This window comes from Coffea arabica, chromosome 5c (genome assembly GCF_036785885.1).
Source record: "Coffea arabica cultivar ET-39 chromosome 5c, Coffea Arabica ET-39 HiFi, whole genome shotgun sequence".
In the NCBI taxonomy this organism is placed as follows: Eukaryota; Viridiplantae; Streptophyta; class Magnoliopsida; order Gentianales; family Rubiaceae; genus Coffea; species Coffea arabica.
Window position 1 is genome coordinate 36,821,686 of NC_092319.1, and position 144,179 is coordinate 36,965,864.

The window sequence follows — 144,179 nt, forward strand, 5'->3', positions numbered from 1 at the left end:
GTTGACAAGAAGCTTCTAATTGCATGATTCCTAAAAATTGAACCGAAAAAAAGAAGTCCAACATTGTCATCACAGGTAACGAAAATTGGCTAACATGTCAAGACTTGGAACTAAAAATGGTTTATAATCCTTCTACTATGTAAGACGTACAATTATAAAATATATTAGTCTATATATCCATATTAAATGGATATAATTATTACAAATTTTTTGATGCCCTTTTTTTATTGCTATTTTTTCCATTCTATAAACAAAAAGTTATTTCCGTCTTGTATGTGAGCTAGATTGCCAACTTATTTCCTTTTTAAAAGAATTAATTTGTTATTTTCTAATATATTCGTATTTAATATATATAATTATTATAAATTTTTAACACATTCATTTTTCCTAATGGTTCTATATTGAAAAGCAATGTGGTGTGCTATTTTTTTTTATTATTTTAGTCAAACATGTAACATTAATTAGATTGTTTCTTACATTAAAAAACTAAAATACTCTAAATTTCAAAAACAATATAATTATTTTACAATATAAAAGGGAGAGTTGCCCTATGAATAGTATTTTTTTGGTCAAGTGATTATCCTGTAATTATCTAATAATATAAAAGGGGGAGTTGCCCTATGAACAGTGCTTTTTTGTCAAGTGGTTATCCTGCAATTATTATTGGATGTCCGGGCTATTTTCGTCAAAATGCCTGTTTTGTTTGTTTGCAGCAAGTATAGTTTTGGTGCACTTATGGGACATGTTGACCCAATTGGTAATTGGTGGTGTAAAAAGTGAAGCCTATGAAAGTTGGTTTTTTTGTGGTTAATTATTTGCTTTTAAAGTGTTCTGTAAATGCAAAACTACCTAGGAAAGAATTGATAAATTATTGTTGGCTTTAGTGACTTTAAAAATGGCCTTTATTACTATGACATGAAATAAAATTGTTAAATGTTCTGTAAATGCACAATTATTGAGGGAACAATTAATAAATTATTGTTGGTTTGACGTGAAATAAAATTGTTAAGTGTTCTGTAAATGCACAATTATTGAGGAAACAATTAATAAACCATTGTTACCTTTAGTAACTTTAAAAAATGGGTTTTATTACTGTGACATGTGGTGATTAATTTTTAGCAATGTCAAGTTTTATGGTTTAAGTGCTTAATTGACTTGGTCTCCTCTTTTTTGGGTCAACAATGATTAATACTCTTTTGGGAATGATTCACTTTATAATTTTCTAATTATCCTGATCCAAATGCAAAATAACCTTATACAATTTTCTAATTTACGCTCATGTATTCTATATAAGCGCCCTCATGCATTTTATATATTATTGTCCTAATGTATTCTATATATTTCATAATTGTTAACCTTTAACAAAAATAATAATTTCCTAATGATCTGCATGAATTAGATAATAACATAGATGTATACTAATAAACCCACATAACAAAAAACAATGAACACGGAAAATATTAACCCACCTGCGCATCGCGCAGGCCGTCTCACTAGTCTAAGATATAAAAGAGAGAGTTGGGTAATGAACAGTGTAATTAAAAAAAAAAGGGTAATGAATAGTATCATTTTGTCAAGCGGTTATGCCGTTATTTTTGTGACTTTGAGGGGTGTTTTGGTCTTTTGCCATGTGGCTGGCTCTGGCTGAGGCTTGCTAGCTGTATTATTGTGCCATGTGGGCTACAGGGGCTAGGACTCAGAAAACAGAGCTGTACCTGTTCACTCTCTATTGTAAGTAATGCTGCAGGCCTTGTTTTAGAGCTCTGCCATATGCCCTTTTAACTTTATCTCTCCTATATCAACCCACCCCGGGGCGCCCCACCAAGAAAACCAGAAAAAAAGAAAAAAGAAGAAGAAAATCTCTCTCACTCTGGCTCTCCAATATATATATACATATATCTAAATATATAAAAGGGAGAGTTGGATAATGAATAGCTCTATTTTGGTCAAGCAGTTATGCTGTAATTCTTGAGCCAGAGGGAAAAAATAACAAGTCCAACATTGTCATCATATAAGTGAGCAAAATCGGTTAAAATGCCATAGGTTTCAACTAAAAATGGTTTCTAATTCTATAGCTTTTTCAAACGTATAATTAGAAGGCTATATATTAGTCTATATATACATATTTAGTCCATATAATTATTGGAAAAATTTTAATTTCTTTATTTTTATTATTATACTTTTCATTCTATATGTATATTCTATAAACATGAGCTTACTTTTGTCTTCTATGTGTGCTAGATTATGAGTCTATTTCCTTTTTAAAAGAATAATTAGTTTGTTATTTTACTAATATATCCATGTTTAGTGTATATATAATTATTATAAAAAGTTTAACATATTTGTTTTTTCTAATGGCTCTAAATTGCTGTAAATTGAAAAGCAATGTTGTGTGCTAATTTTTTTATATTATTTATTTAAACATGTAACATTATTAGATTATTTCTTACATTTGAAAATTAAAGTACTCTAAATTTGAAAAATAATGTAATAATACATGTCTTTTACTGTGGATGAATGATCTAATATTAATGGAAAAAGAAATAGGCCTATATTTATTGAACTTAATGAGTAATAGAGATATACATATCTAACAATATAAAAGGAAAAGTTGCCCTATGCACAGTATTTTTTTGTCAAGCGGTTGTCCTGCAATTGTTATTGGATGTTAGGGCTATTTTCATCAATTGTCTGTTTGTTTCTTAACAGTTGCTATAGTTTTGGTGCATTTATCGGACATGTTGACTGAATTCATAATTGGTGGTGTAAAAAATGAAACCTATGAAAGTTGATTTTTTGTAGTTAATTATTTGCTTTGAAGTGTTTTGGAAATGCAAAATTACCTAGGAAATAATTGATAAATTATTGTTGGCTTTAGTGACTTTAAAAATGGCTTTTATTACTGTGACATGAAATAAAATTGATAAATGTTCTGTAAATGCACAATTATTGAGGAAACAATTAATAAATTATTGTTGGCTTGACATGGAATAAGATTGTTAAGTGTTCTGTAAATGCACAATTATCGAGGAAACAATTAATAAACTATTCTTGGCTTTAGTAACTTTAAAAAATGGGTTTTATTACCATGACATGTGGTGATTAATTTTTAGCAATGTCAAGTTCTATGGTTCAAGAGCTTAATTGACTTTCGGGATCCCCTATTTTTTGTATCAACAATGATTAATACTCTTTGGGAATGATTCACTTTACAATTTTCTAATTATCCTGATCCAAATCCAAAATAACTTTATACAATTTTCTAATTTATCCTTATGCATTCTATATAAGCACCCTCGTGCATTCTATATATTATTGTTCTCATGCATTCTATATATTTCATAACAGTTAACTTTTAACAAAAATTATAATTCTTTAATGATTCGCATGAATTAAATAATAACAGAAATATATACTAATAAATTTATATAATAAAAAATAATTAACATGAGAAATATTAGTCTCCAGCCGTCTCACTAGTAATTACAAAAATTGAGTATCTGTTTCTGGCTGTCATTTTCTGGGCTATTTTGATAGATTCAGATCGCGTACACATCTACGGCCCAGTCTCTATTATACTATACTGCATTTGACCAACTACCCATTGGCAAAGAGCCCCAAAGTAGCCTTTCCTTGACATCTCATTTCTTAGCAAGAATAAGTCAAACACAAAGCAAAGGAGTCTTTGAGGGCAATGTCGGGCTAAGGCTTACTTTTAATGTGAAGGTGTCGGTATTGTGCAGAAAGTCAACAAAGGTGGGAAAAAATGGAGGTTGACCTATCAGGGTCTGAGTTGTGAGAGCACGATTGACTTTGCCGTCATTGTCCTTTTCCTCCATATATTGTGATCTTTTTTTTTCTTTTCCCGAAAAGAGGTTTAACAGCCAACTATTATAAACAGCTAATTTAGCCAACTGGCCTAACATCATTCCCCTGTGCTTTCTTCCATTATCATTCATTCCACTTTAATTTCGAAAGGCAACTTGTCACTCCGAGATCTGTATCTCCATCTATAAACCGAAAAACTTGCTGGTAAGGCTGCACACAATAAAGCTATTTGCAGAAATAGCTCCAAGCTTCACTTTGAAAACATATAGATTTTGACTTTGTTATTTTGACCTCGAGCTCAAATTCGAGTAATTTGAATAGCAAATTTCTCAATTCTCTGTTTGGATTGTAAATTATTTGAAATATTTTTACTGTAGTACTTTTTGTGATTTGATATATATGAGATAAAAAGGTAATTGAGAAGATAAAAAAATGTATTGAAAATTGTAATGATGATGTAAGCAAATAAATTTTAACAAATAATCCTCTATTCAAACGTTATCTTGAAGCATTGAATTTTAAATAGGGGGAAGAAGGTTGCAAATTTAAAAAATTTTAAATTAGATGTCTATCATGTAATTTTCTAAATCTTCAGGGGAGATAACTTCTGCGCCCTCAAGACATGTGGCTTCGCTTGTAATTGTTAGTAGTTACTCTAATGGATTGCATAAATTGATCATTCTCAAAGTCAAAATTACTAAAAATGATGAAAGTCTTAGCGAAATATGATAATGGCTGCCGATGAAGCTTTGGTTTTGTAGTCAAAGTTGAGATTTTATGACTTAGAAGTCTTGGATTTCAATTTCTTCTTCGTCCTCCTAACTTTTTAAATCTCATTCCTTTGCTACCAGAAGAAAAGAGGGACAAGAAGAGATCATGACTATAATCGAGAGTGCGAGAACCAACAATTAGGCTCCACGCAAACTTAGGGTAATTTTTTTTCCACTTTATTTGATCAATAGTTTTCGATCCCTCAAAAATTGTCTACTATTTGGCTTCCCTTTCTCTTTTTTTTTCCCCCTTTTTCTCTCAATTAGAAAATGTAGATCCTTAATCTTAATATTGTGATATAAAGGAGTACTCGTGTTTGTTTAGATAGTGTATTATCTGAAATATTATTTGGAATAATTACTGTAACATTTTTTGTGATGTGATGTATGTGAGATAAAAAGGTAGTTGGGAATATAAAAAGGTGAGTTGGGAAATGTGTCTATGATACAAGCGAAATATTATTTGGGATAATTGGAGTATCCAAACAAACCATTGTTTACTACTTAATCTTTTCTACATCATTCATGTATTTTGGGAGGTCAGGTCCATGTCTCCCCTCTCTGTAACTATTTTTAATAACTAAAAAAATTAGGACTAGCATTCTTCCCTAGGTTTTTGTCGTAAAAAAAAAGAAGAAGAAAAGTTCATACAAAAGCAAGCGCTGAACAGCACAGTATTACCACTTACACCATATCAGGCTAGCTATTTACTTTAGAGACAGTAAGAAAAAAAAAGTCATCTATACCGTCAAATATCAAGTGCATTGACTTAATCAGTAGTCTTTTGAATTTCCTTTCTTTCAATTTTTCTTCTCCGATTTGACATACTGCCTCTTCCATCACTTGGTAATATCTTTTGTAACTTTTCTATTAATTTTTCGATCTGTTTTACTTGATTCTGTAGTTTATAATTTGCTAGGATCCACAGGTAGTAATTACTTCATCACTACCCTTCTGATTTTTTTTTGAGCCGCTTCTAATCAACTTCATTACTCCAAGAATCGTGTTTAATTTGAATGACCGAGAGGTGACATTAGTGATTTGTTAGGGAAAATGTCTCGAGAGAGTCCACCAAAGAGCTCAATATGTAAGTTAGGAACTCAACTCTTATCCAAAAATTTAAGTCAATAGGTCTTGAGTTCTTACTTACATATTAATCGCTCTTTCTTCGTCTCTTGGACTAATGTGGGACATGGTCCTTTACTCATGAACCTAACAAATCTCCCCTTTCATGAGTAAACCCCACATTAATCCAAATGTACAAGCCCTTCTTCGAGCCCACTTTAATACTCAATGCAAACCCACTTTTATGACCAATATCACCTCTTCTCCCAATCAGGACCCCTGCTAACCCTTAGCTCCTTGGTCTAACACTAACCGAACCCCCTGCCAAACCCATGGCGCACCTAACACTAACCAAACTCCTTGGCACTTTGGTCCACCACCAAAAAGAGAATTTTCACCAATTCAACTTCGAGAAGAATCTACTTGTCCCTGAGTAGCCCAGTCTTGCAACCTGAAGCTCTGATACCAATTTGTTAGGGGAAAATATCTCGAGAGAGTCCACCAAAAAGTTCAATATGTAAGTCAGGAACCCAACTCTGACCCAAAAACTTAAGCCATTAGGTCTTGAGCTCTTACTCACATATTAACCGCTCTTTTTCCATCACTTGGATTAATATGGGACATGACCCTTTACTCATGAATCTAACAATTTAGAGTTGACAAAACTTCTTTATCCACCAAAAATAAAAAAGAGAAGAAAAGAAAAGTTTAAACCAAATTTGGAAGAATACCAAATTCACAAGAATATATAGTTTATTGTCTTAACAAATTTTTAAAAAAGTCAGTGAAATAAGCCGCTTTCTTAAGCATAACTAATTTGCTAACTAGCACTTCACAATCTTGCTCAAATATAATATTCTCTTGTTACATAAATAAAGTTCCAATGAAGATTAATCAATTAGATAAAGTAAATAAAATTTCTTATTACACAAATACTACTTGAAATTGGACGAAGAAGTGGCATAGCAGAATTCAAAGAGAAAAAGAAAATGAAAGGAGTCCTTGCATTTACAGTGGTGGGCGGTGAAGACTATTGCTTTTATTCTGTGGATGAATAATTCGGCATGCCATCTTTGACTGTTACTCTTGGAGAGCAAAACACAAACTCAATTCCATTTCGTCTTTCTTGAAATGGAAACGGAAACAAAATCTGGAAAAATATGAAAAGGGTGTAGGAAATGGAAGTGGGAAAGGAAAATTTTAACAGAAAAAGGGAGTAAGAAAAAATGTCGTTTTCAATTTAGCATGTTGTCCTCTGCTACTCGTCCCCACTACCATACAATTTATTGATGAAAATGATCGTTGACTTGAATTTGGCACAAAGTTCATTTTGTTCTTCCCGAAAATGCAATTGCAAGTAACTTAAGTGATTTGACGCACAGAAGTATAGATAAATTCTGTAGTGTATTCATCTAATCCAAAGACAGGTGTGTAAAGGTAAAAAATATGGCAAAGAAGCAGGCACGTGGAAAGGTAAAGAATATGGCACAGAAACTGATATGTACGGATGATGAAAGGAATATGTTTACAAAAGCAAGTGGTGACCTATAACAGGCACGGGCCGGTTTGGAAATGTTGCGTATGGCAGAAGCTGAAAATGTATTGGGGTGTCACGGAATTAACATATATATAATGGGTCTAGAAATAAAACACCGAAGAGGAAGCGTAAGCAATACTAAACACAGACGTGCTTGGTTTTGAAACAACATATGGACATTAGTGAATAACGAGTTGAGAGCCTTTAAAAAGTGAAACTTAAGAAAATAAATGTTTGAAATATTAAGTTTTTTAATTATGTAATCTATTTTGATTATCGCTGTTCTAATATATAGTCATTTGGAGGATTTCTAGAGCTGAAGTACTAAATTCTTTTTGGACTTTTAATAAATTCGAGTTATTTTTCTTTTGGTTTCTCACTTTTCTAACAACTTTTATCTAACCTACTAAATTTGAATTATTGAAATTGATTTTAATTGTTATATTAGTAAAATATTAACATTTGTGGAAACTGGGTTCATGGGAAGACAGATTGTTGCCTGTTTCATATTTAATTGAATACAAATATCTCTACTTTACATAAAGCGTCCAAGACTGAGGAATAGTGGATTCCAATTGATTCTCCCGATTATGGGTATTACATCAACAAAATACTATCTATTTATGAGCATTTTACTCTGAATAATTACCATTATGTAAAATAAATAAATGTTTATAACTAAAATTGAAAAACAGTTACACTAATATTTTTGTGAAAGGTAAACTGATTGTCCTGTATTTAGCATAAACTGATTTTGAAAGTAAAAAATAAATTGCCCATAACATACTTGCTCTTTATAATTTTTTTTGCATTATATCAACAAAATACTAGCTATTTATGGACATTTTACTCTGAATCATTATATTTATGTAAAATACAAAAATGTTTGTAACTAAAATTGAAAAAGTGTTACACTAATATTTTTACAAAAAGAAAACTAGTAAATTTTGTATTTAACAATTTTTAAATATGTGAAAGTAAAAACGTTTTTGCCCATAACATACCAGCTCTTTATGAGTTTTTTGCATTACATCAACAAAATACTAACTATTTATGGGTATTTTACTCTGAATCATTATATTTATATAAAATACATAAATGTTTGTAACTAAAATTGAAAAAGTGTTACACTAATATTTTTACAAAAAGGAAACTAGTAAATTTTGTATTTAACAATTTTTAAATATGTGAAAGTAAAAAAGTTTTTGCCCATAACATACCAGCTCTTTATGAATTTTTTGCATTACATCAACAAAATACTAACTATTTATGGGTATTTTACTCTGAATCATTATATTTATATAAAATACATAAATGTTTGTAACTAAAATTGAAAAAGTATTATACTTATATTTTTACTAAAGGAAAACTGGTAGATTTTGTATTTAACAAAATTTAAATATGTGAAAGTAAAAAAGATTGCGCCCATAACATACCAGCTCTTTATGGATTTTTTGCATTAAATTAACAAAATACTAGCTATTTATGGGCATTTTATTCTGAATCACTACATTTATGTAAAATAAATAAATGTTTGTAACTAAAATTGAAAATGTGTTATACTTATATTTTTACGAAAGAGAAACTGGTAAAATTTGTATTTAACATAAATTAAATATGTTAAAACAACATTACAGGTGATTTTATTAGTTACTTAATTTGTTGGTAAGAAACAAGGATTTTTTTTTTTGCAAAATTTGTTCATTAGATTTTTTCAAATAATTAGGATATAAAGGTAAATTTTCACAATCTTTTATTAGCAATAGACCCCAATTTCTTCCTAAGCAGTGACGAAATCAAGATTTTTTCCTTGGAGGGGGGGCCAAAATGATTGACAAATAAAATTATTTTAATATGTTATATTCAAAATAATTTTCATCTATTTAAATATATGGCATCCTAAAATATCAAATATTAACTTTAATTATAAAGGTATGTCTATTTAATAAATATGTAATATAGTCATAACAAAAATTAAGACAAGAAATAACATTTGATTAAATATTTTATAGGAAAAAATGCACTTTTCATCCTCAAAGTTTCACCCCAAACATATAGCATCCTCAAAGTTTCGTAATTTTGGCCAATTAAGGACAATTGACGGGAAATGAAGAATTGATCGTTAGAACCAACGATTTTACCCAACAAAAAATGGGTAAAATCGAATAGAGCCATTTTTAATGGAACAATTGTAACGGACAAAAAGCTCAATTCTTTTCCTTCTTCGCTCTGCCTTTATGCAGCCCCAAAATTTTTTTGCCAATCTCTGGAGTTTTAACGACCGTTATACAATTTTCAAAACAAATAAATTCATTCTAAATTTTTATTTGGGATTATTTCATAAACCAAATTGCGGTCACTTTGTGTAAAGTATCACTTTCCCATAAAAGACCAGCTCTTTATGATTTTCCTCCATTATTAGAACATGGTACATATTTTTTTATAATTAAATTTATTTATCAAATAAAATAAAAATAAATTTATTTTCTAATAAATGACCAACTCTTTATGATTTTCCTCCATTATAAGAACAGAGTACCCATTTTCTCATAAATAAATTTATTTATCAGATAAAATAAAAATAAATCTATTTTTTAATAAAAGACCAGCTCTTTATGACTTTCCTCCATTATAAGAACAGAGTACCCATTTTTCCATAAATAAATTTATTTATCGGATAAAATAAAAATAAACCCGTTTTTCAATAAAAGACTGGCTCTTTATGACTTTCCTCCATTTTAAGAACAGAGCACCCATTTTTCCATAGACAAATTTATTTATCAAATAAAATAAAAATAAATTCATTTTTTCAATAAAACACCAGGTCTTTATGACTTTCCTCCATCATAAGAACAGAGTACCCATTTTGAAAGTAAAAAGGAATTTGTTTATCGGATAAAATAAAAATAAACTCATTTTCAATAAAACACCAACTCTTTATGACTTTTTTCCATTATAAGAAAAGAGTGCCCATTTTGTCATAAACAAGTAACTTCTTTAATTAGAAACCATCGACCCCTTACCAAAGACGATCAAATGCAACTAAATGATTTTCTTACAAGAAAGTTGCCAAAAGCAGCTTTGTGACTGTAGTTGCTACTTTTTTTTTCAACCATTTTTCAACGGTATAAAGCACAAAGATACTCAAAGCCAAAAGCCAAAAGCCAAAAGCCAATATCTTTTTTCCCTAAACAGCAATTCTACAGCTAAAAGCCAAAAGAAAAATGAAAAATGTCGAGAGCTCAATTGCCAACAAAGCTCTTCTTCGCAGCAGCATGTTGGGCCAACCACAGCACTCGCACGTATTTTCCTACAGCTCGTCCTGCAAAAGGGTGGAAGTAAGAGAGTTAAAACAATTGAAATTTCTGATAACAAATCATCATGGTTAACTCAGCACTGAAGGATCAGACAAAGCCCTTACTTTAACATTTTCCTCAGCTGCGGCAGTAACATCTTCCTTTGTTTCTGATTTGGCGTCTGCATCATCACTATCTGCTTCATCAGCAGCATCATCATCATCGCCTTCCTCAGCCTAAAAGAACAAGTTTTTTCCATTAAGAAAGTGCATGTAATAAGAACATATCACAGATAAAATCTGGAGCAAAAAGAGTCTCTTTTGAGAACAATATTTTAGTCAGGAACTTACATCAGAATCGACTGGGTCATCCTTTGCTTCCTGAAACAAAATCAAACAGGAGTTTGAGATATAAGTTGTCTCTTCATAATCAAATGATCACTGTTCAAATAATGCAGTATAAAGGAAGTCCAAAGTCCAAACTATACAGAAATGGAATTCAAATGTACTCAAGACATCATGCAACAGAGGAGAATTAATGAAAAGCACCTCCTCCTCTCTCTTCTTTTCTGCCTCATCAAAAGCAACTTTTTCAGCCTACAACATGAACATTTTCATGTGTCAACAAGCAGACGAAAGTAATTTAAACCTTTTTATTTTTTGTGCATCACTTGGGGAAAAAAAATTCCACATACATCCTTATGCTTGCCCCATGTCTCTTCAGCCAACTTCTTAGCATATTCAAGATCATCAGATACCAATACATTGTCAAATAGAGTTCCAGATTTCACCTGAAGAGATACCAATATATTGTCAAATAGAGTTTTTCTTGCGATTGTTAAATTGACCAAAAATGCAAGAAAAAGGCAATTGACAAAACAGAGATGAAAATAACCAGAAGAAGAGAAAAAAAAAGAGGTACTTTAACCTGTAATGGTACATTATTCAAAGGCCAACACTCTACATTTCCCCTTAATGACTTCAACACAGCTAAGAATAATTGTTTCTTCCACTCACCGGTCAACTTCTTAAAGCTAAAACAGTTGAAAAACCTACTTCTAAGCCCATGTTGCCATTAACAAACATTACGTAAATATATTACTGTAAGTCAGATAAGGATCAGATTCAAGAACCTCTAGCTTGCTAAAGCATTACCATAGTAGGACTATAAAAAATTTACCCTCACAATGCCGAGATCATAACCCCAAATCAACCATAATTAGTTATCACTTGAACATTAACATGAAGAAGAATATCAGAAGCAAGCAAATTTTCAATCCTAAATTATTTAAGAAAATTATGCATTGTCAAAGATGTCTTGCCTCATTGAATTACCCAAGCGGAGTGAAATAAAATACAAACTGGCATTATGAAGAATGTTGCAAATAAAACCTGTGAAAAATGTTACAGCTTGCCAGAAAATTGCAACTCATCAATGCAGAATGATAAGGCCATGGTTTTAATACAATACATGTTTCTACAAAGCTGTCCTCAATCTAAAAATAAGTAAGATTATGAATAAAACCTGTTAGAAATGTTAATGCTCATTGGAAAATTGTAACTAGTCAACGCAGAATGAGAGGGCCATGGTTTTCATATAACAATTGTTGCTACAAACTCTCCTTAGTCGACCAATCACATGGCTGCATATGAAACCAGAAAACAATCAACTCTGTCCTGAAGGAACAGACACAAAGCACACCAATGAAGAGCAGGGATTGTCAAGAAACGAACAGGAAACCACGCCTATAAAGAGTAAGGCTCACTGACGTAAATATAGCCCAAACAAAAGTTATCCACCAAGCCAGAAACAAGGCCATTTCTTTGACCAAAGCAGAGCAAGGCAGTAGATTACATGGCAACTTGAAATCTGCCAGCAAGTTAACATCAATATGGGATAATCCAAGAAGGAGAAGTGCAATCGCGGCAGGCGCAAAGAACTGCAGAACTACAAGAAACATGTAATGGTTGTGCAAGAAAACTTTTGCCCTGCTATAATCCAAGTCAGGGACCTTACTGGCATGCAATCTCTGGTACCAACACAGTACCGCTTCATTTAAAAACATCTGCACATTTGGCCGCAAAGACAAAATTTGCAAAATACCAGAACTGAACATGCACCAAACCCTGAACTTGTAGAAATCTGATCGCAACATGCCCAATCTACCTATCAACTCCTCAGTATATCTGTTCCTACCATTGGAATGAAGCCCTTTGATTCCATCAGATTTATCGCATACGAGGAGTTCAATAAACGGGACAACCCAAAGCGTGGAAGTGAATACAACTAACAAGTAATTGCCATAAAGAAGCATTCTTCCAAACCATCCACAGGAAATTATGGACAAATTAGAACGAATCTGATCAGTTCCAAGCCAAAAGGCACGAGCATTCCTCGTAGCTGGGATGTAAAAGAGACCCACAATGCAGCCCATTAGAACAGCAATAAAGAACTTCCCAAATCCGTCCAACGATTCAAAATCAAAATCAAGACCCCAACCGGGAACCATCTCCAAAACAATCGCGAGGCCCCAGAAAAACCCAAGAACCCCAAATACAAGACTCAACAGCCTCTCTGACCTTTTAGAAGCTGATCGCTCAAATGAAAGCTTGGCAATCAAAATTAACAATCTACATACCCCAACAATTCCTAACAAAATCGGGATCACGGACCCATTTTCTAAAATAACATATTAAAAAACCTACACCATCGCTTTTCCTTGAAGTCTGCCATTGCATCGGAAGGGTCTTTAAAGTGTGTCCATGATTGTATAAATTCAGATCTGGATGCTAGAGAGGAAGAGGGGAACCATATGTCTATGGGAAACTGAAAATTGATAGAGAGGGAAAGAGAGATAGAAGGAGAAAGGTGCAGGGAGGTTGCAATTGAACTTTCGAGCGCTCTGATCTGAGAACAATATTTGGGAAAGTAGCCTTGCAAGTGTGGAAGGCTTGAAATTCATGTGGTGCTAGGCTTGACAAGTGCTGTGCCGAGAATGCTTAAAAAATTTTCAATGCGCGGCTCTGCTAAAAATTGAAAGGGAGTAAAATTTTGAAATTTTCACAAAAAAACACCCATGATTTCTCACCAATAACATAGAAACTTTGGCCCACTAGAATCAGTATTTGGAGGGATGCTTTCCCGCTCTCCTTTTGGCGAGAATTTTAAGCGAGAAAAGTCCTTGCCGCCCTCGCAGAGTATATGATGGCTCCAATTTTTGGTGAGGTATTGCCCTTTTCCTTGCTATAAGCCTCTTAAGAGCGTCAAGCTTTCTACTTCTTCCTAAAGTTGTTGTCGCTAATACCCTTTTTTGTTGTAGTGAAGGGAGGAAAACTATAAAAAACTGGTGTTTTATTGAAAAATATATTTATTTTTTCATCCGATAAATAAATTTATTTATGAAAAAATGGGTAGTCTGTTCTTATAATAGATGAAAACTATAAAGAGCTTGTGTTTTATTGAAAAACGGGTTCATTTTTATTTTATTCGATAAATAATATTTTTTTTTAGAAAAATGGGTACTATATTCTTATAATGGAGGAAATTCATAAAGAACTGGTTTTTTATTGAAAAAAGAGTTTATTTTTATTTTATTCGATAAACAAATTTGTTTATGGCAAAATGGATACTCTTTTCTTATAAGGGAGGGAATCCATAAAGAGCTGATGTTTTATTGAGAAATGGGTTCATTTTTATTTTTTCGATAAATAAAATTTTTTTTATCCGATAAATAAATTTGTTTATGGCAAAATGGGTACACGGTTCTTATAATAGAGGAAAGGCATAAAGAGTTAGGATTTTATTGAAAAATGGGTTTATTTTTATTTTATCTGATAAATAATTTTTTTTAAGAAAATGGGTACTCTGTTCTTATAATAGAGAAAAGTCATAAAGAGTTTATTTTTTTATTGAAAAACGGGTTTATTACTATTTTATTCCAGCCAACTGTGACCCATTTTCCCATTAACCTAAGTTAGACGGACTAAATCATTGAGTTTGTTAACCACAGTCAAAATTAACACAGAAGCAACTGACTCAAATTACTCAATCCTTTATGGCTTATACCGAATGAATACTATGAAGCTTATTTGAAATAACAATAAAAATATTCTATAAATGATTAAAATTTAGTACATTAGTTAGTAAGTACTTGTAACATACTTGTATAATGCATGATTATATGTATAATTTAATATTCTTTTGTACTTATATATTTTAAAATATTTTGTGAAAAATATTTTGACCTTTCACATAACCTTAGAAAATAATAAAATTTTATCGTATTATAAAATAATAATTTTATCTTATTATATTCATAGGTTTTAAGTTATAAAAATTGTGATATAGAAACAAGTGATATTCTACATGTAACTAGGAAGATTTGTTGTTATTGTTATCCAAACTTTCAAATTTTTCAAAAATTGAAAATGATTACAAACTTACTATTCTACAATTAGTATAATTTGTTAATTAGCCAAAATTCTAGCAAAAGGCAAGCAAATGCAACTTGTAATCAATCCATTCTGATACATGAAAAAATAAGGTAGCATTCTGCAAATAAATAAAAAAATCCACTTTATATGGTTCGTTGTGACAACCAGGCTTATCCCCACTTTTGTTTGAGTTTTGATTACAATGGATATAATCTATTCCCTCCAAACCCCAAATTTTGAATTATAACATTCAACCAAAACATGCTCAAACTCTCAGGCTTGATCATACAAGGACAACTAGTGTGAATATCCGTGCTACGCACGGTACTTACATTATTAAAATAAATTAAAAAATTATACCATTTTAATTTGAAAAAAGTTAAAAAAATTATACCAACATAATTCAAATTTAAGATTTGTCTAACAATAGTTCAAAATATGACAAAAACTGTAAATCATTCAAGAATTGTGTTTTTGCAAAAGATGGATCTTAAAATAATAATAATAATTTACATTAGAAAATGAATGATATATGGATAGAAATAAATGTAATTTCATGTTTTTTTATTTTAAAATGAAATACTTACCAATATTATGCATTCGATTTGATAATCTTATATATATATATGCATTATGAGAATATATATATATATGTATGTATATATCTGTGTGTGTGTGAATTAACTACCTTTGAATTAATTTTTTTTAAAAAAATTATTTATTTTTAATGCCTTTATAATTTGTGAATGATTGTGAGAATAAAATATATTATGACAATAAGATACGTTGAATTGTGAAAATTGTAATTTAAACAGGCTCCTAAATTTTGGATATTTGACTTTCGTAGTTGCGAATTTCTTAAATTAACGGTTAGTTATTACTCTAAGTGATATGGTAAGTGTCAGTAATAAATGTGAGATGTGAATTGGAATTTGCAGATATCATTTTACAGGGGTGGTTATTATCCGTTAGTTAAAGTTTAGGAGTTTGAATTTTATGGGGTAGTGGAAAAAACATAAGGGAAATATGGAAAAAATATAAGTATGATTATAGGATTTGTAGGGCCGGTTACATGATTAGTTAAGAGATAAATATTTTTTAATTAAAAAATGTAAAATTCTATTAAAATAGCATTCAGACTTTTGATAATTTTGAAAGCTCCTTATCCAAAACCCCCTCAGCAATACATTTAGATATAGATACTAAGCGATAGTTATGATAGCGCAATAGTTTTTACCTGATATAACACGTTGTTACACTTTTAGCGATCATTTGATTTATTGTTGGACATATTCGCCTAAATAAAATAACACCTAAAATTATGGAAGTAAGTTTCCTATCTAAAATAGTAAGTTAAGTGTAATAGATTAGTAACTTTTATACCTCAAAAGGTAAATTGGAATAAATATTAAACTTAATTTTTAAATAAATAGATTACTACTTGATATCCCAAACTTACTTTTAAAATAGTAAGTTTAGTTCAAATAACAGTAAGTTTTTATACATCAATAGTAATTCTTACTAATAACATGACAATAAAAATGATTAAGGATCAAAATTTACCATTTTTTGGAATGCATGTACAATTTTTACATTAAAACCTTATCTCAAAGTAGTATTAGAAAGCTTATTTGAAATAATGATAAGATGTTTTTATTAATGATTAAAACTTAGTACCTTAGTTAGTAAGCACTCATAATATACCTTAGTAAGTTTAATTCAAGTAATAGTAAGTTTTTATACATAAATAGTAATTATTACTGATAACATAGCAAATTTGATTAATAATCAATATTTATTGATTTATGGGACGCATGTACTATTTTACTTTAAAACTTATTTCAAACTAATATTAGGAAGTTTATTTGAAATAACGATAAGATGTTTTATCAATGATTAAAACTTAGTACCTTAGTTAGTAAGTACTCATAATATACTCGTATAATACATTATTATAGGTATAATTTAAAATTTGTTGTACTTATATATTTTAAAATACTATGAAAAATAGTATGAACTAAACCTACTCTCCAAAAAGTAAATTTCTGATATGCAGTAGTAATTTATTTTTAAAAAATTTAAGTTGCATATTTATTTCAATTTACGCTTGAACATACATCGATCGGTGCTCTTTGGATGCGTCCAAACTCCAGTGAATGTCTTTAAACTAAATTCTAATCAAAGTAGTATCCAAAATGTAATGATTCAGAGTAAAATGCTCATAAAACTTAGTACAAGGATAGCTAGTGTGAATATCCGTGCTATCCAAAATATTTATGTATTTTACATAAATATAATGATTCAGAGTAAAATGCCAATAAATAGATAGTATTTTGTTGATGTAATGCCCATAATTGGTGGCCCCAGGATGGCTTTGTTTAGTAATTAGTACTGCTTACGCTTCTTCACAAATGTTTTATTCTTAAGCCCTTTATATTTATGTTAATTCCGTGACATCCCAACACACTTTTAGCTTCTGCAGTACGCAACATTTCCAAATCCCGGTTATAGGTCACCACTTACTTTTGTAAAAATAACCCTTCTTGATCCGTACATGTCAGTTTCTTTGACATATTCTTTATCTTTCCACGTGCCTGCTTCTTTGCCATATGTTTTACTTTCCACACCTCTTCTTTGATTACTAAACATACTGCAGCAACATCCCAGAAGTATAAAGCACAATCCCTCTGTGAAAAGTAGCACACTTTTTTTGACCTCAAAAAGTATCTTGGAGCTGAAATTTGTTGTATAATTGTAAGTATTCGTGGAATAGTAGTGATTACTTAATAGAAACTCGTGGGTAAAGCCATTTTGTTGTTAAATCTTTTAACTTATTGGCTCAAGCATTATGTTGACCACAACACGCCAACCTTAATCTTCAACTCAGGATTGGGCACAATTCATTAATTTATTATTAGTACGAAGGAAAATTGTAGGTGGAGTGTTACGTAAATCGAAAGCTAGGTTTTTTTAAATCTTTTTTTTATGTGTAAGTGGGAGGCTCGAATCTGAAGCCTCTCACTTACGCTCCCTCTCTCTTTAACCACGCAAGACATCTCTCCCTCAAACTGAAAGCTAGGTTAAATACTGCTTAGACCATAGAAAATTCCCTAACGGTTTTATGTTGTTATGGTATCTTTTCAGTTCTAGTCCCAAGCATTACTTTGAGTATACAAGTCCATCTTTATCTCGAATTAAGCTGAGCTCAACTCATATTTGAGTATAGTTATAATGGAGCTCAATTCATAATCTAGTATAATTAAGCCTTGAGCTCAAATCATAATATCTAATTTAGCATTAATTTGAGTTTAGCAAGTCGATTTTTTCAATTGAATATAGTTATAGGATCTTGGTAGACTGATTGCTGAGGTTTGAGGGTAAGTAATTTTTTATTTTTATTTTAGGGAGTCCTCTCAATGTTTTGCATGTTTGTCAAATTAGTGCCTAATGTTTCAACCAAAATAAATATGGTCTCTTAAGCTTTTGATTTTAGACACATTTAGGATAATTGACAAAAATCCAACAATGATTAACTGTTAAAATCAAATTGCCGTTAGCAACAATTTTGATTTTGCATTTTGTGTCCTATTTGTTGAAGTTTGAATCATTCTAGTCCTTTAAATTTTAAGATGTGATATTGAGGATTTAAAATAAAAACAGAAATGCAAAGTAGAACGATATTATTTTCAATGGGTAATAGGAGTTATATCAATAAACAATATACAAAAGCTAATTAAACTCATTTTTTCTTCATTTTCATTTTTTATTTCATGTGTTCATGCAACTAACTTTGCATGTACTTCTTCTTTTTTGCATAGTTGGACTCAAATTTGATATAATACCTCTAATTATTGTTTTGTACTATTAGTGATTAAGTGACAAAGAGTTCTACTATTTCTTATTTGTAGTGATAATTAAACAACTTAATTAAATATCCCTTTGAAATAGAAGGAATATATACTGATCAAAATTACGTTGATCCTTTTTTTTTTTTTTGGTTAATCCCGTGCACGGGGACGGACGCCACTCCAAGATTTATTCATGGAACACAAGGTTACACGAGGGGGACTAGACCTTACCTCAAACTCTATCTCACATAGTACATCAAACTTTAACCCTTCTAGCAGATGGCAATCCTAGTCTCTCCAATCGGACTTTCCCCCAAGCTAGTTGTGGAAGTGTGGATAACTGATCATAAACCCTGATGTGTTCTTGGGGATGATTAACACCCACATTAGATAATATGTCAACAATTTTGTTGATTTCCCTGAAACAGTGAGAGAACCTAGCAGAATCCGCAACCAATTGCCATATTTGCTTAACCTCCCTGCGAATGTGCCAAGGACAAAAGCACCGCCGTAGAATACTCTAACCTGGCTATACCCCTTTTGACAACAGAGACGAAAGCCAATCAATTTTGCCAATGTTTCCACACGTAAACTAGAACTATTCCCCAGGAAAGCAGAAAAGGCCACTAAAAGGCGCCCATTAGCATCTCGTAAAATCTCTCCTCCCTCACTCACTCCTGGATTTCCCTCAGGACATCCATGAATATTTAGTGTCAAACTTAAAACATCATCTGCCTTCCATCGAACTAACTTACAACCAAATTGTATTGATGGAGGAGAAATTAACTCATAGAATTGGTGAAATGTCTGCACCTCAACAGATTGCTTGAGCTGAATCTCGAAAGCCATCTTTATTTCCTTGAAAATGCCTTGGCAGACATTATCACTACGCACCTCGACATCATCAAAAAATGCCTTATGTCTCGCCTTCCAAATGTTCCAACATATAAAACTTGGGAGAACAACTGAAACAAACCGCCTTGTATCAGTCTTATTTGAGGATAGCCACCAAGCAACTAGCCGAGCTCTGAAATTAGAAGTTAACAGCGAAAATCCACACGTATTTCCAAGTAATTCCACACCTCCACTGCTATTTGGTCAATAGAAAACACGTGCTCAATAGATTCTGCCGTATGTCATGCGCAACAAAAACATTTTGAAGGTAATTGGAAACCAAACGTTCTTAGGACATCATCAACAGGCAGCCTCCCCAACAACAGGCGAAGCATAAAAAAGGAAATTTTTAATGGGATTCGGCAATGCCAAATATGGGAAAAAACCAGAGAAGAATTGCGAGCTTGCTTCACCTCTTGAAAAGCATGCAGATGATAAGGAAAATTCTCCAATTGTCGTTGGCATCCAAACAAGTTCTTCCGGATATACACCATCAAGAATCGACTGCTACAAAATCGAGATAGTGACATCCGGTGTAAACACTTGAGACAACAACTGTGAGTCCCAATGTCCATTTGTGCTGAAAACCCTAAAAGATAGATGCAGAATAACAGGAGTTTTTAGGGACAGAGCTCCACTCCCCGACCAATTATCGTACCAAAAACTACAGGCTCCTCCGTGCACTAGTCACCGCATAGACAGTTGCTCGGTGTTATCCTTTTATTTTTGCATTTTAATAGGTTATTAATTGAGTTTGAAATTATTTGAATTATTGAATAATCATCAAGGTAAATGAATATTAAAATAAATACTTTAAAAATTTAGTATTAAATCATTGGATTAGTGCTTACCTTCACTAGGTAAGGAAAACAAGAAAAAACAAAAAGAAGTTTTCTAAAAAATTACTAAAACTTCATATTGATTAGTACTTACCTTCACTAGTTTTCGTAATCCCAATTCCTAACTATTTTGAAGCCTACATCTACAACTCATGCAAGATTTTGTGTAGTGCTATTTATAATAAACTTATATGAAAGCTGAATTTTCCCATTCTTCAACAACTCATTTTTATTTTTCCATTTACTGTTATCTAATTGCTACTAATTATTTAACAACAAGATTTTCTTTAAGCTAAATGATGGTGTCATGTGCCTATATAAAATTCTTTTATGAAAGTATACAGGGGATTAGCGATACATTTGTCCTACATTTAATTCAATTCAAATTTCATTTCATCTTAAAACCATTATACTACTTGAAATCTAACGAACCATTGCAATCTAACTCTCAAACATTATGGACTAAAAATTTATAGTCAAAACATTTGACTAATGAAAAATTTCATCTTGGCCATTACCTATTGTGAATTTTGTTAATTCTCCTAAGTTTGTCTAAAATTGGAAACTTTGGAGACTAAATTTTTTTAGCCAAAACTTTAGTGTCCAATTTGGCAGATAGATTAAATATGATGGACAAAAACTCTATTTCTCCTTATATTTTGGGTAACTTATTATTTATCCCCTATTGTACCATATAATCCTCTCATTATACAATATTGTTATGATATAATGATAAGATGTGGATGTCCGTTGATATTCTCAAGATGTGGTTGTCCGTTGATATTCTCAAGAAGGATTACAAGATGTGGATGTCCGTTTGTATTTTCAAGATCATAGACACATGTATTTTCCCTAGATTCATTGGTATATTGGATGAAGCCTTTTATGGATGTACTTGAAGTACTAAATTCATGTATTAGTACTTAATAGGGTTCATGTACCTTTTTATCTTGGATCACCTATTTATAAGGGTGAATTCTACTTTATTTGTAACCTTGAAACCTGGAAGTACTTTCATCAGTAAAATATAATAATTCTATCTCTTCCTCTCACTCTACTATTTCAATCCCTACTTTTGGGAGTTTATTTTATTAGTTTCACAACACGTTATCAGCATGAGCCTCTATCTTGAGCTAAGGAAAAGCATGAGTCACTACTTTGAGCGAAGGAAAAAGATGCGAAGCAAAAGTAAAGCACGAGACGTGTCAAGGTTCTGCTCGAACAACTTTTGATTACTTATCAAAGTAAAATTCTTTCGTATGAATCTATTGCATAGTCTTATGACTAATCTCACAAAATAAGAGTTCATACCTCTTGATATTTCTGGAAAAAATTATTTATCGTGGACTTTAGAAGTTGAAATTCATTTTGAGGCAATGGGTCTTGGTAATACTATTGTTGATGAGAATGATGCCTCAAACCAAGACCGTGCTAAGGCCATGATTTTCCTTCGTCGTCATTTAGATGAAGGATTAAAAGTAGAGTATCTTACTGTCAAAGATTCTCTTGTCCTTTGGCAAGATTTGAAAGAAAAATTCGACCACCTGAAGTTGGTCGTGCTTCCAAAAGCTAGATATGATTGGCTTCACTTACGACTAAAAGATTTCAAATCTGTCAACGAATATAATTCAGCCATGTTTAGAATTATTTCTCAATTATCATTGTGTGGTGAAAAAATCACTGATGAAGAAATGTTAGAGAAAACATTCTCTACTTTTCAGGTCTCTAATATGCTCCTGCAGCAATAATATAGAGAGAAAGGATTTAAGAAATATTCTGAACTTATTGCATGTCTTTTGTTGGTTGAACAAAATAATGAATTATTGCTGAAAAATCATGAGTCCCGACCAACTGGTGTAAGTCCATTCCCTGGAGCGAATGGGACTCAATTTCAAAATTCTGGTCGAGGTCGTGGACGTGGCCGTAGAGGTGGCCGTGGACGTAGCCGTGACCATGGACGTGATCGTAGTAGATTTGTGCCTCGTGAAAATTATAGCCGTGGCAAGCAACAAAATATTTCCCAAAACAGGGAAAATAACTATGATCCGAAAAATGGAAAAAAGAAAGTTTATGAAGAAAAATGCTATCGGTGTGGTATGGAAGGTCACTGGCCCCGTACCTATCGTACGGCTGAGCATCTTGTTAACCTCTATCAAGCATCATTGAAAAAGAAAGGCAAAGGTGTTGAGACAAATTTCATTGATCAAAATAATGATTATGATGATGCTGATAATGTTGATATGACACACCTCGATGTAGCTGATTTCTTTGAACATCCTGAAAATGTCAACAAATATTTCATGATTGTTTAGATATTTTTATAATGCTTTATATATTTCATGTAATTTTCTTTTCATTTAATATTTATTTTTGCATCTTTATTAATGTTTATTTTTGTTTGAATTTTTCTTCCTGAAGAAGAAATGAATGCCAAATATTTGGGATCAAATAATGGTGATGATAATAATTGTCTTGTTGATAGTGCTTCTACGCACACCATATTGAAAAATAAAAATTATTTTTCTTTTTTAACAATGGGAGAGACAAATATTAATACCATCTGTGGTAGTGCAAAATTAATTGAGAGTTCCGGAAGAACCACTTTATTTCTCCCTGAAGGAACTAGAATTGTCGTAAATAATGCACTACTCTCTCCCAAGTCTCGGAGAAACTTATTGAGTTCTAAAGATATCCGTAATAATGGATATCACATCGAGACAATGAATAAGACAAATGGTGAATTTTTATTAATTACAAATACCATTTCTGGGAAAAAATGTGTATAAGAAAAATTGCCTTCTCTTTCTTCTGGCTTGTATTATGCACAAATAAGTGCTATTGAAATTCATCACCTAGCAGACCAGAAGTCTACTCATCCCAATGATTTTATGATTTGGCATGATCATCTTGGACATCTTGGACCTATTATGATGAGACGAATAATTGAGAATTCGCATGATCATTCATTGAAAAATCAAAAAGTATTGAAATCAAATGAATTCTCCTGTGTTGCCTGTTCTCAAGGAAAATTAATTGTTAGACCATCACTAGCTAAAGTTGGGACTAAATTTTCAATATTTCTAGAACGAATTCATGGTGATATATATGGACCTGTAGATCTACCATGTGGACCATTTCGATATTTTATGGTGCTAGTTGATGCATCAACTAGATGGTCACATGTATGTTTGTTATCTACTCGCAACATAGCGATTGCGAGATTGCTTGCTCAGATAATTAAATTACGAGCACAGTTTCCTGATTATCCTATTAAAAGGATTCGTTTAGATAATGCTGGTGAATATTTCTCATATGTTTTTGACGAGTACTGCATGTCCATTGGGATAACTATTGAACATCCTGTAGCCTATATTCACACACAAAATGGTCTAGCCGAATCATTTATTAAAAGGCTACAATTAATTGCTAGATCATTGTTGATGAGGTCTAAGCTTCCCTTATCTGCTTGGGGACATGCTATATTACATGCAGTAACACTTGTGAGAATCAGGCCGACTAGTTATCATAATTTTCCCCCCTACAATTAGTATTTGGTTTTGAGCGCAATATTTCTCATTTACGAATATTTGGATGTGAGGTTTATGTTCATATTGCACCGTCCCAACGTCGTAAATTGAGCCCCCAAAGACGGTTGGGAATATATGTTGGGTATGACTCACCTTCTATCGTTACATATATTGAGTCATTGACAGGTGATTTATTTATTGCAAGATTTGCAGATTATCATTTTGATGAATCACATTTCCCGACATTAGGGGGAGGAACAGATCAACCGAAAAAGGAAATCCCGAAAAAGGAAATCATTTGGAAAATCTCATTAGATTTCCTGGATTCTCGTACAAAAGAATGTGAACTAGAAGTTCAAAGGATCGTACATTTGCAAAATATTGCAAATCAATTGCTGGATGCATTTAGTGACTCCAGAAGAGTCACCAAATCATATATTCTTACTGAAAATGCTCCGATTAAAATAAATGTCCTTGAAGGACAAATCACAAGTGCGAATGAATTCAAAGCACGCCTGAAGCGTGGAAGACGCGTCTTGGTTCCAAAGATAAAAATCCTCGAAAGAAAAGATGATCAAATGGATCAATAATTAGTAACAAAATTCAACCTCCTGAAGAGGTCGCTCCTGAAGAACCAGCTCTCAAAGAGCCAACTCCTGAAGAGAATGAAGTTATAGAAAATTCGATAAACTTTGTCACTACAAGAAAAGGTTGGAACCAAAGAGAAATAATTGTTGATAGTACTTTTGCATATAATGTAGCACTTGATATTATGATAGATGACGAGGATCATGAGCCAAGGTCGGTTAATGAATGTCGGCATAGAAATGATTGGCCAAAATGGAAAGATACTATACAATCTGAATTAAATTCACTGGCTAAAAGGAATGTTTTTGAACCTGTAGTCCAAACATTTGAAGGTATAAAGCCAGTTGGATATAAATGGATTTTTGTGAGGAAAAGAATTGAAAAGAATGAAATAGTGAGATATAAAACAAGATTTGTAGCCCAAGGTTTTTCACAAAGGCCTGGATTTGATTATGATGAAACGTATTCACCTGTAGTGGATACGATCACATTTAAATATCTTGTGAGTATTGTAGTGCATGAAAAACTTGATATGCGTCTGATGGACATTGTCACTGCTTATTTGTATGGGAATCTTGAAAATAATATTCACATGAGAATCCCTGAAGGATTCAACATGCCTGAAGCATGTAAATCAAATCCTAAAGATATGTATTCTATTAGAATACAAAAGTTTTTGTATGGGCTCAAGCAATCTGGACATATGTGGTATAACCGCCTCAATGAATGTTTAACTAAAGAAGATTATACCAATGACCCAATATGTCCATGTGTTTTTATCAAGAAAAATGGGTCACATTTTGTGATTATTGTGATATATGTTGATGATTTCAATTTGATTGGAACTCCTGAAAAGATCTAAAAGACTGTCGAATATTTGAAGAAAGAATTTGAAATCAAAGATTTTGGAAAGACAAAATTCTGTCTTGGCTTACAAATTGAGCTTAGAAGGTGGAATTTTTGTTCACCAAACTACTTATACCCAAAAGGTATTAAAGCGGTTCCGTATGGATAAAGCACATACATTAAATACCTCAATAATCGTCAGATCATTGGATCCTTATAAGGATCCCTTTAGGCCACAAGAGGAACATGAAGAGATATTTGGTCCTGAAATACCATATCGCAGTGCAATTGGTACGCTTATGTATCTTGCTAATTATACAAGGTTAGATATATCATTTGCTATGAATTTATTAGCAAGATTTAGTTCTTCGCCCATAAAACGACATTGGAATGGTATTAAACACATTTTTCGCTATTTCCAAGGAACAATTGATCTTGGTTTGTTTTATTCAAATAAATCTAAGCCTGAGTTGCTTGGATATGCTGATGCTGGGTATTTGTTTGACCCACATAAAGCATGATCTCAGACTGGCTATCTCTTTACTTGTGGCGGAACAGCCATTTCTTAGCGTTCTACAAAACAATCCTTAATTGTCACTTCATCAAATCATGCAGAAATAATAACAATTCATGAAACCAGTCGAGAATGCATTTGGCTAAGATCAATAACCCATTACATCCGGAAGAGTTGTGGGTTATCCTCCGAGAAGAAAAATCCTCCAACTATTTTATATGAAGATAATGCAGCTTGTATAGCTCAATTAAAAGGAGGATATATTAAAGGAGATAGGACGAAACACATTTCACCGAAATTCTTCTTTACTCATGATTTGCAGAAGAATGGTAAAATTGATGTGCTACAAATTCGATCGGATAATAATTTGGCAGATTTGTTTACCAAGGCATTGCCGACTGCTATATTTGGAAAACTGGTGAAGAATATTGGAATGCGTCAGCTAAAAGATCTCATATAATGTTTGCATCAGGGGGAGAATTTATTACACAAGAATAATGTACTCTTTTTCCTTCACTAGGGTTTTTGTTCCACTGGGTTTTTCCCTAGTAAGGTTTTAACGAGGTATTCTTTGTGTAATGGACATCCAAGGGTGAGTGTTATGATATAATGATAAGATGTGGATGTCCGTTGATATTCTCAAGATGTGGTTGTCTGTTGATATTCTCAAGAAGGATTACAAGATGTGGATGCCGTTTGTGTTCTCAAGATGATAGACACATGTATTCTCCTTAGATTCATTGGTATATTGGATGAAGCCTTTTATGGATGAACTTGAAGTACTAAATTCATGTATTAGTACTTAATAGAGTTCATGTACCTTTTTATCTTGGATCACCTATTTATAAGGGTGAATCCTACTTCATTTGTAACCTTGAAACCTGGAAGTACTTTGATCAGTAAAATATAATAATTCTATCTCTTCCTCTCACTCTACTAATCCAATCTTTACTTTTGGGAGTTTATTTTATTAGTTTCACAACAAATATGAAGTACTTTAACCCTTTTATGGTTTCTTGTGAAGTAGAAACAGGACAGAAAAGCATCTCGAGTGACGTTGTTAGTTGATATGCTAGTTATGCCCTCACTTAATATTAAACACAATGAGGATTCAATCACTCTGCACAAAATCATCAAGGCATTATGTGGTCAAGGTAGACCCACATTTTGACTAAGGAAACCTTGGTACGGGTGCTCTTCGGCCAGTAATTGGAAATTCGGTAAAAAAAATTTGGTAATTTGAGAATCGATATTTTAAGACCAATATTTGATTACCTTCCAAACTTTAGTTTGATAAATTGGATTGGAGAACCAGTAATTTGGTAATATCCGAAATAAAAAATGTCAATAGTGAATTAAATTATTTAAATTGTCTCTAAAAATTTGTTGCAACAAAATAATATCTCATATATTTTTCTAACAAAATTCAATCAACTTAACTCAAAAAAAGTGATGTGCAACAAAGAAAATAATCAGGTTCATAATCCTAAGTCATAACTCATTATCTCAATTCTTAAACAACTTTGAAATATACATGAACTCCAAATTTAATTGTCAAGCTAAACTCCAAAATATCAACTTTCATCAAAATATGATTTCCAAGTATAGTGATAGTTATAAAAATTTCAATATAACACTTATATACATATATATACACACACAATATGTGTATGTGTGTATAACATTATATTATAAAAATTTTGCTAATTCACCCAGTGACCAGTAATTTGGCAATGTACTTTAATATCTATTTCCAAACTATTTTACTAAACATTTTATTTTGGTTTTAATGAATTCCATTTTATTGAAATCTGAAATTCGATCTAGATTGGATCAATCGACTTTTCGACTTTTTCTTAAATATGAACACCCCTAGACCTTGAGATAGTGGCTAATGGTGATATCTCTAAAATAGACATATAATGTAGACTTTTTACTTGTAAATTATTAAAAATTGAATTTTGTTTATCTTTTTTTTTGTGATTGTGATAGAGTGGGGGTATAATTTCTTTGTTTAGTTTGAGTTTATTTTTATAATGATTTAGTACAGCTTGAAGGCTTCAACTACAATTGAGAAGAAGATGGGAAAGCAAATAAAGTTCATAAAAAATCAGTTTTGAGCATATAAGTTGAATTGGTGCTCGTTCATATTTTTATGGACTATAACTTTGTGATTGACGGTACTACAAGAGATTGTTTTTTAGGTGGTATTTTTTTTTTGAAATAAACAAAGTAGTTTAAGAGTATTTTTATTTAGCAAAATGAGCAAAAGAGTAGTTTAGGGTTTTTAATATTTTGTTACACAGATAACAAAAGTAATGGAAGTAAGTGATTATTTTTCAAACTTTAGAGGTGCTAAATGATATTAATAGAAACCTCAAGGGAGGTTTCTGATATTATCCCAAAAATTAAATACCTATTGTACAATTTTCATTTATTTTCTAAGCCATTCATAATTTCTTTCTTCTTTTTTTTATAAAGAAAGAAAAAATAAAAACCTTGGACATCACAAACCGTTCATTTTCCTTTCATCGAATACAAATATGAACAAGTAAAATAGCTCATTAAGGGGGAGGATGGGTTAGGTGCTGTAGAGAAAGAAAATGTAAGTAAAAAGTTTCGATTTGAAACCTCTCATATAAAAAAAAAAGTATAACAACTCATTCTTTCGTACCTTCATTTGAGACAATATCTTGTATGCGGTCTTTTTAGAGTATTTTATTGTTAACTATAGTCATGATTTTTGTTAATCAATTTATCTATTCAGCAAATAAATAGAAATTCAATCTATTAATATTTATGGTCTTGGATCATTAATAATTGATTTTCTTTAGGATTCGACTATTTGATCAATACGATTACTTCTATCATGTCACATCGCCGGGACAAAGGGCCGCAATCTCGTAAGAGTGAGCTAATCCCAAAAACCCGACCTTAGTTCGAATTGCAGCCTGCAATTCGCCAGCATGAAGCCAGAATCGCTAGTAATCGCCGGTCAATCATACGGTGGTGAATCCGCTCCCGGGCCTTGTACACACCGCTCGTCACACTATAGGAGCTGTCCATTCTTGAAGTAGTTACCTTAACCGCAAGGAGGGGATGCTGAAGGCAGGGATAGTGACTACCGTTGAAATTATGGTTCTTATCTATAGCAATAATTATATGGCTCATGATCGAACATATTTGAGATTTTTGCTTATATGGGTTTTTTCAGTACTTCCAACTCCGGAGCAATTCGAACGACAACTCGACAAGACTTGATCAACAGATTCAACTCATTTGATCACAATTTCTTTAACACCTAAGCAATTCGAACAACAAAACTTGGTCAACAGATTCAATATTGGGTGAGTCTCTTACTCTAACAGTAGTAATTTCAGCGATATTCCTCATTCGCGTCAATTGTTTATCTTCCTTTGATTTTATGTAATGAAGTAGGTAGCTGGAAGTGAGAAAGCGTGGAGAGTACAAAGGGGAAGGCGTGGGAATAGCAAGGACAAGCAAGGAAAGGCGCGAAGTAACAAATAAAGGCAAGTGGTTGGAAGCAAAAGGATGAAGGCGCGAAGTCAGCAAAGTAGAAGGCGCGGGTGAAGCGGTAAAGGCGCGACTAAGGAAGCACGCCCATTCTGGATTCATGCTTTCTGTACGAGAACTGGAATCCAAACAACCTGAAGATCCCTACCACACGTGTCATTTGCTTATTAGCTACGGAAATAAGTTAGTTAGGATAATTTCTATAAATGACTGGATCGTGTAATAGATAGGTAGCTTTTGTTAAGATTGATTTCTGTAATCAGAGAGGAAATATTCCCTCTGTTTCTCCCTCACATTTCCTGCATTCTTTTTCCTCTTCTCCTCTTTCCCGCCAAATCCAACTCTGTATCCGAATTTGAAATTCATCAATAAGAATTGGTATTGTTCACTTTAATCCTGTTTCCTTTGAGAATTATTTCTGGTTCCAATTCGATTCCATTCCCAGTTTCATTATTAGGTTCTGTATCACAACAGTGGTATTAGAGCTGAGTTAACGAGCCATAGGGATGACAAAAAACCAGGATGAGACTCTGAGGAGAGAGATAGTGGAGCTAGGTAGTGTGGTCAGAACCTTCACTAACAAAAATGAGGGAATGGAGCAGGCTATCAGATCAATGGAATTCAGGCAGGATGCCACTGAAAAGTTATTGAAGGGAATTGATCAGAAATATGAAGGAATGATGAACATGATGGCTCAACTAATGTCTAAGGTGAATGATCGAGGTAAGGATCTGGAAGGTAGCAGCAGTTCTAAGGAGGTAACTCAACCAGAAGGATCTAAATTGGATCCACGGAGAGAATTGTCTGGAAGGAGAGAGTTCAGGAATGACCACAAGTTGCCTAAGATGGATCTACCAGTTTTCACTGGGGACAATCCTAGAGGGTGGATCAGGAAGGCCAACAAATACTTCAAGATACATGGAGTAGGGGATGATATGAAATCTGACGTGGCTGAGCTCTACTTCAGGGATAGGGCGGGCATCTGGTTCCATGGAGTCTTCCATGGGAGGGAGATTATACCTTGGGAAGAGCTGACTACTGCTCTGTGTATCAGGTTTGGAGAAGGGAAACCTGAAGAGGCCATCGAAGAGTTTAACAAGCTGACACAAGCTGGATCAGTAGCTAATTACCTGGAGAAATTCGAGATGCTTAAAGCCCTGGTAATGCCATCCCTACCACATTTGTCTGATTCCTACTATAAAGCATGTTTTATGAGTGGACTGAAAGAGGAAATTGTTAATATGGTTAAGATATCTAAACCTGAATCTCTTGCTGATGCCATTGAAATAGCTAAACTGCAAGAAAGGAACCTTAAGGCCATACAAAAGATACACAAACCTGCTCCTGCTAATTTCCATAGCCAGAAAGGACCATTTAAGGCACTTACTCATCCCAAATGGAACCAGGATAACCCCAAAAACCCTCCTAGAACCTATAACCAGAATTCCCTCCACCAAAACCAATTCAAAAGGATTTCTCCTGAAGAGTTTAACCTGAGAAGGGAGAAGGGATTGTGCTATAAATGTGCTGAACCTTATACCATGGGACATGTATGCAAACAGTCCCATGTTCACTACCTATTGGCTGAAGAGGATGGGGCTACGGGAGGGAGTGAAGAACAAGGGGATGAGGTGTACTGTGACTGTATTAATGGAGAGCTGACTGATGAGCATATAGAGGTGTCTGTGCATGCATTGGCTGGAGGTGCAGGGCACAGGACCATAAAACTTAAAGGGTTGACAAAAGGGAGACAGGTCACTGCCTTAATAGACAGTGGCAGCACCCACTGCTTTATTGATGAACAATTAGCAACTGAACTGAGGCTTGGTACTCAGGGGCCTAGTTTGTTGGTCAATGTAGCTAATGGTGAAAAGGTGGATTCGAAGGGGCTGGACAAACCCCTGCGGTGGGAAATGCAGGGACACCAATTCCAGCATTCCTTCAACACTCTTAGGCTGGGAGGTTGTGACATGATTCTAGGAGTAGACTGGTTGGCAAAGCATAGCCCCATAGAGTTCAATTTCAAGGACCTCAGTATGAGGATTCACCAAGGAAAACATGAGGTAGTGCTAAAAGGGGAAGATAACAGTGTCAGGCTAAGAGGACTCAAGGGGAACAGGCTGAAGAGGTGGCTGAGGAAGCAACCTTATGGGGTAGTAGCCCAATTGGCAGCGGTGGAGGAGGCAGCTGATCCAGGGCAAACTCCTACTGAAATCAGACAAGTTCTGGATCAGTACAAAGATGTTTTTGAGGAGCCTAAGGGGATGCCACCTACCAGAAGCCATGATCACCAGATCTCTCTGCAAGAAGGAGCCAGGCCTTTTCAAGTGAGACCATACAGATGTCCTTACATACAGAAAACAGAAATTGAAAAATTGGTGAAGGAAATGTTAGAAATAGGCATCATACAGCCTAGTAGCAGTCCCTTTGCCTCCCCAGTATTGCTGGTCAAGAAGAAGGATGGATCATGGCGATTCTGTGTGGACTATAGGCAACTGAATGAGCTGACAATCAAGAACAAGTTCCCTATGCCCTTGATTGAAGAGCTGATCGATGAGCTGCATGGAGCCAGGTACTTCACTAAGCTTGACTTAAGGGCAGGTTACTTCCAAATCAGGGTCAAGGTGGAGGACATTCCAAAGACAGCCTTCAGGACACACCAGGGACTCTATGAGTTCAAAGTCATGCCGTTTGGCTTGACCAATGCCCCTGCAACTTTCCAAAGCTTGATGAACCAAGTCTTCCAGGAGCAAATGAGGAAACATGTACTTGTGTTCTTTGATGATATTCTGGTTTATAGCCCAACCATGGAGGCACATGTGGAGCAGGTGGCTGAGGTCTTGGGCATTCTGAGGCAACACCAGCTATATGCCAAAATGAGTAAGTGCTCTTTTGCACAACTGCAGGTGGAATATTTGGGACACATAATATCAGCAGAAGGAGTTCAGGCTGATCCAGGAAAGATTGAATGCATGCTGAACTGGCCAAAACCAACAAATATTAAGCAGTTGAGAGGATTTCTGGGGTTGACAGGCTACTACAGGAGATTTGTCAAGGGATATGGAGCCATAGCAAGGCCTTTGACCAATTTACTGAAGAAGGACAACTTTCACTGGAGTGAAGACTCAGAGAAAGCTTTCCAGGAATTGAAGGAGGCCATGTGCAGTACCCCTGTCTTAGCTATACCTGATTTCACTAAACCTTTTCTCATTGAAACAGATGCATGCTACAATGGCATAGGAGCAGTGCTGATGCAGAACAAGAAGCCTATTTCCTACCTCAGCCAACCCCTGGGTCAAAAGAATATGGGGCTATCCATCTACGAGAAGGAGTTACTGGCATTAGTGACTGCTGTGACCAAGTGGAGGCATTATTTGGAGGGACACCACTTCATCATACACACTGACCACCAGAGCCTGAAGTACTTGCTGGAGCAAAGGATTACCACCCCCCTCCAACAGAAGTGGCTCACCAAGTTGTTAGGACTGAGCTATGAAATTCACTACAAGAAAGGGAAAGATAATGTGGCTGCTGATGCACTTTCCAGGCAAGGCAGAGAAGAGGAAGGAGAGTGCTCAGCCATATCATGTGCAGTGCCTACCTGGATCAGGGAAGTACAGGAGAGCTATAAGGGAGACAACTGGATCAAGGAAACCATTTCACAGGTGCTCCTGACCCCCACACAGGTGCCAGATTACTCCTACCAAGATGATATACTCAGGTACAAGAAAAGGCTGGTGGTAGGAGGACAGGGAGACATCAGGGAAAAGATCATCACTGCTCTACACGACTCTCAAATAGGGGGACACTCAGGAGTTCAAGCTAGCTACCAGAGAGCCAAGCTATTGTTCTATTGACTAGGAATGTACAAAGCTATCAGGGAGAAGGTTCTGGAATGTGACACATGCAGGAAGTGTAAGGATGAACATGTAGCTTATCCAGGCCTGCTACAGCCACTGCCTACACCTCAGCATTCGTGGAGCCATATCACCATGGATTTCATTGAAGGATTACCTCAGTCAGAAGGAATGAATACCATAATGGTGGTGGTAGATAGGTTCACAAAATACGCTCACTTCATCAGTCTCACTCATCCTTTTGATGCTCCAAAGGTAGCCAGACTCTTCATTGATCATGTTAGTAAACTACATGGAATTCCTCAGTGCATGCTTTCTGATAGAGATAGGACATTTGTTAGTCAATTCTGGGGGGAACTATTCAATATGCTGGGGGCCAGGCTGAACTACAGCACGGCCTACCATCCGCAAACTGATGGTCAGACAGAAAGAGTAAATCAGGTGCTAGAAATGTACCTCAGATGCTTGACTCATACGGAACCTAGGAAATGGAACCAATGGTTAACTATGGCATAATGGTGGTACAACACCTCCTATCACACTGCTATTCAGATGACCCCTTTTGAGGCACTATACGGCCTTCCTCCTCCCCAACTGGCTCTGGGACCTTATCAGCAGCCCAGAGTAGCTGCAGTAGGGGATTATATCAAGGAAAGACAACAGATTGACAGTCTACTGAAGCAAAACCTGAAACAGGCTCAAGAAAGAATGAAGAAGTATGCTGATGAGAGGAGAAGTGAGAGGGAATTCAATACAGGGGATTGGGTGTATCTGAGGCTACAACCATACAGACAGACTTCAGTAGCCTTGAGAGGGAACACCAAACTCTCAGCAAAGTATTTTGGTCCTTACAGAGTGGAAGAAAAGATAGGAAATGTGGCCTACAGACTGAACCTACCAGCTCACTCGAAAGTCCACCCTGTCTTTCATGTGTCCCTGCTCAAGAAAAAAGTGGGGAACAAAGCCTCCCCCACACTTCAATTGCCAGACACGGATGAGAAAGGACACTGGAGAGTAGAACCAGTAGCAGTGCTGGACAGGAGGACGGTCAAGAAACGAAATGCTGCAGCAACACAGTGGCTGATCCACTGGTGGGGCACGGATCCTGCAGAGGCCACCTGGGAGGACGCGGAAGGGATCAAACAACAGTTCCCTACGTTCCAATCTTGAGGACAAGATTTGTTCTCAAGAGGGAGGCATTGTAATGAAGTAGGTAGCTGGAAGTGAGAAAGCGTGGAGAGTACAAAGGGGAAGGCGTGGGAATAGCAAGGACAGGCAAGGAAAGGCGCGAAGTAACAAATAAAGGCAAGTGGTTGGAAGCAAAAGGATGAAGGCGCGAAGTCAGCAAAGTAGAAGGCGCGGGTGAAGCGGCAAAGGCGCGACTAAGGAAGCACGCCCATTCTGGATTCATGCTTTCTGTACGAGAACTGGAATCCAAACAACCTGAAGATCCCTACCACACGTGTCATTTGCTTATTAGCTACGGAAATAAGTTAGTTAGGATAATTTCTATAAATGACTGGATCGTGTAATAGATAGGTAGCTTTTGTTAAGATTGATTTCTGTAATCAGAGAGGAAATATTCCCTCTGTTTCTCCCTCACATTTCCTGCATTCTTTTTCCTCTTCTCCTCTTTCCCGCCAAATCCAACTCTGTATCCGAATTTGAAATTCATCAATAAGAATTGGTATTGTTCACTTTAATCCTGTTTCCTTTGAGAATTATTTCTGGTTCCAATTCGATTCCATTCCCAGTTTCATTATTAGGTTCTGTATCACAACATTTTATCTCACCTTTGTAGATCACATGTTTGATGAAAGTTCTCCCCGAATTCTTCACAGTTGACGCTGTGTTTGCAGTAATTAAATAGGCTTTGATGAATCCCATTTCAATTTTTTTGATCATTCAGCATAAATATCGGTATTTCTTGGGCATTGGAAACACTTAAAAAAAAAAGATTTCCTGGGCATTGGAATTTGAAGAAAGTGCTGTTGAGAAATCACAAAAGAATCAGGAATGCTTCGATAAATTTTTAGTACCAACTCTTTGACGAATTTTAAGGGCTGATTGGTGGTTGCTTGTTTCAGTGGATTGCAAGTTCCTTTTTGCTAGCTGCTGTAAGCGATCGTGGATGTGTTGCTAACCTTTTTTTTTTTGGCTAAGTTAGTTGTTTGTTGTTTTTTTTTTGGGGGGACTAAGGACTCATTTTCTGTTGTAATTGTTAAGTTTTCTCTTTCTTGTATTCGGTTTTGCTCTTTCTTTATCTTTAGTGAATTTGAACTTGGATTTGGTGCTTTAAAAAGTTGACATTGTTTCCTGTTCCACATTCAGGATTGTCAGAAGTTTGAGCATCAGGTGTGCAGTGACAAGCTCACAGAGATTCTTTTAACATATTTCAAAATCTCCTACTTGAGCTAGCATGTTTTAGTGGTTCAGAAAAAAAGAGACTTACATATGTCTCCACCCTTAGGACGATGCTGATGTAGATGCGGTGCCTCTGATCAGTTCTGGCACCACCTTCCTCCTCTTCCAATTGCTACCTTGAGGAGAATGGGGTCCTTTATCTCTTTCCCAGTCTGACCACCTCCCATCCACGTGATGACGATGCTGATGTAGATGCGGTGCCTCTGATCAGTTCTGGCACCACCTTCCTCCTCTTCCTATTTGCTACCTTGAGGAGAATGGGGTCCTTTATCTCTTTCCCAGTCTGACCACCTCCCATCCACGTGATGTCGGCATGTTCTACTGCAGGAATTTTCTCGACATCATCTCGTGCATGAGTGTTTTCTGTCTTCCCTGCTCAGCCATTGCCTTCTTTGACCACCACCTTTTGTTCAGGGGTTCATCCTCCTCCGTCTTCTTGAAAGCTGCCTAGTGGGAACCGAGACCTGTTCTGATTCAACAGAAGATGACACTCATTGTTATGATCTGGCAACTAGAACATTGAGAGGGCACACCATTTCTTGTTAGTTCTTTATGGAATCCTTTGTGCCACTGGTCTGTTGGTGTCAATCCTTCTCTCTTATGTTGAAGGTTGTGCAATTCCTCCTTTTTTTGCCATGTCTGGGAACACTTAATGCAATTGCACGAGTAATCCTACCATTAATCTTAGCGGTTGGTCTGTCCCATATGGTTATTAGTCTTCTTTACAATGGGTACATGGAGATGAGCAAGGGATGCTAGAGAGGAAGAAAGAGCATGGCCTTGCTATAATAATAGTTGATCAAATAGACTAGGGCTTTGTCACCCTACCTTGTATCTCGGTTAGTTAATGTATTGAATAATGCATAGTCTCTTAGTTTCTTTGGCCTCTGTTCTGCCCTGGGAAGGGAGTAGGGATAAGCTTTGTAATGCTCCTAATTTGGATTTTTGATGATTGTTGCAACTTTAATTGAAGACTTCCCCTTTGTTGTTGTATCCATATATGAAATCTCAAAATCTTTCCTGCTTGGTGGTGCATTTTCCTTGTTATGTTAATTAGTGTTGATTTTTATGAGTTTGGCTTCAATCTGCACTCTGCATCCAATCTCATTCAATAGAATATGACTTCTTCCTGATATGGTAAGTTTGAATAATCCAAAAACAGAAAGTGGAAGGGCACAATATTTGACATGCAAATATAAGTGAAACAATCGATAGTACACATGTTATATTATGCAACATGGGCTCGCCTTGTGGTGGAGTTGATCAGAATACTTAGTTACCTTCTCCGTTTCACTTAGCTTTCTACAAAGGAGTGTTGTTATTTTTTTTTTTTAATGTTCTGATAAATTAAACTTCATAAACCATTCCAACCTTTAAAAGCCTAGTCCTTGGAATTTCCAAGAGCTTCTGCCCTTGCCTGACATTCTTCCGAAGGAAATTGTAGGCATAGTTGACGACAAACTTCTTGAAGAAGCATGAATCTTGTTTTGCCACCACTTCTGCTTCTCCCAGAAGATAAAACACTCCTTGTTCTTTGGCCCTCTGCACAATCTGTAGCTCCTCTTCAACACCCAGCTGGGTGGACCCCGGAATGGTTCGGATCGAGGAATTGGTTGATTTTGCAGCATTAAATGACTGGATTGAACTTGATGAGGCTTGGGTTGCACTTTGCTGTACCTCTGGCAGTGATTCTTCGACATGAACAGTTTTGGAACCGGATTTTCTAGGATTTCCATCTTTCTGCATTAAACCTGAATCTTGGATGTCTGAATCAGGCATTTGCTCTCTTGATGCATCTTCAAGGATGAAATGCTCATGCCTGATGAATTCCTTCAAGTTCTCCACAAGCTGCTGCTCAAACACCTGAGGCTCCTCAATTCTGTCATTGTATCCATACCTCACTACACAACGAAACACTCGATAATCTCGTGGCTCAACCTGTCGAAAAAGAAACCTTTCATCCAGTGGCACTTTACTAATTGGGAGGGACTTTATGGAGACCAGCACCGTGACTGAGTAAACTGTTGGAATGTTAGAAACAAAGTGGGGAAATATTGGTGGAATACCCTGCACGAGTTCGGAGTATAGAAGTCCAATACCAGGTACTCTTCTAATTTGTGGGTTTCTGGCCAAGTCTTTCACATAATCACTGGATACCTTGTTCTCGAGCTCAAACAAGTATCGCTCTTTGTAGACATAATGCCAAATTCCCATAGTTGTCATCAAGAAGAATGAAAATGCTATAGGGAGGTAACCACCTTGTATGAATTTGGAGAGCACAGCTGATAGATAGATGGAGTCTGTGCAAAAGAACGTTAGAAAGAAGAGAGCTATCCACCATATGCTTGCCTTCCATATAAAAGTCATAATTAAAGTGACCAGACTACTGGTTATCACAAATACAGAGACGACAGCAATTCCTGCATTAGAAAATTGGTTATATGTTTTCGCTTCTCTAATAAGATATAAAAAAATTTCTTAGTGCTACATTTCATATCTGAAGCAACAGACAAATTCAGGAATCTGTAGTTCTTGAAAGAAGCATGTTAAGGAGCATGGGTCCTTGATAACTTTTGTTCTTAAAATACCTGATTTTATTGTTTGACTTTCTGAGTATGAGCAGAGAGGCATAACACATCCACACAAACACAATCTGCTGTCCTGAAGGTATTTTGACTTCGCTGTCTTGTGCTATTAGCACCTTTCTACCAGATAGAAGATTAAACAACTGCTATTCGTCTATGTTTATGACACATATCTCGTAGTTATATAGAGAGGGATATACACACAAATCAATCATGTTGTTCTTCATTTTAAAAGCCAACTACTGAATTTAATTTGCAGTTGCGAAAGAACCATAAATTTAGAATATGTTCCTATAACTGTATTGTTCGATGGGTATAAAGAGCATAAAATGTGAAATCATTGGGTAGTGGATTTCTCGAAGTTTAGATTACATAAAATCTAATTAACCGATGTATGTACAGGCTTAGGATTATGCCATGCCCGACTTGATCATGTTTCATATATAGAGGGAAAGACTAACTTCTATTTACTACACTGTCTAATTCAGTTAATTGACTTTCTAAATTCAAGAGTATATTGAGATTACCATAAGCATTGCCGATCTTTTCTGTGGTTCTGAATATTGCAGTAACTATTATACAAGCCATCATGATGAAATAGTTGAGCTCAGGAATATAAACCTGGCCCTCATACTTGGCAGATGTGTGAACAACTCTAACCCTTGGGAAACAACCTAGATTAAGGGCCTGAGAAATAATTGCAAAGGCTGCAGATATCATAGCTTGACTGGCAATAATGGCCGCAACAAGAGCTATAACGAATGTGGGCCAATAGATTGAATCTGTCAATCCAACATAGCAGTCAACCATTTATAGAACTGTTAACTTCTCAGTTATGCATATAATATTGGTGATTAAATTTTCCAAAACTAGCACTAGAACTTGCCTGGAACTGACTTATAGAATGTGTTGCCGACATTTTCAGGGAACTTCACGAGGTATGCAGCTTGACCTAGGTAAGTTGAAATTAGGGCCGGGAACACTACACAGGAGAAACTAATCTGCAGAGTTTTTACACAAAAAAAAAAAAAAAACTCATGGACAGCTTAATAGTCATATGACAAAGCATAAAAAGGTTGTACATTGCAGAGACTGTAGTTTTATCCTTTAATAATCTTCTCCATGTCTGGTTTGGACATGCAATGTTTTCCCTCATATAGCTTCTTTTAGTTACATAATACGAAATACAGTAAGCAATCATCTTTAACTCGGGCATGCCAACAAGATGTTTGGCAAGAAGCAGAATTTAAAAACTAGGTTCATCATTTTCTTTTGATTTGCACCAAGTTCAGAATGTAGAAATACATTTATGAAATTTGTTGTAGTCATGCATAGTGCATATATGTTTGCTAGTGAAGGATATAGGATTGAGTAACATACCTGAACAGCCCTCACACTAAAGTGACTCAAATCAGCAAACATAGCTTCGGTCCCTGTTTCATATAATTGTCTGCAAGTTAGGATACACTAACCAGATGTGAATATGGAAATATTAAATAATTGGGAGTGACAGTATTAGCCTCTGACCTGTAACGCATAGGACGACTCCACCTAGTGATTTCCATCCTTTCTTACCATTTCTTCTGAAGTAATCGAATATGTATTTTGGATTGAAAGCACGTAGAACCCCAGGGTCATGCTTAAATAAGTTGTAGAGGCCGGTAAGACCTATACATAGGAACCACAAGCTGATTGCTGGAGCGAATGAGAAGCCAACCTTGTCCGTGCCAAAGCGTTGAACGGAGAAGAGAACGATCAATATTGCAATTGAAATTCCAACAACAGCGTCTGGACAATCAAAAAGTTCAACCCGATTTGGGTTAAGGTACGCTTACATGTATGCTATACTAAGTTTGTCGAAATGTTAGTTGTTTCTAAGAATGTGATTTAATGGAATGTGATTAAACTCGATGGAGTACTAAATATCAGTATTTGCATTATGATCTTAAAGAACAGCAAACTGTGTTTCTTTTGAAAAATCAGACACTATACAGTTGCAAGGCCATAGGGAAGTAAGATTAGCAAATGTTACCTTGTTTGAGGGATGTGATCCCGCTCACAGCAGAAAGAACTGCAACCATAAGGACCATCAAAGTCCTGTTAGTGTTCCTTTGCAAAATTAAGGACCTTACAACAGCTTAACATTTTTCTTGCTATTAAGTTGTGATACCAATTCCTCTTGTACTACTACGTCGATAGGACTTCACAAGATACAGTACCTAGTACATGTTGCTATTTCTAATTGAATGAAATGCATTCCACAGATGGAAGTATTGCTTAAAGTTGGAGCATAGTTAGCATTAAATGATTTTCTTTCATTCATTAGTTACCTCAAGCACTAACCTTATGCAAATTTACTTCATTCTTCTATTTGTTATTTCATAAAATGAACACAAAATGAATTAAAGTTCTGATGTCATTCTATCACCATTATTTCCTTACAAAACATTAATTCAATTCTTCTCACTCATCAACTTCGGCTCATTTACTTTTCCACCAATTTGTCCTGTTTGACTCATACTGAAGATTCTCTTTGTTGAACTAATGATTTTAGTGTGTATTTTTATTATGATATGTACCACTTCAGGCCTCTTTTTGGTACTTTATGAGGTACAAACACACTTGATCACTGGGTTCTATTCAGTTATTCATATGAGATAGACAACTTTTTTTTTTTCAGTATACTTGGTAAATAAGATTTTCCCGTAACTTGATTTTAATTTATAAATTGAAGCTATGTGTAGCAACTAGCAAGGATAAGGTACTAGTGAAATTAGGTGACTGAAATTAAAGCAAAATATTCAGTTGTTCTTATTGAAAGATTAAAAAATGAAAATGGGGGTCTGAAGTCTAAATGTCTGTTGTGCAGGGGGCAGGATGTGACCTGAAATGCAGGGAGTGAGGATCCCATCACCCATGACCATAGAAGTTCCAAGAATGGGAAGAAACACAAGTATGATTTTTGCTACTTTGCTTCCTTCCAGGGTTTCTTTAACCTTTTGAGCCCTTCTCAACTGGTTGGAGGGTATATCCAGTTTGTAATTTGATACTTCTGTGTCCTCTGGCTGTTGGTTTGGAATAAGGCTCACCTTTGCATGTCTACAAATTAAGGAGTAGAGCGCAAATGTCCCGCCTGCACATAGATGTACACCACCATTTACAGATATGTAATTCATTATTGGCTGGATTGATCAGATAAACAGAGTATATTGTAGAAATTTAAGAAAGAAAGGGATGATATGTTGTTTATAGTCAAATAGCATCAAATAGTTTGACTGAAACAAAAATTAATATAAAGAAAAGCATAACACTATATGAAACAATATTATTTGCATTTTTGGATTTTATATTTTCATATTTCACTACTTCAAGAAACTTAAAACCGCCACAGCTTAATTTGCAGAATTTCAAGACCCCAAAAACAAGATGTGGATTGAGCGTCTCGATAAACAGGAAGATTAGCTGTGCCCTATATGAATTCAAGAAGTGGAAATGTTTCCTTGGCTGCCCCAATGAACTGATGAAGTGAAGGCCAGAGGCATAAGTTTGCCACAGAATCTTGGTCCAATGACCTCAGCAATTGTGTTTCATAGAATAATATCAGGTAAACTATTTGCATCACTTGACAATGTACTTGTTGTATTAGTATCAAATACTCACTGCCAAATAATGGGCCAGACAAAGAATGCCTCAATGAGTGTGTTTGACAAGACTAATTATCATTAATTGGGTGATAGATACAAGGGTAAATTATTTATTATTCCCTGTAATTTTATATAATGCTAGATGATTCCCCTAAGGTTTTAAAATAGCCACGTAACCCTCTTGTGGTTTTATGTAAAGTAGAAAATGGATGGAATGCATAATCAGTTACGGCGTTTATACCAAACTCATTTTGAAAGCACGTGTGATAAAATCTTAATATTCATGTAACTTCCTTGTGATAGTACAAATATCCACTTTACTCTCGTGACTTTCACAATTACCTACATAATCTTACTATGTTTTTATATAAGATGGTTAAACCATCAATTGATTTATATTTAAATAACGACACTATTGATATTTCAACTAACGACGTTACGTAGGCTGTTTTTCGTGAAGTTTTCATTTTATATAAAATTATAAAATGATTGAAATGGATATTTTGAAACGTTAGAAAAAATTATGTGATAATAGATTAAACACAAAAAGATTATACGTAATTTATCGTAGATACAATTATATCTCGTGACACGTCAAAGTTTTGGTGACACAGACTGTCTAATACTTTCATATTCAATCGCTTTCGGCATAGCAAGTAGGACTTTCTTTGGTGAATCATTACGCTACGGATCCTCACACATGAACCATATGCAGAAATTGTAGATCTCAAAGTAGGGTTCACATGAGAGGATTCAAATGATTCGTGTAGAACCAATCCACAGAAAAGTGCCTCCCACCCACCAAAATGATCCCTCCTAGGAATCCACGCACGTCGCTTTTTGCCAACTGGTCAAAGCACAGTTTTCACCACAAAAAAAAGAGAGAAAAAAAAAACAGAAAAACTACCAAACAAATGCATTCCTAATCCTGATTATGGTAATTAATTATCATTAAAGTGGAGGGGAAATTACTAAAAGAACCAGTGATGATTACCAAGTTTAGACTACTCACCATTGCCATTGTCGTTTGCCCACAAGACAATACACACATACTTGATCAAGGGCAAGAGAGTTAGGGTATAGATAATCAGGGACAAAACACCAAGGAGGTCATTTTTGTCATGTATTCCTTCAGGAAATGTACTGGAATATACGTACAATGGAGAAGTCCCAATGTCACCGTATATTACTCCTATGCTCTGAAATGCCAAACTGAGTGTGGTTTTCCATCCTAAATCCTGTTGAATTAAGCAAGTACAAGGGATAAAGAATTTTTATATCCAGTTAAAATGGTACAGCATTTTTGAAACTAGAAACCTCTTTTGCGCTTTCTTTACTCATCTTATAGTTATGCCTTTCTTGCAAGTAAAAGCTGTTTGTTTTTTTTTTCTTTTACTTCTCTTTTTAACACTTTTGAGATGAACGACAGTTGAATTTAATAATCAGTTTTTAACTTGTGAAAGTACTTTGAAATTGTTCTCAATTTTTGGAGCGTGTTTTAAATGATATAAATTAAGGAAAGCTAAACCAATCAAAAAAGAGGTTCTAGTTAGAGGAAGTTATGAGGAAAAATGGCTTCAGATGTGATTGAAAAAATAACTTAAAACTTTTGAGAACTTATATATATATATATACATATTTATTTAAAAAAAGCCACATATGTTAAAATATTTTGTATAGCTTTTTCATGATCACTTTTTTTTTTTTTGGTAAAACAGGTCCAGTAAATAGAAAAGCAAATAATTAACTACAATAGACTAGTGGAGTAACAGTACTAGTGTTTAATAGTAACAACCTTGTTGCCATGGCCACCGCCGGTACGTTTGCCGGAAACTGTTCCGGCCTCCAAGTTGAGGGAGTCGATGCGGCGGAGCTTTGCCCACGACAGTTTCCGGTCCTTGAGGTTGTTGGCAGTTGATTTTCTAAAGCTTTTCTCTTTAATCTCATCCTTATCATCGTCAGCTGTTACACCTTCACTAGGTGTAGGTGGAGGAATGGAACTCCCCACCTCAGCTTCCTCAACAGCTCCATGCATTTCTGCAAATATGATCAACCCAAATGAAACCTCCTGTATTTGGAAATTGGTGGGTTTTTTTGGGTTCCACAACTTGGGTTTTTATAGGCTTAGCATGTACTATGATGTCATGTACCATAATATAATTGTAATATACTCAGTAGCATATTATATCTTTGCTAAGTTGTTTTTATTCCTCTTTTTTCTGTCGAGAGATAGAAATACACACTCCCAATTAGATTAGAAACATTCAGGAGATTAACGGTTAAAGAACCCAGTTAAAAGTAATAATTTAAGAAAGACCCACAAAAAACTCACATCCAGTCAATTGGTAACTGAACGAGAGCCCTATGGACCTTAAACCCAAGTTAAAGAACTCACATCCAACCGATGTGGGACGGAAGCCCCATCCCCCCCTCCCCCGAGCACACCCTCACCAAATAAATGGTAGTTTTGTGTCCAGATTGTTTTTATTCCTCAAAAGTCAAGAAAGAATATATAAATTTATCTCATTCAGCGTTGAAACTGGAAATTTGTCCAATTGGCCAATCATTTTTCTCCATGTCTGCACACGTGTTGGCCGAAGCTAGCGTGATTCTCCACGTCTAACGCATCCCCTAGACTTCTTTCCAGTTCCTCTCAAGAATTAATCCATTATTGCCAATAGTTTTTTGTTAGCAGTTTGCTGGAATAAGCAACTTGCTAATAATTCTACTATCATTGTTGCTATTATTTAATGGATTAACACTACTATTACTAGCAGCATATTCCCGTTTACTTTTTGGGCATTGACATTTTGGATTGCATTTTTAAATTTCTTGATTTCTTGCCATAAAGGGACAGAAAATATATCATAACTAATGTGTTACTATGATTCATGCATCCTGCCATCAGCTGGGAGACTCACTGGCTTGGTCTGAATTCTGTGTCTAGTATGTCAATTTAGATTTCTAACTTATGGTTGGTATGAAATTGATGCTAATGTATTCATGCAAGTTTTTATGGTTATCTTTTGATGTGATAAAAGTTGCAATCAAATCGATCTTGTTCCTTTCTTTTTTACTACATTGGGACCAAATATAGAGTTCTCGATTCAAGAATTAAGTGACATTGATCTGTCTTCGCGGAGTTTCAGACTTCTACAATATAAAATTCCCCTACAAAATAATGAAAGAAAGAGGACATTAGTACACAACGGAATCAAAAACTGATATTGTACTTTGGAAAAGAAAAAAATTATACAGTATGAAAGAAGATTGATAAGAGTATTTTAGTAATATAAATATATCCAGAGACTAAAGGCAGCAGAAGAGAGATTTTGATGACAAGGTCATAAACAACCCAGTCATAAGTCTCATCAGAGGAAGTCAAAGGCTTTTTAGAAACTGATTTCCGGTTAGGATCAGCAGGTTTAAGTTTTCTCCATTCAGATTCTTTGCATTTGTTTATATGTATTTTTTTTACTATGGATAACACAAAATTTTATTATTTGGATATGACTATAGGTGCATTTGATAAAGTTGAAATCTAAAAACTAAAATATAAAGTTTGAATCCATTAAGTTACTGTATTATCAAGTACAAAATTTGATACGTTTGAGTATATATTATATTAAGTGATAATTAAATAGCTTATCATTTATTTTTAGGAGTAAGTTTTATTTAAAAAATTAAGTGCTATTTAATTAATTCAAATATTATATTTCTAGTTATTAAGCATTTTTTAACATGTTAAGATCTGAACCCATTACCCAATTCAGCATTTAAATTTAATAGGTTTATCATAATATGTGCAGACACGTTTGATAACAAAAAACAAAATATCTGAATTAATTATGTGGTATTGAATTTTCTTGTCCAAATTTGCTCTAAAAAAAAAGTGATATGTTATTCACTTATTAATTAATGAGATACATATTCAGATGTATCAGAATAGTACTTAATAATTTAATAATTTAACAGATTTGGACCTCAAATTCCATATTTCAGGTTTCAATTTTATCAAATGTACCCTAAGTTTAAATGTTGAATTAATTTATCAAACAGAACCTATATCTCGATTAGTGCATTAGCATAATTAGACCAAATTTTTGGTCTCAAACCAATTGCATCAATTGGTATTCAATCAGCAAGCAATATTTGGATTGAACTTGAGTGAAACTATATAAAAAAACTACTATATGAATTAGGTGTTTTCAAAAAAACTAACAATGTACCATTGTATTTCAAAAATTTTCTGCTGTAGAGAGTTTAAGAAAATGATAAAATTTACTAACGAACTTAAGGGCGTAGGCTCCAATTGTTTTGAAAGGCATTGCTTTGTAAATATTTTTCAGTTTGATGCAGTGAAATCTCATTGATTTTTTGTTTTCATCTCATTCATCTTATCATAAAATGAAAAATAGATAGACACCTGCACCATGACGTATAAAGTAGAATGCAATTTGGCATTTCCGACCAAAATTTCAATCAAAGCATGAAATTAAAGAAAAACGAATTTGATCTTCTTTTTCAACAGAAAAACTATGAAATGAGCGGTAAATATTGCATGATAATCCAAATGGTGATGATATTTGCCCTCCAAGATTGTATCTTTCATTTTATTTTATTTTGTCCAAGATTGTATATTGTTTGTCCAACTTCACAATTTACTATAGTAAGATGACATTATTGCTCTCCCTATCTTCTTTGTACTTTCAGGCCCCATGTTTGATTCCCCTCTGTCTTTTTCCACATAATCTTTGTATTAAAACATTGTCGAGCGTGAATAAGCACAGAGAAAGGAGGACCCAATCATACAGAGAAAAGAGGAAATATACAATTGGGAATTAATATCCATCACCCAAATGTCTAATTTAAAATTTTTAGCAACCCAAAAATGTTTATGTTTTCACCAATTCTTGGAGTGATAGAGGGGAAGGGCAAGGTTTTTGGGTAGGGCCGGCAATTAGTTGCAGGGAAGAAGAAAAGCACGTCACTGTGAGAGAAAAGTTGCAGTTTTTGGATTCTCTCCTCTTCTTGACGAATCTACTGAAGATTTGGGTTGTGGCTTGTTGCATGCTCTGTTTTCAGACTCGGACCGGACCGGCCGGTCGAACCGGTCGAACCGGAAACCGGCCAGGTAGCCGGTCCGAGTCACATTAGAAAACCGGAAATTTAAAATCCGGTCAAAGCCGGTCAAAAACCGGGTTTGACCGGGTTTGACCGGGAAAAAACCGGTTTTTCCGGTTCAACAGTAATTTTTTTTTAAAAAAATTCAAACTTTTTAATATTATGTTTTGACCCCCTAAATTGTTAAAACTTATTGATATAGCTCAAATATTTGATACTTTATAAATATTGTCCTAAAATTTGATGTTATTTTTCAATTAAATTCATAATTTTAATTCTAAACTTGTTAATATTTATTAAATAATATAAATTGCTACTTGATTGTTCTAATTTCTTTGTATTTTCTTGTTAAATATATTTGAAACATCAAATATATATGAATATGCCTTTATTAATATCAATATATTATTAGATATTATATATATAATATTTTAATTTTTAAATAATTTTTATTTATGACGTCATCCGGTTCGACCCCTATCGACCCCCGGTCGAACCCATTGACCCCTGACCCCTGACCTCGGCCGAGTCGCTATCCGGTCCGGTTCTGAAAACATAGGTTGCATGGTGAGGCTATATTTTCCAATGAAAAGTACAAAATTGTACAGTTCCCCCGCTGGCATCCAATTGAGGAGTTCACGCAGAACACTGACTTTATTGATGCCTTGGTCCAGCCCCACATCCTCGTGCATTTAGACCTGAACTCTCATGATTTGGATATTCCGAAGGTATCCATTGGTACTCAAAAATAATCAGCACATGTAAAATTTTAAGATAACAAAAATACAATTCAATCACCATTTTAAAATGATAAAATTAATATTCAAGAATGTTGCGCACGTTAAATCCAACGTTTTAAAAATCGGACTGCACTGGTCAGTTCGATCGATCGAACTACAAACCAGCCATGCTTTTGGTTCGATTTAATGGTTAATCCAAAAGTTCAATTAAACCAGTGAAATTAGGTCAAGAACTGGCTAGACTGGTAAAAATCGGAAGATTCAATTGGATTTTATTAATTTTTTTATTTTTCAAAACAAATATTTTAGATTTATTCAAAATTTTTAACACTAAACTAAAAAAAATGATTAAATCTTTGAACCAGAGTTGACCAATTGAACTGGTTGAATTGCGAATCGGAAGTTCTTTCGATTCACCCCTCAGTCCGAATTTTAAAACAATGAATAAATCATGAACAGAAGGTATGAAATGTTATCAAATATTTCTATTTGCTTGAAAATTTTTTTATCTATATTCAAGATTGAAACTTTTGTGCTTTTGCATCACCTCCGATTTATCTTATATAAACATATGGATTTGGGTAGGGTCAAGATTAAGATCTGGATTTAGGTACAAAATTAGATCCTATTCGAACTATTCATTCTTTCATGGGACTTGGGTCTAGGTAGAATCTAAATTTGTAATTTTAAATCCAAACTCAAGAAAAGTAATATGATGGCTCTGGATTGGATGTCGGTAATACTCAACCTATTGATATGTCTTAATTGTGAAGGTCAATTCTTTAATACAAATGAGAAACATATAATGTCATGGTGTAACCGACAGATTATTCCTCGATTAATCAAATGACGAGTTTAGTTAATCCATGAACACCATCTATCATCTTGATTCGACTCCTAACATGGACCCGAGTATTATACGTTATCCAAATCACCTTTAAAATGCATACCAGTGGAACTTCTTGGACGTATGGTTTTCTTTGTTATTCCAGAAAGATCTTCAACACCTTTGGACATACGTACGGATCTGTCATGAATCCATTTGCGTGCACATCTTGTTGGCAAAGCAATATAACTATATAATATACCAGCACACCAGACCTGTGTAATCATTACATAATTAATTATAAAATGATAAAATACCACTAAATTAGAGCAGTATAATTGCTAAGGTCTTGATTTAGTGGTTAAAATGGAGAATCCAGGACTTCAAGGAATTGAATTCTAATCCCCATTTTCTCCCGCATCTTAAATCTCAACATTTCGCTGGTAGAGAGGAAAAAAAGGATTAAACTAGTGTAATCAATACGTAATTATTGCTTGGTAGTTCTGTTTAGACTTATAAGAACCTGTTTTAAAGTCATGAAAGAGACCGTAAAGTTAAAAATCTAGAGACAATTTCAAATGAAATGACGCAATAGACATGTAGTAACATTGATACACCAATAATACTTGTAAATAATTACAAACTTAGAGCAGAAAGTCAACAAAGGTGAGTTCATAGGTACTGTGTGTGGAAAAAAATGGAGGTTGACTTTCCACATATTTAGATTGTGAGAGCACGATTGACTTTTCAGACTTTGTCCTTTTCCTCCATACATTGTGCTCTTTTTTTTAAAAAAAAAAAAAATTTCCCAAAATCGATATTTTATAATACTCAACTATTATAAACAGCTAATTCAGCCAACTGGCCTTACATCCTTCCCCTGTGCTTTCTTCCATCATCATTCATTCAACTTTAATTTTACCTTAATGACAATGTAATGTAGTTGAAGCAGTGAATTTTAAAAAGGGGTAGGTAGATTGCAAATTTACAAATATTTTCAATTACATATTTATTATATAATTTTCTAAATCTTCAGGGGTAGACAAATTCTGCACCCTCAAGATATATGGCTCCACTAGTAATTGTTAGCAGTTACTCTAATGGATTGCATAAATTGATCCTTCTCAATGTCAAAATTACTAAAAGTGATCAAGGTCTTTACAAAATACAATCATGGCTGTCGATGAGGTTTTGATCTAGTATTTAAGGTTGAGGTATCAGGACTTGAGATCCTGAGTTCAAGTTCCCTCGTTCCCATTTTCAACTTTTTAACTCTTACTCTTTCTCTATTAATGAATAAATAAATAAATACAATTATGGCTCTCTAAGTGGGAGAACCTACAATTAGGCTTCAGGCAGACTTAGGCTAATTTTTTTTTTTATTTTCCACTTTATTTGATCAGTACGTAGTTTTCGATCCCTTGGGAACGATCTATGATTAGGCTTCCTTTTTTTCTTTTAACGTCGAATGTCACTTTTTATTGAAAGAAGGTTATACAAGCAACTAAGCGAGTACGTGTAAAAGCACAGTATTACTACTTACACGATATCAGGCTAGCTATTTACTTTAGAGACAAAAAAACAGACAAAAAGGTCATCTATACCGTCAAATATCCAGTGCATCAACTTAATCAGTAGTCTTTTGAATTTGCTTCCTTTCAATTTTTCTTCTCCGATTTGATATGCTACCTCTTCCATCACTTGGTATAATCTTTTGTAACTTTACTACTAATTTTTTGATTTGTTTTACTTGATTCTGTAGTTTATAATTTGCTAGGATCCATAGCTAGTGATTACTTTATCACTACACTTCTAATCGACTTCTTTTTTTTTTTTTTTAAATTTTTTCTAGCCACTTCTAATAACTTCATTACTTCAAGAAATGTGTTTTGATTAACCGAGAGGGTAACATTAGTGATTTGGAGTTGACAAAACCTCTTTACCTTCCAAAAAATAAATAAAAAAAGAAGAGAAGAAACGTATAAACCATCTCTGGAAGAATACCAAATTCGCAAGAATAATTTTGTTTGTTGCCCTATCAAATGTTTAAAAAAGAACCCTACTGATATCATCATTTGACATTCCCAATTAGTGAAATAAGCCACTTTCTTAAGCATAGCTTATTTTCTAACTAGAACTTCACAACGTTGCTCAAATATAATATGCTCTCGTCACATAAATAAAGTTCCAATGAAGGTTAATAAATTAGTTAAATTAGATAAAAATTTCTTATCACACAAATAATACTTGAAAAGGGAGGAAGTGATAGGATGGCAGAATTCAAATAGAAAAAGAAAGAAAATGAAAGTAGTTCTTGCATTTACAGCGGTGGGCACTGAAGTTTTTGGTTTTATTCTCTGGATGAATAATTAGGCATGACATCTTTGACTGTTACTCTTGGTGGGCAAACACAAGCTCAATTCCATTTCGTCTTCTTGGAATGGAATCAGAAACAGAATCTGGAAAAATACAAAAAGGGAGTAGGATGGGAGGGGGAAAGGAAAATTAACAAAAAGGGACGTAAGAAACTGACAAATAAGGATTAAAACTGACAAATAAGGCTTCTGCAGCTCAGTCCCTGCTACCAGACAAGTTCATTGATGAAAATGATCGCCGACTTGATATTGACACAGAGTTCATTTTGTTCTTTACCGAAAGTGCAATTGCATGGGACTCGTTAAGTGATTTGAATTTTGACGAAGAACAGTATAAAGCACAACCACTCATGAAAAGTAGCACACTTTTGTTGAACTCACAAAATATCTTGGAGCTGAAATTTGTTCCATATCTGTAACTACTCATGGAATAGTGGTTAGTTGATAGAAATTCTTGGGTAAAAACATTTTTTTGTTAAATCTTTTGACTTATTGTCTCAAGCGTTGTGTTGACTATAACATGCCGATCGTAATCTTGAACTCAAGGTTGGGCTCAATTCATTAATTATTATTAGTATGAAGGAAAATTTTAGGTGGAAGGTTACGAAAACTGAAAGCTAGGTTAAATGCTGGTTGGACCTAGAAAATTTCCCAAGAGTTTTGTGTTGTTATAGGATCTTTTCAGTTCTGGTCCCAGGCATTACTTTGAGTTTACAGGGCCACATTTATCTCGAATTAAGCTGAGCTCAACTCATAATTGAGCGTAATCGAATATAATGAACCCTTGAGCTCAAATCATAAAATCTAATTTAGCATTACTTTGAGTTTGGCAAGTCATTCAGCATAATTATGCCTTGAGCTCAAATCATAATCTGTAATTTAGCTTTACTTTGAGTTTAGCAAGTCGATCTTTTCTATTGAATGTAGTTATAGGAGTCTTGGTAGACTGACCGCCGAGGGTTGAGGAAAATTATTTTCTATTTTGGGGAGAAATGTAGTTTTTGTCCTCTCAAATGTTTTGTACATTTGTTAAATTGGGACTCAATATTTTGACCAAAATAAATATGGCCTCTTAAACTTTGATTTTAGACACATTTAGAATAATTGATAAAAATCCAACAATGATTAACAGTTAAAATCAAGTTGCCATTATCAACAATTTTGACTTTTTTTTTTTTTTTGCCCACGCTAGTTGAAGTTTGAATCATTCTAGTCCTTTGAGTTTTAAGTAGTGATATTGAGGATTTTAAAATAAAATGATACATGCAAATTAGAATGAAAACACCTTCAATGGGTAATAGGATTTATATCAATAAAAAAGGTATAGAAAAGTTAGTTAAACTTCTAAAAAAAAAAAGCTAATTAAGCTTCTTTTTTCTTCATTTAATTTTTTTTATTTCACTTGTTCATGCCACTAACTTCACAGGAATGACTAAAAAAACTCAAATTGGTCTCAAATTCGATATAATACTTGTAATTACTATTTTTCCCTGTTGGTGATTATGTGACAATGAGTACTTCTACTATTTCTTATTTGTAATGATAATTAAACGACTTATTTGAAACAGAAGGAATACATACTAATTAAAATTAAGTTGATCCTTCTTTATTGCATTTTAATAGGTTGTTAATTGAGTTTGAAAAGAAATAGGTATTTTGTAAAATTATTTGAATTATTGAACAATTATCAAATAAATGAATATTAAAATAAATATTTCAAAACTTTGGTGTTAAATCATTGGATTTTAATAGGAAGGAAAATAAGAAAAAACAAAAAGAAGCTTTATCAAGAATTACTAAGAGTACTTTATATTAGTACCTATATTCAATAGTTTCTATAATCACAATTCTTAGTTATTTTGAAGCCTACGTCGACAACTCATGCAAGATTTTGTGTAATGGTACTTATAATAAACTTATTTATGAAAGCTAGAATTCTCCCATTCTTCAACAACTTATTTTCATTTTCTTATTTAGTGTTATATAATTGTAACTTACTTAACAAAAAGATTTTCTTGAAGCTAAATGTTGACATCATGCGCCGATATAATTTTTTTTTATGAAAAAGTATATAGGGATTTAAGAATACATTTGTCCTATATTTAATTCAATTTAGAATTCATTTCATCTTAAAATTATTATAACTACTTGAAATCTAAGGAACCATAGTAATCGAAATTTCAAATATTATGGACTAAAAATGCAAAGTCAAAGCTTTTGACTAATGAAAAATTGATCTTAAGCATTAGTTATTATGAAATTTTGTCAATTCTCCTAAATTTGCCTAAAATTAGAATCTTTGGGGACTAAATTTTTTAGTTTGGCATACAGACCAAATATCCGGGACCAAAATTATATGTCACCTTATATTTTGGGCAACTTACTATTTATTTCCCTATCTTACTCTGTACCACATAATCCTCTTATTGTACAATATGATGTATTTTAACCCGTCTATGGTTTTCTGAACAGACAGGAAGTATCTCGAGTGATATCATTAGTTGAAATACCAGTTATACCCTCACTTAATATGAAACATAATATGGATTTAACCACTTTGTACAAAATCATCAAGGTATTATGTAGTTGGATGTGAAATCATAGGGGTAAAGTGGACGTTAGGATTTGACTGTGTGCCAAATTTCATGCTTCACAAGAATTCTAGAGTGAGTCTAGGTCAAACACTGTAACAAAGGTGCTTTAGGTCAATATACTGCTTTTATAGAAAATCACAGGGAATCAAGTAGACAATATAAAATAATAGTGGGATTGTATGATAAAATGGAAAATCAACTACAAGGTCATAAATAGTTATTTACCCATTTATTTTGTCGTAAACAACAACAAACCCCAATACCCTTTGATTTGATGGCAGAACCAAAGACTGCCCGTTGAGTGGCAATTTGAAATAAAAAATAGTTCGGTAACTCTCAAAATAGCTTAGTGGCTATTTTTGATTTTTTTGACCCTTTGTGCTTACTATACAAAAGATAGCTATATTTCGATCGTTTTGGAAGTTAAATTTCATACACCATCCCAACCCTTAATAGCCTAGTCTTAGGAATGGCCAATACCTTTTCCCCTTGCCTAAAATTCTTCCTCAGGAAACTATAGGCATTGTTGACAATAAACTTACGGAAGAAGCATGAATCTTGTTTTGCCACAACTTTTGCTTCTCCCAAAAGATAAAACACACCTTGCTCTGAGGCTTTATCCACAGCCTGTAGCTCATCTTGCAGACCCAACTGAATGGACCCTGCGGCAAGCCTGATCGAGGAATTGATTGATTTGGCCTCATTGAATGATTGGATTGAGTTTGACGAATTTTGCGATACACTTTGTTGTGCCTGTGGTAGTGATTCCTCGATATGAACTACAGATGCACTGGATCGTCGAGGTTTTCCATCTTTCAACAACAATCCTGAATGTTGCTGGACGTTTACAAAATCAGGCTCTATATACCCACTTTCATGGACAAAATACTCATGCCTTATGAACTCCTTCAAGTTCTCCACTAGCTGCTGCTCAAAAACCTCAGAATCCTCGATTCGGTCATTGTATCCATACCTTACTACACATCGAAAAACCCTGTAATCTCTAGGCTCAATTTGTCGAAACAGAAACCTTTCATCCAATGCCACTTTACTGACCGGGATGGACTTGATGGAAACCAGCACGATGATCGAGTGAACTGAGTGAATGTTAGAAACAAAATGGGGAAATATTGGTGGAATACCATGGACGAGTTCAGAATACAACAATCCAATTCCAGGTGCTCTTTTTATTTGTGGATTTTTGGCTAAGTCCCTAACATAGTCACTGGATACCTTGTTGTTGAGCTCAAACAAGTAACGCTGCTTGTGGACGTAATGCCAGATTCCCATGATTATCATCAAGACAAGTGCAAAAGCCAAAGGAAGATATCCTCCATCTTTGAATTTGTAGAGTACAGATGACAGATATGTCATCTCTATGGACATAAATACCACAAAGAATATAGCAATCCACCATATGCTTGCCTTCCATATCACAAGCATAATTAATGTGAGTAGAGAAGTTGTTATCACCATGACAGCAACCACAGCAATACCTGTATCAGAATGTTTGCTGTCACAAAATAGAATAATCCATAATTCCACGTATATTTTAATTTATTTTGTTTTATTCTTTTGCTGTTTGACTCAACAACCAGATGAAGGTCTCTGCAGTTTTTCAAATAAGTTTGTCCCCAAACTTCATTTCACTAGGATCCTCCCGATTTATGGCAAATGCAGGATCCCTCTATATATCAATCATATAGTATTAGCTCTGAATATCAGTTGTAAAAATTCTAAATTGTTTGTAATTTATTTCATAGGTGATATATGTAGTGTACAAAAATTGAAATATAAAAAATTGAGTTCAAATGTGGAACAATCCTAGATATTTTGTCATTGAAATGTTTGTGCATTTTAAATAAGCCTCTCAAAAGTTGCAATTGAATCGAACAGCAAAATATTCTCCTGGTGATCTAATTTTTAGTAAATCCTTCACTCATCAAGATAAAAACCATGTTCTCGGATCCTTAGTCAAGAAATTATACGTAATTGCCAAAACCAATGTTCAAGGTAAAATGAACAATTAAATAAAAGGAATTTACTGGACGAATCCAAATATGTCATAGAGCATATCCATCCTTGATTACTATGTACTTCTATTCTAAATTCAAAAGCATAGAAATCGCGATTACCATAGGCATTGCCGATCTTTGTAGTAGATTTGAAGCCCCAAGTAACCAGGACACAAGCAATCATGAGGATGTAGTTGACCTCAGGAATGTAAACCTGGCCCTCATACTTGGCAGAAGTATGAATAATTTTAGCCCTTGGGAAACAACCAAGACTAAGGGACTGAGAAATAATTGCAAAGGCTCCGGATATCATAGCTTGACTGGCAATAATGGCTGCAGCCACTGCTATAACGAATGTAGGCCAATAAATTGGATCTGTTTATTCAGATATTCAATATATTAGTAAGTTATTGACAAGTGGTTTATTCTTTACGAACATGGCAGAAATCGACAAATTCTCTCAACAATCCATGGATAACGGTAGGCACTTGCCTGGAATTGAATCGTAGAATGTCTTACTGACATGATCTTGAAACTTCATCAGGTATGCAGCTTGCCCTATATAAGCTGCTAGTAGAGCTGGCAACACTATACTGGAGAAACTGATCTGCAGAATTATGGAAAAGTTGGAAGATCACAATGTATAATTTTCCCCACATATATTATCAGGATTGGCATTAATTTTTCCTTCTATGTATTGTCATTTTTCAGGAATAAAATTGGTATGAAATCAAGCTAGCGGTCACCCGTAAATTTATAAGCAAAATTTTTTTTTTTTGAGAATCGGCGAGTTTTATATAAACAAAATATAATAATTTACACTGTAATAATCAACTTTCTGTAATTTTATTTTTTCCTATAATTCTAAAAAGATCAAGGGGAATGTTTGACTCAAAAATAACTTTATGTACCCTATGAGATAATTAGCCATAAAGTCAGCAGTTTGATTATATTGACGATACACAAAATACACAGTCACCTCCATAAAGCATGATATTTTCTTTATATCAGAATATGCAGCTAAGTAGGCGGAGATAAGCATTATTGGTCCAAAGAATATATAATTAGAATCTGGTTTATATCTGCAACAACCTTGAAAATGTGGTGGAACTCCACTTCATGGTTCAGGCTGAGTTCGAGTAGATTGAATTTTTAATAGTAGGAAATTTCAAAATTTATGCTTATCCTGTTAAAAAGTTGCTGAATATGAAAAATTGATGGAAAGAAAATCTTATTTTATCTTGTACAATGAACTAACCTGAATGAGGTCTTACGAAACTAAGGTCAAATTAAGAATCAAATAACTTAGTTCATATTTTAGGAGAGCGAAATAATTGGTGATATTTGAGTGACATACCTGAATGGCTCTCACGCTAAAGTGGCCCAAATCAGCAAACATAGCTTCAGTCCCTGATTCATGTGACCATTTGCTGGTGAGGATTCACTAACTAGCCACATTATCCTAATTGAAATTGAGAGTGTTTAGCCACTAACCTGTAATGCATAGGACAACTCCACCTAGGGATATCCATCCTTTCTTGCCATTTCTTTTGAAGTAATCAACAATGTATTTTGGATTGAAAGCACGTAGGACCCCAACATCATGCTTGAACAAATTATAGAGGCCAATACCAGATATGAACAAAAACCACAAGCAGATTGCAGGTGCAAATGTGAAGCCAACCTTGTCAGTTCCAAAGCGTTGGACGCAGAAAAGAATTATCAATATCACAATTGAAATTCCCACGATCGCATCTGGAAATTCATTAAGTTTGTTATGCAAACTTGGAGTACCATTGCATTACGTGTAAATATACGTGTGTACGGTAAGCCAAATGCAAGTCTGTCTTAAGTAAATGCAATACCTTGGCCTAGGGATGGAATCCCGCTCACAGCAGATAGAACTGCAAAATGACGACCATGAGCAATTTTTGTAGTGTTAATTGTTGTCTAATATATTAAATGTGAAAGCAAAGTTCAAGACAACGTCCACAGGATGATGCCTCTAAACCTTCCTATGTCCTCTAGGGAACGGACATGAACTGTTGAACTTTACAATTTTGTAATAGAGCTGCAATATTTAGGTACCGTTCACTGAAACCAATACATATCAATCTGGTTAGAATTACATGGCCTGATCTAAGAGTTGCATTTTACTTTTTTTGTGTTGGTCGCCAAATCTTGGCCACCAATCTAAGCTTTGTATTTTAATTGTTATTCTGACAATTGTTCCTACCCTTGTCTTTTTCGTTTCTACTACTGTTAGGACGCTTAATGCTTTCATACAATCACCATTTTTCCAGAATCTGCCGTTTGGTCTAGCTATTTTTGGGGGTATTTTTAAAAAAATTTACTGTAGCAGAGTTTTTATAGTATATTTTGGAATATTTTTAGAATATATTTTGGGATATTTTTAAAATATTAAAAAAATTTAAACTATTTTTGAGAGTAACTTTTCAAGTACTTTTTAAAAATTTTAATAGTATTTGAAAAACTCTTGAATCCAAACAGTTAATGTATTTCGATCAACTTTGAAAGTAATATTTAGCATATTTCGATCAACTTTGAAAGTAATAAGTATCCGCTGATAAAGGGTCTGACCTGAAATGCAGGGAGTGAGGACCCCATCACCAATTACCATTGAAGTTCCAAGGATGGTAACAATGAAAAGCACCATTTTCGCAGTGGTGCTGCTTTCAAGTTTTTCCTTGACCATTTGAGCTCTTCTCAACTGGTTGGAGGGTATATCCAACTTGTAGTTAGAAACCTCCCTGTCCTCTGGCTGGTGGTTTGGAATTAGGCTCGCCTTCGCATGTCTACAAATCAAGGAGTAGAGAGCAAATGTCCCGCCTGCAAATGATGAACATGCATCACTTGTTGCATTTTGCAAGAATTGCTTATTTATGTATCTTTCTTTTAGATGCAAACCAACAGCAAAACGATATCAAGCTATTTTGTATTGATTATGTGTCACAACTGTTGAGTTGCCAATTTAAGAATTAGGACCTCTGAAATAGCTTGATCAGATAGTATTTCCGTACTTGAAAAAGTCAACTTTTTTTTTTTTTTTTTTTATAAATATGATTACAAGTAACCCTTAATGACCACATGAATACATACCAACAACAACTTAACCTACTAAAACTGATAACCTACGAATAGTGGGATGAAAACTAAGATTTAATCAAAATAAACTTAGGATTGATTCTACTTCGCATCTTTCAACTATATCCCAATTTTCCCTTTGATTTCTAAATTTTAAAATGAGATACTTTGGTCACTAAAGGATAACATCCATCCCACTTAATTGAAGACTCTGCTACTTTAATCCATAAACTATAAAATTATTTATACTTTAGTCACTTACTTAAAAGGCTATTCCACTTTAGCCCGTAATATATAAAATCTTTCATACTTTAGTCCTTAAAGTGAGATAGATTTTATATTTAAGTGGAACAGATTTATAGTTTATGGATTAAAATATGAATTTTTTTTTTAAATTTAGAAATCAAATTACGAATTTAGATATGGTTGAAAGGTACAAAGTAGAATTAATCCCACATTTTAAAAACTCATATCCAGTTTCTGGTTAGTTTGATGAGCATAATTAACAACTCTTCCACATGCACTAGGAAGTCAAAGGTCATAAATGTATTCAAGTCAAAGGTTAAATTTTGTGTTTTATTGGTTGATCTGCTTTACATAAACATAAGGGATGAATCAGTCATGCCTGACATTTTTTCGAGAAACTGTTTAAAAACTGATGATAATGATGCTAATGACGTTTAGCAAAGTACTTACCATCACCTTTGTCGTTTGCCCACAAGACAATAAAGACATACTTGATCATGGGCACCAAAATGATGGTGTAGATAATGAGAGACAACACCCCAAGGATGTCGTTTTTGTTGTCTATTCCATCAGGAAAAGTACTAGAAAAAACGTATAGCGGAGAAGTCCCGATGTCTCCATAAATAACACCTAGGCTTTGAAATGCCAAACTCAACGTCTTTATCCAACCTAAATCCTGCATTATTAAGGCATCATTTGATTAAAATCCTAATATCTTTGGTATTCTTCGACTATACTTTAGGTTGTTTCGTAAATTGAAAAAAGCTAATTGGGCAAAGTTATGGTAATAAGATGCTCCACCACAACTACATGTAGACAAAGCTAAGCTAAAGAAGAATAGAATGGTGGACAAATGGTATAAATAATAACATTATAGCGAGAATAAAACTTTTCTTTTTAAAGAGTACAATTAAACCACAATTAGGGAATAAACATACACATATCCTTAAATTTCAAGTGACAAGATTACAATTTCTCCCAAAACATGAAATAGATATTATATTAACCTAAATTAACATTTGTAATATTTGAGTTCAGTACCTCTTATTTCTGAACTTTGAACTTTTTTTCCATTATTTTATTATCAATTTAAGATCTTATTAGCATGAGAAAACGCTCTTGGCATGGATAGCTTTGAGACACAAATTTTATCTTTGCAAAATTGAATACCAAAACTCATGGCACTAATTTATGATTTAACTTTTGGGATAATTTCAGAAACCTCTCCTAAGGTTTCTAACAATTTAACTGAGTTCACCTAAGGTTTGAAAAATTACACTTACCTCCCTTGATTTGATAGTTTTAGTAACAAAACCTTAAAATACTATTGACTTGGACAATTTTTTAAATGAATATCCAAAAATGCCCTTATGAAATGAGTTTTAATTTATATTCCTATACAATTATAAGATTATTTAGTATAATTATAAGGAAAAGGTGCCAAATTTTTTTATGTCCATATCTATTATTTAATAAACAACTATAATAATACTTTTATTACTATGATATGATATTTTTGATGGTGTTTTATTGTGGATTAGATTTATAAGATAGAAAAGAAAATGTTGAAATATTTCATTTAGAGTTTGGAGTAGTGGGATTCTCATAATTTAGTAGCGCTTTTGGACCATTTCTTTTTTCATTTATTGTTAATTTTAATACCAAAAATAGAAACAAAGATCAGCAAAAATATTAGATTACATATAAAATTAATTCATCAAAAAAATAACTAATTGGACATTACACCTAGAGGCAATAGTGGTTGCTTTACAGTTTTATTGGCGAAAAATTTTAAAAAGGAATAAAAAGGAAAAAGAATGAAAAAATAATTTTAAAACCCATTCTAAGTATAAGCATACCAAACAAGAGAACTTCATTAAAATATTTAAGGGTGAAATTATCATTTTAAATAACAAGAGAGATACGTGTAATTTTTTAAATCTCGGGGGAGTTCAGTGAAATTGTCAAAAACCTTAGGGGAGGTTTCTGAAATTATCCCTTAACTTTTCATAATCAATTTAGAAGTAGAAAAAGATAGAAAAAACCGAAAAAAAAAAAAAAAAAACTAGAATAGGCAGGTGGACTAGTACTATCATTAGGAATTAACCTTGGAGCCGTGGCCGCCATGATGGCCGGAAATTCTACCGGCCTCCAAATCAAGAGAGTCGATGCGGCGGAGTTTGCCCCATGAGAATTTCCGGTCCTTGATATCGGTGGTGGTTGTTTTGGTGGCGCGTTGATCTTGAATGGCCTCCCGATGAACAACTACTACTTGCTCACGGGGAGCTATAGAGCTCTCAATCCCAGGATTAGCAGCCATTCCTCTAATTTCTTTCTTACAATTAAATTTTCTTTGGGATCACTCCAATTTTCCCCTGCATTTGAATTAAGCGATTTGCATGGTTTCATTTGGCTTTTATAGTACTAGAATATACCATGTATTAGGTAGTGCTTACAAAGTACCTAAAAAAAATATACCATGTACTAGTTAGTGCTTACAAAGTATCTTAATTTTTTAAGCTTCCTTCAATCAGGGGTTGTTTAAAAGTCAGCTCTTAATTGATTTGTCCTCTGAGTCAAAAATGAATATAAAAACTTGTAAGCATTTCTGAATTCAGTTTGCTCCTTCACCCAATTCCGAATGTCCAATGTCTCTGTTCATGTTGCTTCGTCAACTTCTACTTCCTCTCCTTCGGTTCAATTATTGTGCTTAATCAATTAATTAACAGATGGTGGCCAACTTGTTAATTAATTTACCAGCACTAGTACTATAAATTAATGAATTATTACTAGTTTTTTAATGGATAAATAAGTATTCCCTTTCCCTACTCTTAACCTTCTCTCCACCATTCTTCGTCCAAAAAAGAAAAATCTTAGTCTCAATTTAAGGTCTCCCTTCCTCTTCCTCTGCTTTTTTTTTTTTTTAATGTTTAATAAACTCTCTCCTACAGTATCCTAGTAAGAGTTTTTTCTTGCCTAATGTTTACTGGTGAGAGTTTTCATCTCTATCTCCTAGGCTATTCTAGTGGAAGTTTTGTTTAGTTTTTTGTTTGTTATTATTTTCTCAAATCTAAGAGCTTTTTTTTTTTCAGATCTATATGTTAGATATAGAATTTCTTGGATCTTTTTGTTATATCTCAACATTAGTTTGGAATTTGAACTAGTTGAACAACAGATCAGAGAGAATAGACATGGACATGCATTGTAATTTATGGAGCAGCCTATGTAATTAGTCAAATTTAATGATTTTTTATTTATAGTGTAATTTTTATATTTTATAATTTTATTAAATCTAATACCTTTTCAAATCAAATATATCTGTGATACATTTTACGTATTTTCTATCATTAAAAATACCCCGTACAGCTCAGCGGGGGTTGAAGATCTAATTCAAGGCATCTCAACAGTTCATGTACTTAATTTCGTCATTGAAAGTCCGCTAATGGAATCATAATCAGTATTTTTATCATAAGATTCTGCCATGAATCTTGGCATGAACTGGCTTTGGATGAATTCAACATTCAAGCTTAAATTCTTAAAGCAGTAATTTTAGATGGTGATCCAGTGTGCATCAATTTCTGTTTTATATTACTGAACGAACTATCAGCATTAAAGGAAGGTACTAAACCTAAACCACTCTATCCCATATTCACAACATTGATGCCTCAATGATTACAGTTAATATTAAAACTTCTACGAAGTGCTAATTTTAGTTGAATGGACGTGGATTTAGTTTTTGTTATTATTAATCTCATTTTGCAGGATGGAATTTAAATAAGCTAACAATATTTGAGTTATTTGAAGATCATACATTTTCAAAGAGTTAGTAATGTTAATCTACTCTTTAAATTTTTTCTCTTTCTCTCTAACTTCCTCCTCTTCCTTTGAACAAAACATCACCTTCTCTCTAACTATATCCGACTAATAGTTTTTTTGTTTTGGTGTATAATAAAGTCTTTTTTAAAATTCTTAACGAGAGTATTCTTCTCTTTTAGGATGACAGGTTGTCGAAACCTGTACAATAATAAAATTTAACTTAATTGCCAGTTAAAATAACTAAAACCCAATTCCAAGTACTGGAGTAAGGACTCTAGGTGTGCAATGGATTACTTGATTCACCTTGTTCTCGAAGAGTTTGCTTGATCCGATATACTCGAATGGGATGGCTTTTTTTACAAATAATTATGAATTTGTAGGCAGGGTAAGTAGGGTCGTATCCTCAGGAACTGGGGATATTTGTCTCTTAAGAAATCCAAAATAACACAGGGGGTGATTTTGTATGAACGACGACAATCAAAGAAACTCGAATAAGAAAATAAAAATAAATAACTAGCTAGAAATTAAATGACAATTCACTAAACTTAGAGTAACAATAATTAAAGGTCTAAAACAATTAAAACAAGAAAATAATTAAAAATAAAATAAAATAGGCAACTAAAAATCAAATGGCAATTCACTAAAATCAAGGTAATGATAACTAGAGGTTTAGCCAAGAAATAACTTCAGCAATGGTTCACCTAATTGATCATCGATACAAATGCAGTTCCAATTATTTACTGATAAATAGGTTATAACTGCCAAACAAGAGCTGACAGTCAACTCTTCCTTACTATGTCGGCGATTAAGGTATGCCCGTTAATCACTGCTCTAATTGAGAGATAATTCTAAGTACGCCCGTAAGATTTAATTCCCCAATTGTCTTATGTATTAGAGGAGCCATATTCTAACCAAATAACGTACTACCAGGGTTTTTCATATTAGCCCGCGTATCCCCCTACCAGGGTTACGTCTTATGCCAGTTGTCACTATTTCAAGGCAATTAAACAATTACGGATTTAAATGCCTTAATTGACAACAGATTACCAAATTAACTAATTATCCGGGTCCAAGACAATCAATTAATTAAATAACCATAAGCATAGCAATCAAGAAATATGCGAATACAAATAAATAAAAGAAAAGAATTAAATTAAATTGATTTCACAAATTTTTAGGTAATCCAAAGTATCCGTTGTTTCTTAACTAGAGTGAAAAAATTAATTCATATTTGATGAACAAAGTCCACAGAAAATTAAAGCAACAGTAGCGGCCATTGACTCCGAAATTAAGAAAATTCAATTCGCTTCTGCAATGAAGAAAAAGTCAAGATTACAATGAATGCCCAATTGCTTTTCTTTGCCTTCGCATCCGATGGAAGCAAAGGCACAATAGGACGAAAAGAGGAAAAGTCAAAAAGGGGAATGAACTCCCCAAATAGTCCCCCTTCTGCGATGTGTATTTCCTATCTAATACTACTGTCCCCGTCTCTTCTTTTTTTCTTTTCTTGCGGCGGCTCCACAAGGAATAGAAGACCAAGCCCTCTGTCCATCCTTGCCTTTGCAGAAATTATCAAAATGGGCGTAATATCTTCTTTATCAAAATGCCCTGGAACAAGCTCTATCATTTGGATTTCTTTTCTGTTAAATTGGAACTTGTTATCGTATTTTTGTTCTACTCCCTGAAATAAGCGCAAAATACTAAAAGTGAATAGAATTTAACAATTAATCCATATCGGATAAGATAATAGAGGAAATTAATAATAAAATAAATGATAAAATCGTAACCTATCATAGGATTTCTTAAAGAAAGCTTTCTTTATACTAGAGTATTCTAACGAGAGCTTTGTTTCTTCTAAGTTCTTCTAAGTTTTTGCACAACCCCTGTGGTAGGATTTAAATAAGAACAAATCTTATATATACTGATTGGATCCATAACATATATGCAAAAATTTAATTTTAAATATAAATTTTACATAATTATCATTAATTCAATGTTGACAATATATATACATTGTTAGTTTAGGAAAAATTAATTCTTCAAAACTATAATAGCATAGCAAAGAAACAAGAGCTCCCTGTAGTCTGGACCCAGGAGTGGACGTACTAAAAAGTTGATAACTTCGTTACAAGATATACAAAGGGTACAACTGGACCATCTGCAAAGTGTTAGGGTCTAAGAGCCAATTTAGGACAAGTGCACTTCATAAAAAAAAAAAAAAAAAAAAAAAAAAAAAAAAAAAAAATAGGACAAGTGCACAACTAACCCCACCAACGAAGCTCTTTGCAAGTCAAGCACACTACCGAATGGGGGAGGGGCTCTATGAACGTATACTAAGTTTTATGGTGGAAATTAAACGATTATATTATTTTCAATTTTTTAAAAAGCCAAGTTCAAAATTTTATTGATCATTCAAAACAACTGAGCTCCAGGAGTACCCCAAAAAAAATCCATAAATACATCAAAGGCACTGTTCAAACTGCCATACTCAAACCCCCAAAAAACAACAAGTCTACATCTTCCTACACAAAAATTTTTTGATCTACATTCCAACTAAAACTAATTTCCCAGTTTCTTCTTGATCTCTCCACTTTCTTCCATGACAAAACAGCAAATTTCACATCATTAGTGATTCTTTGAATAACAAGTTCCATAGGCCATAATGATTTCTGAAAAATAAAGTGATTCCTAATCCTCCAAATATGGCAAACTGTAGCAGATAAGGTAAGTAAACATAGTTTATTATAAAATGAACCAGAAGAACAATGATGATACCACCACTCCAGTTCATCTTTCCAAGGGTTGAATTTGGTTGAGTTGGATTAAATATAAAACTTAATCTCCATAATCTTTTGCACCTCAATTTACGTGCAGTATTTGGATGGTTATTAGAGTTGACATTATGACAAAGATTACCTTCTGACATTATATGATGAAATATGATCAAATTAATCACTTTTTTGGCACAATTAAGATCAACTAAGATATGGATTGTTAATTGTCCAAGGTGTTAATAAAAATAAGTTGCTTTTTTTTTAAAAAAAATATATTTTGTTCTGTTTTGTGAAATTAGATAGATTTTAGATTTTGGTTTATCAAATAGTATGAAATTCCTCACGTCCAATATGTTAGATGGAAACAACTCTCCTTGGTCTTTTTCAAATTTGTTCAAGGGCAAAATTGTCAAATAAAATTTTATATAATCCAATCTATAGTCCCTCATATTTTACAATATGAATTGTTTCATCCCTCACATTTTACGAAATAAATTTTTTCGTCCGTCATATTTCACAAAATAAATTTTTTCATCCCTCATTAACCATGTGTATAAATAGCTTTTTTATTTAAACCTATGTATATTTTTATTTAATTTTACCTGAATAGTACGAATAGCATGTAATATATCTTTGTTTGATTTCATCTAAATAGATTAATTATAGTTGTGCATATGCTATTCAATAGTTATATACATGGGTTTAAAACTAACAATTTTGTTTTAAACCCATGTATATATCTATTTGATTTCACCATGTGAATCTGTTCAATATTCTCTTTTGAAAATAATTCATTTATTGAGTTGTATAATGAGACCATTTATTTAATGGTCATAATTCGAATTCTATAGTCATGCTAACAAATTGCAGTTTAAATTTGAAATTTCTACTCGCCACTTTTAAGACCAGCAGTTGAATTACATGCCCTGTGATTATTTTAAAATTTGAAAGTACCAATTACTTACTATTTTTTGTCATACTTTTCCTTTATTTATTTTTTTTGTTAAATGTCTTCTTTGTTTTCAATTTTTGAGTAAAAGGAAATGAACATGAGCGAAAAACTAACAAAATTTTTCAACCCATGTATATATATATATATATATATATATATATATTAGATTTCACCTGAACAGTACGAATAACATGTAATATATCTCTATTTGATTTCGTCTAAATAGGCTAATTATAGTTGTATACATACTATTCATATTATTCAAGTGAAATTAGATAAATATGCACATGGCTTTAAAAAAAAATAAAAACTATTCATGCACATGATCAATGATAGATGAAAAATTTATTTTGTAAAATGTGATGAATGAAAAAATTCATTTTATAAAATGTGAAGGAGGAAAAAATTCATTTTTTGAAATGTGAGGGATTATAGATCGAATTATGTAAAAATTTGATTTGATAATTTACCCTCTTCAAAAAATGATTACGTGCAAGGCACGTAGTGGATTCCAACCAAAAACTAGTCGGAAACCTAGGTAGAGATCAAAATTGAACAATATGAATTTGTAAGGAACATAAAATTACACTTTTAATAATAAGGTATGAAAAAAGTCATTTTGTAAAATGTGATAAACATTTTGAACAATTTTTCCTTATTTTTATCTAAATTTATTCTATGTTTCATGCATTATTTGACACTAATACAAATTTAATGCAATAAAATTTAGCTCTTTTATAAAGAAAATGAACTGCCCTTATTATTAAAAACAATTATGGAACAAAATTACTACATATTAATGACAAGTTGACAAACGAGATGGTATGATTTGGTGGCTCTAATTTGATTTTGGTTTAAAATCATTAACTCGACCACATTAGCCACGGTTCTCTTAGTCAAAGATCCACGGGCTTAGCCCATTGAGATTATGAGAATCCAAGTTGTTTGCAGCGAACTATTGATTTATTAATTCAATCAGAATAAGTAGCACTAGACCAAAAAAAAAAACAGGAATAAATATCTATAGAACAACTACGCACGTGAATTTGGTACAGTTTTCATCTCTAAATCTTAGATGAGAATATTTTGCAGCCAAACCTGCTCAAAAATATTTGCATGGCTGAAAGAGTTGAAACTCTGCAAAGATTAACATTTTTAATCAAATGATAAGATTTAATCAATTTCATCCCAAATCTTTTTCACAGCCCAATCCATGACCGACTCATACAATTAATCTGCATTGAGATTCCTAAATGAAAGTATCAAATTTCGGGGTAAATGACTTCAATAGTTTCTCAATTTAATCGATGATCCTATTTGGTGCTTCAACTTTTGAAAGTGCTTCTTAGGTCCATATATTATCTTTTAAATTTGATTCGAAATGGTCCCTCCAAATGAGATTTAAGTATGGTATTTATCACTTTATGCTCCTTGAAGTTTGGTTTGAAGCCGCCCATAATACCCTTAATATACCATTTAAATTTATAGATTCATGTTTACAATCTAATTTCATTTTTAAGAGTCATTTGAAATTGTTCTAAACTATTGTCCACTAGACACTTGTTAAATAAACCTTATATAATTATATGCCTAACATTGAAATTTTCAATTTCTTTTCAGGCAATAAAATGCAACGCAGCAGCATGCCAACTTATAAAACTTGTTTGACCTCCATGACAGAGACCATGAAGTTGAAAACAAAAAGTCAATAGAGAAAGTGGAAATATACTGTAAGAGCGTAACATGTAGTTGTGTTAAAAAAAATATATATATATATATAGTTGTGTTGACAAAAAGCTAATACCTTCCCTGGATTGAGGTTGAAAGAGCAAAAGTGACGTTGTATACTTTGTTCACATTTCTACATCCTCCTGTGATTTCTACCATCATCATTTCAAATTTTTTCCTCCCTGAAATTCGTTCTATTTTGTACAAAATTTATCGACTTAGGACTCTAGAACTTTAGCACTGTGAATATGATATACTATAGTAATTGTAATGAAATTGTTTTTTTTTTTCACCCTATAGGACTCCCTTTCGTTCCTTTTATGATCAAACGTAATAAATAACACAGGCCACCGTAAATAATAAAACATTTTTCTTTCTCTTTTTGCCTTTCATTTGTTTACTTATTTTTATTTTTTTTGGTTGAGTAATGTTTTCATTATATATGCCGTAGTTAAATTGAACCACAATCTCATTTCTCCTTCAAAAGTTTTTTTCCCCTTTTTTTGGTAGTGATTTCCTAAGACCAGTGATCAAATATTATGGCCAACTATAATGCTAAACACTGAATATGACGAAAAGTAATGTATGTCCTTCAATACTAGGGGCTGCGGGAGTTCGAAGCCTGTTATTGAGGGTAATTATTATCTTGTGTTTTGTGTTATTGGCTTTACACATAGGCTGAAAAAATTAGGAAAGCTGAAAACTTTTAATACAGGAAGATGGAATCATTAGTTTACGATAGTGAAGAAGCCTGTTGCAATCTTAAAAGATTGTTGCACCAGACAGAATTTGAAGATACAAAAAGGATGAAAAGATAATATTTACATGAGGTCCCCTCTATGATAAAACCTTTTCAGTAGCAGAAGTGACTTCCCCTGTAGTACAAGCTTGAGTACTAGACAAGTAGAGGTAGTATATATCTTGCATGTTTTGGTTTTTCTGTTGTCTTGAATTTGTTCATAATCTTGTAGATAGATTGAGACCTGCATGTATAATTGCTTATTGTTAGTATACCAGAACAAAAAGATAGAAGCAAATTTGAGCAGTAGAAGCTTGAGTAGCAGATGATTTGGGTTTTTTTTTTTTTTTTTTTTTTTTTTTTTTGAGGATTGCCTTTTAAATTATCATACAATATGTGAGATGAATTTAATTATTTTGGGTTGACTTTAGTATTTAAAATGTGGAATACTTATTCGGGAATTGCTGTGGTAAGGTCGGCATCATTTAAGTCGGTCATTTCATTGGCATCATTGGATTGTTGCTCACGCCAGAGAATTAGTATAAATGATCAGCATCTTTGGTACATTTTAACGTTATGTAGGTGATAGTCTAACCTTCGATCGACAATGATTGCTTGTCTAATACGTGGCTGAATCCAAACTGTACATCCTATTTTGAGATTTTGTAAATTTTTTTAATATAAATTTTATAAAGTGAGGATATAAATTTTTGTCAGTGCAATTTTATAGCAGTATTTATTTTTTGCTTTAAAATAAAAACTTTGAATTGTACCTATTTTGTAATTGTTGTCGATGCAGTAAATGAAGACATTTGTAATGAATGGTCTTTTAACGATTTGCAATTCTTGGACTGGTGTTGGATTGTTAATTGTATTGCATGTTTGATAACAAACTCAATTTTTTTTAGGGCAAATTACATTTTACCCTCTTGTGGTTTAGCATTTTTTTTACATAACCCCCCTATGATTTCAAAAGCTATACATAACCCCCTCATGGTTTGGATTAAAGTGCCAAAGTGACGGAAATAGTCATTCGTAACGGAACTTCTAGAAATGTCATAATTACCCTTATAAATATATGACACACTAATCCCATATGATTTTTATGTTTTACTATATAACCCCCTCATGATTTTCAAAATATACACATAACCCCCCTTGGTTAATAAATAATTTTCAACTTTACATAAGGGTTTTTTTAAACATTTTAGGTGACTCCGTTACGAATGATCATTCTCGTCATTTTGACACTTTAATCCAAACCATGAGGGGGTTATATATAGCTTTTGAAACCATAAGGAGGTTATGTAAAAAAACGCTAAATCACAAGGGGATAAAGTGAAATTTGCCCTTTTTTTTAAGAAAAAAAAATAAACTACTTTCTTATCATACAAGATCTCAATTTCAGAATCAGAACTAAGGATATACAAATCAAACCAATTTATCACAATCAATAGTAGTACTCAAGAGCTGTGTACCTTATTCCCAAGACACCCACTGAACCGTTTCCTAACACTTGCTCCAAATCTGTCAAAGCAAACTCCTATTATCCAAATTCTACAAGGTAAACAAAATTCTAACAAACAATAAGTAAATCCACTGAATCCTTGTACATATAACAGACTCTCCCAAAACTTTGCCCAAGACATTATTTGGTTGTCCAATTAGGTAGTTTGGATTATGAATAAGTGCTTTGCCACTGAGAGAATACTTAGCAAAATTAGCCAACGATGAATTCAATCTATTAAACTTATTAGCAAATTGGCGTGGTCAGAATTAAAGAATTAGTTCCCGTCATCTGAGAGTCATTTGGCCAATCGTACCAATTTATCTTTGTTGATACGTAACTAACCAAAAACAAACCAATTCAATTCAGCGCTAACTATTGTTCTTGCCACCCAATTCAATTCAATTCACAATGAAACCATCCAATCGACAACAAGAACCATCAGTGTGCATGAATTCTTTTGTTCAATTGTAGAAAACACAGAAGACAAACCAAAAGGCAAATACACCTCAAGTTGAACCACCAAGAATAGCTGTCCCTAAAAATCATAACGAAATGCAAAGAATGACCACGGCAGATATAAGCAACTGAAGGGAGACGGAAAGAACATAACGGAAAGAAGTGGAAGAAAATACATTCGGACAGGGTTTAGAAATGGCTGAAACTAATTGTTCAGATGTTAAAAATCACTCTAACAACAATTAATAAAGCCTCCACCTTTTCAAGCATTTTTAAGGCCTTTAATGGTCATTTCAAGAAACACACCAAAAATAAGGCTTACATCACTAGTATCCACTGCTGGAAATATGATTAAAATAAGCTCGCATACTCAAAATGCCCATAAGTTAAAAATAATGTAAGGACATTTATGAAACAACCGCAAAGAAAACGCTACCCAATTTTGCACCTAAATTTCAACCTTCATTTCAAATAATCCCACACTTTTAAAATACCTCCATCCATACGATTAAAATTCCAAACTCGCTTTGACTAAGACTCATTCTTATAATATAAAGATTTGGTTCGTGGAATAATTAATTGCCATTCTTTCCTATTTGCTATCCTGCTATTTCTTTTTTCCTCTTCACTCTGATTCTGCCGTAAGACAAACGTCACTTTCCCATCCTTGTTTGTACGTATTCTTCCATAGGTTTACCTTATTCGGTAGACTTTATAGGCATTCTTCTATTGGTTTACGTTATTCGTTAGACTTTATTGGCACTTCCAATTTGCTTCTTTTTTTTTTCCTTTCATTCAAGATACATTTGGCATCACCATTCTATCAGATTAAATCATTTACTTGATTAGATTCGTTTTAAATGACCTATATATAGTTTACGTACAAGTGATTTTATCAAAATCCCCCGCCCGGGTTGTCAGTAAGAATAAAGAAAACTCTTACAACTAGTTAGAAAAGAAAAACAATTTGAGTTTCTGTTGCAAGTCTTTAAAGAAAAATCCAATTGATTGACTTGGGATTTGATCGATCACAAACATAAATCACTTGCATAAGAACATTGTATTCGTCAACCAAACTTTCACAAAGTTGGTTTTCATGGGATTGTGAAAGCATGAAACGACATACTGTATTATGGAGGAACAATGACAGAAAGGGCAATTGGCAACAGTTGGCCGTTGTTGTAGGCTTTTTCTCCTTAAAAGTTAAAACTTTCCCTTTCTTGAATGAATTGAATCAATCAAATCAAATAGTGCAGTCATTTTGCCACGGCAAGTGGAGACCGTAAGTCAGGCTCTCCTAAGGGCGGGCAAGCGATCTGGCCCAGACAATAGACAGTTTTAGATATACGTATACTAGTTGGGGCAGGCCGAACAATGTTGAACCCAAGCCCAATAAATGAATCAAATTTGATGATTAAACCAATAAATATTTTTCATCAACATACAAAAAGCTATAAATTTCAATTCGAATTACTACAAAATACTAATCAAGTAGATTGAATATGACACAAAATACTAGTCAAGCAGGTTGAACATGAAGTGAAAGGACAAGATTTAAAATCTTTTTGTGTTATGTAGAATTAATATAGCATAATTGAATATATTAAAATGATCTCTTTTTTTTTTTTTTTGGTATATGTTAGGTATATATGTGAGGATTTTAAATTTGTGGATTTTATGATTGAATTACTAAGTATTAATCTTCAAAAAGTTTAATTGGACAAAGGGCTTAACTTAAAACTTTTAAAATAGTACACTAAAGGCTTATCTATAACTTTTGCAAGTATTCATCACTAAATTTCATCTCAGATGGCACTTTTTTAGTTAATGATAGTAATGGAGACAAGTTTTCCATATATTTTGATATCCCTTGGTGATAGTACTAAATTTTGAGAATCAAGACAAAATATGCATTAAGTTTTGGGACTGAAATTGCAAATCAGTAAAAGTTGGTGGATAATGAAATTTTTTGGAAATCTAAATTCAACCCACAAATTAAAGTAGAGCTTTTGGACTTTTGGATTTGGGCTTCAAGTTCTATGTTCATGACTCGTACTCGGCTCAAAACAATTTTTGGAATTCGGGCCTATTTTAGGCTTGGTTGAAGCTCATAATTAATGGACAATTTTATATTATGTGCATGTAATATTTATTTTATTTTACCATTATAAGTGAATTACAAGTTGTGTTTGTAATAACACACATAACTATTAACCAATATACATCATTATAAATAAAAAAGATATACTTATATACTTAATTATGTGGGCTAGGTACTAATCGGGTCGAGTCTCATTAAGCTAATGTTCGACTTACAATTTAATCGGTCCTTGTTTTGAAGCCTAAATTCACCCCAATCCAATGATGTGCAAGATTTGGCCCTAAATTCTTCAAATCAATCGAGTAGAGTTCAAGTTGGTTTTTTTCTTAAAAATCTCATAAGATTGAGAGTAACAATTTGAATTTATGTTATGTTTGTGATTTTCAAAATAATAGTGTCTGTGACACTAGTATGATTTAAAAAAAAAAAAAAAGAATTGAAACGACATGAAATGATGCTTAAAAATATGTGAGGTTGAAATGGAAAGTTTTGCCATTGAAAATGCACGTTTAAGTTCAACGGAATCATGTTTGGACCAGCTGCCCAAATTTCTGTAAATCAATTCTTCTAATTGGGAAAGCAACTTTTCCTTAATAGACTCCGCGCCAGAGTGATTTAGTATGAAGCTTCTCGGGTAGCGATGGCCGGGTTGATTTGTTTTTGTGTTCTCCATCTGGAGAAATAGCCTTGGAGAATGCATCCATGTACCAGAACTGCACTGGTTTTCCTTCTTGCAAGAAGAGACAGTGGTTCACTTTTGGATCACTTGAAACCACGACCGGTTGACCTGCTATATTTGTTTTGAAAAGCGGTCCATGTCTGAAATACAGGGAAAAAAAAAACATATTGTTAGAAAAAACATGCTAATATGTGTGTGTACGTGTGCATGTATGTATATAAAGAATTTTTTTAACAGATGCCTAATAGACACTCGTTGACATACCTAAATTTTACCAAATTATTATATATATATACACACACACACACTAACAATTATTATCTATTCTTACATTTGTATACTTTTTTTAATTAATCTTACATTTCCAAAAATCTAATATCTGAAGTATATCTTAACAGTTATTCAATGGGCACCGATTAGACAGACTCACACATAACAAGGTCAGAAAATAGAAGTGAAATCTACAAAACAGGGAACTTGTTAGGATGAAAAGTTGAAGAAGATGAATTGAATTAACAGTGCTTGTGTAATACTTTTGAATTCTGTTCTTGAAGAACATTTGAACGTCCAATGAATTGCTGGGAAAGAAAAGATGCAGAGTTTCTCCAATGAGAGGAAGGCCCATAGAACCAGGAGGCAGACCTGCTCCAGCTTTGCATTTTGGATTAAGCCATTTGAGAACATAATAAACAAGGTATGCAATGACCATTGACGATATTGCACGCAGCAAAGTGGACCACATTTTTTGGGATACTCGGGCAATTGACTTGAGAACAAGCTGATTAATTCAAGCACCAAGTAATATTACTACTAGAGCTATTGGCAATTGTACCCACTGATTGATGAATTATATCCCATATATACAAGGCATGAACCCTCAAGAAATTTGTTTTGGGAACCAAGTAACAACCAAAGATGCTGAGACACTAAGAAATTTTTTTGGGAAACAAGTAACTACCAAAGATGCTGAGACACTAAGAAAGAATTTTGTTTTGGGTGTCTAATTAAATGGCACCTAAAAAATGTCAAGAAACTTTTGTTTCTAACAACTTGCACACGGGGAATACGTTGAGCCTTAAAGAAATGAATCTCAAATTTAGACCTGGCAATTATGCCCAAAATCCAACAACCCATCCAATCTACCCATTAATTTGAGAGGTTGGGTTGGGTAAGTTGGATATTGAGTCAATTTTGGATTGGATAATAAAAACTCATATATATTTTAGATAATTTGAGTATTTATGTTGGACACCCATTACTCAACTTAAGTTAAAAAAAAATAAATAAACAAATTAAACACAAAACGCACGATCACGCCTGCAGGAGTTAATCTATTAAGTCAACGGCTTTCCCAATATGTGGGGCCCCACAAATCGTATAATCAGGTGTAACCCTAGTACACGATAACTTGCCTAAATCTTGACCATCCAAACAAGATCATATCCACCTTTCGGCCTTTAGCAAGCAGGAATCTCATATGGCTAAATTCTTGTAATGGCTCGATGGGATGCAACCTAATGACTATTAAATGTTGGTGTTTGTGAGTTGTGAGCATTGGGAACATAAGATCATAACAGTGTCCAATTGCTACACAATACAAATCCAATGGCAGCCCATCGTGAGATACACGCACCTTAAAGCGTGCATTGTTTAGATGTTCCTAATTTCTCCATTATTTAAAGATACACACACCTTTAAGCGTGATTGGAACTTTTATGAAACTAAAAATATGTTTGGAATAGCTAATGCTAAATAAAGTAACAAGACTTAGAAAATTGTATATTGGTATGCCATTTTTCATGCTATATCCAACTTGGACCAAAATTGTTGCTTGGGTCTCTTAGTTTGGATCAAAGTTATACCTAGATTGAAAATCCTTACTTGTATAAAAAAATAATGAATTCATCCAAGTAGTTTAAACAGTTAGTAAGTGTGTGTATTTGTGAAAGTATATTAATGTGTATTTTAGTGTGTTTGTATGTGTAAAAATAACGTATTTCAAAAGAACTTAAGAAGTGAGTACGTGTTTGTATCTGTGAGTGTTTTGGTGTGTGAAAATATATCTATCTATATGAAAATGTATTTATGTGCGTGAAATTTTTTTTTTTTTGTATGTCAAAATATATTTGAGAGAGTTTATGTATCAAAATCTATTATTTACTATATTGGGTCATATTTGGATCATGGGTTTGAGATAACCCAAAATGACCCAATCCAAAATTAACCCATTCTAAAGTTGGGCGGGTTGGATGTAACCCATTTTAATGAAAACCCAATATCAAACCGCCCAACCCACCCAATTGTCAGGTATACTCAAGTTTATTGATCACATTATGCATATAAAATGACAAAAATAATTGCTGTCCTTTGCAGTAGGCAGGTAGGTAGGGTGAATTTTTCTATTCTTTTGTTATTATTGTTATGTTTTAATGTTAGGCACCAGAATATTATAGTGGAAAGAAATAGAAATGTGATAGAGGGTGTGATTTTAAAAGATGTTTACCAATCTTAACTACTAATTTTTTCAAATGTATGGTTATTCTCCTCAGTAAAACTAGAACAATTTATAGTGTAAGAGCTACTAATATTTGGATCATTTTGTACTTCTTAAGTTTTAATTCTATTAAGCGTTTTTTTAACATAACCTATAACTATTTCAAATAAATTGAAGTTGAATCTGGCCCAATTGGAAAAATAAAGAAAATATGTGTAACAAGACGAAATCTAGAAAAATATTTCTTTAGTGTCCTTTCTGTTGATTATTGTCCTTTTGATCTTTGAAAAAATAATACTTCGTTCACTGATCGATTTGGGATTGAACAATTACAGGCATAAACTACTTCCATAAGAATTTGTGTGTGTTAGGCGATGGTTTCTGCATCAACAAACTTACCTCGATATAACTAGAAATCACCTTGGGTCGGGCAAATTTTTAATCATGAAAAACCCAAAAATTTAATCATTGGAACAATGACAACGACTTATAAATTCAACAAATAACTAAAAACCATCACATAAAAAACCAAAAAAAAATCAATTGTTTATTTAAGTTACAGCAAATTAGTTACTTATTATAACCCATAGCTTCTAGATTGACAATAAAACAAAAGGAGTAATAGCTTTGACAACTTGAAACTAAAAGCTTAATTGATTAGTTGATTATTGAACGATGCTGATTATAGAGAACAAAAATAATCTAATCCTTGTTTGGGTTGCTTGTATAACTTTTCTTCTTCACCAGAAAGCTTTCGAGCTTAAAACAAATTTTGGTTGGATGAGGGATAGAAAATTTTGATAAAGCAGTGGGCTTCGAGAATTTCCTATGTCTGTTAGGGTGCTGTTTTACATGAATAGTAGGTGGAGCTATTTTCTGAGGGGAAAATGTTAATACGAATTACAGTTACAAGAATTTCCAATAAATCACCATTTTGAGCATGCCATTTAAAAGAGGAACTACCCGCAAATTATTGAAAATCTGATTGATCAGAGATTGATATCCGTTCTATCTTGACAGCATGGAGGACTTAAAACACTTCTAGGATAGCGTGAATTTGTGAGAAAATGTTGTAGGATGATAAAGGAAATACAAGGAGACAATTTGGAGCTGAACTTGCTAGAAAATAATGACTCATTTTTTTTTCACTTAACAAAGAAATCATTTAACTGATATTTGGTTCAACAACGAAAACAACTGAAACAAAACAATCTGGCAGATGGCTGCTTGAACAAAGAAATCAATTTGATTGATGATTACGCCAACAATGAAATGAAGATGACCAGTGATTGCTTTCATAAAGAAATTAATAATAGCAATCAAGGAGGGAGAGTGGTTACTGCTAACGTATGCCTACTTGATTTTCACCATTGATGCTTCTTTCTGAGCTCCATGGAGGATACCACATAGCTCATTGCAGCTTTGGAAATAATGCAGGTTCATCAACACTTTATCAATTGGTTAAGCAATCTTTGTGATAACATCAAAATTTTCTATAAATTTGAATGGTACTTTGGTGGGATACATTGGCAGCGATAGAGGGTTAAGGCAAGGGGATCTAAGCTCATCCTATCTTTTTCTTATTGTAATGGAGGACTCTCTTTACTTTTTGCTGATGTCCAATCCAAAAGCTATGGTTTCCATCCCAAGTGTGCTGAGACTAAAATTAGTCACATCACCTTTGCTGATGATTTGTCTTTGCTGGCATCTGCTACACCTACTTTCAGGGCTACTATTAAGAGTATTCTGGAGAAATTTATATGGTTATTTGGGTTGGATTAGAGCATGAGCAGATGATTGAAATTGGAAATTCACTTGGTATGCCTATTGGAGGCTTTTTTCTTCATTTTTTTGGGGTCAGTATCTAGGTGTTCCTCTCATTTCTTTCAAAACTGAGTGTGCATGACTGTCAGCCAATTCTGGATAAGATGCTTCAAAGAATGCAAGTCTGGTCAACTAGGAAATTATCTTATGGAGGAAGGCTTGTGCTAATTCAATCTGCACTTAATAGCACTTTTATTTACTGGGGGCAGCATCTTTGAGTTACCAAAAATAGTTGTCAAGAAAGTGGAGGGCATTCTGAGCTCATTTCTGCGTCATGATATGAACTGAAGTCTCCAAATGCTAAAGTATGCTGGAAGGAAATTTGTTTGCCACAGAAAGAAGGGGGATTGAGATTACTAAAAAAAAGTACAGAATAAAGTTTTGATTTTAAGGCATAGTTGGGACATTTTTTACGAGAAAGAGTCTCTTTAAATTCAAGTGATAAATGCACCAATCCCTTTTGAACTTTACCATTGGTTGCACTTTGCTCCACTCAACTCATTAAATAAACAATTTGCCCCTATTTGATCTTTTAAGACAAAAGTGCCTTTACTATATTATTTTAGTTTTTTATTTATTCATTCCTTTAATTTTTTTTTCTTTTCCACTACTTTCTTTCCTTTTTTATTTTTCATTCCTTTATTTTTATCCACTACTTTCTTACCTTTTTATTCTTTTCTTTTTTTTTCACTCTTCTTTTGCACTCCTCTCATGTCACTATTTCTATCACTTTCCTATTAGTATTACTAATCGTTTGCTTATTATAGTGTTGTAGTTTTATTTTACTTATAATTTTATTTTTATTTATTTATTTACACTATTAGAAATTCAAGACAAACCAATTAGCATGAGAAAATAATATATACTTGTCATAATGAAAAGCATATGTAATTTGTAATTTGGCTACTTAAACAAACATTCGTAAATTAGAACTTCAAATTACTTAATGTTTAAAAGTATATACCAAATAGAAAAAGGTTTTAGTATTTTTATTTATTTTAATTATGCATGATTGACTAAACATTATGTTCTTGCGATCTATTTATTTGTTACTATTTTCTTAAAAATAATTTTTAATTCTAAATTCTAAATCTATTAATTTAGATACAATATATGCATACCTAACATGAACTTTGTTATAGCATTGACATTGTAATCACTATTACTTCTAATCATGATAAATAAAAAAAAAGGTAGAAAGACATAAAGAATATGTTTAAGAAGAATTAAAAATAATACACAACTAATAATAGAAAAGAGAAGAAAGTAGTTGATTTTATATGAGAGCAGGGAAAAACATTCAAAAAACTTAAAGAAAATGGACAAGTAAAAAACGGAGAAGAAAGAAATAAAAAAAAAATGATTAACATATACGGGGCACTTTTGTCCTAAAATGTCAAGTAGGAGGGTGAAGTGCCTCTTTATTGAATTTAGGAAGGTAAAGTGGAACTGAAGATAAAGTTCAATGGATCCATTCTTAATTACTAAAACATCAGAATTTCTGAGCTATGAAACCAAGTCGGTCATCTTCTCAAAATCGGCGGAAATTGTTGAAAAGTTGAGAACAATTGCCCAATAAGTGTATCACGATGATTGTTAGGAATGTTAAAGATACTCCATTTTGCTATGGTTATCGGCATCCCAAATGTCCACTGTCGCTGGTGTATTCAGGTCTTCTATCACACAATAGAGTGTAATAATATTCATCGTTACACACTCTAACATGTTGACACCTATCCTTATGGGCACTTGTTAAGATATACTTTAGATGTTAGATTCTTGAAAAGATAATATTAATTAAAAAATATATAAATGTAAATGGAGTTAACAACTCTTAGTATGTGTATATACGTTATAGATTGAATGAAATTTAAATATATTTATGAGTGCGTATCGGACACCGGTTAGAAAAATTCTTATCACAATTATACCTCTAACAAAGTTGAACTTTTAGAAAGGGCACATGTCAATGCATCAGGCCGTATAACATGGATGTTACAAATTAGTATGGACATGTCAATAATGCATCAGGACGTATGACACGCATGTTACACATTAGAATACTCATGATTGAAATTATAGAAACAACTTCTGCTGCAAGTCACTTATGGTTTCTTCTAATTGTTTTCTGCTGCTAAAAATAGTATATATTCCCTATCCAACATCTTTCGTTAACAACGTGATTGGAATATCTTTGGATGATTTGATAGGGCTAAGGGCGCCCGACTCAATTTGGACACTTGATCTGAAAAAAATTGAGATTTTTGAAGGCCTAGATCTAGTTGGGCACCTCCAGCCTGGTTAGGACCGTCCATTACACTGCACTAGCAACTGCACCAAACCCTATTATTGAAGAGTTTTCTTTGAAGAGTTTGATAAATCTTGTATAAATTTAAAATTGGAACTGGCCGATTAATGTTGGCTATATAATGCTACTAGTGGCTTGAAGTGGCAAACTAAAAGTGAATCAGTGGCTTGAATTAGCGGCTAAAAATGGAAGGGTGAAAACTCTTTCCCCAAAATGACCTTGGAGATGAAATTTTGGAAACTCATCAACAAATTATCACAATAAAATGGAAATTGATCAAACAATAAAACGTCTTTCCATTGTTGTTAGAGATAATACCACTTCTGCACTTATAAAACTCAAAAAATAACATGTAGTCATCTAATTGCTGAAGTAGATATAAAAGAAGTGAAATTCAAGAGCAATTTTTCTTTTAATCTTATACACATTCTACTTAGGTAATATGTTAGCATAGTCTTTTTTTTTTTTTTTTGTTAAGGGCCAATGAAAAAGAAGGGCCAGTTTCTTTCTTTATTTGTTTTCCTTCTCCAGAAAAATGCATATCCTAAAAATTTCGGATTTGCCCATCGTCAAATGACATATTATCTTTGCCAAAAAAAAAAAAAAAAAAACTGAAGAGTGATTTATACGTAATCAAGACTCAAATTGTATAGTCCGCAATAAAAAGTAACACATAATGAAACAACCACTCCGAGAAGAAGATAATTGCATCAAACATCATCTCGTGGCCACCCCATAAATTTTAAGTATGAGGGACATGAAAATTCTTGCAAAATGTGAGGGATGCATTGTGTATTTAGCTTTTTAAAAAAGTGAGGCATGCATACAAACATACAAAATTGATTCAAACCAGAAAGAAAGATAAATTTCAATACGTCTATTTAAAGGAAAAATTATTTATTCAAAAGACTGCCTATTCAATATCCATTCCAAAAAAGATTCTTTGATTAAGAATCCAAGATTGATGCATGAAAAGCAATACTTGAACATGATTCATTATATTGTCTTTGATTATATAAACCTTCAACATTTGTGTATTATTTGTGGAACTAGTATCATATTATTGTCTGTTATTTTGGTCAAGTCGAGAAGGATGTAATTTTTCTAAAATTTTGCTGTCAGCCGGTCAAGCTCAATCGGCGTTGGTTTTAATGCTTTACTGATTGTGTTCATTGGCAGTGAAAGGAAAATAATAAGGAAGAAGGCAGAAAATACAAAGGCAGTTTAACCTAAATCGAATGGGTTTATTCGTTTAATCATAAACAATAAGGACAATTTGAATTATTTACTCCCTAAGTTGGTTAACTCTTGATGAATATCACCACTAACTACCAGTTAATCCCAAATCGTACTCTTTTTTTTTTTTTTGGGGTTAAAAAGGGTACAAATTAAGCATATGTTCATATCTTTTGATAGAAATGAAATTATGGAATCCCGGATCACGGGCCCCCGCGTGAATGGTCCAGCGGTAGTGCCTCTCACCGGTGACCCTTAAGGTCCCAAGTTCGAGTTTCCGCTCCGCTGGGTTCCTCCGCGCACTTATTGCGTTCGGGTCGGGTTGGAGCGTCAGGCCCGGGCCGTAGGGAATTAGTCAGGCCCCGTAAGGATTAACCCGGACACCCCTGTGTCAAAAAAAAAAAAAAAAAAAAAAAAAAAAGAATCCCGGATCACGGACATGGGACCTCTCTGGCTCTAATTGATCTGTTGTGCAATTAGTCTAACAATAGGTGTATACAAGTACAACTTTGAAGTATGACTTTTGTACGGAGTTGATGCAAACTCGTGATTACATCGTCAAGGGAGTTTTGGTTTAATGGCTAAAATTGAAGTTCTAGAATTAAAAGTCTATGATTCTAACTCTTATCCCTCTAACCTCTGCTCGCTTCTTATATTCTACTCTTCTTTCTGTTAATTTTTTTTAAAAAAAAATTCATGATTACACTAAAATTATAATAATTTATATAACTGGACAATTCAAAATTCAACCATTTTTTGGAATCAAACAAGCTCTGGAAACTTCTTGTTCTTTCCTATTTGTCCTAGGCTATTAATTTTCTACTAAATAAAAAAAAAACCAATTAAGAAACCAACAATTCTCTAATTTTCGGATGCCGTATGAGGTTTGAAGCATACTTACTTTCAAAAATTGCTGTCTTTTGTTGTGGAAGTACTACACATAGGTCATTTTGAAATCAAGAAACATATGGAGACTGCACTTTTTAGCTCTGTTTTCAAACTCGGACCGGACCGGCCGGTCGAACCGGGAACCGGCCAGGTAGCCGGTCCGAATCAACTTAGAAAACCGGAAATTTTAAAATTCGGTCAAAGCCGGTCAAAATCCGGGTTTGACCGGAAAAAAACCGGTTTTTCCGGTTCAACAGTAATTTTTAAAAAAAAAATTCAAACTTTATAATATTATGTTTTGGCCCCCTAAATTGTTAAAACTTATTCGAATACCTCAAATATTTGATACTTTATAAATATTGTCCTACAATTTGATGTTATTTTTCAATTAAATTCATAATTTTAATTCTAAACTTGTTAATATTTATTAAATAATATAAATTGCTACTTGATTGTTCTAATTTCTTTGTATTTTCTTGTTAAATATATTTGAAACATCAAATATATATGAATATACCTTTATTAATATCAATATATTATTAGATATGATATATATAATATTTTAATTTTTAAATAATTTTTATTTATGACGTCATCCGGTTCGACCCCTATCGACCCCCGGTCGAACCCATTGACCCCTGACCCCTGACCTTGGCCGAGTCGCTATCCGGTCCGGTTCTGAAAACATAGCTTTTTAGCAGTAAGAGCATGTAGTTTCTAGAGAACGTACGTCCTAGCTCCAAAATCCAATCAAGAAAGTTTGGAAACAACTTCTACCACTAGTCACTTGGTATCTATAAACTGTTTTCTACTGCTAAAAAAAAGCAGATGCCCCATTGGGCCTCTTTCCTTTAACAACATTCAAATGCTGAAACCATCGAATACGGTAGCTTCTATCGCTTGCTCTTCCCCAGAGCGCATATAAACATGCATGCAGTCGAGCAATAACATCAACAACACATAGATAACTTTAGGGAAGAAATCTTGTTGAATTTCACCATTGTCTCAGTTATGGAAGAGACATCGCAAGACTAAGTATGATCCGGCGATGGGGACCATGCATGCATAGCGGTTGCGAGTACCATGAACGGAAACAAAAGGAAAAGAGGGAAAAGCACCCTGCAAAGAATCATACCAATTACTCTGATCCAGACACATACTTGAAGCATTCCAAACCTGAGACCTATGACTATGGCTATGAATCAATTTCCCAGTCCTCCCAATCCCATGATCAGCAATGATTCTGCAGCATCAGGGTTCTTGTAGAACTCAAATTTAGGATTCTGTTGGACTTGTGTTGTGGGCCAGCCCATTTGTGGACCCACTTATGCAAGTGCTTGAGGGTTTCTCAAGCTTAAATACTAATTGGCAGCCGTGGCTTGCATCTTCAGAGCGAGAGAAAAAATTGCAGCCACCACACTTTCATTTTGGCGGAGAAGAGCGAAGAGAGAAAAATAGCAACGAGAGAGAAACAATTTTGGAGACTCAGTTGGAAGGTGATTTAAAGTCCGATTGAGACGAAATTTTATACACGGGATCCTCTCGTCAAACTCTACTCATCTACCTATTCAGATTTCGAATTTCCTCTTTGTTTTGTATTAAAACTCACTTTTTTGATAGTTGTAGTTTTGGGGGTAATTTTATAGCAGATTTGCTTGGTTGATATTGGTGCTATTATTGTCATCCCAATATTTGGGATAGATTTGTGTACTCCCATTAGTGTGATAGTGGAGATTTTTTACTAGACTAAATCCCGTGGTTTTTTCATGTAAAAATCTTGGTGTTCTGTGTCTTTTATTTTTCTTGCATTTTATTATCGCTGCTGGTACTATTACTTGGTGATTTGGTTTGTTCCTGTTTTAACTGGTACTTGGGAAAAGAGAAATTTGTCCTGAGCTAACTCCGATATTGTGTGCCTGTACTGGTACCCCTTTCCCAACAGATTGTAATAATAGTTAATGTGTGCTGGATAAAAGAAACACTTGAATATATATGTTGGAGAGAAGAAATAAATAATTCACAATATTATTATATCTCAACACAATGGAAGAAATTCACACCACAATAAAATCTTATAAGACTCTCGTAGTCTCTTTTAAAAAAACACTCTAAATAATATTCTATTTATAATCTCCTAGAGTTGTTGGAAAGAAACCACCCCATAAGAAATTAACAAATAAAACTCAAATTCCAAAATAATACAAGTACTAAAAATCTTTTTTCTTGGCTTTTCTTTTGAAGATATGATCGTTCACGACTTTACAATTTAATCCAAATTTTTGGGTTGGTTGAAAATGAAAATATATATAATAGTATTGAATCGGTTTTAACGCACCAGCCCCTCCCCCACCCAAAGTTGGCTTGAGGTTTTTTGTTACACTTTTTCATATTACATCTTATTACATAACTTTTTAAAGTGACAACTGTCTCATGAAAAGAAATTTTAAAACTTAGATTGTTATTTTCTTTGCCCCCAAAGTTGCAGGCTACTATCCCAACTTTGTTTCGTTTGCACTTCACGGACAAAAGGGCTAAAGCAATAGTTCCAATAATGTCAAAATTCAATCACTTGCTTAATCCCAATCTATCAGGGAAATTAATGAAAGGAATATTCTTTTTAACCCCTTACATGATATTACATGATACTTTTGACAACAATGCCTTTGCTATCTAATGACTTTTTTTGTTGGTTGTCCTTACTCTTTTTCCTTTTAAAAAAAAAAAAAAAAAATCTCTTCTTCTTCCTTTTCCTTTTTTTTTTCTTTCCCTTTTTTCTCCCTTCTCTCATGCTACAAGGCACTTTTTTCTATTATTATTTGTACAATTAAAATAAATCTTTAATTTGCTTAGCAAAATACTCTGTGTTTGTATATTCAATAATGCATGTAATCTCAAAAGTATTGTAATGTCAACGAATTGTATATTAGCAAACCAGAACTTAAAGAACAAGATGGGTAGACTTATGTTGAGGCATTCTTGATAGCCCTCAAAATAGTAGTTGCCTTCTCCATCTTTTCACCTTGAATTTGTTTAGATGATTGACTTTAGCTAGATTCTTTGTATCTGGTTCTATATCTGTAGTTCCAATTTCTGCTTTCCAAAAGGAGTACGCAGATTCAAAAGACGAAGAAGAAGAAGAAGAGTAAGTTGAAGAAGAATAGATGGCGCTTAGGCCAAATTCCTTGTGGTTTACGGCTTTCCTTTGCCTACTAATCACCCTTATGATCCTAAACTAGGCTCCTTAAACAGTACAACTATTTGTTCCAGACTCCACCTTTCTTTTCTTTGTGGTTTATGGCTTTCCTTTCTCTACTTATCACCCTTAAATGCTCCAGACTCCACCTTTACTCACTGCTGTTTATGACATTTCGAACAGTAACGAGTAAAGATCCCTCGAGCTTTTCTTGGAGTGTCAATATCACTGGCCTTCTAAATATCCTTTATGGTTATTCTTCTATGCCTAATGATTTTCTAGACTGCAGAGCATTCTCTTATGGGCATAATCCACCACTGTCCAATTGTGGTTCGGGTTTGACTCCAATTTCCAGAAACATTCATTTTTACCCAATTCTACTGTGGATACGGGCACAAAGTTACAGAGGAATTTGACATGTCAGGTACTGGAATGATATCCTGCCACATCCTCCAAGCTTATACATCAAATTCAGCAAGTTAAATGGCACATATGTATCATGGAAATTTCAATGGGATCTGGACTGCCAATTTCCTAAAATCAATCAGAAGGGCCGACCATCCGATCACACACACACACACACAAATATAATTTTTTTTCCCATTTTATGACTGTTGGGTTGGTCAGATGTACAATCTGAAAAAGATATCAAAAGGGGACACTACACAAGCAGAAGCAAGCAAATGACAGTGTATGAATCTTCAAAGCGCTAACAACATGAAGTTAACCATGTTTTATTCAAAGTGCTTTCTAGCACTGATATTTCAGCTAGCATACTCAGCAAAAACCATACACATCAGCTGTTCAGCATTCATCAAAATAGAAAAGTGCTTAATACAGACCAACCACTTGACTAAGTTACAACTGTATCTGCAAATTGAAAACCATTAAGCATCTAATACATATAACTACTCACAACATGTTTACAATTTAAACAAAACAGATGCCAAGCTGAACCAGGTGCCTTTCCTTTTCCTATCCTTCATCTCTTGCACATTGATCAACCAGGTATTCACTCCACAAGAGCAATCTTGCATGCCTTTGAACATCTTGGGAACATTAATAATCTCCTCAACATGGAAAATGGCCACTTTTCTGGAGTTTTAGTGGTTACAAACTGAAAACTCATTAATTCCAGTAATGCTCCATGCTGCAACAGATACTCTACCACGTTGAACTGAGTTTCAGAGTCAACAAAATCAAAGATATCTACTTTCCTCAACTTCTGAGCCAAACACAAAGGCTTAACCTCAAGCAAATCGGACACAATGCCTTGAGGCTCAAATTCACCTATAGAAGCCTACAAGTGGGGGCAGGGACGGATGGGATTTTACAATAAGAAGTCTTGAGTTTCATGATCGTCATAATTGAAATAGCAACTCTGTGCCAGAACCTTTAGTTTGGTGTTCTACTTACCATACCAAGAGTCAACTGTTCAAGATTAGGTGTTCCATCAAGTAATCTGGGAAGTATGCGGAACTCATCTTCAGAAAATGGCGAAAGATCCAAATGAGTCAAACACTGGAGTTTACTCAAGGAACCAGAAGCCACTAGTTTCTTCATGCAATTAAAGATAAATCATTAAAATGATGTGATACTAGAAAATGCAAATGCAAAGTTGTTCCTCAATCCAAAAAAAAATTATTAAAGTTTAATTTACCTTAAAACAACTCCCGCTAATGGCCAGGAAGCTAACGTTATACAATTCATTAATTAACTTCGAGGAGATTTCTAAATCATCACTCAACAACTCTGCACTGGCCAGAGACTTCAAGTTTTTCACTACATGTTCTGCTGAAGAAGTGTGAAGCATCAAATATTCAAGATTCGGGTTAGATATAATAATTGTTGCAATATAATAGTTGTCCCTTAATGTCAAACTTTTAAGGGAAGGAATGGAAAGATCAAGAACTTCAAGATTTTCTAGGTCGCAATCAGTCAAATTCAAATCCTCGAGCAATGGACAGCCAAGCAAGAACTTTGACATGTGATAATTGTCAGCAAGAAATGTCATATACACCAAATGCAGGATTTTAAGATTTGGTAAGAAAACCTGCTCTGGAACCTTGACAGAAAAGCCATGAAGCTTCAAACTTGATAACCTTTCATGTCTGAAGATTTCGCCAGTAAGGTGATCTCCGGCAGGATGTTCGACATGAATATCAAGTTCTTGAACATTACGGCACAATGCAGCACAAATCCAATCATTAATAATCCAATACTCATATGTATTTGAGCACCTAAGGTAAAACGTGACTATGTTAGCACTGTTTCGTAGAGAAAACAACCTATTCGTAAATCTTATGAAGCCATTAGAGGTTTTCTCAGAGCAATTTCTTCGTGCAGCTTCCGTAGGCAAGTAGTCGTCTAGATCAATCTTAGGCACAGACCTGTAAAGATATTTCCATCTAGTGGACAAAAGAGAAGTAACCACAGCATTCTTTGTGGGTAGAAAGGATAGTATGTGGCAAAGTATAGCATCTGGTAAAGCACTTAGCCGGTCTTTGATCCCTGTTTGATGAGGTTTTGACTTTTTAGCAGCCATGCATGAAATCTTTGGAATGACTTCTTATAGCAAGAACATCAGACAAGCCTAGAATACAGAATCATTTCTCAGAAACCAATTAGTGTAACAAAATGAGCGAACAAGTAAATTCCTCACGTATAATCAGTTTGTCAATTGAACATCCTCATGCACTAATATAACTCAAGTATATCCCAATTCCCAATATACAAGATACACATTCAACGGATGTAGAACACACATATCCTACAGACCAACTCGAGACAACACTGATCAAGAACATAAACAGAGTGTGAAATTCGATTCTTGGGACACAAACTTAAGTAACCAAACCAAGAAAAAAGAACCCTTTCACCAAAACCATTTCAGCCTACAACCTTGTTCCTTTCAAGAATTCACATTGGCACTCCTACATTTGTTAAATTCACTCTCCAATCCCCATGACTTTTCCAGCCAGCTGAAAAGATAAAAATACTCCATTTTTCACTGATTTACCATCACTATGATTTCTTTCCGACTCAAAATAAGAACCAAAAGAGAGGATTCTGTGACTTTTCAACTAAAAAACGTCATTTAACTACTATGAGAGTGCTACTATCACTCTTATCGTACAAAAGTATATTTAAAAAATCCTCAATTTGTGAAAAGTGTTCGCAGATGTGCCCAATACGGAACTCAAAAATAGCCCAAATTTAAGTTCTTATTGCAATTACAGCATAATCAAGATACCTAGCAACATCGAAACAGGTCACGAAACAGAGGAAGAAAAAAGAACCTACTAAAACAGCAATTAAACAATATAAAATGCAAGAAAACAAAAATTTACCAACTGCACAATTGAGCTAAAGATATAAAAGTTAAAAGGGAAGCAATGAAAATTACCACATGAGATTTTGGGTAAATTTGTTTTGAGAATTCAACCAGGTTCGGTTCAACCACTGGAGAGAATTGCTGGAGACAGGGCTTTACAGTTTTCAAGAAGTATTAAGTTCGCCATTGATTCAAGATGAAATGGATGGTTCAGATTTAAATCTGGAAACCCCTGATCTAAACTGTTTATTTATGCCACTTTGCCCCCCTCTTCTTTCAATTGCAGAACTTAACCCCTTCTAGTGTTCAATTTGTTGCAAATATACCCCTATTCGTAAGTTATTAAGCAAAATACTGGAGAAAGGGGTCCTGCCACTAGTGCCAAACTTTGATTAACATCTTGTTTCTCTTGCTTCATTGAAGATTGAAGAACTAAAAGAGAAAAGTGAATTTGTTTTTCCTAGCATTCGAGGGTTGTTGAGGTTGACTTTTGATTATGATTCGAGATAATTTATTACGTTTAGCTATTAAAATTGATGCACATATGGTTTTTTTGGATAGATTGGTTTAGCAGACATTGCAATTTCTTGAAAGTTATTAAGGTAATTGGTATTTGTTTCCCTCCACAACGTATTTAGTAGAATACATGATGGGTATAATATGAAATATAACACGTATGCATATTGTATGAAATTGTTTTTTCAAATGTATGATTAAAAGTTGGGCGTAAAAATATGTGTTCGGAAAAATTACACATATAAGTTCATATGACAACAGTATAAACATATTTGAGAGCTATGGAATAAAAAATATGGATAAATTTACTATAATTTTCAAAGACTATGCCACATGTATACAATTTTAAAATTTTTTTTTTAATGTATGAGACGTTAAATAAGGAAGTTTTTTTTTGAACATGTATTATACGAGTATAATAGGATTATTTACTAACTACGCTCAACGAGAGTCAAGGAAAAAAAAGGAAAGGGAAAGAAAAAAGAAAGTAGAATTTAAGAGAAGGTCCACTAAGTTATTGAGGCAATTGTTAATTACGTGAATAAGTCTTAATTGCAATGGAAATTGCTTGAGCAATCCTTCTTGCTAACTTTATTAAGACTGTTTTTTTTTTTTCTTCCCTTTTTTAGCATAAGTAAAAAGTCTCAAACATGAGACCTCTCGCTTATGCTCTCTCTTCTCATATTATCCAACTCTTCCCGCCTCCCCTAATGCTCAGATGTAAGCTAATACTGTTTAATCCTCGTATGTATCCTAAGCATATCAATTTCATGGTACATTGTTTGTTATCTACAAAAGAAACTATTATTTAAAAATATTTGTGATACAATTAAGACTATTTTAATATAAATATCTAAAACTTTGATTTATCACTGCTTTTGGTAAATTGCTTTGACTGTAGCAAGGTGTTAAAAAAAAAAAAAGGTTATGAACTAGTACTATAATACGATAGGAAAAACGGTGAGGCCCCTCTTAACAAGTGCTAATTAAAAAAATCTAACTAGAAATTGATCAATCCATAGCTAATTAGGGGCTAAAACTCATATGACTTTTCTTTCTCGTGTAAATTACGATAGATAATCTCATCTTATTCCACTTAGATAAGATAAATTGGTAGGCGAGGTTCCTGATTTCAGGTCCAAAAGTTAATAAAACAACTGGATAACATGCTAGAGGCTTTTCTAAGATATACTTGTGGGCAATCAAAGCTCAAGCTTGGAACTTCAACATCCATCAGAAACAGTGTGTGAGATTAGATTAATGGACACAAAACTGAATTAGCAAAATCATAAAAAAAAAAAAAAACCCTTTTTAAATTGGGAATAATACATCTCAAAACCAACGGCAGGCACGAGAATAATAATAAGCCCAATTGAAGCAAGAGTCAACAAATGCAGAATTCAAATGATGAAACTTAGGGCAAAGAAACAGAAAGTCTTTATGCAATTACAACCTATACCATAACATGTACCAATTGAATAACAAATTAAAAGTAGAAAATCCTCTTGAAAATGCAAATCAAATCATGTAAAATAGAATCAAAGGAGTCACGAAATTTGAAATGTAGAATTCAAGCAAGTTGAGTCATATATATAAACAGATGTTCTTTCTTTTATTCTTTGAGCAACATCGAAATCGATGTTAGGCACTAAAGACATTTCCGTCTGGTTAATAAAAAAGAAGTTACGCAAGCTTTATGGGCAGAAAAGAATAGAATTATAAGATTCAATTTTATTTTTTGACAAGTACTTGGCTTTGGTTGTTGTTCCAATACTTGATACACGCACGATCAATTTGTATTCAAGCTACAGCAATGCATGTACATCAAGCAACACAAGTAATTGTTTGGCATAATCTTCAGCTTAAATTATTTGGGCAGTCAAATATTGAAATTTGTATTGGATCAGGACTGCCAATTTTATCAAATGATTTACAAGGGACAACCAATGTTTTTCTCCTTCCCCAATGTACTTTGGATGATTGTTGGGTTGGTCACACGTTTATTAATGTTTAATAAGAAATACTTAAAATAATGGCACCATGAAACTAATAAACTCTGGTTCAATTTGGTTGCCAGCAGTAAAATTTCAACCAGTATACTCAGTAGAAAAGTATTTGCATCAGCAGTGCAACATTCATCTAACAAGACCATTTATTATAGACCAATTGACGAAGTTAAAATCACTAATCTGTAAAACCAAATTTATTTATTAAGCATCAAATCCATAATATTGGAAGACCAAATAACATGGTTGCAATTTGCACAAACCATTCACCAAACTGAACAAGGTACCTTTGCTTCCTCGATCCTTCAATTCTTGTACATTGTTCGAATAGGTTTTCGCTCAACAAGATCAATCTTGCCAGGTCTTTGAGCATCTTGGAAACGTTACTAAGCTCCTCAATCTGGACAATGGCCAGTCTTGAGTAGACTCTTTACTGTCTGAAGACCTAAAACTCATTAATTCTTGTAAAACTCCGTGCTGCAGCAGATAATCCACCACAGTGAACTGAAGTTCAGAGCCAGAGAAATCAACAATTTCTACTTTCCTTGACTTCTGAGCCAAACAAAAAGGTTTAATCTCAAACAAATCCGACACAATGCCACGAGGATCATCTTTATCAGTCTCACACCATCATCGTTCAAAGTCGCGGTCACGGTCCTGATTGTTCCATATCGATCTCGGCATATCGATCGCGGTCTCGGTGAGAACCGCAAATTTTTAAAATATTTAATATTCTAAAAATTGTAAAAAAATGATAATAAAAAATTAGTAAAAATAATAAAAATTTGAGTTGACTCGGAATGACTCAGAGTGACTCAGTGTAATTTGGCTGTTTCAACCATTCACGGTGACGTTTCGGCGAGTCAAGTATCTCGAAATCGTATCGTCCCGGTATCGTATAGGAAGGGCCGAGATGGTGACGACTCGGCCGAGTCGTCTCGAACTCGGCCGAATCTTTGAACCATGCACACCATAAGCAAAGGGGATTGCATATTGTGACAAGGAGTCTTGAACTTTATAATAGTTACCTTAAAGGATTGTGCGGTCAGATCTAGAAACTTAACACTGTACAATCCATCAATTATCGGAGAGAAGCTTTGCATAGATTCAACATACACCTTTGCCCTGTCTAACGGCTTCAAGTTTTTCAGCACATATAAACAAGTATCATTAGTACCTATCCTCAAATATTCAAGATTTGGGCTATCAATGAGAATTTTGTAGACGTCAGAATAAATCAGTGTCAATCTGCTGAGGGAAGTAATGGAAAGATCAAGAACTTGAAGTTCTTCCAGCAAGCAATCACCAAAAAGCAAATCCTCAAGTGATGTACAGCCCCTGAAAATCTTTGATATGGCATTATCACCACCAGGGAATACCACCCACATCAAGCGCAGGGTTCTGAGATTTGGTAAAGAAACTAACTCTTGGGCATTTATGACAGAGCCACGAAGCTTCAAATTACGAGCCTCTTGAGAGTGAAAATTGTTAGGTTCATGAGTAAAGGGTTATGTCTCACATTGATCCGAAAGATGAAAAAAAATAGTTAATATGTAAGTAAGAGTCCAAAACCTAATGACTTAAGTTTTTGAATCAAATTGGATTCCTGACTTACATATTGAGCTCTTTGGTGGATTCTCTCGAGATATTTCTTCCTATAAAAAATTTAGCTTGTAAGATGAGATAAATTATTGTAATCATAAAATGCATCAAGATCAAGTTCCTGAACATTACAGCACAGTGCTGCACAAATCCAATCATTAATTAATGAATTATCATATGCATATTTTCGGCCCTTAAGAGAAAACTTGATTTTGTCATTGCCATTCCGCAACAACATCAACCAATCAGTAAATCGTATAAATCCATCATAGGCCATTTCAGTGCTGTCTCCTTCTTGAATTTCAGGATGCAATGAGTCATCTATACCAATTATAGGCACCAACCTATGTAGGTGTTTCTCCATCTGGTGGATAAAACCAAGGTTCCCACTGCATGTTCTGTGGGAAGAAATGATAAAATGTGACAAAGTATAGCAGCCGGTAAAGCACTTTGTCTGTTTTCTATGTTAGCTACAAAAAGTTTGCACTTTTCATCTGCCGTGGACAGTGGACTCCTCTTCACACCGAGTTTCTACAGCAAGAAACGCATGTCCTACAATTCTGAAAGATACATTCCTTTCTTAGAGACCACATTGACTAACAAGATGAGAGAAGAAGAACCTCTTCAAGTCAAATAATATCATGCGAAGATCATCCTCATTCTGCATATATATATTTATATATGTGTGTGTGTGTATATATTTGTTGGGGAAACCGGGTAATTTTTCACTCAAAAAAATAACTAGTAATTAAACCGATTCAGTAATTTTCAGAAAAAATTGTCGAAACAATATTCTTAGATAGAATTATCATTCCAAGTAAATTCTCAGGAAAGGTTGAAGGGGTCACAAGCTGTCCCACTTAAAACCCAGTCTCCTAAACAGAATTTACGTGCACGGTATATTATCACAATTAGACCCGTGTATGCATAAATATTACGTACACATGAATAAGAAAATACATCCAAATGAATCGTATAAAACACTACAAATAAACCCGACAAATATAGACAAATATATTGAATACTATATTTCAATAGAAAAGAAATTACTAAATAAGTGCGGAATAGAAAAATCTACTACTTTCTACTGCCATTGTACTGTACTGCTTTTCTCCTCTCAAATTCAACTCATTCGAATGTCCTAAAAGCTCGCCGAGCCGTACTTTGGTTTTCATCCTATTTCTTCCAAAACCTTTGATCAATCAATCAATCATGGCTTCCTCACTCTCGGGCATCTGTTTCAACCCACTCAAAACCCACCTTCCCAAACCCCTTCCCCATTCCAAAAATTCAGTCTTTCCTTCCAAAACAAGCCCGCAACTAGTCAACATCAATGCTTACCATCAACCCGGTGTCGAAGCAGGCAAAAAAGCAGCAGGAGAAGTTCTAGCTCTTCAAAAGCGTGTCCTTGCTGTACTTAATGAAGCAAGCTGTAAAGAGCCCGTTGAACCTTTAACACTTGAAGAAGTTGCAGACCGTTGTCATGCTTCAGAAGATATTGAAATGATCTTCAAGATAATTGCTCATATGGCTGCCAACGACAGAGCCATCATTGCTGAAGGCAGTTGTGGTTCACCTCGGAGCATCAAAGTAGTCTTGGGCGAGTGTAATGTCGATGAGTTGTACGCATAAACACACAAATAAAAGCCTCATGTTTTCTTGTCTGTTGAGTCTCACATAAAATAGGTCCCATCAAATTGGTTCTGACCACAGATTTTTTGATGGTTTTTGATTACTGAAGATGCTCTACTGGCTTTGTCAAAAAAAAAAAAAAAAAAAAACACCCAAATGAATCGTATAAAACACTACAAATAAACCCGACAAATATATTGAATACTATATTTAAATAGAAAAGAAACTACTAAATAAGTGCGGAATAAATAAAAGAGATAAGGAAAGAACGCATCCGAAAATTGATAATGGAATTCGGCAAATTTTGCCTAATCTCCGAGCACCACTTAAGCGACCCGCTCTTATAAATTTGGGAGAAGAAAGAATTACAAAAGAATTACAAAATTCTTTTTGGTGTAATTCTTTTGTTGGTGTTTGGTGTAATTCTAGTCCCACCCAAACTCTCAACTCTACCAATGTGGGATAGAAATTGATGCCACAAATTCAACAATTGTGACTTGAAAAAGTCTACAATTTAGCCTTTGAATTCAAGGTTTTGAATTCAACAAATCTCCACCTTGGCATAATTTCTATTTCCACCCAAAATATACAAATCTTCTCACAAACAAAAAATAACAAATGATCCTTGCGGTACCTTTAAATTTGCGCCCACAGGCGCCAACTCAAATGTGCAGGATATTGACCAAGTCTAAACAATGTTTAAACATGGACCTTGTAACCACCTTGGTCAGCATATCTGCAGGATTCTCCGTAGTCCGAATCTTCTGGAGAAAAATCTCCTCTTCTTTGAGAATTTTTCGCACAAAGTGATAGCGAATATCAATGTGCTTCGTTCTTACGTGCAAAACTTGGTTCTTTGCTAAGTGAATAGCACTCTGACTATCACAAAATACGTCAATGTGTTTTTGATCAACTCCCAAGTTTTCAAGCAATTCTTGAAGCCAAATTGTCTCCTTCACAGCTTCTATAATCACCATATACTCTGCCTCCGTTGTAGACAAAGCCACCATTGACTGCAAAGTAGACTTCCAACTAACTAGCGCCTTAGCAAACGTGACCATGTAGCCAGTTGTAGAACGTCGCTTATCCAAATCACCTGTATAGTCAGAATCACAATATCCAACTACACATTGACCAAGTGATTTATTCTACTCAAACACTAATCCAATATCTAAGGTATTTTGGATATACCGTAGAATCCATTTCACAGCTTGCTAATGACCCTTGCCAGGATCATGCATAAACCTGCTTACCACACCAACTGCCTGTGAAATGTCGGGTCTCGTACACATCATTGCATACATCAAGCTACCAACTGCATTAGCATACAGGATTTTCGCCGTGTATGCTCTCTCTTCATCCGTCTTTGGAGATAATAGGCTGTTAAGTTTCAAATGAAGAGCAAGCGGAGTACTTACAGATTTTGAATTTTCATTCATACCAAAACGTTGTAGTACTTTGTTCAAATACTGCTTCTGTATCAGACAAAACTTGCCTCTCACTCTATCCCTGCTTATCTCCATGTCGAGAATCTTCTTGGTTTCTCCCAAATCTTTCATCTCAAACTCTTTACTCAACTGAGCCTTTATTTTGTCAATTTCAACTTGGTTCTTTGATGCTATCAGCATATCATCAACGTACAAGAGTAAGTAGATGTAGGACTCATCTCGTAACTTGCGCAAATACGCACAGTGATCGTATTTGCTTCTTGTGTACTTCTGGCCCATCATGAACTGGTCAAATCGTTTGTACCATTGTCTCGGTGACTGTTTCAATCCGTATAACGATTTGCTCAGCTTACAAACCCAATTTTCTTTACCAACAACTTTAAATCCATCTGATTGAAACATATAGATTTTCTCCTTCAAGTCACCGTGAAGGAACGCAGTCTTCACATCAAGTTGAACTAGTTCCAAATTTAACTACGCTGCCAAGGCCAATAAAATTCTAATAGAGGAATGTTTAACAACTGGAGAAAATATCTTATTATAATCAACTCCTTCCTTTTGAGCGTAGTTTTTAGCCACCAATCTTGCCTTGTAATGAACATCATTCTTGTCAGGAAATTCTTTTTTTCTTTGCAAATATCCATTTGCATCCAATTGCCTTCTTACCCTTCGGTAGTTGTGTTAACTTGCACGTCTTGTTCTTCTGAAGAGATTGCATCTCTTCTTCCATAGCATCTTTCCATCTATCATTTTCTGTACTTCGAACTGCTTCAGAAAATGTGGATGGAACATCATCAACAACTGGAAGTGCATAGGCCACCATGTCAACAAAACGAGCAGGTTTATGAATTTCTCGTCTTGCCCTATTGACGGCAATTGACTCTTGTTGCTGTTGAGATTCTTGGGTTGAAATCTCTTCCTCATCTGACTCCTCTTCTGTCATGCGAGAGTTACTGATGGTGCTGTTTTCTGGACTCACCATTATTTGCTCAAACTCATCCTGTTTCGGCATATACTTCACCTGTTGCGGAGTACCACTGGTCCCATCTTGTGCTACCTTATTCAACATGGCAGATTCATCAAAGGTAACATCCCTGTTAATAATGGTTTTCTTTGCTTCTAGACACTACAACCGGTATTTCTTAACTCTAACATTAAAGCCCATAAAGAGAGTCTTCTTTGCACGTGGATCCAATTTTGATTCATTTACATGATAATATGCAGTAGAACCAAAAATATGGAAAGAATCATAATTTGTTGCAGGTTTTCCATACCATACCTCTAATGGAGTCTTGCCACCGATTGCAGATAATGGCAAACGATTAACGAGATGTTGAGCGTATGTCACAGCTTTAGCCTAAAATTTTTTGCCTAACCCAGCATTAGACAGCACGCAACGTACTTTCTCCACTAGTATCTTGTTCATACGCTCTGATACCCCATTCTGCTGCGGTGTTTTTCTAACTGTGAAATACCGAATTATGCCACATTTTTGGCATATCTTCTGGAAGGGATCACTCTTGTATTCTCCACCGTTGTCTGTTCGGAAGATTTTGATCTTTCTTCCCGTCTGGTTTTCAATCTGAGCTTTCCATTTAAGGAAAATCCCTAGCACCTCATCCTTGCTCTTCATAGTAAACACCCAAACTCTTCTGAAAAAATCATCAATAAAAGTAACAAAATAATATCTGCCACTAAGAGATGGAGTCTTGACAGGTCCCCATACATCTGAGTGCACATAATTCAAAATACCCTTGGTATTATGGATACCAGTGCCAAATTTCACTCTTCTTTATTTTCCCAGAACATAATACTCACAAAATTCTAATTTGCAAACTTTCGTACCTTTCAATCATCCTTGTTTGGCAAGATTTTGCAAGGATTTTTCACCAGCATGTCCCAATCGCATGTGCCACAACTTTGTTGTCCCTGCATCATTCTTGCTACTGGAAGATGTTGCTGCTGCTGCTGTCCCAACAACTGTACTACCTTGGTAGTAAAACAGATTATTTTTTCTCACACCTTTCAACATCACAAGTGCTCCCGAAGTTATTTTAAAAATTCTATCTCACATATTCACTTCCAGACCTTTTAACTCCAAGAGTCCCAAGGAGATGATATTTCTCTTCAAATTCGGCACGTACCGAATATCTTTCAAGATTCTAGTGGATTCATCATGATTACGCAATTTGATTGAACTTATCCCACCCATTTTATATGGATTGTCATTTTCCATGTACACAACTTCACCATCAAGTTCTTCAAATTCAAAAAACCACTCCCGCATGGGAGACATATGATAGGTACAAGCTGAATCCAAAATCCACTCATTTGGATGGGATGTTAAAGATGATACAGCTAAAGAGAAATCTGATTCCGCATCACTTTTGCACTCTGCAATATTTACGTCTTGCGGAGCTTTCTCTTTCTTCTTCAACTTTGGACAGTCTTTCTTCTAGTGCCCTTTCTCACGACAGAAAGCACACTCATCTTTGGCAACTTTACTTTTCGATTTGGACCTTCCTCTTCTCCCCTTTGATTGGTTTTGTTGATGACCTCTTGCCATTAATGCTTCATCTGCTGTAACTCCTTATTTTTCATTTTATCCTGCTTTCTCAATTCATGACTATACAAAGCAGAACATGCAGCATCTAAAGACACGTTCTCCTTCCAATGAAGTAACGTAATCTCCAAATGTTCAAATTCATCAGGAAGGGATGATAACAACATCAAAGCCAAATCTTCATTTTCAAATTTCACATCTAAATTGAGCAGATCTGCTACTAACTGATTAAATATAGTGATGTGTTCATTCATAGTAGTACCTGGTTGGTAGTCGAATCGAAACAATCTTTTTTTCATTAGGAGTTTATTCTGACCACTCTTCTTCAAAAAATTTTCCTCCAATGCCCTCCACAATTTCCATGCAGAAGTCTAATTCTTGAAAGCATACTTTTGCTCTCTGGACAAACACGATCGAATAGTTCCGCATGCCAACCGATTTATGTTACTCCACTCATTCTCTTCTATGTCATCTGTTTTCTTTTTTCAATGGCAATGTCAAGACCCTGTTGGAAAAGGGAGTCTATGACCTCGCCTTGCCACATGCCGAAATGGCCAGTACCATCAAATATTTCCACCGCCAGCTTCGAACTTGACATTGGAGTCCTCGACCATATGGACGAGGAAGCCGATGCCCCAGATGTCACTCTTGACGTGGAATTGTCAGATGCTATTACAGACTCAAATGATAGTATTCAATATAACAAACTACAAACAAGCCAAAGAACGAACTTTCATCTCTGATACCACTTGTTGGGGAAACTGAGTAATTTTTTACTCAAAAAATAACTAGTGATTAAACCGATTCAGTAATTCCCAGAAAAGATCGTCAAAACAATCTCCTTAAACAGAATTATCATTCCAAGTAAATTCCTAGGAAAGGGTGGAGGGCTCACAGACGGTCCCACTTAAAATCCAGTCTCTTAAACAGAATTTACGTGCACGGTGTATTATCACAACTAGACCCGTGTATACATAAATATTACGTACACGCGAATAAGAAAATACATTCAAATGAATCGTATAAAACACTACAAATAAACCCGACAAATATAGACAAATATATTGAATACTATATTTCAATAGAAAAGAAATTACTAAATAAGTGCGGAATAAATAAAAGAGATAAGGAAAAAAAGCAACCGAAAAATTGATAACGGAGTTCGGCAAATTTTGCTTAATCTCCGAGCACCACTCAAGCGACCCGCTTTTATAAATTTGGGAGAAGAAAGAATTACAAAAGAATTACAAAATCCTTTTTGGTGTAATTCTTTTGTTGGTGTTTGGTGTAATTAAATTGATTTGCTTGAGAGTTATAAAATAACTCTCAAGCCCTTACCCAAGCTCTTAACTTTATTGATGTGGGATAGAAATTGATGCCACAAATTCAACAATTGTGACTTGAAAAAGTCTACAATTTAGGTTTTGAATTCAGGGTTTTGAATTCAACAACATCTTCATTCTACACGTATAGGTATATATACCAACCAACCAACCAAATAAATGGCCAACTACCAGACAGTTAAGAAACGAAGAACGCTAGAAGCAACATAGGAACGAGCACAGAATGTCAGATCAGACTGATGGACAAAATCATAAAAAAAAAAAGCTTTTAAATTGTCAATAATACATGCACAAAACAACAACAGAACTCAAGAATAACAAGCCCAAATGAAGCAAGAACCAACAACAACAGAATTCAAGCGATGAAAGTTAGACCAAAGAAACAGAAGTTAATACTGCAATTACAACACATGCCACAACATATACCAATTGACCAACAAATGTAAGCGAATCGAATAATGTAAAACACAATCAAAGGAATCACCAAATTAAATTGGAGATTGTAGAACTGAAGCAAATGTAGAACAACTTGGGGTGAAGAAACAAAAATGACTAAAAGGGGTGCACTAAATCTCACCAATGCAGAGACACGAAGTAAATTGGTTTGATAATTCAAGGAGCTTCAGCTATTGAGGAAGATTTGAAGCATACCCTGTTGACTATTCAAATGGAATTCTCGAATTTCAATTGCACTAGAACTTTGGAGGGATTTAGCTTGTTTGGAACCTCAAGTTTTTGCAAGTTTGTATGCTACCAGTTTTTTAACAATTTTTGCTAGAGGAACTCCAAAAAACTTATCAAAATTTTTAACCTACACACTTCAAAATTCTAATACATAAAAAATTTTCCTTCAACTTTTCTTCTTTTTCCTTCCTCACCTAACCCACCACGTCCTCCGTCGCCAGCCACCACCTCTACCACCGCTCCCGGCGCCGTCACCTATTCCAGCACTGATTCCAATGCCGGCCTTCCTTTTTTTTTTCTCTCCCTCTCCCTCTCCTCCTCTCCTCCCCTCCCCTCTTCCCCTCTCTCTCCCCCGCCACCCTCCCTCTCTCGCTAGCTGGGATCTGGTCGCGTGACCAAATCGCAAAAGGGGAGGGGGAGGGGCGCGACCAGATCGCAGCTAAGGGAGGGGGAGAGTGGCGGGGGAGGGGAAGAGAGGGGGAGAGAAAAAGCTAAAAAAAAATCCATGGCTTCCATTACTCTGGCGTCGGAGTGCGAGGAGGAGGGGAGAGGAGAGGGAGAAGAGGGAAAGAGAAAGGAAAAAAAAATTGCAGGTTTCCAATGGGCGACTAGACCGCAACTAGGGGGAGGGGTAGGGTGGCGGCAAAGGGGGAGGAGAGTGGGGAGAGAAAAAGCAAAAAAAAAAATATCCATGGCTGCAATTCTCTGGCGTCGGAGGGCAATGGGGAGGGGAAGAGAGGGAGAGGGAGAGGGAGAAGATGGGGAGAGAAAAAGGGAAAAAGAATTTTTCCCATGGCTGGTGGTTCTGGAACTTTGGAGGCAGAGGTGTTGGGGAAGGGGGAAGGGAGAAGAAGAAGAGAGGAAAGAAAAGAAAAAAAGAAAGAAAGAAAGAAAGAAAAAGAAAAAAAGAAAAAGAAAAAGAAAGAAAAAATTTTTCATCCAAAAATTTTTCTTACAACTTCTACAGTAATCTACAGTACAGTTTTAGACAAATACCCAAAAAACTCACCTTTCAACTAGGGCCTTAGAAATCAACTGCCGTACAAACTTACAAAAGTAAAGTTTCCACTCCTAAGCTTTCCCAATGAGAGATTCTTTTCTCTTAAAATCTTGAAAGTTTCTTCTTTCTTAGGTTGTTTAAGTGAGAGTTTTTTTTTTTTTTTTGTAAAATTTGAGATTTTGTATGTCTAGGATTTAGTTTCTCAAACATGTGTAATTTCTTTATTATTATTGTCATCAGGTCTCAGCTTGTATACTCTGCAATGATCCAGATGATACATAGGAGTATTAATATTATTTTTATTTGTATTAATTTTATAGATATATTGTATTTATTGATTTTAGATCTATATGTATGTGGGTTTTGATATATTTTCTGTCAAATTACAAATGTTCAACTTGAGGAGAGGAAAGAGTTAAAGACACTTTCTAGCTGGAATTATTGGCAGATTTTTTTCTTTTACAATTTCACCTTTAGATTTTTGCTATATTATATATTTAGCCCTAAGTTTTTGCCATACTTGCCACAAAAGTATCTTAATTAACATTTCTTTAACAAAAAACCCTCCACCCTTTTATTTTTGAGCAATTAATTAATTTTTTAAAACAACCCCTACAATTAGTTAATCTCCATTGATTGTTTAAAAGGTGATTGTCAACATAATTGTAACTACATGTCTAACAAAACCCAAAATGCCTTTCTTCCTCGTCTCTCTACCTTTTCTCTTCTCTAACATCTCTTTACTCCTCGTATTTTCAAAAGACTCCCTTTAGAGAGGAAAACCACACCATAGTCTCTCTCTCTCTCTCTCTCTCTCTCTCTCTCTCTCTCTCATGAATTTCATTTTATTTTATTTTTCTAGTAAAGTACCTCCTAAGTTTTCTTAATAAGAGTTTTCTATTTTTCTTAAAAATTCCTAGTAAGAATTTTTTGTTCTCTTAGGGTTCGTTTGGTTCATAGGCTGGATGAGATAGGATGACTCATTCTCGGATTCTTAATCCTAGGTTGAGCCCTCCTAGGATTAGTAATTCAAGTTACCTAGTGTTTGGTTGATTTAGGTTGGGTAGGATATATTAGAAAATAATCCTATCATGTGTTTGGTTGGAGATTGGATGAGATAGGATCAAAATACCCCTTAATTTGTAGGATCATTTTAATAAAATACTTTATAAATTTTATTAAAATAAAGTAATTTGAAACTTTAGAATGATAAAGTAAATCAAGGGATCTGATATATAAAAATTTTCATTCAGTCAAACTCAGCCTATTCAAGCCCTTAAAAATAGGTTTTAACATAGTTTTTGAAACTAAATTTGAAATGTAATTAAATAATGGGCCAAATTTTGGCTAAAATAGGGTTAATCGAATAAAATCCAACCCATTTAAGAGTTTTAAATGAGGCAAACTCAAGTCAATAAAGAAGATTTTTCTTTGGGCTAGCTTGGGCTAATTGAAACCCTCAATCACAAAGCCTAATTGACAAGGTTATGTATTTATATAGAATTTGGTTGAGAAAATAAGGCTAGTAAGGGCAAATTAGTCCAAGGGTAATATGGGCCTTTTATTATGATATAAGTAGGGGTAAATTAGCTAAAAATTTAAATTAATTAATAGGGGTAAATTTGTCAAAAAATTTAAAATAATGAAGAGGGACAAAATAGTTAAAAATTTTAATATAATTAGTAGGGGCAAATTAGTTTGTTAATTATCATATTATTATGTGAGAGAATATTGTATAATGTTTAGTATGAATTTGTGTCATTCACAAGAGCAAATTTAGTCCAAATATTGTTATGTTAGTAGTAGGGGCAAATTAGTCAAAAAACTTTAAATTAATTGGTAAGGGCAAATTAGTCCATTCATGTTATATTATCATGTGAAGATAAGGTTTTATAATTGCGAGAGTATAAATTTATATTATTTGTAAGAATAAATTAGTTTAAAATTTTATTATCCTATTTCTTACTCATTCCAAGTTAACTAATACCACCTCCCCCATGGAATTATTTTATCCCATGAATAGGGGATTAATTCAATTAATTGAAATGTGTCGTCCTATGTGTAAAATGCAACCAAACATGGGATGATACAAGATAATTAATCTAAACTTGTATCATCCCATGAACCAAATGGACCCTTAGGGATTCCTATGGAGATTTTTGTGTTTTTTCTTTTTTTTTTTGTTATTAGATTGGAATTTATTTCAAATCTAGTTGTTAGATCTGAAATCATTTTGGACCTTGGATCTATTTCATAGATCTTATCATTATTATTGGAGTTTAAAATCATTGATTAGTAGATATGGTGATTGTAACATACATCGAAGAGAGCTGTAGAAATTAATTTGTTAGAAGACAATTTTGAAAATTCTTGAATTTTTCAGATCTGTTCATAAATTTTTGGATCTATTGTATCTATTAAATTACAGATATGTAATTTCTAGTGTATGTTTAACCTGTCATTACGATAGTGACATAATTTTATTTGTTAATAAAATTTGTTTTTTTATCATAAAAAATATAATGAACAATTTGCGGGCCAATTCACAAACATGAACAATTCATAAACAAATGCCTGTCAAACAAATGCCAACATCAACATGACAATTCAACATGACAATTCAACATGAAACACCAAGAAAGTTTGAAGGAAAGGCAACTCCAATTCTCCAAAGTAAATGGGAAATTTTGAAGGAAAACAAGTGATATTTGTTTATTTTGCATATTTTAAGTATGTTTATTTGTTTACTTTTGGTGTGATTTCAGGGAATTTAAGGATGAAACTTGTTCTTTATGCCTCTATTTTTACAAGTTTCATTTTTTAGCCAAAACTTGCATTTGAGCAATTTAATGTGCAAAATTTGTTGCATTTGTAGGATTTTGAAGATTAATGATCATTTCGAATCATAGAGGATTCATGCATGCAATAACATTAGACGCGATTCGATGATGATCTGGAGATGACTAGACCAACAAATGTAGATTTTTGGGTGCAAAAATGACCTAAATATGCAAGGACTTTTGTTTTTTACCTTCTTGTTTTAACTGGAGCAAAAAAAGACAAACAAAATGCAGGGAAAGCAAAACATGGGCATAATATGCGACCTTAGCCCGTGTATTATTGAGGGTGCTTATTCTGGAAATGGTTGTACAATTTGCACAGCTACTTCACACAACTTTTTGAACTCATTTACAGATCAATTTTGGCAAGCTTCTTTTGGATCTTTTGTTTTTTTTTTTGTATGTTGAATTAAGAATGAGCATACAGTGTAACCTTTATATATTAATATTCGATAAATTAATAAACTTTATTAAATGATAACTTTCTCAATCTTGACTTGGGCTAACGAGCTAAATTAATAATTTCAATAAAAATAATAAGATAATAATTTTTTTTTTCAAAAACCTTACATAATCTTTGGTTCCATTCATATCATAAATTAATAATAGGTTAAAAACAAAAAAACCCCTTGTGGTATACCTAATACACAGAAAAGTCCCAGTGATTTTAAAACATACAAAACGACACATCATGTTTTGAACTAAGTTGTAAACTAATAGAATTCGTTAAATTTAGCGGAATCCAGTAAACTTAACGGAAAATTTAACAGAATCCAGTAAACTTAACGGTAAACTTAACGGAATCCGGTAAGTTTAATAGTCAAGACCGTCATTTTCGTTAAGTTTAACGAATTCTGTTAGTTTACAATTTAGTTCAAAATATGAGGCGTCGTTTTGTATGTTTTGAAACCACGGGGGGCTTTTCTGTGTATTAGGTATACCACAGGTGGTTTTTTTTGTTTTTAACCGATTAATAATTTACCAAAATTCAATACAATATTTTCCTAAAGGGTAAAAAATCCCAGCGGCTACTAAACTATTGGTCAGACCATATTTTGGCCATCAAACTATTTTTCGTCAATAATTGGCCACTAAATAACTTAATCAGTAAACTCGTGACCATTTAGTCGATAATTGCTCTTAATCTGTAAAATTAGCAGTTAATCTGTGAAATAGGATTGCATAGTTATTAGACAAAATTACCCCGCACTTTGTCACGTGTACTGCTAATTTCACAAATTAAGAGCAAGTATCGACTAAATGGTCACGGATTTACTGATTAAGTTGTTTAGTGGCCAATTACTGACGAAAAATAGTTTGATGGCCAAAACATGATCTTACCAATAGTTTAGTGGCCGCTGCGATTTTTTGCCCTTTCCTAAAATATGAGTTGTTGATTTATGAACATCTTTTTTAAATAGGAAGCGATAATTTAACAATGAGATATGTAAGAAAACTTCATGTTTATTTATTATAAGAATGACTTTCTTGCCATCTGTATACATAATGTAATCTGAGTCATTGTATGCATTGAATGAAATAGAAGTGGTGTCTATCATTTAATATTTCTAACTATTTTTTGCTGCTTCATAATAGAAAAATAATATCAATTACCTATATACATTGAAGACAATAATAGAATTAAATTATACTAAAAATCAAGTAAATATAGATTGGTTTATATTCCTTAGACTTTTAGCCTCCTTTTATTCATAGAATAATTCATAATATTTATAAAATAAAAATTTAATTGATTAAATGAGTGCTTCTTTGAATTATAAGTACACTCGATAAAGTAATAAGTTATTAATTTATAGATTAATTAATACCTCTTTAATTTAATAGAAATTGGATGGGGTTAAATGTTAAATGGGGTTAAATGTTATTTTGCCAAAACTCAAGGTTTGGCAGATCTGAAGTAGGTAAATGTAATTAACCCTTGCAAAAAAAAAGAGAAAAAACTCTTGTCAACCACATCAAGTTTGTAAACCCTAATTCCCCAAATCTTCCAGTACCTTGTTGCCTTCATGGCGAAAAACGTAAAGTATTCGAAAAGAGGAGGAAGCCCAGATGATGACTATGGTGACAGACTTAGCAAATTACCAGACTATATCATTTGTCACATACTCTCTTTCCTTCCCACAAAGTTTGTAGTCGCCACATCAATTCTGTCCACAAGGTGGAGGTCTATTTACTACAATTTTAACAGCTTCGATTTCGATGATTGTTGGGTTGTCAAACTAGCAAAAATAAAATTCCTACTCTAAAAATATGAATTAGAGTGTAGCAGTGAGTAGAGTCATATCTATAGGGACTGAGTGATTTATTTCTTTGTGACGACAACAAAAAAAAAGGGGATTATGAGAAATTAACTAAATAACTCACTTTAATAAAAAAAAAGACAATAGCACAAAATTAAATAAAACTAAACCAAGAAAAAACAATACTCTAGTCAAAGGTCTAATCTCCACTTTGGTTTATTTAACTGATCATCGATGCAAAAGTAAAATCAATTATTCATAAATAAACTAGTTATAAATAAACTGCCTCTTCTTACTGTTTCAATAACCACAACAAGCTGCGTGACTACTACTCTTGCCAATTAAACAACCCTAAACAAGATCTTAGGATTTAGCATATTGACAGCATTAATAATTAGAGAAACTACCAATTCTAACCAACAAACACACAAACTCGGTTCATTTAAGCTAGATTATATATTTCCGTGACATAAATTCGAAAGTTTTTCTACAATCAAATTATATCACTCACTACAAATACTAAAACCATCAAACGATTACAAATTTGCTATTTTAGATGGTAGTAGATTATTCCCACAATTAAATAGTGGCCAGTTATTTAATCGTATAAAATAATTACAATCATGAATGAACTGGAAATATATAAATACTCAGCTTCATGGTGGATTCGCAGCCAAAACTAAGTTAGGGTTTATTGTTTTTTAAGAGAAAAAGAAGAAAAGGAACGAGGGAAAGAGCTGAAGGCTTCCATCCTTTTTTTTTTATTCCTATCGAGACTAGTCTAATGCCCTGAGAACTCCTTCAAATGTCTGCTTCTTCTCCCTCTTTATCAACAAGTTTTTCCCCTACTAATAAGGAAAAGATTACTTTTCCTTTCTAGCTTCCTAATTAAAATAAACTAACCAACAAAACATATCAATTGGTTTCCAAAGTAAACTACATCAAATCATAACCAATTAGGATCTCCAATTTCGTGACTAATACAGACAAACAAGAGACGTAGCTGACTTCTCAATCAAACTAAATATTCATCTTGTGTCGCGTGAACTCCGAATTTCACAGTGGAATAAGACGTGGTCACGCCTTATAGAATGTAACCTTCTGGTAGCCTTTACTCCATTTTCACACCAATTTCTTAGAAGTAACACCAAATATCAAATATCAGTAAAATCTAGCAATTAACATCATATTTTAGCACAATAAAGGGGAAATTATTCACGAATTATGTGCACAATTAGCCACCTAACAAATTCTCCCACACTTAGACAATGCTTGCTTTCAAGCATTCACTACTCAAAAATCACAATTAAGATGGCAAATATGTCATAGCATAACATAGTAACACAAGTATCATGTTTTCTCAACAATTTTATCAAAATCATGATGCACAAGATTCAATGGCCCTCACACAGATAATAGTGTATACACTCAGCACTCAAATGTTTAAGGGACATTTAACACTCAAATCAACACTATGAAATGACATTACTATATACTTGCTAATATATCATATTTCCACCACTTAAAATGAATTCAATGCAAAAATCAAAGGATCTTTATAAGGGTTGTAATGGGACTGGGTTTAAGGGTTGGATAAAAGGAAAAAATTTAAGAATAAATATATCAAAAGAAACGCCAATAATACTTTGCATAAGTTAAACTCCTTTGTCATTCACATGTATAGCTAGCTTCCATGCATGTCAATAACTTTCCCAAACTTGGCAAGTGTAAACACAATTCAGGCATTAGCCTAGTTTCCACAAAACAACACATATTCCTAAGTGCACTTCACAAGAAATTTTTTTCTTTTTTCTTTCAATTTTTTCTTTTTTTCCAATTTTTTCTTTTTTGTATTTCATTTTTAAAATTTTTTTCACAAGACATAACTAACTTTCGTATCCCATTTTTTTGTGATGAAAAAGGTGTTTATGAAGGATGGGCTTTTCATTAAAAAAAATATAAGTGAAAAAGGGCTTAAGATTGGATTTTTAAAAAAATGTGACAGTTTGGACCCAAAATTCAATCTAAAAAGGGTTTTTAAGAAAATAGGAGTCGTCACTTGGTATTGAGTTTAGGTGTACCAAGTCATCCTTAAAGAAAATAAAACCCTTTTTGACAACTCCAAATCTTTGAAAACAAAAGAAAATAAGTTCGGGAGTCACGGTTGAAGAAAATGAAGGCAAAGGTTTAATCGGTTCAAACTTAAGGCACCCTTTCAACCTAACCTAAGTTAGTTGCGAGATTTAGTCAAAAATTTTCAAATCTAATCCTTAGATTTATCACGTTTGGATATTTTCTTTATGGATGCAAATCTAAACTTAAAGAAGATATCGAAAGAAGCAAAATGACCATTCAAGATCTAATTGATACCAATCTTATTAATTGCAAAGTCCAAAATAATTCCTTAAAAGGGTCATGAGTATGCAAAGATGAAACTCAAAAAAAAAAAGAAAATTAAATTATATAAATAGGTATAAGTGATCAAAGAAAAGGGAATGCAATATAATAGATACGAGGAACAAAACTTGTGACATGATTTTCTTTCTTGCAGGGAATTGATGGAGTATTTACGCCAAGAAGGTATAATTGTCCATTTCCCATATTGTACAAGTGACCCTTTAACCTAGACAAACAAATGAACTAATTTATTTTCTAATTTCCTAAATGAGATGCAATTCTACTTGATATGGTTCAAGCATATAAAGGATAAAGAGAATAATAGCAGGAAAAATATCATGCAAATGATAAAAAATCCTAATATAGAAAAATATACATGAAATGAAATGAATGACATACAAGAGGGTGAATCTAATGCATAGACGATCTAAGTGTCTAACATTGGACTAATTCATTTCTAGAAATCCTCATTAGCATTGGACTAGCAAGGAAATGGAGGGAGAAGACGCAACTAGTGTTGGACTAGTGTGGTAACATCATGCATTCATAATACAAAATAAAACAAATAAGGCATGAATTAAAACAAGCAAACATGTAAAAGCACATAACACATAACGCATAACACATAAGCATAATATTTAGATGCAAAAATCCTAAGGAAAACGGATAAAGCATATAAACATATGAGCTACATAAACACATAAAATCTATCTATTACAGCGGGGAGTCTAACTACAATCTAAAATAGTGAAATATATAATAAAATAAATCTATCTATCTATTACAATTGGGGACCTTACTACAATCAAAAATAGGAAAATATAAGAAAATAAATTTATCTATCCCATCTATTATATTGGTCTATCTAATTACAACTTTTTGCAAAATATTACCTATCTATTACATATTGAGGTATTTAAATGCCTCCCAAATAATTATAAAAACATAAATTAAGTGAACGTAAAAAATGAATATGAAATTAAAATAAGTAAATAAATACACATAAAAACATATAAACACATAGAAACACATAAGATCACATAATCAGAATTTAAAAGATGATAGGGGTACATTCTTTTTGAAGAAGTGACTAAGATGAAAGGATGTTGAGCTATCTGTGCTTAAGAGTCAACAAAAGGATCAAGCCACCAATTTAATTGACAATTAAAGATTAATGATATAAAAAAACTTAGGGACTAAAAGGGGGAAAATGAATAAAGGATTAAAGAGCCAAGGACAATCTCAATGATAAAAATGACAAAGATTCCTTAGGATTAAAATGAGAAAAACAAAAACTTTTGGGGCCAAAATATAAAATTTTAAAATCTAGGAGAGAAAAGGTAAATTTTGAAAATTCAGTTTTTACCACCCTCTTATTCATAATCTATTCAAACTTTAGGCTAATTTGACCTCCAAATGATTTTCAAGCCATAAAACAAAAAACTATTTACATTAGCTCCTAAAGTTGTAAAAATAGAATTCTAAAGTTAATAAATTCACTTAAACTTTAATTAACTTCAAAAACTTGAATTAATTCATCAAGCATGCGTGAACATCATAAAAGAAGGCCAAGAATTCAAAAGAAAAATTTTGTCAATTTCCCCAAATTTTGGGGCCTTGACATGATTATGCAAAAATTAGAGGGCCAAATAACAAATACATTTTTTTTGGGCTTGGATGAGAGAAATCGGCCAGCAATCATCATGAATAAATGCAAAAGATATCCAAGGGTCTTTGTTGGATAAAAAATGAAGGAACGAAAGGAAGAAAGAAAAAGAAGAGAAAAGAAGAAAAGAAACAAATAAGAGACCAAAATTTTCATTTTTTAACTCAACCCCAAACATCAACAAAGCTAGATATTTGGACTGAATCTTCTGGTCCAAACGAAACTACCTAAATAACTCTATTAGAATGTATGTAGGCAGGGATGAAATAAACAAGTCCAACTCAAGATTAAAGCAATCTAAATAAACTTATGTACTACAACCCATGAGTAAGAATGCAAGCAAGATCGTGCAAAAACCACAAGCAAGCCTAATTTAAAGTATTAATTCGGCTCATATTACAACCTCAAAACCCAATTTAACTAATCTAACAACACCATTTATATCACATATGACAGAAAAAGAAAAAAAGAAACAAGAAGAAAGAAAAGAAATAGGAAAAGAAGAATGTAACAAAGGTGGCAAAGGGAAAAGAAAAGACAAAGGCATTAGTTTAGGTGAACAAGGAAGAAAGAGTCAACCCACGTCAAATTATTTCCAAAACTCATAGCAAGACCACCAAGGCTCCAACTCTAATTAAGAAGAACAAATTCTAGAACAAAAAAAAGAAGGAAAGAAAAAGGAAACAAAGGGAAGACCATACAAAGCCTCAAAACTTTTCAATGGGTAATCCAAAGGATGGAAGAACTCGGGTGATTCATCTCTTCATGAAAAATAAATTAAAACACAAGAGCACAAATGAAACTTTGAACTCATGCATCCTTGTCAAAACCCCAACGGAAAGTAAAGAGAGTCAGTTTAGCAAGTTCATAGGGGAATGAAAAAAAATTCACGCCGAGATTCCTATGCTTCACTATTCAATGAAAAAAATTGCAGAAAACTCATGTCCTACATCTTTACAGGTCTAAAATGGCAAGACTCATGTAAAATTTTAGGGCAAAACATCCAAAAAAGAAATCACCATTGTCAACCAAGAATGAGAAAATTCTAAGAAACTAGTCAAATATTGATAGGTTGCGATTTTATCATTTATTTTATTATTAATTTCCCCTATTATCTGACCCGATTTGGATTAATTATTAGATTCTACTCACTTTTGGCAATTTGCATTTATTTCAGGGAATAGAACGAAAATACCATAACAAGTGTCAATTTGGCAATCATCAGGAAAGAGTTTAAGTAGTAGACATCCAGGGGCATTTTTGAAACATCGAGACGCGATCCCTTTTTGGTAATTTGGCGGAGGACGGCGTTCAAAAAGAAAGGAGCCTGGAGTCTTCTTCTTGCAGGGAGCCGCCGCAAGTGAAAAGCATGATTTAGATAGGAGAAATTGAGCAGTAGGAACTAGATATTAGATAGCGGAGAACAAGCACCGCGAAGTTTTAGCCTTTGATTTTTCCGTTTTGTCCTTTAGTAGCTTTTTCTTCCTTCGTATGACCAGACGAAGTGAAGACATTCAATCACTTCCTGTAGCTTTGCTTTTTTGTCAGTATTCCAACGAATTTAATTTACCCAATTGATGGCCGCTCCTGTTGCTTCACCTTTGTGCGAGTTTTTCGTATCCGGGATGAACTAAATTCCCCTTTCTAGTCAAGAAATAATGGATGCTTTGATTCGCCTAGTAATTTTGAGATCGATTTAATTTTATCTTTTTCTCTTATTTATTGGTATTTGCATACTTCCTGATTGCAGTGCTTATGATTATTTAATTAATTGATTGTTTTGGATCCGGATAATGAGTTGATTTAATAATCTATTGTCAATTGGGGTATTAAATTTGTAATTGTTTAATTACCTCAAAATAGTGACAACTAGCATGATTAGGTTTGTGTCAAGAGAATACGCATGCTAATCTAAATTAACCCTGGTAGTACGTTATTTGGTTAGAATAAGGCTCCTCTAATACATAATGCAATTGGGGAATTAAATCTTACGCGCGTACCTAAGATTATTTCTCAATTAGAATAGTGATTAACGGGCATACCTTAATCACCGACACAGTAAGGAGTGATTGACTGTCATCGATTGTTTGACAGTTATAACCTATTTATTAGTAAATAATTAGAATTGCCTTTGCATCGATGATCAATTAGATGAACCATTGCTGAAGTTATTTCTTGACTAGACCTTTAATTATTATTACTCTAATTTTAATGAATTGTCATTTAATTTCTAGTGAGCTATTTATTTTTATTTGAACTCCTTTGACTGTCATCGTTTATACAAAAACTCCCATTTGTTATTGTGGATTTGAAAAGAAAGGAATTTTCCCCAATCTCTGAGGATACGACCCTACTTGCCCTGTTTACAAATCAATAATTTCTTGTGAATAACCAATCTCATTCTGGTATATCGGGTTAAGCAAACTCTTCAGGAACAGGGTGAATCAAGTAACCCATTGCACACCTAGAGTCCCTGCTCCAGTACTCAGAATTGGATTTTGATTATTTTAATTGGCAACTATGTTTATTTTTATTATTGCACAGGAATCGACAACCTGTCAAATATGATATAATAATGAAAAGAGTTGATCAAGAAAAGTTATCTACAGCTCCACGGAAGGTTTTAAGTTGGACTAGATAGCGGTGAATCGCCGAAATTCAAGATTCGTGGGGGGAGGAAGAACTTCGAATTTCAAAAGCTGAGAAATGGGTGATTTGGAGCAGAATTTTTGCAGCTTTAGAGTGGTTTTCCTCGAAAACCTTCAAAAGAAAAGTTACTCCCCGATGATTTAGGAAAGTGCAGCAACAAGAATATCCCTAAAACGATGAATCATGAAAGAGGTATTGGGGCTTGAATACGGCTGGTTCGTCAGCTTGTTTTCTCTCATTTTCCCAGAAAAATTTCCTCTTTTTCATTTTTTCTGATCCTTCCCCAATTCACTCTTGTATGGATCATGATCCCACCAAACCTCACCCTTAAATTCTACAATGCAGCCAACTATTAAAGTTGCAAGAAAGAGTGACAAAATTCTTCAAAATGAAACAAAACCATGACTTATTTGGACAAAAGAATCCACTCATTTTCAGGTTTTAAAATAACTCTTTCTTTCATCACAACAAATCACCACAAACATGCTAACATTACACACATAGATTTTCCCCCTTTTTAATTCTAGATTCATTAAGGCATTTTACCAATCATGAGGAAGGCATGATATGAATCATTGACTTTCCTTAAAATAAATAACATGATGAGCCATGAATTCAAAAGAATATCACCCAAACATTCATTTATCAGCTTCAAGCTTCGTTCAAATATGCAGAAGTATCAAGTGCAAAGAAAACTACATGATGGATGCCATTCATATTAAAAATTGAAAAGAGAGTGAGTTGAAAATTTTACAACCCTCTGGGTGAGTTGGATGAGCTTAATGGCAGCAATGGCCTCCATAGCAGCTACTTTCTTCCTCTACTCCCTTGGGGTCTTCTTCTTTTTTTTTTTTGTTTGTTTTGTGTGTGAGCTGAGAGAGAGAATTGAGGGAGTGTTTTGTGTATGGAGTTGCGTTGGAAATTTTTAGGAGTGAGGAGGGCCAAGAGTGAGAGTTGGGGGGGAGGAAGAGTGTTTCTTTTTTTTGTTTGTGTTGTTCTTGGTGAGTTGTTTTGAAATTGAGAGAGTTTTTGTGCTTGGTGTGCTTGCGTGTGCGAGAAGTGAACCGAGAGAGTGAATTGAGAAAAGTCAGAAGAGTTGGTTAGGGTTGTTGTGGTTTTTGTTGAGAGTGCTCATTGTTTTTTGTCCAAATAAAGCAGCAAAGGATATGGAAGATATGGAGTGTTAATTTGGGTTAATAGTATTTTTGATGAAACAAAATGATTAGGATGATTTTTTATTTTATTTTTTTTCTTTCCTTAAAACAAACCTACAAAAATGAGAAAGAAATACACAGTAGAATGCAAGAAAATAAATGACTCATTAAATAGAAAAAAATTTAAAAAAAATCAAAATTGACAAAAATTTGGTGTCTACACTAACACACTTGCCAACTATAACCATACTCTTGTAACACACTCAAAACTCTCATGCAAGAATATTAAGATATTCCTTTGACACAAGGTTCAAATAAGAAGGTAGAAACAAAAATGTTTAAGGTAATAAATTTGTAATAAATTGGTCTATTAAACAAAGAAAAGGATTGAGGCTCAAACATGGTTAACTATAGGTAAACATAAGTAGGGAAGGCATTTAGAAAGTCAAAAGGGTTAAACCAAATTGCCCTTATCATTTTAATGCATCAAATTCAAGCGTGGTCTCTACACGCATAACAAAGCAAGTTCTAGAATGTCAAACAATGTGTGATATCACTCAACAAAAGAAAATAGAGAAAATTTAATTGAAATACTCATTACGCTCAAAAGCTCACAAATTAGTTAAAGTTATGTCAAATCTTGCACATCCATCATTCAAATCAATTGCAAGAAAATAACATGCTCATGCTAGTAACATTACACTATTCATATTTACATCTTGACTACTTTTGTAAAACGCAATAGAAGCTCCAAAACTAGATTGGCAAATTTTTTATGACAAATTTTCACAAAAAATTTTCACTAATTTTCACTTGAAGTGAACAATAAGGAACAATTATATTCCGCTATCAAGCGAAAAAAGGCTTTTGCACCTAAATATCTCCTCCCCCACACCTATATCAGGCATTGTCCTCAATGTATGAAACTTAACTGCAAAAAAGAAGAAGAAGGGGACTTTCTTGATTATTGAGTTAAACAGCTGGGAGGGAATAAGTTGCTTAAAAATCGATGCAAGTGAAGCACGTAGTGAGGTTTGACTCGGGATCTCAATATTGGAGATTTTGTTGTAAGGCGTAGCATGCTGTATAAGAAATAATATTTTGTCCATTAATTTTTAAAAGCACCAATTTGCATTTGACATAAAAGCGTGGGCACGTCTTAAAACATGAAGTCTTCTACCCAAGAATTTGCCTCTAATCCAAATAAAAACTTCACAAAACACACCCGCGACCTACAACAAAAAGTTTTCTGTCAATAGGAAATGAAATAAACTTAATTTTGACACAAAAATATGAAATAAAAACACAAAATGACTAAAAATTGAAATTCTTCGGTTGCTTCCCAAGTAATGTCTTTTTTTAATGTCTTTAGCTAGACTATACCATGATCTCAATCAGGTTGTAACTCAAACTTCTTTGCAACCCTTCAGATTTCTTGCGAATCCAAATTGTGATTGATTACAACCTTCAGCACATCTTTGCCATTGAATTCAAACATTTGTTGCATGAAAGGGTCAATTACATCTATAACACAAACAGAATGTGACTCACTTGGACATTTCATGGCATCACAGATATTGAATTTTATTATTTCACCATCAAATTCCATTGCCAAGGTTCCTGAATAGGCATCAATTTTTGTTTTAGATGTCATTGGTCTGCCTAACAAAATTGGGGGTGAAATAGAAAAATCATCATCCATATCTAACACATAGAAATCTGCAGGAAAAATCAATTTATTAACTTGAACTAGAATATCTTCCAACAGTCCATTAAGATATGCATTAGACCTATCAGCAAGTTGCATAATGACACTCATTTCTTTTAAGGGTCCAAGGTTCAGAGAATTATAAATGGAATGAGGCATGATATTTATTGCAACTCCTAAATCTATCAATGCTTTTTCGACCTTAACATTCCCTATTTTGCAAGGAATAGTAAACATACCTAGATCCTTATATTTAGGAGGCAATTACTGTTGTGGCACTGCTGAAACATTTTCTCCCATATAAATCTTTTCAAAACTCTTTAACTTTTTCTTAGTAGTGCACAATTCTCTAAGAAATTTTGCATATCGAAGAATTTACTTAATGGCATCAAGAAGGGGAATATTTATCTCAACTTTGCGAAAAATGTCAAAAATTTCCTACTCTTGCTCCTTCTCCTTGGATTTTGCATATTGACTGGGAAATGGAGGAGTAGGTGCCACCACTACAAGGGGTTCATCTATGGGCTCTTTCCTTGGAAGGGATTGAATTGAGAATTTCATTGTTTCTTCCTCAACTTGCACTTTAAGATCATGCTTAGATGCTCCTTTTTGCTACTCTTGCAATTCTTTGTCATTTCTCAAAGTAATTGCACTCACATTTTGCTTGGGATTGACAATGATCTGCAAAGCCAATTTTTCCGAAACTTGAGACTCCACTCGACTCACTATAGATGCCAGTTGATTCATTTGATTCTCCAAGTTTTGAATGCTTATTCTTGTCTCATGTTGAAATTGTTGTGTGTTAGTTGCTAATGATTTAACAATTTCTTCAAGAGGTATACCTGGTGTAGAAGTTGGCTGTTGATGTGGAATTGGTGACCTTATTGCATAATTAGAGTTTGAGTTATCTTTCCATCTTTGAGTGTACGTGTTCGAATAAGGATTATACCCCCTTTAGGGAGAGCTTGGAAAGCCTCCAATAGCATTCACATGAGCAATCGAATCATCTTGGAGTGTGAAGCACTTGTCAGTTGGATGACCCGGGGCATAACAAATCCCACATGTTTTAATCTATTGCACTTGTCCTACAACCAGTTTTTCTACAAGTGTAGTTAGAGAATCTAATTTTTGTTCAATTGAATGAGCACTTACCTCATTAACTTTATGGGGAATATAGTTTTATCTGTCACTAAATTGTTGCGCATTGGCAGCCATACTTGAAATCGATCTCCTTGCTTTTGTGGGCATTTTATTCACTAATGCTCCCCCACTTGCAGCATCAACTATCTTCCTATTCGTTGATGATAGTCCATCATAGAAGTACTGGATAAGAAGCTGGTCCAGAATTTGTTAATGAGGGCAACTTGCACATAATTATTTGAACCTTTCCCAATACTCGTGCAAGGTCTCTCCATTGAACTGTCTGATCTCACATATATCTTTTCTAATACTTGCAGCTCGAGAGGCAGGGAAAATTTTCTCAAGAAACTGTTACTTCATCTTGATCAACGTGGTAATTGATCTAGAGGGCAAATAATAGAACTAGTACTTAGCTTTATTAGCTAAAGAAAATGGAAAAACTCTTAATTTTATTTGCTCCCCAGTGAGTTCTTAGGGCTTCATGGTCGGCCATACCACATGAAATTCCTTGAGGTGCAAGTCCATGAAAAGAAGGAAGTAAGTGAATTGTCCCAGATTTCAATTCAAATGGTGCTTTTAAAGTAGGATATGTTATGCCAAGAGGTTTCTGATTTAAATCTGGTGTAGCTAACTCTCTCAAGTTCTCTTGTTTGCCATGACTTCAATCTCATCTTCAGATTCACTAGAAGATTCAACTAAGTTAGATGCCAATTTTAACCCAGGGGATGAAGCTGACGGCTTTGCTCATTGCTTAGTTTCCTTTTTCAATCTCCGTTTTGTCTTCTCTATCTCAAGATTATATAGCAATTCACTTGTACGAGAACATCAAGGCATAAACTAGCAACAGAATAAAAAGAAAATAAAAACAAAAAGCCAAAGAAAATAAATCAACAAAGGCACCAGTCCCCGGTAATGGCGTCAAAATTTGTTGGGTTATCAAACCAGCAAAAATAAAATTCATACTCTAAAAATTTGAATTCGACTGCAGCAATAAGTAGGGTCGTATCCACAGGAATTGAGTGATTTATTTCTTTGTGAAGACAATAAATAAAAAGGGGGATTATGAGAAATTAGTTAAATAGCTCACTTTAATAAAAATAAAGACAATAGCACAAAATTAAATAAAACTAAACCAAGAAAAGGCAATACTCTAGTCAAAGGTCTAATCTCCACTTTGGTTCATTTAATTGATCATCGATGCAAAGATAAAATCAATTATTCATAAATAAACTGGGTATGGTTGTCAACTAGTTCCGACAACCTGCCTCTCCTTACTGTTTCAATAACCATAACAAACTCTATGACTATTTCTCTTGCTAATTAAGTAACCCTAAACAAGCTCTTAAAATTTAATAGATTGACAGTATTAATAATTAGAGAAGTTACCAATTCTAACCAACAAACACTCGGTTCATTTAATTTCGATTATATATTACTGTGACATAAATTCAAAAGTTTTTTCTACAAGCAAATTATATCACTCGTCACAAATACTAAAACTATCAAACAATTACAAATTTGATATTTTAGATAGCAGTAGATTATTCCTACAATTAAATAGTGGCCAGTTTTTTAATCATATAAAATAATCATAATCATGAATGAACAGGAAATATATAAATACTCATAAATAAATGAAATAAATAAATCAAATTAGATCTTACGGTATTGTTGAACCAAAGATTCGATTATCCTTCAACTAGAACAAGAAACTAGCCGCTCATGGTGGATTCGCAGCCAAAACTAAGTTAGAGTTTATTGTTTTTGAAGAGAAAAAGAAGAAAGGAATGAGACTACCGAGGCTAGTCTAATGCCCCGCGCAAATGTCTACTTCTTCTCCCTCTTTATTTGTTAGTTTTTCTCCTACTAATAAGGAAAAGATTACTTTTCCTTTCTAGCTTCCTACTTAAAATAAACTAAGCAACAAAACATATCAATTGGTTTCCAAAATAAACTATATCAAATCATAACCAATTAGGATCTCCAATTTCGTGACTCATATGGACAACCAAGAGACATAGCTGACTTCTTAATCAAACTACATATTCATCTTGTGTCGCGCAAACTTCAGATTTCATAGTAGAATAAGACGTGGTCATGCCTTATAGAATGTAGCCTTTTGGTGGACTTTTTCTTCCTTTTTCACAGCAATTTCCTATAAGTAACACCAAAAATCAAATATCAGTAAAATCTAGCAATTAACATCATATTTTAGCAAAATAAAGGGAAAATTATTCACAAATTATGTGCACAATTATCCACCTAACAATGATCCTACGCCTTCATTGTCAACAACAATAGATTCAATCACAATGATAATTTCATGGAATTTGTTAACGCAATTTTACTGCAGTCCAAAGCAAGTTTGGTGAGTAAATTTTGGCTACGATCTTTAACTCATAGTTAGATTTTCTATTTGGAGTTTTCAAGAGAAATTCAGATGGAGTATATCCATAATTGGAGAGGTTTAGACAAGAGTTAGTGACTTCCAACAGACATCACAAAAATCTAAACAATTCAATTTAGTCGTGGTACTTTTAACCACAAGGATTGTGTGCATCAAAAGGCAGTCTTCACCCGAGAAAATGAGAAACATAAGGACTATCTAGATTACCAAGTATCAGCCAGAACATAATCAGCATATTTCTTTCCTAGCCTCTGAACCTTATCCCACACACAACGTGAATAGACACACTCAAAAAACGGGGGACAGGAGCGGCCGGCCCCGGATTCAGGGATTTGCAGATTACTACTTTAAAGTTTATTGATCGGATTGAATACTTTCATATTAGATTTACTTCACTAATAAACTTGACATTGATTAAGATTACAGGCCTAATAGGTGGAGTTGTTGAGTTTATAAATCTTCATTATTTTGAGTGTAGTTACTATGTGAGAAAACAGGTTTGATAGGAAAGAAAGTGGTGGGTTTTGCTGCACAAGTTAGGGAAGTGGTGAGTTTATAAATTTTCATTACTTTACGGGCAATGAATCTGATTTAGAATTTGTATGATGTCTTGTACAGTAGGGTGCTATGCTAGAGATGGTGTCTCTAACTGCTGCGCAAAGATGGAATAGCAAATGGATGGTCTTTTTGTTGGATCCTTAATTCAATGTTAGACTTATATATGAATAATTATGTGTCACAAACTGTCAAATAAGATTAAACCCAATTAAAATAATCAATTAGAGTTTGGCGTTTAATATATCTAATAGGCTATGGGCCTTTAATGTATTGAGACTTAAGGATAATTTATATTTTTATGATGGGCTGAAATAGGAATCCAAAAAATAAGAGTAATGTTATCTATACATAGCGTTATGGCCCCCAAGTCACACGTATTCCTATTGTCATATTTTCTAGTACCATAAAATACCTCTTTCCTAATATCTCATCACCAGGAAAGATACCAGAGAGAAACTAATGGCATCTCTCAAGGGATTAGCGAATACGTGTTGATCTAAAAGGCCATCCCAAAATTCTCTGATGATTCAAGTATCAGTTTGTTAACATGAATCCAGGTATGCTTCTGCAATTTTGCTGTTAATTTATTTCTTAATAATCGCCATAAAGATTTTAAGTTTAATAGGTGATGGTTTTCACCAAAGGTTAATATAAACAATCACCTAACAAGCAATATCAGAACTAGATATGTTTGATTATTGGGAAATAATTTGAATTCTTGTTCGAGTCATGATTATTGTTCCGTAGTTCTGCACATGATTGTATGGCTGTTGACTACCTTGAATTGTAGCTTTCATGCAATTTTATTGATTATGTTTTCGGTGAAAAAAAAGCTGTCTAATTCATGTGGTAAAGTTAGGGATGGCAATGGGGGCGGGCACCCGCGGGGGGTCATTGGGGCGGGGGCAAGGGGAATTTTTCCCCCCATTTAGAAATGGGGTGGGGGGTGGGGCTTGAAAAATATATATATATGTATATGTACATTATTATATATATATATATATAATGATATTATCAATTATACTACTAATTATACATGTCTATTAATAAAAATTAATAATTATTTATATAAATTTATTAATACATTTATGTTAATTCCTAACTACATTTAATACAATAACACTTTTTTTCTAAAAAAAAACACAATAATAATTTAGTGATTGTATTTGTATCAAAAGTGAAAACTTGATTATTTTAGTTATATTTATTTTATCATATTAAATTGTATTCAAATAACCTTTGTTTAATTATTTTTATGAGTTTCAATTGTGAAGTTACAATGAATAATAATTTAGTAATGTATTGATATTTTAGTACTTGATTATTTGTTCAAATTTAATTATAATAAAATTTTTTTAACCCCGCGGGGGACGCGGGGTGGGATGGGGGTGCGGCGGGGGTGGGGAGAAATAAAATACAACGGGGCGGGGGTTGGGGGAGGTGTCCCCCGCCCCACCCCACTCCATTGCCAACCCTAGGTAAAGTCGCTAGCCAATTTATGTTTTCGATAAAGAATGCATGGTTGTCAAGTATTGAAGTTGATTTAGTCATTAAATTTTGCCCGAGCATGGATCGTGAATTCGGCCGCATGATACATGAGCCATGATACAATTTTATGTTCGATGACACTAATTAGTTGGCACGTGTTTACGTAAACTATGGAATTGATTGCATAAGGCGTGCAAACTCGTGTTCATTGATTGTTTATATAAGCCATGGGAATTGTTTACTTGAATTATTAAGGAAATATTAACTTGAATTCTTTGAATTGGTTTTGCTTGTTTAAAATCCAATATGCCTATATTTATATTAAAAAAATTAGGGTTCCTTAATTTGAGTGAACCCTAATAAAGTTAAAAGAGACATTTAAACCTTATAAAGTCCAAAATATGGGTCCATTAATTATACAGTCTTATAAGTCATTTATGGATTTCAAAAAAAATTTTATTTAAATGATAAATTTGGGTCAAGTTATAGATATGAATTTTTAGTCTCATAAGTTTTGATCCATTTAACTGGTTTAACCATATCTAACTAGGTCAAGTTATGGATATGAACTTTTAGTCCAATAAATCTTGATCCATTTAATTGGTTTGATCAGATTTGACTAATATGACTGATTTGACCATGTTTGACCAAGTTTGACTGATTTGATTAATTTGACCAGATTTGACTAGTTTGACAGAGTTGATCAAAATTGACTTTGATCAAAATTTTATATAATTTGTGTAACTTTAAATTTAAATATTGGCATGATTATATATATTATTGGAATAAATTAATTGAAACAATATGCTAACAAAGTGGCCTCTTTTGTGAAAATTAATTTATTCTAGAATGTAGCTGGTTGGGTATTTGTACTTTTGTGCATATTGATCGGTTCAAAGGAAGATCAATACTTAACAAAATTGCATGTATCCTTGTGGTAATAAATACGTGATGATTATTGAGATTTTTACATGTGAATTATAAATTGACCCAAAGAAAAATTTATTTTTTGACATATTATTATTGTCAATGTTTATTACTACACCAAGATATTATTTAGAAGTTAATATTTTTATCCAAAGACAAAATATTAATGGAACATCGATATCGTGAGATGGGGTTACTATTATTTGAATTTATTATTATTTTGATTTATGTGAGTTTGTTTTAATTATTTTATATTTTCTGTTCAGTTGCAAATGATCTTACAAATATTACTATCAACATCAAAAAATATTCTTATACTGAATGGTATAAATTTTAAGTCTTGGAAAGAAAACCTTTTGATAGTACTTAAAGTAATAAATCTCGACCTTACGTTAAGGGATAATTTTCCTCCACCTCTTACAAATAAGAATACCTCTGACGAAAAGAGAGATAAGGAAAGGTGGGAGAGATCAAATCACTTGTATTTGATAATCATTAAAAAGGCTATTCTAGAAGCATTCAGAGGAGCAATATCAGAAATGATAGCTACCACTAAGGAGTTCCTTCAGGACATTAAAAAAAGGCTTATAAAAAATGAACAAACTGAAATAAGTTTGCTCTTAACACGCTTAGTTTCAATGAAATATAATGGTAAAGGTAATATCAGAGAGTATATCATGGAGATCTCTCATCTTATTTCTAAATTAAATGCACTTAAATTAGTACTCTCAGACGAGTTACTTGTGAATTTAATTTTGATATCTCTTCTTACATAATTTAGTTAATTTAAGGTGAGTTATAACTATCAAAAGGAGATTTGATCTCTAAATGAACTCATCGCACACTGTGATTTCAACCACTAATAATAAAGATAAGGGGCGTAAAATGAAGAAGAATAAAGAAGTTGTAAGTACGACACCTCAAAAGAAACAACAAAAGAAATCTATTGATCAAGAAAAAAATAGTTGTTTCTTATATGGAGTTGAATACCATAGAAAGAAGCATTACACCAACTATTACGTTTGGCGTGGTAAGAAAAGTATGTTTCTTAATTTGATTTGTTCTGAAATTAATTTAACTTTAGTACCTAGACACACATGGTGGTTAGATTCAAGTGCAATAACTCACATCAGTGTGTCTATACAGGGTTACCTAAATTGTCGAAAGTCTAATGATAATGAAAGATATATCTACTTTGGTGAAGGCAAAACTATTCAAGTTGAGACAATAGAAGTTTTTAAATTATTGTTAAATATCAGATTTTATTTGGATTTTAATGAAACATTTATTATACCATCTTTTCAACGAAATTTGATTTCTATTTCTGTTTTGGACAAATTTGATTATTTTTGTTCATTCAAAAATGAAAAGTTTAAATTGTTTCATGTTTCAAAATTGGTTAATTTTGATTTTTTAATGCACTATGATAATCTATATTTAATTGATATAATTATCTCATTTAATGAATCTCTGCATTTGAGTATCAGAGAAGTAAAGACAAAATTAATCGATGAGAATTCGGCTACACTATGGCACAAGAGATTGAGTCATATCTCTAGATGGAGAATGGAAAGACTTGTGTCAAATGAAATTCTCGATCCCTTAAATTTCTCAAATTTTGATGATTGTATTGACTGTATAAAGGAAAAGCATACCAATAAAAAGAGATTTGAAATCAATAGATCCTTGGATTTTTAGAATTTATACATACAGATATTTATGGGTCATTTTCTACATCTGTTTGGAATGGTCAACAATATTTTATAATGTTCATAGACAATTTTTTAAGATATGATTGCATATATCTCATATTTGAAAAATTACAATCGCTGGATGTATTTAAAAATTTTAAGGTTGAAGTTGAGAACCAACTTAATAAAAGAATAAAAAGCGTCAGATCTGACCGTAGTGGTGAGCACTATGGTAGATATGACGATTCAGGTAAATAACGTCCACGACTATTTGCTAAATATCTACAGGAATACGATATCATCCCACAGTATATTATACCGGATTCACTCACTATGAATAATATAGTTGAAAGACGAAATAGAACTTTTAGGGATATAATAAGGAATATGATATGTCATTCTACCTTACGAGAATCACTTTGAGGAGAAGCACATAAGACTGCATCATACATCCTTAACAAAATTTCAAGTAAAATAACTATCAAAATCCCTTATGAGTTTTGAACAAAAAAAAAGTCTAATTTGAAGTATTTACATATTTAGAGATGTTTAACTGAGACAAGGCCTTATGTGTCAAATAAAAGGAAATTGGACTCGAAAATAGTTAGTTGTTATTTTATTGGATATTTTGAAAGATTCAGGGATTATGAATTTTATGATCTCATGACTAAATCAATTTTTAAGACAAAAATGCTCGATTCTTTGAAGATGTCGAGTTTGGGAGAGAAGATATAGTTAAAAATCTTGTCTTTGAAGAGAAATATGTCAATATTTCCACATATATCATTGATCTTGTTCACGATTCCATTTCTGATCTTGATCATGACATAACAAATCAAAATAATGTCAAAAATAAATTGTTATAGAAGAACAAACTGTACCTCTTCAAGAACCAGTGCTATGAAAAAGATCCACTAAAAAAAGAAAAAGTGCAGTATCAGATGATTACATTATTTTTTTTCAAAAACATTAGGATGACGTTAGATTAATGGAAGATGATTTAATCAACTTCTGTCAAACCATAAAAAGTTTAAATTCTCAAAAGTTAATCAATGTCTTGAATGAAGAGATTAAATCCATGAAAGATAATGAAATTTGGGATCTTATCCATTGTCAGAAGGAGCGAAACCTATTAATTGTAAATGGATATTTAAAATCAGGAGGGATTCAAAAGATAATGCAAAAAGATACAAAGTTCGTCTTGTCGTTAAAGATTTTACACAAAAAGAAGATTTCGATTATAAAGAAACCTTCTCTTCAGTCTATTCAAAAGATTTTTTGAGAATTATAATGGTATTAATGGAGCATTTCAATTTTGAGTTACATCAAATAGATGTGAAGAAAACATTTCTTAATGGTGATATTGATAAGACGATTTATATGGTGTAGTCAGAAAACTTTCTATTAGAAGATCCAAAAATATGGTTTGCAAGTTAAAAAATTCATTTATGGGTTCAAGTAAGCATCTGGACAATGGTATTACAAATTTCATCAAATGATCATCTCATTTGGGTTTGAGACGAATTTAGTTGATGATTGTATATACCATAAGTTCTGTGGGAGTAAGTATATTTTTCTGGTATTGTATGTTGATGACATTTTACTTGCCAACAATGATATAAAGCTATTGCATGAAATCAAGAGATTTCTAACTAAAAATTTTGAACTGAAAGATTTTGGTGATCCATCTTTTGTATTAAGTATACAAATACATCGAGATCACTCTCGAGGTATTTTTGGACTATAATAAAAGGGCTATATTGAAAATATTTTTAAAATATATGACATGCAAATTATAAATCAAGTGATACCTCTATGACTAAAGGGGACAAGTTTAGTCTCAATCAATGTCCTAAGAAAGGTTTTGAAGAAATAGAAATGCAAAAAAATTCTTATACATCAATAGTAAGGAATCTAATGCATGTTCAAGTCTATACGCGTCTGAATATTGTGTACATTATTGAGATGTTGGGTAGATATTTAAACAAGTTTGAATTAGATCATTGAAAAATAACCAAACGAGTCTTGTGGTATTTATAGAAAATAAAAGATTATATGCTCACATATCGGATGTCAGATAAATTCGAGATCATTAGGTATACGAATTTCGATTATGTTAGATGTTAAGATAGTATGAAACCAACATCAAACTATATCTACTTGTTGATTGGAGTGCCATATCTTGAAAGAGTATTAAACAGTCTCTTATAGCCTCTTCCACTATAGCTGCAGAATTTATAACTTGTTATAAGGCGTCCAATCTTGGAATTTGGATACAAAATTTTGTCACAGAATTACGTATAGTGGATGCTATTAAAAGATCACTAAAATTATTTTATGACAATAAATTAGCAGTCCTATAGTCTAATAACAATAGGAGTTCAACAAAATCCAAACATATAGATATTAAGTTCCTGACTGTTAAAGAAAGAGTACAGAGTACACCGTTATTAATAGAGTATATTGGGATAAACTCTATGATTGTAGATCCGCTTACTAAGAGATTGACACCCAAAATATTTCATGAGCACACTGCTCGTATGGGTGTCATATTATCAAGTGATGTTCAATTTTAGTGGGAGTTTGTTATTTTAAATGCTCTTATGATATTGTATTTTTTTGTTATTAATGTTTAAGGATATTTTTTATGCATAAATAAAGTTTTGATTTATTTACTCTCTGATTTTGGTATGGTTTGTTCTCATAAAAGTTTAAAGTAGACCAATTGAAAATAGGCATGTTATGATCACGTTGCATGAAATTTTTATGATACACATCTACATCATGATTCATGTCATTCAATTATATCAGCATATGTGACCATTGTGGGTCAAATTACGAAATTGTAACAAATTTAGTAGCAATATTGTACACGGCCAATATTATAATGATATCAACAGAGATATAGTATTAAATAGAATGGTTTTACTTGATTATTCAGAAGAGACAAATTATTCAGAAGACGATGAAGATATAATTTCACCTACAGAAGATCAATTTAAAGAAAAAGAAGATAATCAAATAAAAAAATAAGAAGAAAAAAAACCTCTTAGAAATAATAAAAAGATTGGCAAATGGTAAGCACTAGAAATTATTATGAAGAAAGATCAAAATTTCATACTACTAAATATGATGGAGATTCAATTTATGAATGGAATATAGATGGAAGAGCAGAATATGAAGTATTAAATACTTTACAAGAAATGGGAATGGCTAGATTAGCCTATAAGCTCAAAAATAATCAAGAAAGGAATGTAGCGACATTATTAGTATCAGGATTCACAGGACAATTAAAAAATTGGTGGGATAATGCTTTAACACTTCAAGATAAATTATCTATATTAGATCATACGCAAGAAGTCGAAGATGATCAAGGAAATATTCAAGCACAATTAGATGCTGCAGAATTTTTAATTGTTACAATAGTAATGTATTTTGTAGGAAATCCAAAAGAAGAATTAACTGCAAATAAAGCATTTTTAACAAATTTAAGATGTCCAACTTTGTCGGATTTTAGATGGTATAAAGATATGTTTTTAACAAATGTATTAAAAAGACCAGATTGTAATACTTCATTTGGATTACCAAGTTTATTTTCACAAAGAATAATGGATAATTTACAAAAAGAAATGGGAACAGATGTTATTTCATTTGAAAATATTACTTTTGGACAGTTATTTGAGCAGATGTCATGTCATTCAATTATATCAGCATATGTGACCATTGTGGGTCAAATTACAAAATTGTAACAAATGCCGCTTTGATCCAATGTTGGTGTGATTGATGGATCGAATTAATTACAAATACATTTTGCTAATAACAGTAAAGTTGAGTTTATATGGTTAATTGCAAAACATACTTATAAACTTATACACATAGTCCAAGTGAGAAATTGTTGGATTCTTAATCCAACATTATACTTATATATGAATAATTATGTGTTGTAGATTATTAAATAAAATTAAACCCAATTAAAGTGATCAATTACAGTTTGGGTTTTAATATATTTAATAGGATGTTGGTCTTTAATATGTAGAGAGTTAAGGGTAATTTCTATTTCTATGATGAGTTAAAATAGGAATCCAAAAGATAACATGAATGTTATCTATAAATAGGGTTATGGTTCTCAGGTCACACGTATTGTTATTATTGTATTTTCTAGTACCATAAAATAAGTCTTTTCTGATATCCCATTAAAAGGAAAGATACTAGAAAGAAACTAAGGGCATCTCTTAAGGAATTCGCGAATATGTGTTAACTTGAAAGGCCACTCCAAAATTCTCTAAGGATTCAGGCGTCAGTTTGTCAACATTCGTCCAAGTATGCTTTTGCGTTTAGATTGTAATTGTATTCAAATATCTGATATTGGGATCTTGTAAGTTCTAACACTTTTTCAATCACCAAAAAGTTGATCTAGTTCTCAAGGTGCTCCCAAAAATGTGAGCTTGTGCTCAATTGAAGGGAAAAAGTTTAGGTCATAAACCTCTACAGATGTTCAAAAGTTGGAAACTAGAGGCCCTGTTTGGAACCTGAGTTTTTTGGAAGTTTGTCTAAAATTTTACTGTAATACACTGTAGAAGTTTTTGAAAAAAATTTTTAAGATGAAAAACTTTTTTTTCCTTTTTCTCTTTCTCTTTCTTTTGCTTTCTTTCCTCTCTTCTTCTTCTTTTTCTTCCTTCCCCCTCCCCCTTTCTTCCCCCGTCACCTCTGCTCCGCCATTGAAGAACCATCTGATGGTCCCAAATATTCTTTTCCTTTCTTTTTCTCTTTCTTTCTTTTCTTTTTCTTTTCTTTCCTCTCTTCTTCTTCTTCTTCTTCTTCCTTCCCCCTCCCCCGCCACCTCTGCCTCCAGCTTTGAAGAACCAGTAGCCGCTACCTCCACCTCTGCCTCAAGCCAATTTTTTTTTCTTTTTCTCTTCCCCTCTTCTCCCTCTCCCTCTCTCTCTCTCTACTCCCCTCTCCCCCTCTACTCCCCTTCACCCTCCCCCTCTCCCTCCCAAAGCCAGAGAACTAGCATCGCGGCAGCCATGTTTTTTTTTTTTTTTTTGCTTTTTCTCTCTCCCTCGTCTCCATCTCCCTCTCCCCCTTCTGCCCTTTCTTATTCTCATCCCCTTCCATCTGCATTTTTGGTACCCAGAAAAAAGAGGAAGTTTTTGCACCAAAATTCAATTGATTCAGAGGAAAAAAACAAGTTGCAATCATGGCTTCTACTAGCAGTAGGGATGACTGATTAAAGAATTCCACTTTTTTGGAGTCTAAAGCAAAGTTGATTTCATGGCTTCGGTCAATGTGTAATTTTGCTACTGCACTTGGAAATGAAATGGGATACCAACAAAAACGCACAAACAGGAATGAGAGTGGGGCGCCATGAGCTTTTTTCTATGCCAAAATTAGAAAATCGCGTATGTATTGCGACTGGCTGCTATCTAGGGGAAGGGGGAGGGTGGCTCGGGAGGAGAGGGGGAGAGAGGAGGGAAGGAGAGGGGGAAGGAGAGAAAAAAAAAGAAAGAAAAATAGCATAACAGAATGGTTGTAGATCGGTCAAAGGGGAAGGGGAGAGGGAAAGGGAGAAAGAAAAAAAAAAAAAAAAAAAAGGGAGGCTGGCGCCGGAATAGGTGACCGGCGCCGATGAAGGTGTGGTGGATGGGGTGGGGGAGAAAGAAGAAGAAAAGTGAAAGTTTTTTGTGTATTAGATATTTTGAAGTGTGTAGATTAAAAAATTTGATAAGTTTTTTTAGGTTCCTGTAGCTAAAATTGTTAAAAAACTAGTAGCTAAAAAACTTGGCCAAAAACTTAGATTCCAAACAGGCCTTCTTTGTTTTTTCAGAAACTCGATTGAAACAGGTTCAGTTCCTGACTCTCAGATAAATGTGCATCTTTCATTTCTTGGAGATGTCACCAGAAACTGAGTACCTTTATCTGTTGAAATAGTACCAGGTGTTTTACGTTAGATGACTTTTATATATAATATAGTGTTAGCTGAGTTGGTCCATTCAAATTTAGCATGCAACATCACTATGTCATTTGTTGATTACCCCAGAAAACCTCCGAATCATAATTTTTTTTATTTAATTTCTTCTTAATTAATTGCAGGTGGTTCTGTATCCATTGTTGCTGCCACCTGATCCTGGTGGCGTGGCATAAGGTGTAATATGAAAAAGAAAAATATTTTTTGCCATTACTCATGGACTATGAGATTTTTAGCGTCATCTAAGAAACTAGAGAGTTCTTCTTCTTCTTCTTTTTTTTTTTTTTTTGATAAAACAACAGAAAGATTTCATTAATTGAAGGAGTCCACTATTATGGCAGCATACAAAATGTGAGGAGGGAAATTTCAAGTAAATTTTCCTACCAATCTAGCTTGTTTTGATTGATTACGTAAAAATGTGCATAAGGTCTTCCCCTTGAGCTCTACATAATGGGCAAATATCTTCAAGTTGAATTTGCCTCCGATGAAAGCGAGTAACAGGAAGGCAGAAAATCCTTGCAAGCCCTCCAAAGATAGACTTTAATTTTATTTGGTAATTTCAGGTTCCAAATTTCAGCCAAACTGAATTGTGATTAGAGCTAGATTCCACCAACATCGGGATGCTTGAATCATCAATAAGATTCTGATTCATGGCCAAATGGTAAGCACTCCGTACATTAAAGTGTCCCGACTTAGTATAATGCCAGACAAACTTATCCCGACTCGAAGAATACCCCAAAGGAATGGACTTTATAATCTCAGCTTCATCACTCCAAAAACCAGAATCTACCAAATCTTCCTTCCATTGACCAAAATTCCGATCAATCAGATCTGAGACCATAACAGGTTCATCCCATTTTCTCCTAGTGACAATTGAACCCCTTTTTTTGACCAGTTTTTTTTTATCTATTCACAACCTGATAAGTGACTAATTTACGTAATAATTGTATGATATTTTATATTATTTTTAGTCACTTTGGGTATATTATTGGAAGAAAATGATTCATTTTGGCTATAATTGGTATAAAATGCTTTTGTTCAATTAAATGAGGGTTTTATCACTTTTTACTTGGATTTTGTGTATTTTGACAGTTTTGACACATTTTCGTATTTCGGCTATAACTTGAGTTACACTGATCGGATTGGGATGATTCTTGAACCCATTTGAAGATAAGAGATAGATCTACAACTTTGGTGAAGACATCTGAATCCAGTTTGAAGGTTTTCTAGGTCAAAAAGCCGAAGTACAGAGTCAATTGCTATTGGTCGAAACTGGAACAAGGCATGGAGCAGGCAAGGGTATTTCAGTCATATCTCAGCCTACATAGATCCAAATGAGGTGATTCTTGATGCATTGGAAAGATAACTCAAAAGGATACAACTTTCGTGTTTTAAACATGAGATGGTTCAGCCTCTAACATCAAGAAAAGATCGGTTGAAGTTGGGCCAAAAATAGAGCAAGTGATCCATACTCGGATCCACTATTCATCCGAACCCTCGGCTGTTTCTGGGTTAGTGGAACCGAGCTCGGATCCATACGGTCCGAGGCACTGTAGCAGCTCGGATCACTGTAGCAGCCCAGATTTACTGTAGCAATCCGGCTGGAACTTGGCCGGATTTGTGGCCGGATTTATGGCCGGATTGTGGTCAGAAAAGGCTGCTTTGTACGCGTAAAACTCAATTTCACCTCCACCAACTCACATGTGATGCTAGACATGTGAGAAACATTACCAGCTGTAAGGAGAAAGTGTAAAGCTTCATTCCTTGACAACCTTTCATCATTAAATACCCAAATTCATTGTAAGAGAGAAGAAGAGAGACATACGGGAGAAGCTTGGAGTCTGCAGAAATGTAGCTCTTTCATCTTCCTAGTGTTAGTTTAGCTTAGTATAAAGTAGGATAATTCATCCATTCTTGTTATTAGCTAGATGAAGAAGAAGATGGAGGATGAAGAAGGCAAGGAAGAAAGCTCATGTGACAAGGGTTGTATTCCTTCCAAATCTTTATCTTTTGTACTTGATTCCAAGTTTAGTTAATATACAAGTTCTGGATTTTGTGTTTAATATGTGTATCTAAAGTTTAAGCCTTGCGTTTGGTTGAACTTTCTATAATTGTTAGTGTTTATTATTTGGTTATTTGACTGCTATGATTTGAGCAAGTTATTTAGCACTTTGGCTTCTTAAATCATGATTAATCTGGTACCATTGATTGTGATTATCTAAGGTGTTGTTTCTGCAATGAAAATTGAGATTTAACACTAGTTCAAGAAGTGCTAAACATAGGGAGTACACTCACGAAAGTAGAGGTGCACTTATGTGGTTTTTAGTGATTCATTTCATGTAATTTCATTGAAGAAATGAACTTGTAGCTAATTTCATAACCATGAAAATAGGTATGGATTAGTTATGAGTATAGTTGATTCACTACGAAAGTAGGTTTCACATGTTTAAGGAAATTACACTATAACTAGCCTAGATGTAGTACTAAATGATCCAAATATAGCACTTGCATGAGTAGTTAGGGATACCACAACCTAAGGAGCTTTTATTTGTTATTTTGTATAATTTCAGTAGGTTAAATTTGTTATAATTCATTGATAGTCTAAATAATAGAGAAGCTTTAGTAATACCGGTAATTGTTCACTCTTCCCTGTGAGATCGACCCGATATATACCCTAAACTACTAGTTGATCTGTATACTTGCAGTGAACGGGTGTAATTCGGTATTTTTTAGCTTGCACGTATGTAAAATACCCGTCAAGCTTGCACAACCCTTGATAGGGTGTATTTTTATTAGTAAATTAGTAAATATTTTTTCCTTTTATTTAGTATTAACTGTAGGAATGTAAAAAATATTCAGAAGACTTCGATGCAGTTTGGCGTGGATGTGCCAAAGTCCTACTGTCAAGTCCGAAAAGTTTGGGATTTTCCTGCACATAGATATTTCCTAATTCGCTACTGATTTTCTGCGACACTTGTCTCTAGAGCATGTTTCCACCTCAAGATAGGAGACTACTAGTTACTTTTATCAGTTCCTTTTATTGAATTAGGAAACAGTTACTTTTACTAGTATTTAGTATTTTTTTTTTTTGGGCTCCTCCGTTCAGCGAGAATTAGTTTTGTTATTGGGAAGTACCAAAACAAGAAGGGAGAGACATCGAACGAAAAGGGAAGAACGTCTTCATCTTCGCCTTTTCTTTTCTTGCTAGAGACAAAAACACTACTGTTTCTTTTCCTTTTCTGGAGAAGACGACTTTTGCCATTCTTGTGTCGACTTTTGCATTTCTTTTGTCTTCTTGCATGGGATTTCCTCCGCGAGGAGTATCTCGTTTCCTTTTTCTAGTCAAAGGATAATGGAAGATCTCGTATTTGAATTAACCTAACAATCTAATATCAATTAAGCTAATTAAATTTGTAATTATTTAATTACCTTAAATTAGACCAATTAAGACAATTAAATTCGTTAATTGTTTAATTACGTTAAATTATGGTAACTGACGTGATTGGATTTGTGACAGTGAGGCATACTATCTGGCTTAAATAAACCTCATAACTTGTTTATTGGTTAGAACATGTGTTTTCTAATAATAAAATACCAATAAAAACTAAGCGGGTTGAATGAGGCCCATGATTCGTTAATTCTTTTCAATTAAGTACGCCACTTAGGAATGAAAAACAAACCCAATTGTATTTGCTACTTTCATACATGCATGCATGCTTATAGACACACAACACAGATATATATATATATATATATATATATATATATATATATTAGTCTAATTGCATTGATAGAGTTTTCTTCTTCTTTTTTTTCGTTAAAGCATATTGGATAGTTAAGTGTATCTACTTTTTTTTTTTAAACATGTTTTGAGATTTTAAAGTTAATTATAGTTTACATAATTTTAGATAGTATGATATATCTTTCTTATCAACAATTCATACATAAATAAATAAAGGGTTAATTACATTTACCTCCCCTGAGGTTTGACCATATTACCAATCAATCCCTGTAATTTATCCAAATAACGGTCTCACCCTTTGAATGATCAAACATTTAACAAAAACCCCCTTAATGCCGAAAATGCCCTTATTGAGGCCATGTTGCATTAAAAAAAGAACATATTTTTATTTTATTAACCCTGAAGCAATTCAAAAAAATAGAAAAAAGTTTTTGCTTATTATTTTATAAAAACCATATCTTTGCTTCTATAAATAGTTTTGAATCAATAATTATTTTAAATCTTAAAAATGAATATTAAAAATTAGATAAATTGAAAGAAAAATAAAAAAGAAGCAATTATTTTAAATCCTCAAGTATGGTTCGAATTTGTAGTTCAAGGCATGTTGCGGAGAGTACAAGGCATGTTTCCTCAATTTGAACCATACTTCAGGAATTAAAATAATTTCTTCTTTTTTTTATTTTTCTTTCAATTTATCTAATTTTTAATATTCATTTTTAAGATTTAAAATAATTATTGATTCAAAACTATTTATGGAAGTAAAGATATGATTTTTATAAAATAATAAGCAAAAACTTTTTTCTATTTTTTTGGATTACTTCAAGGTTAATAAAATAAAAATATGTTCTTTTTTTAATGCAACATGGCCTCAATAAGGGCATTTTCGGCATTAAGGGGGTTTTTGTTAAATGTTTGATCATTCAAAGGGTGAGACCGTTATTTGGATAAATTACAGGGACTGATTGGTAATATGGTCAAACCTCAGGGGAGGTAAATGTAATTAACCCATAAATAAATAAACGGCCCACCAAAGCATGCCCCACTTCAAAACTAATTTAACTACATTTACTTATACGTTTTATTAAACAAATTGAAATATACTATCTATTAATTTCTATTCAAACTTTCAAGCTTTCTTGCCACACTAACGTTAGCTAGACTAATCTAACCAGCATCGAATAATTACAACCATAATACTAGTATGAGGACTTAAAGTTTCAATTTGCCCACTGAACTTTGTTAGTATCAATTCTCTTTTTTTTTTTCCGAAAAAATATATATATTTTTATTTAATTTAAGAAAATTTTGACAGAGTTTCTGCTTATAAATGGATAAAACTCCCTGCCAACACACCCAAATTCAAGAAAAATATCACATGGCATTTGCTAAATTCTAATTCTACGAAAGTTTGGAAATCCCAATTGACGAGAAGCCAAGTCATTTCTCACCAAACGAGGCAGGTCACAAAAGCAATGAAACATCTCTGTAAAGGCCCTTCTAAGCTTTAGCATCTCCTGTAGAAGATCTCGTAATCGCTATGGATATCGTGCTTTCCCATGAATGATCTGCATCGCATCCCCTTCTATCCTTCTAACAGATGACATCCCTAACTTATCTAATCGGATTTCCCCCTTTGCTAACTTTGGAAACACGCTTATATCATCATACATAACACAACCCTGTTGTGGGTGAGAGACACCTACGTTAGCCAGAATATCCGCCACACGATTGGCTTCTCTGAAGCAGTGAAAAATTCACACCATGTCCACTTTGAGGTGCTAACTTTGGAAACACGCTTATATCATCATAGATAACACAACCTTGTTGTGGGTGAGAGACACCTACGTTAGCCAGAATATCCACCACACGATTGGCTTCTCTGAAGCAGTGAAAAATTCTCACCACGTCCACTTTGAGGTCCCTGATTTGCTCTATTTCATTCCGGATCTGCCACGGACATCGAAAACGACGTTGAAGAATTCCCACTAACACCTGAGAGTCCGATTGAATTTCTGCCTTGGCAAACCCTCGCTCCACACACAGCTGAAGGCCGGTTAACATTGCGAGAGCTTCGGCCTGTAAACTCGACCTTATTCCAAAGAAAGCCGAAAAAGCCAACAGTGGCACTCCTGACAAGTCACGTAAAACTCCACCGCCACCGCTCAACCCTAGATTGCCCTTGGAACATCCGTCCCTATTCAGCGTCAGACAGCCTAGCTCCCTTGCCTTCCACCGTACTAGTTGGAAAGTAATTAAGCTGTTTTGGCGACCTGACCATTCATAAAGCGGAGGAAATGAGAGCAAACCAAGTGTCATATTAAAGTGAATCTCCACCCCTGCCTTTATATCAGAAAAAAAAGGCTTGACAAATGGTAGTCGGGTGCATCCGGGTCCCGTCAAACATGGATGCATTCCTTGCCCTCCAAATGTGCCAGCAAATAAAACTCGGCATCAGCGAAAAGATGATCCGCTTATGAGCTGATCTCGGAGGCGACATCCACCAAGCCGCTATTCTAGCCCTCAAAGAAGAACCTCCATGCGTGAGACCGCACATGCTAGTAAAATAATTCCACACATCCTTTGCGACTTGTCCCTCGAAAAATGTATGTTCCACCGTCCCTGTCTCTCCCTCAGGACAACACAAACACTTTGACGGCATCATCTGAAACCCCATCCTACACAAAATATCAGGGAATGACAGCCTTCCCAACACCAACCGCAACATGAAGAAGGATATTTTCAACGGAATTCGGGGGTGCCAAAGATGAGAATGAAAAAATGAAGAACTGCGAGCCACACGAACCTCCTCGAAAGCAGAAGCCACTGAGAAATCGCCAGACGAAGTCAAAGTCCATATGGGCTCATCAGGTTGTGTACCACGAGGAAACGGGTAGAGTAAAACAGAAGAGACTAGGTTAGGAGGAAGGGCTCGATGGAGTAAATTTGGGCTCCACCTTCCATTATCGATGAAGTCCTGAAAAGAGAGGGCTGGATCCACCGTGGCCTTAAGGAATAACGCACCACTCCCCAGCCAGTTGTCATACCAAAAGTGACACGTGCCCCCCTGAATCCGCCAGACCATAGAGAGCTCTGCTTGTCTACTGATATTTAAAATTCTCCTCCATGTCCTGGAAGCACGGCGACTCAGGTCAATCTGACACGGATGGAGGTGTCGACAATATTTAGCCCGCATAAAATTCGCCCAGAGAGACACCCCAGTCCTAAATTGCCACCACAATTTACAGGAGAAAGTGGTATAAATATCACTCAACCGTCTGAGGCCCACTCCTCCCTCCTCAATCGGATAGCATAATTGGGACCAACCAATCCAGTGATATCTTGTGCCTTCCTCCGAGGCACCCCATAGAAAGTTTGCACACACTTTTTCCACCAGTCTGAATATCGAGGCAGGTAACACCGCCGCCGATAGTAAGTGTACTGGAACAGACAGCAGCACGTGCCTAATCAAGGTTAGTTTACCCCCCATGGAAAGGAACTTGGATTTCCAGGAGGAGATCCTGTTTAAAAGCACCTGATCTATATCCCCAAAATATGCTGACTTACACCTTCCGATGTATAAGGGAAATCCAAGGTACTAAAAAGGAAAATCCTGACGTGTAAATTGCATGACCCTTTCAATTACCTTTCTACGGCCTAGTAGCATCGACGGATGCGTTAAGTAACCGCTCTATTGGGCATTCACCAGTTGTCCCGAGGACTGCTGGTATGCCCCCAGTACTTGCATAACGCCTGATAACCCTTTGGTAGCACCACTTGTAAATATTATTATATCATCTGCAAAGGCCAGGTGCATAATAGTGGGACATCCCCTTGGGACTGCTGAACTAAGCTATTCAAACCCCTTGATAACATCTCTGCTCCGATAACAAACAGAACAGGGGATAGAGGGTCCCCTTGTCTGATTCCCCTACTAGACTTAAAAAAAACCGTGTGACACCCCATTGATGATCACAGAGAACCAGGCGTTTGCCAGTAGACGCCAAACCATGTCAATAAACCTTTCGCCAAAGCCAAACTTCCTCAAGACTGTAATAATATGTACCCAAGACATCCGATCATATGCCTTCGTCATGTCCAACTTTAATGCTACATTGCCTCCCCTTGTCTTCTTACCCATGTCAGTGAGCAGCTCCTGTGCCAACAAATAATTTTCCGTGATACTCCGTCCTTTTATAAAGCCCGTTTGTTCGGGAAATATGATTCTTGGTAGAATCGGAGCGATCCTTTCTACCAGAATCCTGGAAATCACCTTATTGAAGAAATTGCATAGACTGATTGGCCGAAACTTAGAGAAATCTTGAGGATTAGGAACCTTGGGAATCAGTATTATGGACGTAGAGGTGACAAATCGAGGCAACTCTGCCCCGCAAAAGAAACTCCCTATTGCCTTGTAAATATCTTGAGCTATAATGTCCGAAGCATATGTGAAGAACTTCCTTGTGAACCTATCCGGGTCCGCAGCATTGTCCCCATCCATTGCGAACACCACTCGTCTAATTTCCTCCAAGGTCGGTATCTGTTCTAAGCACAAATTATCCTTTTCTGTAATCAATGTCGGAATCAGGTTGAGTAACCCATCCTATTGTGACGTTGCCTCACTTGAAAACAGATTGGAATAACAAGCAACCGCCTTGGATGCTATGGCATCCTTGTCCTCCACCCACGCTTCGTCAGCCTTTTTGATCCTATGTAACATTCCTTGCACCCGCCGCTGCTTAACCACGGCATGAAAGTACTTGGAATTCCGGTCTCCACTACGAATCCATTTTACTCGAGCCTTCTGATGCCAGTATAGCTCTTCCACCGCTGGAGCCCGGTTAAGCTTCCCTTGGGCCCTTTGGAGCTCCATCTGTGCCCCCTCAGAGGCATCATTCTCCACAACTTCCTCTGCTCTTAAGAGCCCTGCCTCTGCGTCTTGACTGCATCAAAAATATTTCCAAAGACTTGCCTATTCCATCCCTGAATACTCCTTCGCACCGCCATCAATTTAGAACAGAAAGTCCGTAGAGGGGATCCTTGGATTTCCGCATTCCAAGCCTCTCTAATAACCTCCATCAAGTCCGGCCTTGTTGTCCACACATTCAAGAAGCGAAATGGCCGTGGTTTGTTATCAATCCGAGGCCCAAATGAGATCTTCAGAGGAGAATGATCCGATGGATGCCTGGCAAGGTGGACAACAGATATGTTCGAGGCTACACCCAGACATTCTTCATTCATTACTACTCTGTCCAGCCGCTTCCATATCGTTGCCCGTCCCTTCCTATTATTGCTCCACGTAAAACTCGGTCCCGAGAATTCAGCATCAAAGACCTCCGCCACCTCCATAAACGACAAGAGCTCCAAACCTTCAGTCATAGCAAAAGGCCTCCCTCCACGCTTTTCATGGGGGGCTATAATAACATTGAAATCTCCCCCAATGCACCAAGGCGAAGCCCTAGGTTTATCTCGAAGTAGATTCGACCACAACTCCCGCCTTTCCTCCACAGAACATTTGGCATGGACGAATGAAAATACCAAAGGACTCGGTAACCATGGGTGTTGAACAGAGAGTGAGATATGCTGATTGGAATTTCCCACAATCGAGCAACCAAACGGAGTATTAAAGAAAATCCAGAGATCTCCCGTTTGGTTGCCAACTGCCGAATCAAATGCTAACCGCATGCGGATGTAATCAATTCGAGAAAAACTCAATTTTGGTTCCGAGATAGCTACAAATGTGATGTCATGCGATTTGACTAATCTAATCAATCTACGCAAGTTAGGTCTTCGAGAAATCCCTCGAATATTCCACATAACGACATTAATCATGATGGAGATAATGTAAAGAAGTTTGAACATTTGTTGCTGACCTGAGCTGTCTGTCTGACGGAATACGAACCCGAGCACCCTGACCCGTAGTCATTTTATGCCCTTTCCCTGCTTCGCCAGGGTGTTCAATGTTCAGCTCCACAATAAGAGATGCCGAGCTGGGCTCTGGCACTATGACCATCCTTGGCGACAGGTTACCTGCATCTTTGGGTAAATCAATGGATCTCCCATCAACTCCATCGTCATCCCCCTGATCACACGACCTGTCTGTAGCTACTATGGATGGCTGCTGGAGAGGCCCAATCACATTGTCGCTCCTTTGTTGCTCGCCTTGTTCCGCTACCTCCATTTCCTCCGCCATGACACGCTCAGCAGTGTCCTGGATGACACTGTCAGTAGCTCTATCAATTACCTCCTCCACCAACGTCACCATAGCAGAAAGATTGGCATCCACTAGCTCATCGGCAGGTCTCCCACAGGCTCCTGACAAAATTTTCTCCCCACTGCTTGACACCTTCACCAAATCTAGTGGAGGTGGCACGAACGATGTCGCTGCCTTCTCCGAACCCACCTGGTGACCTGGTGGTACCCTCTCATGCAATTGGCCCTCAACTCCATGGTCCTCCTTTGCTGCCTCCTTACCAAGATCCTCTAGCTCTGCTCCAGCGCTTCCTCCACACTCCTCAGCCTTTCCCCCGACCATGCAAGTACGATGCCCAGTCGTGGGATCAGCCTTTTGCTTTAACAGCTGCATTGTCTTCTCTATCTGCGGATGCCCCATCTTCTCAGGACGTGCAGTACGATGCTTGAGCCGGCATTCTTCCTCATGGTGTCCCTAGTGTAGACAAAAACAGCAATATTTAGGGAGGTTTTCTAGCACCAAGGCCTGCCAAAAACCCAGCCTATCCCCCACTGCAATCCACACCCTTCCTGGGAGCTCCCTCAATAGATCCACTTCAACGCAAACCCTCGCTATGCTTGGCCGTGAAAATACAGCTGTTGCAGAATCCACGCAAAGCGGACGACCCAGACAAGATACAATGGAGAAGAGACATTCTTTATGGAATCGGTGTATCGGGAGTTTGGGCAGGAAGAACCAAACTGGCACAATTGAGGATTCTCTGTCCACGTGAAAATCAGTCGACCATTTAAACACTCTCATCGGAGCACCCTGAACATACCAGATATTACGCGACCAAATACGATAGAAATTTGCCTTGTTTGTTAACTTAATAATAATATGCCGACGATCCAGCAAACCCAGCAAAAAATCATCCTTCAGGTCTAGCGCACGAAAGAATTTCCTCAGGTCCTCCAAAACAGGACGTCCCCTAGAGAACTTCCCCACCAATGCGAACTGAAATGGAATCGTGACCCTTTCGATATCTTCCACGGAGAAACACACTGCTGGCTCCCCTCTGTGAGTGGAAGCAACTGCATGCACTCTTGTTTCCCCAGAGGCAGGGGACAAAAGTGAAGCGAAAGATTTCGACTGAAATCCCACGGTCTACTTCGCCGAAACAACCTCTGCAAATGAGAGAGGGGTAGCCTTTGCGTCTTCAGTAGAGGGAATGTCCTTCCCCAAAGAGGAGGAGGGACGTGTGGCCATGAAGGCAAAGCAGCCCAAGATGGCTGTGCGACCCCTTCAAGCCCTTACTTTCTAAAAATAGCTATAAAGAAGCCAAACTTAAAATACGTCAACCAAGCACGAGTTAGCAGACGGGATTCTCTGTCTAATTTTCTGTGTCCAATTTTCTGTCCAACACAAAACTACGTAGTTCCACTTATTCTTGTGGTTGACGTGGCACACAAAAATAAATGCCTGTTTGGCTCCATTATACTTTTGGATCTCTCTTCTTTTTTGAATTTCCTTTATTTACATATCTTTATTACAATTCCCAAAACCCTATTACTACCATAACAATTCCCTCGGTTTAGCACTGATCACAAAAATCACTGTATGTGAAAAGGAAATATATAATTCCATAAAACCAAAAATAAAAAAACTGGCTAAGCATATAATCTTCTAGGCATTGACATCTGAAACAACAATCATCGTGAACCAAATTGCAGCACATATATTTGTTTACCACCGCAATCCGTATGCCTTATAAAATGTATGTATGTGGGGGGGGGGTGGTGTTTTTTTTCTCTGGGAAAGGGGGGGGTAAGAAAAGAAAACAGCTATTACATCTTAAAATAGCAGAGGTCTCCATGATGTTTAAAGGTTTCCAATTTTTATCCATCGCATGATTTTTCATTCAATTAGCAACTTTGTCAACCAAGCCAATGAAATATGTCAGTTTTTAACCATATTTCCCCAAGAGATGGATTATAAATTAAATGAACACTGTATCAATGAAGACATAATTCTACTTAAAAAACAAAAAGAGGAATCAATTTACCAGAATAAAAAATAGATTGCAAAAGGTACAAGAAACACTTTTTCTATTTGAAAATGTTAAAACACAATTTGTTTTCCTTCAAAGAAAGCGAGAAGGACAATTTGTTTTCCTTCACCAATTTTTTAGATTATTCTTTCCGTTAGGCCCAGCTGCAAATTTTGCTTTGTACTTCCAAGGATTTGATTGTCTCTCTGTATGTCTCAAATTTTGCTATGTCTTTCCGTTAGGCTAGTGATTTGCTTTGGAGGAATTCACGGTGAATGGTTACAATTTGACAGGGCTGTTGCTTGGTGCTTGAGCCAAACAGGCATTTATTTTTATGTGCCACGTCAGCCACAAGAATAAATGGAACTACGTAGTTTTGTGTTGGACAGGAAATTGGACACAGAAAATTGGACAGAGAATCCCGTCTGACACGATTTCAGCTCGCTTGTTTCTAGAAATTTGGCCAAACAAAACCCCAAAATTTTCCAGCAATCAAGGATGAAAAGAAAAGAAACAAATGGAAGACGATGATGCTAAACTTGAGATTAAGCCCGTAAATTCAGATTTGGGGAAGGTATATGAAAACTGGGTTTTTGAAAATTGGTTCCTGGGACTTGTAAAGATGCGCTATTATTGTCAAGACAAAAATGCCCCATGAGCAGTGGCATAGCCACAGACCCCACTTAACTTTGAAAAATTAGTTCTTAGATTTAGGAAATTTAGAAAATTTCAAAGTTGCATCTTATTTGACTCCATTATATTTTATCAAATTCTCTTTCCTATTAACATTGACCACAAAAAATTGAAAATTCATAATTCTTACCATCACAATAATTTTGAATAAATTATCTATGGAACTTAGTTCAAGAATAAATTTATCTAAAATTTTCAAACACAAGGGGTGAACTTTCTTGAGTGGAGTGAGAAAATCAATTTTTCAAATTATTTTTTTTCGAACTTCAAAGTCTTCAAAAACAAGAATTATTCAAGTGGATGGTGAACTTTTTATTTATAATACGAAATTAAGTTATTATGATTTTTATTTATAATAGGGTAAAGATAAATTTTATAAAAGAAACCTGTAGAAGATCAAGTTGATGGTGATTCACAGATTGTTTTAAAAAAATTCAAGAGGTTCAGTTGCTTACATTGAAAAAGACACATTTAACAAAATTGATAATGAATTGATTTTGCAACATTTTAGAAAAAGAGTACTCATAGAGTATAATTATAGCCTGTATATAATGTTAGTAGTTTTTATTTTTTTTAAAATTAATTTTACTATACTAAAATTTGACCCCACTTGCTGTGGGGTCTTAGTTCCACCCCTGCCCATGAGGGTAAGGTTTGCACATCATATGCCTCTACTTCCATTCTTAAACATTGTAATAACTTAATAACAGGTTGTAAGTTATGTCTAACTATTTATAAAACTTCATAACAGAAATGCAGTTATTATATATAGAGTCCATATGAATAGTGAT

At 34.2% G+C, this 144,179-nt stretch overlaps 8 protein-coding genes and 1 long non-coding RNA gene across 9 annotated transcripts; 2 read left to right on the forward strand and 7 right to left on the reverse strand.

The window, feature by feature from the left end:
* Positions 1 to 10,344: 10,344 nt before the first annotated feature.
* On the reverse strand, positions 10,345 to 11,301 carry LOC113689361 (uncharacterized). Its single transcript, XM_027207145.2, has 5 exons — positions 11,191 to 11,301; positions 11,045 to 11,092; positions 10,847 to 10,876; positions 10,622 to 10,732; positions 10,345 to 10,522 (listed from the first exon to the last, which is right to left on the reverse strand). The coding sequence occupies exons 1-5, from the start codon at positions 11,259 to 11,261 to the stop codon at positions 10,345 to 10,347; spliced, it is 438 nt and encodes a 145-aa protein (XP_027062946.1). The 5' UTR covers positions 11,262 to 11,301.
* Positions 11,302 to 12,216: 915 nt separating this feature from the next.
* On the reverse strand, positions 12,217 to 13,229 carry LOC113689363 (uncharacterized). The gene is made up of 2 exons (XM_027207146.1): positions 13,202 to 13,229; positions 12,217 to 13,085 (listed from the first exon to the last, which is right to left on the reverse strand). Exons 1-2 carry the CDS (start codon positions 13,227 to 13,229, stop codon positions 12,217 to 12,219), a joined length of 897 nt encoding a protein of 298 aa, XP_027062947.1.
* An 8,657-nt stretch (positions 13,230 to 21,886) lies between these two features.
* LOC113689364 (uncharacterized) lies at positions 21,887 to 22,822 on the forward strand. Its single transcript, XM_027207147.1, has 2 exons — positions 21,887 to 22,231; positions 22,352 to 22,822. The coding sequence occupies exons 1-2, from the start codon at positions 21,887 to 21,889 to the stop codon at positions 22,820 to 22,822; spliced, it is 816 nt and encodes a 271-aa protein (XP_027062948.1).
* An 11,844-nt stretch (positions 22,823 to 34,666) lies between these two features.
* On the forward strand, positions 34,667 to 36,825 carry LOC140007726 (uncharacterized). The gene is made up of 2 exons (XR_011815099.1): positions 34,667 to 35,063; positions 35,708 to 36,825. It is a non-coding gene; the product is annotated as an uncharacterized lncRNA (long non-coding RNA).
* A 141-nt stretch (positions 36,826 to 36,966) lies between these two features.
* Positions 36,967 to 44,102, reverse strand: LOC113690158 (potassium transporter 5-like). The gene is made up of 9 exons (XM_027207984.2): positions 43,825 to 44,102; positions 43,042 to 43,267; positions 41,270 to 41,518; positions 40,418 to 40,456; positions 39,913 to 40,173; positions 39,766 to 39,818; positions 39,272 to 39,386; positions 38,913 to 39,167; positions 36,967 to 38,220 (listed from the first exon to the last, which is right to left on the reverse strand). Exons 1-9 carry the CDS (start codon positions 44,062 to 44,064, stop codon positions 37,148 to 37,150), a joined length of 2,511 nt encoding a protein of 836 aa, XP_027063785.1. The 5' UTR covers positions 44,065 to 44,102; the 3' UTR covers positions 36,967 to 37,147.
* A 9,786-nt stretch (positions 44,103 to 53,888) lies between these two features.
* On the reverse strand, positions 53,889 to 61,448 carry LOC113689365 (potassium transporter 5-like). The gene is made up of 9 exons (XM_027207149.2): positions 61,162 to 61,448; positions 59,505 to 59,730; positions 58,305 to 58,553; positions 57,569 to 57,607; positions 57,198 to 57,458; positions 57,061 to 57,113; positions 56,196 to 56,310; positions 55,824 to 56,078; positions 53,889 to 55,184 (listed from the first exon to the last, which is right to left on the reverse strand). The coding sequence occupies exons 1-9, from the start codon at positions 61,372 to 61,374 to the stop codon at positions 54,112 to 54,114; spliced, it is 2,484 nt and encodes an 827-aa protein (XP_027062950.1). The 5' UTR covers positions 61,375 to 61,448; the 3' UTR covers positions 53,889 to 54,111.
* A 25,004-nt stretch (positions 61,449 to 86,452) lies between these two features.
* Positions 86,453 to 89,168, reverse strand: LOC113689811 (F-box/FBD/LRR-repeat protein At5g22660-like; the record flags this gene model as incomplete). Its single annotated transcript, XM_072050022.1, has 5 exons — positions 86,453 to 87,052; positions 87,169 to 87,309; positions 87,413 to 87,992; positions 88,143 to 88,263; positions 89,159 to 89,168. Coding segments are annotated over 5 exons (1,140 nt in total), but the record flags the coding sequence as incomplete, so codon positions are not given.
* Positions 89,169 to 136,011: 46,843 nt separating this feature from the next.
* On the reverse strand, positions 136,012 to 139,346 carry LOC140007298 (uncharacterized). The gene is made up of 8 exons (XM_072050023.1): positions 139,097 to 139,346; positions 138,747 to 139,039; positions 138,425 to 138,629; positions 138,180 to 138,271; positions 137,801 to 137,937; positions 136,922 to 137,697; positions 136,260 to 136,746; positions 136,012 to 136,213 (listed from the first exon to the last, which is right to left on the reverse strand). The coding sequence occupies exons 1-8, from the start codon at positions 139,344 to 139,346 to the stop codon at positions 136,012 to 136,014; spliced, it is 2,442 nt and encodes an 813-aa protein (XP_071906124.1).
* A 44-nt stretch (positions 139,347 to 139,390) lies between these two features.
* On the reverse strand, positions 139,391 to 140,290 carry LOC140007299 (uncharacterized). The gene has a single exon (XM_072050024.1). The coding sequence runs from the start codon at positions 140,288 to 140,290 to the stop codon at positions 139,391 to 139,393; it is 900 nt and encodes a 299-aa protein (XP_071906125.1).
* Between the last annotated feature and the right edge of the window lie 3,889 nt (positions 140,291 to 144,179).

Coding starts and splice junctions, on each gene's coding strand:
- LOC113689363 (XM_027207146.1), bottom strand. CDS start 13,229: ATGGCAGACTTCAAGGAAAAGCGATGGT. Junction 13,086..13,201: donor CTTCAAGGAAAAGCGATGGT/GTAGGTTTTTTA, acceptor TTGAGCGATCAG/CTTCTAAAAGGTCAGAGAGG.
- LOC113690158 (XM_027207984.2), bottom strand. CDS start 44,064: ATGCATGGAGCTGTTGAGGAAGCTGAGGTGGGGAGTTCCATTCCTCCA. Junction 41,519..43,041: donor GGCAAACGACAATGGCAATG/GTGAGTAGTCTA, acceptor ATCTATGTGCAG/GCGGGACATTTGCGCTCTAC. Junction 39,168..39,271: donor ATTCTATAAGTCAGTTCCAG/GCAAGTTCTAGT, acceptor TTGGATTGACAG/ATTCAATCTATTGGCCCACA.
- LOC140007299 (XM_072050024.1), bottom strand. CDS start 140,290: ATGTGGAATATTCGAGGGATTTCTCGAAGACCTAACTTGCGTAGATTG.
- LOC113689364 (XM_027207147.1), top strand. CDS start 21,887: ATGGGTCTTGGTAATACTATTGTTGATGAGAATGATGCCTCAAACCAA. Junction 22,232..22,351: donor AAACATTCTCTACTTTTCAG/GTCTCTAATATG, acceptor AAAAATCATGAG/TCCCGACCAACTGGTGTAAG.
- LOC113689365 (XM_027207149.2), bottom strand. CDS start 61,374: ATGGCTGCTAATCCTGGGATTGAGAGCTCTATAGCTCCCCGTGAGCAA. Junction 57,459..57,568: donor GATTCCATCCCTAGGCCAAG/GTATTGCATTTA, acceptor ATGAATTTCCAG/ATGCGATCGTGGGAATTTCA. Junction 56,311..57,060: donor TTAGCGTGAGAGCCATTCAG/GTATGTCACTCA, acceptor ATAATTCTGCAG/ATCAGTTTCTCCAGTATAGT.
- LOC140007298 (XM_072050023.1), bottom strand. CDS start 139,346: ATGGAGCTCCAAAGGGCCCAAGGGAAGCTTAACCGGGCTCCAGCGGTG. Junction 139,040..139,096: donor TTATTCCAATCTGTTTTCAA/GTGAGGCAACGT, acceptor CATTGATTACAG/AAAAGGATAATTTGTGCTTA. Junction 137,698..137,800: donor CACAAGATATCACTGGATTG/GTTGGTCCCAAT, acceptor GTGGCAATTTAG/GACTGGGGTGTCTCTCTGGG.
- LOC113689361 (XM_027207145.2), bottom strand. CDS start 11,261: ATGTATTGGTATCTGATGATCTTGAATATGCTAAGAAGTTGGCTGAAG. Junction 10,877..11,044: donor AAAAGAAGAGAGAGGAGGAG/GTGCTTTTCATT, acceptor ATTTTGTTTCAG/GAAGCAAAGGATGACCCAGT. Junction 10,523..10,621: donor CAGCTGAGGAAAATGTTAAA/GTAAGGGCTTTG, acceptor ACCCTTTTGCAG/GACGAGCTGTAGGAAAATAC.